General features: G+C 36.0%; 14 protein-coding genes, 2 long non-coding RNA genes and 1 pseudogene across 18 annotated transcripts; 5 read left to right on the forward strand and 12 right to left on the reverse strand.

The window, feature by feature from the left end:
• Positions 1-303: 303 nt before the first annotated feature.
• Positions 304-3192, reverse strand: LOC131006266 (receptor like protein 22-like). 3 transcript variants are annotated; one of them, XM_057933454.1, is made up of 2 exons: positions 1584-3192; positions 304-1114 (listed from the first exon to the last, which is right to left on the reverse strand). In XM_057933454.1, the coding sequence occupies exons 1-2, from the start codon at positions 3108-3110 to the stop codon at positions 1067-1069; spliced, it is 1575 nt and encodes a 524-aa protein (XP_057789437.1). In that variant the 5' UTR covers positions 3111-3192; the 3' UTR covers positions 304-1066. The 3 variants fall into 3 exon arrangements, with proteins under 3 accessions (XP_057789437.1, XP_057789439.1, XP_057789438.1); XM_057933456.1 differs by having other exon boundaries at positions 304-1124; positions 1597-3132; XM_057933455.1 differs by having other exon boundaries at positions 304-1124; positions 1588-3132.
• Positions 3193-3496: 304 nt separating this feature from the next.
• Positions 3497-5524, forward strand: LOC131013614 (receptor-like protein 19). The gene has a single exon (XM_057941749.1). The coding sequence runs from the start codon at positions 3497-3499 to the stop codon at positions 5522-5524; it is 2028 nt and encodes a 675-aa protein (XP_057797732.1).
• A 3940-nt stretch (positions 5525-9464) lies between these two features.
• LOC131006248 (receptor-like protein 7) lies at positions 9465-12697 on the reverse strand. The gene has a single exon (XM_057933430.1). It carries the CDS (start codon positions 12618-12620, stop codon positions 9573-9575), a length of 3048 nt encoding a protein of 1015 aa, XP_057789413.1. The 5' UTR covers positions 12621-12697; the 3' UTR covers positions 9465-9572.
• Positions 12698-15299: 2602 nt separating this feature from the next.
• LOC131013625 (receptor like protein 26-like) lies at positions 15300-16713 on the reverse strand (annotated as a pseudogene).
• A 3957-nt stretch (positions 16714-20670) lies between these two features.
• On the reverse strand, positions 20671-22441 carry LOC131013642 (receptor-like protein 50). Its single transcript, XM_057941774.1, has 2 exons — positions 20995-22441; positions 20671-20683 (listed from the first exon to the last, which is right to left on the reverse strand). Exons 1-2 carry the CDS (start codon positions 22278-22280, stop codon positions 20671-20673), a joined length of 1299 nt encoding a protein of 432 aa, XP_057797757.1. The 5' UTR covers positions 22281-22441.
• A 1901-nt stretch (positions 22442-24342) lies between these two features.
• Positions 24343-37090, reverse strand: LOC131013649 (receptor-like protein 6). The gene is made up of 3 exons (XM_057941779.1): positions 35285-37090; positions 34738-35220; positions 24343-27063 (listed from the first exon to the last, which is right to left on the reverse strand). The coding sequence occupies exons 1-3, from the start codon at positions 37088-37090 to the stop codon at positions 24343-24345; spliced, it is 5010 nt and encodes a 1669-aa protein (XP_057797762.1).
• A 1276-nt stretch (positions 37091-38366) lies between these two features.
• Positions 38367-46349, reverse strand: LOC131006258 (receptor-like protein 47). The gene is made up of 2 exons (XM_057933440.1): positions 45072-46349; positions 38367-39560 (listed from the first exon to the last, which is right to left on the reverse strand). The coding sequence occupies exons 1-2, from the start codon at positions 46239-46241 to the stop codon at positions 38466-38468; spliced, it is 2265 nt and encodes a 754-aa protein (XP_057789423.1). The 5' UTR covers positions 46242-46349; the 3' UTR covers positions 38367-38465.
• A 274-nt stretch (positions 46350-46623) lies between these two features.
• LOC131013656 (receptor like protein 22-like) lies at positions 46624-48712 on the forward strand. Its single transcript, XM_057941783.1, has 2 exons — positions 46624-48620; positions 48664-48712. The coding sequence occupies exons 1-2, from the start codon at positions 46624-46626 to the stop codon at positions 48710-48712; spliced, it is 2046 nt and encodes a 681-aa protein (XP_057797766.1).
• Positions 48713-52845: 4133 nt separating this feature from the next.
• On the reverse strand, positions 52846-56115 carry LOC131006257 (putative late blight resistance protein homolog R1A-4). Its single transcript, XM_057933439.1, has 2 exons — positions 55852-56115; positions 52846-55141 (listed from the first exon to the last, which is right to left on the reverse strand). The coding sequence occupies exons 1-2, from the start codon at positions 56068-56070 to the stop codon at positions 53081-53083; spliced, it is 2280 nt and encodes a 759-aa protein (XP_057789422.1). The 5' UTR covers positions 56071-56115; the 3' UTR covers positions 52846-53080.
• Positions 56116-58364: 2249 nt separating this feature from the next.
• On the reverse strand, positions 58365-61209 carry LOC131013662 (receptor-like protein 19). Its single transcript, XM_057941791.1, has one exon. It carries the CDS (start codon positions 61168-61170, stop codon positions 58522-58524), a length of 2649 nt encoding a protein of 882 aa, XP_057797774.1. The 5' UTR covers positions 61171-61209; the 3' UTR covers positions 58365-58521.
• A 9694-nt stretch (positions 61210-70903) lies between these two features.
• LOC131006254 (receptor-like protein 7) lies at positions 70904-73749 on the forward strand. Its single transcript, XM_057933435.1, has one exon. It carries the CDS (start codon positions 71010-71012, stop codon positions 73644-73646), a length of 2637 nt encoding a protein of 878 aa, XP_057789418.1. The 5' UTR covers positions 70904-71009; the 3' UTR covers positions 73647-73749.
• Positions 73750-76885: 3136 nt separating this feature from the next.
• LOC131006263 (protein GAMETE EXPRESSED 1-like) lies at positions 76886-80366 on the forward strand. Its single transcript, XM_057933447.1, has 7 exons — positions 76886-77174; positions 77393-77905; positions 78026-78613; positions 79247-79373; positions 79559-79745; positions 79815-79953; positions 80031-80366. Exons 2-7 carry the CDS (start codon positions 77442-77444, stop codon positions 80245-80247), a joined length of 1722 nt encoding a protein of 573 aa, XP_057789430.1. The 5' UTR covers positions 76886-77174; positions 77393-77441; the 3' UTR covers positions 80248-80366.
• Positions 80367-80485: 119 nt separating this feature from the next.
• LOC131006255 (receptor-like protein 7) lies at positions 80486-83557 on the reverse strand. The gene has a single exon (XM_057933436.1). It carries the CDS (start codon positions 83271-83273, stop codon positions 80658-80660), a length of 2616 nt encoding a protein of 871 aa, XP_057789419.1. The 5' UTR covers positions 83274-83557; the 3' UTR covers positions 80486-80657.
• A 1528-nt stretch (positions 83558-85085) lies between these two features.
• Positions 85086-90997, reverse strand: LOC131006246 (receptor-like protein 34). The gene is made up of 5 exons (XM_057933426.1): positions 90185-90997; positions 89616-89759; positions 88925-88996; positions 88751-88822; positions 85086-87392 (listed from the first exon to the last, which is right to left on the reverse strand). Exons 1-5 carry the CDS (start codon positions 90885-90887, stop codon positions 85147-85149), a joined length of 3237 nt encoding a protein of 1078 aa, XP_057789409.1. The 5' UTR covers positions 90888-90997; the 3' UTR covers positions 85086-85146.
• Positions 90998-93595: 2598 nt separating this feature from the next.
• LOC131006275 (uncharacterized) lies at positions 93596-94474 on the reverse strand. Its single transcript, XR_009095443.1, has 2 exons — positions 94243-94474; positions 93596-93970 (listed from the first exon to the last, which is right to left on the reverse strand). It is a non-coding gene; the product is annotated as an uncharacterized LOC131006275 (long non-coding RNA).
• A 9335-nt stretch (positions 94475-103809) lies between these two features.
• Positions 103810-106730, reverse strand: LOC131006260 (laccase-14-like). The gene is made up of 6 exons (XM_057933442.1): positions 106614-106730; positions 106386-106537; positions 105857-106101; positions 105645-105773; positions 104198-105148; positions 103810-104099 (listed from the first exon to the last, which is right to left on the reverse strand). Exons 1-6 carry the CDS (start codon positions 106704-106706, stop codon positions 103933-103935), a joined length of 1737 nt encoding a protein of 578 aa, XP_057789425.1. The 5' UTR covers positions 106707-106730; the 3' UTR covers positions 103810-103932.
• A 7890-nt stretch (positions 106731-114620) lies between these two features.
• On the forward strand, positions 114621-118624 carry LOC131006277 (uncharacterized). Its single transcript, XR_009095445.1, has 3 exons — positions 114621-114806; positions 117722-117800; positions 118311-118624. It is a non-coding gene; the product is annotated as an uncharacterized LOC131006277 (long non-coding RNA).
• Positions 118625-126144: the final 7520 nt, after the last annotated feature.

The following is a 126144-nucleotide window of genomic DNA, read 5'->3' on the forward strand; positions in this document are numbered from 1 at the left end:
GTTGGTCAAAAAGCTTGTGCTTTCATTTTTCGCGTGGGGGACCAATCTATGAGGGATATAATAAGCAAGTCAAATTTTGTAAAAGAAGGCTTTTTTATAATAGGTATATAGATATGGATATAGATTACGTGATCATCATGTCCCATAATTAGTTTTATTCTTTCATAACTATTTATTACAAAAAGATATTAAGTATACTTATATAATGAAGTCTAATTATTTATGATCAAAGAACAGTAGTTTTTTTAAATAGACATACCTAACTCTGAATTTATTAACCCTAAAAATTAATTATTAACAACAAAAGTAATTTATAAACTCTAATTTGAAAATGAGAATAAACACAATATCCAAAAACATGCTATATAGTCTGTTACAAAATCCAAATAGCATTATGAGCACTATTGTCTCCTAGCACTCATCGCTGCTCTTCTTCTTCTTCTATGGCTTCTTTTCCTGCGTTGGCGCTCACATATATTTGCAAGAACCTCATCTACTTTCCCAAAAAACCTCTCTCTCAAACTTGGACAAAGCAGAAGCAGCCACACTGTGCTGCCTAAGCCCACAGCATATCCAACCTCAGCGCATATATAATTCATCTCCTTCTCCGACTTCCCATGTGGCTCCATCTTCTCAACTTTCAGCGAATCATCGTCACTGCAGCTTATGCCGAGAGGAAAACCGCATAGTCCCGCGTTTCCAACGTATGAAAGATAATCAAACGTGTCGAGCTGATGACTTCGTGGGATCCTTCCGACCAGCTTATTGTGGGACAGATTCAAAACCTGAAGGAATCCGAACTGTCCAATCTCCACCGGAATCATCTCACTCAGCTGGTTTACTGAGAGATCCAGTGCTTCAAGCGTCGGCGCCATCTTACCCAATGATCTTGGTAAGTTGAGAAGATAAAGCGAGCTCAGATCACCTATTGCATCTGGTATCCCTCCTCGGAATTCATTGCTAGAGAAATCAAGAGATGTGAACTCTGACCAAATCTTGACAAGCTTCAGCTGTGATCCTTTGATGGTTAATGTCACCTCATCTTGGTAGTAGAGGTTTTTCAGATTCAGGAAGTCGAAGTGGAGTTGCTCGTGCCTCGACTGCCCGTCACTGTCTAGCATCATCTGTTGGGAAATATACACAAATAATTCCGCCCATTATCAAATCGAAAGCAATATCAAAGATATAAATTATCTAAGACGGGAAAAAATAATGACACCGATATTTAACGTGGTTCGGCCAAACTGCCTACGTCCACGGACCCACCCCAATATATTAGAGAATCTCACAAAAGGAGGAGTACAACAATACCAAACTGTATTTTGTATCTGCCTACGCAGAGGCTATCTCTCAACTCACTTTTATCACTCGTGTATAACTTCCACACTGAAGTTTTCTCTCACAAGATTTTCTCTCTATCTCTCTATCTCTCTAGCTATCTGCTTTGATAGTTGTGTTTGGTGTGTCTTTGTAATGTTGCTGAAGAAGGTATTTATAGGCAAATTCATGGTGGTAGGTGGCACTCATGGTGGTAGGTGGCAAATGGTGGAGGTGGTAGGTGGCTACCTACCTCCATTTTTTACTAACATCATCGACCTCCACCTCGAGAATCCCACTTCGTAGAGAGAGCCGGTGAAGCTGTTGGAAGATATGTCGATGATCTGAAGATTAGGCCAGTCTTTGTCGCAGCTGATCTCTCCGTGGAATCTGTTGGAGCGCAAGACAAGCACGCGCAAGCTAGAGGGTAGCGTGCACGGGAAACTGTCATGGATGTTGTTGTATCCGACATTCAACACGGTTAACGAGCTGCAATTCTCCACAGATGTTGGGAGTTTCCCTCCTAAATTGTTGCCATTGAGATCCAAAGTTTCTAGGCCACAATTTTTGGAGAATTTATCTGGGATGTGACCACTGATGTTGTTGCTCCTCAGATTGAACACCCCGAGATTCTGAGTGTTTTCAAAGAGGCACGGAGGTATTGTATCGCTCAAGTTATTGAAAGACAAGTCGAGAACTTGAAGGTATGTAGCGTAGCAGAGGGAGGTTGGAATTGATCCACTCAAATGATTGTTTGAAACAGAGAAGAAAATGAGATTTGAGAGGTAGTTTCCAATGCTGATGGGAATGGGCTTGTTGAACTTGTTGTTTGAGTAGTCTACGTACAAAGCTCGTTCGTGAGGCAGGGGAAGCACGCCACTGAGCTGATTCGAGTGCAAGTCTAGAACTTGAAGAGAATCAGGAATTCTGTAAGGCCTCTGTAGATCCACCAATTGATTATTGGAGACATTGAGTTGCCAAAATTCTCCACCACCAATTTCCCAAATCCAGTTGGGAATTTCCCCTCCAATTCTGTTGTTTGAGAGGTCCAAAAATCTCAAATTGGATTGGTTTCTCAGATTAGGGAAACTGGAAAGATTGCAAGAAACAAGGCTCAATTGGTAAAGCTGTGGAAAACTTGAGCTGATGCTGCTTGCATCAACATACAAGTTATTGTGAGACAGATCAAGAGTTGTGAGATTGGGAAGCTTTCTGATCTTGCTGAGTTGAAAAGTGCCATTGAAGAGGTTGTTAGCAAGTGAGAGAAGTTGAAGGCTTTGGAGTTTGAAGAGAGAGTCAGGAATAGGGCCTTGAAGATGGTTGCTGCTCAAATCTAGCTCTTCCAAGTGAGAGAGAGTAAGAGAGGGAAACTCATCAACATGGCCACTAAAATTGTTGTTAGAAAGTTTAAGTTGCTGCAACAAGGGAAGATGAAAGAGAGAGAGTGGGATGCTCCCATTGAGTGAATTGTATGCTAAGTTTAGCCTCTCTAGGTACATAAGCTTTGAAAGGGTAGATAGTTTCTCAATGGTACCTGAAAGAGACTCGTAGTCGAGCTGCAAATTTATAACACGGCCTGCAGCGTCGCATTCCACGCCTTCCCACTCGCAGCAATCATCGGTTTGATTCCACTGCACTAGTTTTCTTGAAATGGAAGAATCGAACGTTAAGTTGCTCTTCAGCTCAAGTAACAGTGTTTTCTGGTGATGGAGGCATTGCTTGTATGCATCAGTCAAATTTGCAGATGAAATTAAAGAGATGGTGAGAAAATGAAGAAGCAGATAAATTAGCATTGTGATTTGTGAGTGATGATGCTCTCTATACACATAAATGTTGTATATTTTGGGCTTTAAAGCTACCACTAGAAAGACTTGGATATCTCAAGTCTTCCAAAGTTGGCCTACATGATTTAATTTTTCTTTTCTAGCTTTTGTTTTTGTTCCAACTTTCTGACTTTGAAAAATGGTGAATGGGTCTTTTAGGACCCAATATATTAATAATGGAAGGTTCTTTTTTTTTTTGAACGAAGAAAATGTTTAATCACAGCAAATTAAAATTCTTGATTCAAAGTCAAGTGAAGTAGAAAGACTTGAGATATGCTAGTTTTCTCAATTGCATAATTACATATATCCATGCACCCATCTAATTCTACATCTCAACTCAGTTAGCCATCTCCAAAATGCCAATTTCTTTGCTTCAACACCTTTTTCTCATCTCTTTAACTTCAACAATTATTTGCCTAACAAATTGTGGTCATGCATACAAGTTATGCCAAGATGACCAGAAAACATTGTTACTTGAGCTGAAGAAAGACTTGATATTCGATTCTTCTGTTTCAAGAAAACTGGTGCGATGGAATGAGAGGGATGATTGTTGCGAGTGGGAAGGTGTGGGATGCGACGCTACAGGCCATGTTGTGAGTCTGCAACTCGACAACGAAGGCATTTCAGGAGGAATTGGGAATTCATCAAGTCTTGTAAGTCTTGAGTATCTTGCCAAGTTGAACTTTGCTCACAATTCTATCAATGGGAGAATTCCCACTCTAAATCTCACTAACTTGATTGAGTTAGATTTGAGCAGTAACCAACTCAAAGGCCCTATTTCTGACTCTTTCATCAATCTAGTAAGCCTTGAGGTTCTCTCCCTATCTGATAACTTGTTCACTAGCATTCTTCAACTAGAAAATATTCAAACGCTTCACAATCTCACGACTCTCAATCTTTCCCACAATAACTTGTCAATTGAAGCAGGAAGCATTAGTTCCCAACTAAAGAAGTTGAGCCTATCCTCTTGCAACCTGCAAAAATTTCCTGATTTTCTAAAACAATCCAACTTGAACTTTTTGGACCTCTCACAAAACCAAATAACAGGGGAAGTACCTAGTTGGATTTGGGAAATTGGAAATGGAGATCTTTATCATTTGAATCTTTCTTATAATGTCTTGAATGATATAGAAAAGCCTTACCAAATTCCCAACTTTCTTGCGGAGCTGGATTTACATTCAAACCAGCTCCGGGGTGAGTTGCCCCTGCTCCCACAAGGCGCCTCCTACGTAGATTTATCTGACAACAAGTTTGACAAGAACATTCCACTCAACTTTGTCAGCTTCAACTTCTTTCTGATTTTCTTATCCATTGCAAGTAACAACATAAGTGGATCAATTCCAACTTGCATTTGTAGTGCTGAAACCATTCAAGTTCTCGACTTCTCACTCAATAACTTGAGTGGTAGTATACCTCCATGCCTTGTGGAAAGGATTACCAATCTTCAAATGTTGAATCTTAGGAGAAACAACATAAGTGGTGAAATCCCAGATAAATTTCCCACCAATTGTGGCATGAGGATCTTGGATCTCTACAGCAACAACTTAGGAGGGAATTTTCCAAAGTCCCTTGCAAATTGCAAATCATTGTGGTGGGTGAATGTTGGAGAGAACAACATCCGAGGCGGTTTCCCGTGCACGCTGTCATCAAGATTGGCAGTCTTAGTATTGCGTTCCAACAGTTTCTATGGAGAGGTGCGATGTGGTGAAAGCTGGCCGAATCTTCAGATCATCGACATATCTTCCAATAATTTCAGTGGAGATCTGCATCACATAAGCTTCTCAACCTGGAGCAAAATGGTGCTACACAGTGATGCAAATATCAGACTCAAAAGCTTGGGCATTAATGTTGTACGTCCCGACTTCTATTACTCGACTCGGGTGTCTTTGACCCTCAAAGGCTTGCAACTGGAGTTTACTAGGTTATGGCCAATATTGACTTCTGTTGATTTCTCTGGCAATAATTTCCATGGAGAGATACCAGAAGCAATAGGTGGTCTGATCTCGCTTCCTTATCTCAACTTATCCCGCAATGCCCTCACAGGCAGAATCCCAAAATCATTGGGTAACATGTCGGCACTTGAATCACTTGATCTCTCAGTGAACCAGCTAGCAGAGATGATCCCAGTGGAGCTTCAACGGCTCGTATTTCTTTCGGTCTTCAATGTATCCTACAATAAGCTGGTGGGAAGGATCCCAATTAGTTTACAGCTTTCAACATTTTCGAATGATTCATATATAGGAAACACAGGGTTATGCGGTGTTCCTCTCAGCATAAGCTGCAGTAATCATGGTGGAGAACTTGAAAACATGCAGCCACATGGAAAGTCGGGGATGGAGTGGTACTATGTATCTTTAATCATTTTAGGCGTCATTTACTTTTAGGTACAATATTAGCTAGGCTTGAAGAAATAAGATATGTATAATTTGAATGGGCTCCCTGATTGAAATTAGCATGTAGGCTCTATCTTATTTTCATGACGTGGCTCATCGGATGCCACCGTATAATTTGTATTTTATTAGAGAAAGATTTTACTGAGAAATTAAATATTTTTGTTCAAATATTCCAGAGATGTCAATCAATCATGTTGTCATGCTAGTTATGGCGATTATCATGTATAGTATAGAGAAGAAAAGGAAGTGTCGAAACAAAGAAATTGCAAAGTGGGCCATGCTAGTAGACTTGAACAGTTGACTTCTTGACTAGAAAGACTAATTCAACGGTATTCATTAGAGCATTGGCAACGCACCTACACGACCCACCCTATTCGAGTAAGGGTGAGATCATGTAGGGCGTTGCAGTCTTGAGTCACTCGAGGGCTACACGTTTCATCGTGTATGCCCAATAGCGCCATATTAGAAAAGAAAAAAAAAAACCAAAACAAAATTTGAAAAATGTGGCAACTTTGACGGCCTCGATTTGCGGTCCTTTATTGACCGTTTGATATTTTTATTTTATTTTTATTTTTTTCTTTTTTCTTTTTTCAATTTTTATTTTAATGGAAATTTAATTATTAGTAAAATGTTTATTTAAATTTGAGCAATTAAATCTAATGTTTATTAGTAAAAATCAAACGTGTTCATCGTGCATCGCACGTTCTTCCTGCTAGTCTAATAAAATATACTATGATTATATGAATTTACTTACATGTAAAGTTCTTGTCACGGTTTTAATTTAATATGCATATTGAATATTTTATTATTAACCAAAGTGCATGATTTTTAGGAAAAATGAAAGAGAAAATGAGAAGGAAAAAGAAAATGGAAAAGTAGAAAAAAATTTCTGTAATTTAGGAAAATTTGATAGAATTAGATTAAATAAAAAGTTGAAAAGATTCATAATTTTTTAATATATAAATTGCTTTCATTCATTATTATAATTACAAAATTATCATCAAATTGATTTGAAATTAATTTTAAATTGAACTTTAATGTTTTAATACAATATAGATTTGGCAATAAATTATATTGGGCCCAAAATCAATATATAAACGTAATAACTTTTTTTAGTATACATATAAATTATAATTAATACTAGGATATATTAAAAAATTTGGGCCATCAAATTTTTGAGGCCCTGGGCCGTCGCCCATGCCCGCCCACCCTCAGGGCCGGCCCTGTCCTTCGTATGGATGTGGATGTTTCCATTCAGAGGGATGGCTTGAAGACGGGAGTTGGCTTTATTTTCCGGGACTATAGCAGCTGCGCTTAGGCCAAACTCATACGGCGTTAATGGGGGAGTTGCACGCGATGTTGCTCCAATTTACAGCATGGCCTTGGTCCCATGGTGGCATAAATCAATGTAATTTTGTGCTATGTCACTTACAAAAATAAAATAAAAATTATGTAGTGGCATCCAACGAGCCAGATCATGATTATGAGGAACAGAAAATGGACGCAGGATATTTTTAATACAAATTTAATAGTTTGGAATTTTTAAAATATTTCATATAGTATAAGACATTTTTTATAAAGCGCATATAATTTGAGATTTGATACTATATTTAGCCTAAATTTAATTTTTAGGTCCATTCTAATCCCAAGCTTGTTTCATTAATTAACAAATCGACTCGTCCACTACAATACAAGATAAAGCATAGAGATTAATCACACTTAGAATGCAATCTTACTTACCATTAATAGGAATAAGAATATTATTCCTATGATCACTCTAAAGTTAGATTTAAAGTCAAATATTAATCATTTTGGAAAGAAAACAAATCTGGAAAGTATAATTATTTATTTTGATACTCCCTCCATCTATGAAAATGATAGTTTTATTACTATTTTCATCCGTACAAAAAAATTATATGATTTCATTTTTTGAAAACTACCCATTATATTATAAACTCCATTCACAATTAATATTTATAAAATTAGTACACCTTAATTCTCTATTTTGGTAGGCCCAACACCACTAAAGAACAAGAATGACTATCCTTTGTGGGATTCATTATACATTAAAAAGTACATCTTCAAATTATTTTATTAAAACTAGCAAAAAGAACGTACGTAGTACGTGTAATTAATGTTATTTTATTTGATAATCTATTATTTTAGAAAATTTATTAATTCATTACTTTTATTAGATAATTTATTGGATAAATATATTTATTTATAAGCCTTATCAATAGCTATAGATATATATCACATAGCTAGATTTAGTGTAATATCTAATGAATTAATTAATATATTCTTATAAATATATAATATGTAAAATAACCTTAAAATAAAATATGTAATAGGGGTAAAATAGGCAATCCACAAATTGTGTCTTAGATTGCCTTAGGCTCTTTTTCTATTAGTATAAATATAAATTAATGCCCTCCGTTCCACAATACAATTTTTGTGCACGGATGGAGTATTATATATAATGGCATGGGTCTTTTTTTTAGGCGGAAAGGGAACTTATATTAAGATATATCCCGATGAAGAATATTCAGAAGTCAACTCGGGAAATACGGCTTTCAAATGATTGAATCAATTGACGCGACACAAAACGATGTTTTTTTTTTAATAATATGACACAAAACAAAACGACGTTGTTTTATGTCATGTCATTTAAAATAATAAAATATAAATTACATAGGTGGCATCAGACGAGTCACGTCATGATTTCAGAGACAGGAAAATGGATGCAAGACATTTTTGATACAAACCAAATAGATTGAGCTTTTTGAAAGGGGTTATGGCCAAAAGATAAACGAACTTTGGAAAAAGTTCAAAATTAATTAATTTTTCCAGTCGAAATTAAGTTAAATATATTAATTTTTGTCTTTTTATATCTCCGAGCTTCTAAATACTCCTCATCATCAGAAGTTAGGCTAACATCAGGTAAACTTTTGACTGCCAACTAAGCTCTAATTTTGGCAAAGGTCAAACTCAGGTGGAAATTGCATTAAAAATATGAGGTGGTTTTGGGTACAACCAGGTGCACCGTACAACCGGGTTGTACCATCACTTAGACCATGTTCCGCACCCTAATCCAAATCCGTATCCTAACCCAAACCTTATAAATAACATTATTATGGATGCGGGTCAATCCGGTTGTACGGTACACCTGGGTGTACACAAATTTTTGTATAAAAATATAAATGCATGTATTTTTTGACTTAATATTGAAAATTCAAGTGAAAATTACAACTTTTTTCAAAGTTTGTGTATTTTTTGGTCATAATCCTCTTTTTAAAATATTTTATATAGTTAAGGACATTTTTAATAAAACGAATATAATTTGAGGTTTAATATAGTATTTACCCTTGAATTTAATGATTACTAAAAATTATACAAATTGAGTAGATTTTTTGCAAAAGTTAGCTAGGTAATAAAAGTCGTTATTGCATTAGGATTTCAGTCGTTGTCTCCCACTTGATGTCCATATATTCCACAAGTAGGCCCATCCGCGTAACGTTTTCTCGAACTAGTAATCATAAATATAGAGAAAGACAAAAAGAAAAAGTGGGGAATTGAAGAAATCACCATTCGTGCTCATTTTTCTTGAGCATTGCTTAATATTATTTATTATTCTAATACTTCAAAAAACGAAATTATCATAGAGATTGGAGATCATCAAATTCGCTACTATAATTCAAGATAAAGCATAGGGTAAGGGTGATGAGTCCAATATAATTTTCTAGAGAGTTTTTTCTAAATAATTCTTGGTTAGGACTTAGAGGGATCTCAAGTCAACTTTGTATAAAGCCACATATCATTTTCTTCCAATCCCAATCATGTAGGCCTATTGTGGAATATAGAAAATATAGATTTCTCTTAATTTTAAAAATTAAGATAAATTCCTTGTTTCTTTTAAATTGCCAAAGATATATTCAATGAGATAGTGTTTATTACAAGTCTTTGTCAGACCAAACTGTCAACATAAAAACATGCACATGCGAACTACACACCTTAAAGAAACTAAATAGCAATGCCAACACTAATGTCTCCTCACTTGATTCCTCACTACTCTTCTTGCCTGTCTTCTTCTTCTTCTTCTCTTATCTCGGGCATCACATATATCTTCAAAAACCTCTTCCACTTTTCCAAAGTATTTCTCTCTGAAGCTTCGGCTGAATAAAAGTAGCCACACAATGATTCCTAAGCCCACAACATATCCAACTGCAGCACATACGTATTCCCACTCTATCTCAGTACTCTTCTCTTCCCCATTTTCATCTTCTTGTGGCGACAAATGATCACTGCCATCACTATCACTGCAGCTTATGTTGAGATTGAAACCACACAACCCCGGATTCCCTTTGAAGGAATCAGCTGAAAATGTTTGAAACTGACGGCCATTTGGGATCTCTCCAACCAGCTTATTGTAGGACAGATTCAAGACTGAAAGGAATGTAAGTCCGGCAAGCTCAGTTGGGATCTCCCCCGTTAGTTGGTTTTCAGAGAGGTCGAGTGATTCAAGATTCCTTATCTGATCAAATGACTTTGGGATGCTTCCACTAAGAGCATTGTGGGAGAAGTTGAGAAGACGAAGCGACCTAAGATCACCAATTGCATTTGGTATCTGTCCTTGAAAATTATTGCAAGAGAAATCAACGGCAGTAAAATCCGGCCAAATCTTGACAAGCTCTACAGCCTGCCCTTTCATGATCAATCTAACCCCACCCTTATAGAAGCTTGACACCTTCAAAACTTTAGAGGTTAAACGGTTGTACCTCACACTGTCTAACACCATTCCCCTCCAACTAGACAAGTTTATCGATTCCAAGCTTCCACTAAAATTATTTGAAGACACATCCACAATTTGAAGATCGGGCCAGCTCTCGTGACATCTCACCTCTCCATGGAATCCGTTGGAGTGCAAAACAAGAACACGCAAGCTCGATAAGCATGGGAAAGTGTCGTTGATGAGGTTGTTCGCAACGTTCATGAACTCCAACAACTTGCACCTCTCGAGGGACTTTGGGATTTTCCCTTGTAAAGCATTGCTGTTGAGATCAAGATATTGTAGGCTACAACCGAGAGGAAATTTATCTGGGATGCGACCACTGATGTTGTTCTTCCTAAGATCAAGCACGACGCCAACGTTCTCAACAAGGCAAGGGGGTATACTGCCACTCAATTTATTGGCAGACAAGTCAAGAACACTGAGCTTTGTGGCACTGCATAGAGAGGTGGGAATCGAGCCGCTTAAATTGTTACTAGCAAGCAACAGGTACTTAAGATTAGAGATGATGTTTTCGGTGTTTTGTGGAATGAGGAATTGCAGTTCACCACTCAGCTTGTTAGAGTTCAAGTCTAGTAATTCAAGAGTAGCAGGGATATGGTAAGGCTTTTGCAGATGTGTTAGAAGATTAGAAGAGAGGTTCAAAAACTGAAGCTGTGTTCCCCAAATCCAACTAGGTATCTCCCCACCAATCCAATTGTTTGAGAGGTCTAGTGTACTCAAATCATCGGAATGTTTTATGAACTCGGGAAAATCATACACGTTACACGAAGCTAGGCGCAGCTCGTTTAGCTGTGGAAATCCATATGAACTCGAGCTAACGTTCCCTATGAGCACTGACAAATTGTTGTCGGATAGATGAAGGAGTGTGAGACTAGAAAGTTTCTGAATCATGTCTAGTTGAAAACTGCCATTAAGCAAGTTCCCAAAAAGCAACAAAGACTCGAGGCTTTGGAGTTGGAAGAGAGAGTCAGGAATAGGCCCTTCTAGTCGATTACTACTCAAATCTAAAATAGCAATGTTAGAGCCATTCACAATGGAAAATTCTTCAACAAGTCCAATAAATTGGTTTTGGCTAAGATAAAGCTCCACCAATAAAGGGAGACTAAAGAGAGAGTGGGGAAGATTACCCGAGAATGAATTGGCCTGCAAATCTAGACGAACGAGCTTCAGAAGACCTTCAAACAACGCAGAAGAAAGCGAGCCTGTGAAGAAGTTATACGACAAGTTGACATACATTAACTCGGTGAGGTTGGCGAAGGAAGATGGAAGCGAGCCAGTAAACTTGCAACCACCCAAGTTTATCTCTGACAAGTCTCTGAGATTACCAATTGAATTTGGTAACGACCCTGAGAAATTTGTGGCCCTCAGCAGTAAAGACTTGAGAGATCCAGTTTGAGGAAATGGTGGTATGCTTCCACTAAGCATCTCATTTCCAGATAAATCAAGATACTGCAAAGAAGGTATCTGGAAGATCTTGCTAGGGAAAGAGCCCTTCAAGCCCGAGTTGAAAAGACTCAAGGTGGTCAAGCTCGAGAAATTGATGAACATGTCCGCGGCTACAGCTGACAGATTGTTTGAATCCAGTCGAAGAACTGAAAGGGAATGGAGACGCGAAAAGGACTTAGCCAAAGGGCCAGACAACGAGCACCAGACCAAGCTCAAGCCGGTGAGGTTGGGAAGAGACGATGATACGATATGGCTCCATTTTCTCCTCTCATGAGATGAGAGAAAGACGCCATCAAGATACAACTCTGTAATACTTGTCATGTTTTGGAGTAGCATTTCCATGTTTGGGTGCTCCAGTCTCAGAGGCTCGTCGATGTCCCAGTAATCGTTGGAGAGATCGAGGCTCGCCAGTCGCCTCAACGAGGAGATCTCTGCCGGAACCTGCCCTCCAAAACCAGCATTTGACAAATTGAAGTGTGTCAAATAGGTGAGATTGTGGATAGCTCTTGGGATGGGAGTGGAGTTGAAGTTATTGTAGGCCAGGTTTAGTTTCTGCAGATGTGCGAGTCTGAACAGAGTCGATGAATCCCCGATGCCACCGGAGATGGCCTCGTCGTCGAGGTGCAGGCTCACGACGTTGCCTGCAGCGTCGCATGCCACGCCGTGCCAGCTGCAGCAGTCATCCGTTTGATTCCACTGCACCAGCTTTGTTGAGAAAGAAGAATCGAATATCAAGTCGTTCTTGAACTGAAGCAGCAAGGTTTTCTGATGGTGAAGACATTGGGTGTGAGAATAAGTGAAGGTGAAGAAGGAAATTAGTGTAGAAATGGTGAAGAACAGCTTTGGAAGCATTGTGAAACTTGCAGGTATATATGAGATATGTGCATGTGGCTTTAAATAAGCCACTAGAAAGATGGATTGAGATTCAGCATACCATATTTGATGTTTCACTTTTATCTAATTTTCAATTTTATTTATTTTCTTATGTATATTTTTTCTAATTTCATATGCTGTAATATTTTTTTCTAATTTCTTATACTCCGGCGAGAAACATGAATTCAACAAAAATAAATTCAAGGAGAACTAATCAACACTCTGCAAATTCAGTAAACAAGAAAAAGAAAACCAATTCAAGAAATGCAGTAAATTCAAGAACAGAAAAACAAAATCCCTAATTTATATCCCCTTCTATCCCACTTCTTTAGTTCCTAAATTCCAGACAAGATTCGCCACTCACCACCACTTCTGAGAAAAATAGAGTAGGAGAGGCGAAGCACCATGAATGGTGGAGGAGAGAAGAGGCGACTTGACGGCGAGAGGCGGCGTGAGAAGAGGGGCAAGAGGCGGAGGGCGCTCTCCGCTGTCACTACAACGAGTCCGACAAGCCCTAATTTCTGGGGGAGCGGATTTACAGAGGGGGAAGGGGGGAGGCGGAGGCGGCGGCGGCGGCTGAACAGATGGGGAAGAGGGAGGCGGCGCCCGCGGAACAGAGGGGAAGCGGATTTACAGATGGGGAAGGTGGGAGGCGGCGCCGGTGGAACAAAGGGGAAGCAGATTTACAGTTGGGGAAGGTGGGAGGCGGCGCCGGCGGAACAGAGGGGCAGCGGCGCCGGTGGATTTGCAGAGGGAAATGGTGGAGTGAATTTAGAGAGGGAGAATGGAGGAGATGGTAGGGAGAGAGAAAGAGCGAGTAGATATGAATTAGAGAGAGAGAGAGAGATAAATTTGGGTTTAGAGAGGGGAATTAATTAGGATAGTGTTTAATTAGAAATTAATTAGTTCCTAAAATTTTCCAAAAAAGGAAATGGGACAAGATTATTGGGACAACCCAAAAAGGAAAGTGGGACAAGATTATTGGGACGGAGGGAGTATATTTTTTCTCCAAGTCATAAATAAGTCAATTAAGGAAAACAATTATTCATTTAATTTATTTTTTAAAATAAAAAAATAATTTAGTTATTTTATTGTATTGCCTACATTGAAGCTATTTTTATTTTATTTAAAAAATAAAGAAAAATATTGCTACAATATAGTAAAATAGCTAATTAATTCATGTTTATTTTGAAAAAAAGGTCAGTTTTTTTTTTCTTATTTGACTAGTTTATGGCTAGTCATAGCATCACTCAAAAATTTAATTTAATAATTGGTAAAAAGAAATATTTTTTTTGTTTGCATTCGGATTTCAAAGTCGTTGTCTCCCACCTTATGTAATGTGGTGATAGTTTGTCCATATATTCCACAAGTAGGCCAACCGCGTAACGTTTTTTCGTGCTAGTAATCATAATTAAATATAAAGAATGACAAAAAAAAAAAGTGGGGAATTGATGAAATTGCCATTGATATACTTGTGGAAGTGGCGAGAAAAAGACTAAATTGTCGACTTAAAAGCCCTCAGTCAACTTTGTGTAGCCCACGTAAAAGCCATGTATACTTGTGAAATTTATAAAATATAGATTTATCTTAATTTCAAAACATTCGGGAAAAAGAATAAGGTATTTAATTTGCATTATTGATAAAATATACGATTGAGTATAATTTTTAATATTTTAGTATAATTTTCTAAAAATAAAATAAAATAGGATTAATAACAAATAGTAACACTATGTCCCTGTTTTCCTAAAAAAAAATCGAGGCACGTCACAGATTCAGTAGCTGGAAAAGTTAAGGGTGATTCCAAATTCCAATTATTCTCTCATCCACGATAAGTGAGGTGTTTTTATCATTTTCATCCGTTCATAATAAATGTGGTCTTTTCATTTTAGAACATATATATTATACTTTATCCAATTCACATACAATATTTGCAAAAAATACATCACACAATTATTTATTTATTACTTTATACACATTTTCCAATATTTTTTAAAACTCGTCCCATCCACACCATACTTATTGTGTGCGAAGGGCGTGCAACAAAATTAAGCCACATATCACATGTATTGGGAAGACTATCATATCTCAAGTCTTTCTACTTGACTTTGAATCATATTTTGTCCGGTCAACCCTCGTCTAATTAAAAAAGGAATTTTATCTTACCAAACTAATAACTCAATTTTATTTTCTTTTTCATTTTTTGATTCTTTCCTTTCCTTTCGCCTCCCCTTTTCAAACTTATTTCATCAAGTTAGTTTATTATAAGCTCAAAGAGGCCCAAGAAAACCTTCTTTTTTATTGGTCAAACCTCCCACTTTATTTATTTATATTAGTGGATCTAACAAATAAAAAATTTGTAATTTTTATTGTCATGGGATGTTTGTAAAACTCGAATGATGTCAGATTTGACATATTATTGCCATGACAAAGTAATCCATCTAACTGTGCGTTTGTTGAGTATGACCAAAATGAGTACAGATACGACCCTGTCCAATTTTATTTTTATCTTAAGCAAATTTTGAGCATTTTTTTCTTTTCTGATAATGAAGATTCAGCTTGTGTTGGTAAGTGCTAAAATGCCAATACATATTCAACAGCCTCATGTTAAGTATAGTATCACTACAAGTCATTCTAAAACCAAAATGTTATGCAGAAACCTTAAAACATCCATAAATTAAACAGTCTTACACATCTTGTAAACTATATTTTACACAAAAACACACACTAGTTTCTAAAAACATCAATAAATTACATAGTCTTACACATCTTGTGAACTGATTTTTTACAAAAAAACACACACTAATTAACACAGACCAAATAGCAATACCAACACTAATGTCTCCTTACTCGATTCCTCACTACTCTTCTTACCCGTCTTCTTCTTCTGATTCTGGCATCGCGTATATCTTCAAACACCTCTTCGACTTTTCCAAAGTATTTCTCTCTGAAGCTTCGGCTGAACAAAAGTAGCCACACAATGATTCCTAAGCCCACAACATATCCAACTGCAGCGAATACGTATTCCCACTCGATCTCACTCTTCTCTTCCCCATTTTCATCTTCTTGTGGAGACAAATGATCACTGCCATCACTATCACTACAGCTTATGTTGAGATTGAAACCACACAACCCCACATTTCCTTTGAAGGAATCAGCTGAAAATGTATGAAACTGACGCCCATTTGGAATCTTTCCAACCAGCTTATTGAAGGACAGATTCAAAAATGAAAGGAATGTGAGGCCTACAAGCTCCACCGGTATCAACCCAGTCAGTCGGTTTCCAGAGAGATCGAGAGATTCGAGGTTCCTCAATTGACCAAATGAGTTTGGGATGCTTCCATTGAGAGTTGAGCTGATGAAGCGATGTAAGATCACCAATTGCATTTGGTATTTCTCCTCCAAAATTATTGCAAGAGAAATCAATGGTGCCCGAGTCTGCCCAAATCTTATGAAGCTCATGGAATTGCCCTTTAATGTTTAGTGTCACTGTAAACGGGTAGTAGCCATGAATGTTGTTGACGTTGAACACCATTGATCTCCAACTAGAGAAGTTTATTGATTCCAAACTTCCACTGAAATTATTTGAAGATATATCTATAATGTGAAGCTCTGGCCAGCTTGTGTGACATGTTAATTCTCCGTGAAATCTGTTGGAGCGCAAAATAAGACTACGCAACGTGGATGATAGCATGCATGGGAAAGTGTCGTTGATATTGTTGTTCGCAACATTCAAATGTACCAAACTCCTGCAACTTTGGAGGGACTTTGGAATTTTCCCTTCTAAAGCATTATTGTTAAGATCCAAATATTGTAGGCTACAATCCGTAGGAAAATTATCTGGAATACTACCGCTGATGTTGGTTCGCCCCAAATTGATCACTCTAATGTTTTGCCTGTGTAGGCAAGGGGGTATGCCGCCACTTAATTTATTGCCAGACAAGTCAAGTTGATAGAGCTGTGTGGCACCGCAAAGGGAGGTTGGAATCGATCCACTTAAACTGTTATTAGCAAGAGATAATAACCAGAGTTGAGACGCTGGCGGAATGTGCAGGTAAAGCTCTCCCCTGAGCTGATTGTGTTAGCCAAAACATGGAGGCTCCACCACCACAACTTTGAGAAAGTTGTTTGCCACCACCACAACTTTGCCACCACCAAAGAGGAAAGTGCAGCCCCATTAACTTTGAGAAAGTTGGGATGTGAGGTGGAATCAACTTTGAGAAAGTTGGGATGTGAGGTGGAATCAACAAATGGAGGCTATAAATATGTGCATCGCAGCAACTTGAAGAGCATCCCAAATTCACAAAAGAAGTCTTGTGAAAGAAGTGTTAGAGAGTGAGAAAATATAGTGAGAGAAAACTTCAGTGTGGAAGTTAAACACGAGTGATAAAAGTGAGTCGAGAGATAGCCTCTGTGTAGGCAAGATACAAAATACAGTGTGGTATTGTTGTACTCCTCCTTTGTGAGATTCTCTAATATATTGGGGTGGGTCCGTGGACGTAGGCAGTTTGGCCGAACCACGTTAAATATCAGTGTCATTTTTTTTTTTCGTCTTCGATTTGATAATGGGCGGAAGTATTTGTGTATATTTCCCAACAACTGGTATCAGAGCCACGTTTGTGGCGGTCTGATAATTTTCTTTTGTAATTCTTAGTATGCTCTGTGGTTGCAGTAATTACTGAACCTCCACATCAGAAAAGAATTACTTTGAGAAAATTATCTTGTTTATCAATTGGGAGCAGTTACGATGGGCGACGGAAAGATTACGATTGAGAAGTTCGATGGTACGGATTTCAGTTTCTGGAAGATGCAGATCGAGGATTACCTTTATGGAAAAGATCTACATCAGCCCCTCAAAGAAAAACCAGATAAGATGGATCCGGACGAGTGGGAGCTGCTGGACAGAAAGGCGATGAGTGCAATACGTTTATCGCTGTCCAGGAACGTTGCCTACCACACGACTGGAGCAAAGTCAACAAAGGAGATGTTGGCGATTCTGGCGGAAATGTACCAGAAACCATCAACTGCAAACAAAGTACATTTGATGAGACGATTGTTCAATCTAAAAATGTCCGAGAGCACACCAGTGCAGAATCATTTGAACGAGTTCAATATGATCACCACACAGCTGAGCTCGGTGGAGATCGAGTTTGATGATGAAGTTCGTGCCCTAATATTGCTATCTTCTTTGCCAGAAAGTTGGGCCGGAACAGTGACAGCAGTTAGCGCGTCATCGGCAAAGGCAAAGTTGCACTTTGACGAAGTAAGAGATCTGATGATCAGCGAGGAGATTCGCAGGAAAGAATCTCCATCTACTTCAGGGTCAAGGACTGCACTGAACACGGAATATCGAGGAAGATCGAAAGGAAGGCAGAACAGGGGAAGGTCAAAGTCCAGAGGAAAGAGCCAATCCAGGACGGATAAGTGGAAAGCCCTTGTAGAAACTGAAACAGGGCTGAAAGTAAAGTGTCTACGATCCGACAATGGAGGAGAATATGAACTTAAGGAGTTCAAAGACTACTGTGCTAAGAATGGGATTCGCATGGAGAAAACCGTGAGAGGAACTCCCCAGCAGAATGGTGTAGCAGAACGGATGAACAGAACACTAAATGAGCGAGCAAGATGCATGAGGCTGAAAAGTGGGTTGCCTAAGATGTTTTGGGCAGATGCAGTTAACACAGCTGCATACCTAATCAATAGAGGTCCATCAGTTCCATTGGAGTTTCGGATACCTGAGGAAGAATGGACAGGAAAAGAGGTAAACCTATCTTTTCTACGCATCTTTGGATGTGTTGCTTATGCTCATATTGATCATGTTAATAGAAGCAAGTTAGATGCTAAATCTCTTAAGTGTACGTTCATTGGTTATGGTGGAGACGAGTTCGGTTATAGGCTCTGGGATGAGCAGAACCGAAAGGTTATTCGAAGTAGAGATGTGGTTTTCAATGAACAGGTGTTGTACAAGGAAAGAGTGAAAGCATCTAGCCCTGGCAATTCTGATTCCCAAGTAGTCGAGTTAGACATCTCAAACTCGAGTGGGAGCAAGGAGAGCCTGAATTTTGAAGAGGTTCCAGATGAGGAGCCAAGAACCCCACCACCAAGCAATCCGCTGCCAAGACCGGTTAGAGAGCGACGTGCACCTGATAGGTACTCGCCCTCTAACTTTTATTTACTACTTACTGATGGTGGTGAGCCTGAATGCTATGCAGAGGCAGATACTGGTAGTAATAAGCGGATGTGGAGAGTTGCTATGGATGATGAGATTGCATCTCTTATCCTAAACGGCACTTGGGAACTTGTAGAGCTCCCGAAGGGGAAGAAGGCATTGCATTGCAAGTGGATCTATCGAATCAAGATTGAAGCTGATGGTAGCAAACGCTACAAGGCAAGGCTGGTTGTCAAAGGGTTTGAGCAACGATACGGTATTGATTATACCGATGTGTTTACTCCTGTTGTGAAACTGACCACTATTCGTTTAGTGTTGAGCATGGTAGTTGCAGAAAACTTGTTGTTACATCAGATGGATGTAAAGACAGCGTTCCTTCATGGTGATTTGGAGGAAAACTTGTACATGACACAACCCGAGGGATTCGTGGTGAAAGGAAAAGAAAATCTTGTGTGCAAGTTGAAAAAGAGCTTGTATGGCCTGAAGCAAGCTCCGAAGCAGTGGTATAAGAAGTTTGACAGTTTTATGTTGGAGATTGGCTACGCGAGATGCCACGCTGATCATTGTTGCTACTACAAGAGGTTCGACAAAAGTTATCTTATCCTTTTGCTATACGTTGACGATATGTTGATCGCAGGAGCTGATGCAAAGGAAATGGATAAGTTGAAGAAGCAATTGTCTGAACGATTCTCCATGAAAGATCTTGGAGAGGCCAATCAGATTCTTGGCATGAGGATCAAAAGAGACAAGGCGGCAGGAAAGTTGTATCTTTCACAAGCCAACTACATTGAGAAGGTATTGAAAAGATTTAACATGCAGAATTCGAAGCCGGTGAACATCCCGTTGGGTTGTCACTTCAAGCTGTCGAAGAAAGAGTCGCCATGTACAAAAGAGGAACGTGCCGAGATGATAAAAGTTCCTTATGCATCGGCAATAGGCAGCATTATGTACGCCATGGTGTGTACAAGGCCAGATATTGCACATGCAGTGGGAGTAGTAAGCCGATTCATGGGTGATCCGGGCAAGCAACATTGGGAAGCAGTCAAGTGGATTTTTCGTTACTTAAGAGGTACCACGGACAAGGCTTTATGTTTTGATGGCAAGAGTGCCAAGTTGGTTGGCTATGTTGATGCAGATTTGGCATCAAATGACCTGGAAGGTCGGAAGAGTACAACCGGGTATGTATTTACTTTTGGTGGTACTGCTATTTCTTGGTCTTCTAAGTTGCAGAAGATTGTCACGTTGTCTACTACGGAAGCTGAGTATGTAGCCGTGACGGAAGCAAGCAAGGAGATGTTATGGTTGCAGAATTTCTTGGGAGAACTTGGGAAGAAGCATGAGAATAGTACACTCTTTAGTGACAGTCAAAGTGCTATTTTCTTGGCTAAGAATCCAGCGTTTCACTCAAGGACAAAGCACATTGAGTTGAAGTATCACTACATCCGTCACCTGCTGGAGATGAAGATCTTACAACTTGAGAAGATCCAGGGAAGCAAGAACTCAGCCGATATGTTAACCAAGACAGTTGGCAAAGAGAAACTGGAGTTGTGCTCAACTTCAGTTGGTCTTCTACAGTGAAGATAGTAAGGCTGCTGCGATGATCAAGGTGTGAAGACAGATTAAAATCAGTCTTCAAGTGGGAGATTGTTAGCCAAAACATGGAGGCTCCACCACCACAACTTTGAGAAAGTTGTTTGCCACCACCACAACTTTGCCACCACCAAAGAGGAAAGTGCAGCCCCATTAACTTTGAGAAAGTTGGGATGTGAGGTGGAATCAACTTTGAGAAAGTTGGGATGTGAGGTGGAATCAACAAATGGAGGCTATAAATATGTGCATCGCAGCAACTTGAAGAGCATCCCAAATTCACAAAAGAAGTCTTGTGAAAGAAGTGTTAGAGAGTGAGAAAATATAGTGAGAGAAAACTTCAGTGTGGAAGTTAAACACGAGTGATAAAAGTGAGTCGAGAAATAGCCTCTGTGTAGGCAAGATACAAAATACAGTGTGGTATTATTGTACTCCTCCTTTGTGAGATTCTCTAATATATTGGGGTGGGTCCGTGGACGTAGGCAGTTTGGCCGAACCACGTTAAATATCGGTGTCATTTTTTTTTTCGTCTTAGATAATTTATATCTTTGATATTGCTTTCGATTTGATAATGGGCGGAAGTATTTGTGTATATTTCCCAACAGATTGGAGTCCAAGGCTATGTATCGAAGAGAAGTAGGGATATGGTAAGGCTTTTGCAGATCTGTTAGAAGATTATAAGAGAGGTCCAAATACTGAAGTTGTGTTCCCCAAATCCAACTAGGTATCTCCCCCTCAATCCGATTCACCGAGAGATCCACTTCTTCCATACCCAAATTTTTTATGAAATTAGGAAAATGGGACAAATTGCATGAAGCTAGTCTTAACTCTTTTAGTTGGAGACTTCCATATGAAGTTGAATTGAGGTTGCCAACATCTACTGACAATCTATTGTGAGATAGATCAAGTCGGGTTAGATTGGCAAGATTTCGAAAGTTGTCCAGTTGGAAAGTGCCACTAAATTGATTGTAGCTAAGATGAAGTTCCAACAATGAAGGGAGAGCAAAGAGAGAGTGGGGAATGTTGCCAGAGAATGAATTATATGACAAATCGAGACGAATCAGGTTGGTTAGGTTAGCAAAGGTGGATGGAATCGAACCCTTCAAACCGCAGCTAGAAAGAGACAAAGTGGTCAAACTTGGAAAATTGGCGAACAAGTCTGGAAGTTCTGTTCCAAAATTGTTATAATCTAGTCGAAGGAAGGAGAGGGAATGGAGTTGCCCAAAGGACTTAGCTAAAGGCCCAGACAAACCACAACCATGCAAGCTCAAGGCGGTGAGGTTGGGTAAATATGATGATATAATGTGGCTCCATTTTCTCCTCTCATGCGAGGAAGTAACATTGACATGATCAAGATAGAGCTCTCGGAGCCCTGTTAGATTTTGGACAATCATCTCCAAATTTGGGAGCTCAATACTTAGAGTTCGTAGATACTCATACGAGATATCGAGACAAACCAATCTCCTCAAGAAGGAAAGTTGGAGTGGAACTTGCCCTCCAAATTCAGCATTGGATAAATTCAAGTGTGTCAAATAGGTGAGATTGTGAATACCTTTCGGAATGGGAGTGCAGTTGAATTTATTGTAGGCCAGGTTAAGATTCTCTAGATATTCAAGCCTGAATAGACTCGATGAATCCGCGATTCCACCAGAAATGGACTCATTATGGAGCTGCAAACTAACGACGTAGCCAGCAGCATCACATGCCACACCGGGCCACTTGCAGCACTCATCCCTTACATTCCATCGCACCAATTTTGTTGAAAGAGAAGAATTGAAGCTCAACTCATCCTTGAGTTGAAGCAACAAGGTTTTTTGATGGTCAAGACAAGAATGAGTAAGGAAAATGAAGGAGGAAAGTAAAGAAATGAAAAACAACTTTGAAAGCATTGTGAAAACAAACTAATCAAACTTGCAGCTAAGATACATGCATTTGCTTTAAATACACAGCTAATCAAACGTTTTTTCGCATGCTATAGTTACCCAGATTATTATAGAGAAGAAAAGCAAGTGTGGAAGCGAAAAAGTGCAAAAGATAATCCCAATATCGTTTAAAATTAATTTTTCGCATGCTATATAGTTACCCAGCTAAGATATATGTATAAGGATTGGTAAGAGTAGTTGTGTGCGCAAACAAGAATCCTAATGCCATTTATATTGATCTTTCCAAGTCAAGTCCCACTCGAGAAATGTGTGAAGCTTCTCTAATCAATTTTAACTATTCCATACGTCCCAATTCAATAGGTCACAAAAGACTTCGACATGAATATTAAGAAATGAATAGTTTTATATTACAATAGGAGAAAACATATTTTTTTAAAGATATATTTATCCAAAAGTGGGAATTATCACATATAGTCATCTTTCATAAAAACATAAGTTTTATAACCCTAGTTTATAATAGATAAGTTATATAGTCATTTTAGACTTAAAAGACTATAACACCCTTTGACTTTTTTGTACTCGATGGCACCATCGAGTATATCATTGAGTACTCGATGGTGTGGTGCCATCGAGTACACAATCGAGTAATGAAAAAACTGAAGATTTTCTATAACACCATCAAGTAATCGAAGTACTCGATGGTGTACACGATGACACCACCGTGTACACCATCGAGTACTTCGAGTACTCGCTGGTGTCATCGAGTACACCATCGAGTACAAAAAAGCCAAAGGGTGTTATAGTCTTTTAAACTTAAAATGATTATATAACTTATCTATTATAAACTAGAGCTATAAAACTTACGTTTTTATGAAAAATGGCTATAATAAGATTTCCCTCAATCCAAAAAGTAAGTGACAAAAATCAAGATATTATTTTAAAAATAAATAGAGAGATAATTATGTGTGTGCCACAATGATATTTAGTATAAATAATGAGTCTTATAGAGATATTTGCTATTTATTTATTTTTCATTTTAAAAAATGGTCTATTAAAATGGAACATTCAAATAAAGAAACATGACCTATTAATTTGAGAGGGAGGGATTAATTAATTGAACTGTGATTGGGGCAAAGAAGACGAAAATAATTGTGGTGAAGGTTTTGGAGGCAAAAGCTACAACGACTATTTATAAGTCAAGTCAATCGCAGAATGAAACGAGTAAAATTCGAACTTTAATTTTCGTTTCAAAAAAAGAAAAAAAATTCGAACTTTAACTTCTTTTTTTTTGTTAATTTCCAAGTCATTAAAGTAAAGTTAACTTGAAATTTAACTTTACCCGAAAGGAATATAATGGACTTTGACTCAAGCAAAAGACCAAATATGTATCACATTACGTTTCTCAAGTGGGATGCTGCCTCACAAGTACATCTTAAAAAAAAAAAAAGTTAACCTTTAACAAATATTATCTTATCTAATCAATTCGAACTTTAACTTTCGTTTCAAAAAAAGAAAAGAAATTCGAACTTTAACTTTAATTCGAACTGCAAAATGAGTATAGGCCCTAATATATTATCATACGTGATACATTGAAAAATAAAAAATATTCATTACTTATAAAAAATTACTTCATCTAGCATTTTTACTCGCAAAATCATCTACGACCTTGTTCAAATTTATCTTATCTAAAATCTCTTTTTGTAAAACATCAATAATTTCTATCATTTTTTTCGTGTTCCAACTTATTCCCGACTTTGTATAGAAACACAGCGTCCTAGGCGGCGTGAAATTTCTAATAACAATATAATGAAATTTCTAATAACAATATAAGACAACAAATGAATGTAAAGGAAATCCTAGGATGTCTTAACCAACACAAATCTGATTTGTGCTCATTCTCGTAAAATTAAATGACATACTACCAACACACACAATCTCTTTTACATGCCCAAAAACAAAAACAAAAACAAAAAAAAAAGAAAAAATCAAAAAACAGCAAAACAAAACATTGACACTCACATCAAACACTAAACACCCTTGTTTATTTAAGTATCTAAATTGCATATCATCAACTTCGCTGCTGCTGTCTCCTAATCTCTTTTCTCATCTCTACTCTTTTGCTTCTTCTTTCATGCCTTCTTTTCCTCGCTCTCTCGTAGAATATGTTGTCAACAACATCTTCTATTTTCTCGAAATATCTTTCTCTGCAGCTTCGACAGAAAAGAAGTAGCCACACAATGATTCCTAAGCCCACGACATATCCAGCTGCAGCAGATACATACTCCCACTCAATCTCACTCTTCTCTTCCCCATTTTCATCTTCTTGTGGCCACAAATGTTCAATGCAGCTTATGTTGAGATTGAAACCACACAACCCTGGATTTCCTTTGAAGGAATCAGCTGAAAATGTTTGAAACTGACGCCCATTTGGGATCTCTCCAACCAGCTTATTGTAGGACAGATTCAAGACTGAAAGGAATGAGAGCCCTGCAAGCTCCATTGGTATCAGCCCGGTGAGTCGGTTTCCAGAGAGGTCGAGTGATTCGAGATTCCTCAATTGACCAAATGAGTTTGGGATGCTTCCATTGAGGGCATTGTGGGAGAGGTTGAGCTGATGAAGTGAGGTAAGATCACCAATTGCATTTGGTATCTCTCCTCCAAAATTATTGCACGAGAAATCAATGGTACCAAACTCTGACCAAATCGTGTGAAACTCTGAATTTATCCCTTTCACGATTAATGTGATGCTTAATGATTTCCACAATTGTGAGTAATAGTAAACTGAATTGCCAGACCTCAATTGGTCATCACTCTGTAGCATCATTGTCTTCCAACCAGAAAAGTTTATCGATTCCAGATTTCCACTGAACTGATTGGAAGATATATCAAGAATTTGGAGATATGGCCAGCTCATGTCATGACATCTCACCTCTCCATAGAATCTGTTAGAGTGCAAAACAAGAAGGTGCAACCCCCTGGATGATGATAGCATGCACGGGAAACTGTCAGTGATGTTGTTGTTCCCAACATTCATGAACACCAACAACTCGCATCTTTCAAGGGACTTTGGGATTTTCCCTTCTAAAGTATTATTATTGAGATCCAAATATTGTAGGCTACAATCCATAGGAAAATTATCTGGAATGCTACCGCTGATGTTGTTTTGGCTTAGATCTAACTCTGCAATGTTTTCAAGTAAGCAAGGGGGTATGCTGCCACTTAATTTATTACCAGACAAATCAAGAATATCAAGGTTCGTGGCACTGCAGAGGGAGGTTGGAATGGATCCACTTAAACTGTTATTAGCAACAAGTAAGATTCCAAGTAGAGACGCAGGTGGAATGGGCAGATGCAACTCACCCTTGAGCTTGTTAGAGTCCAAGTATAGCTCTTCAAGAGAAGCTGGGATATGGTAAGGATTTTGCAGATCTGTTAGAAGATTATAAGAGAGGTTCAAACGTACAAGTTGCGTTCCCCAAATCCAACTAGGTATCTCTCCCCCAATCCTATTGTCTGAGAGGTCCACGTATATCATATCCAGATGTTTGATGAAACTAGGAAAATGGGACAGGTTACAAGAAGCTAGTTCTAATGTTTTTAGTTGGAGATTTCCATATGAAGTCGAATTGACGTTGCCAACATCTACTGACAATCTATTTTCAGATAGATCAAGAAAGATTAGATTGGCAAGACTTGGAAAGTTGTCCAGTTGAAAAGTGCCATTAAACTGATTGTTGCTAAGATCAAGTACCGAAAATGAAGGGAGAGCAAAGAGAGAGTGGGGAATGTTGCCAGAGAATGAATTATATGACAAATCTAAATAAACAAGATTGGAAAGACCTTCAAACAGCGTTGATGAAAGTGATCCTATGAAAGAGTTACTTGACAAATCGACACGAATCAGCTTGGTTAGGTTAGCAAAGAGAGAGTGGGGAATATTACCAGAGAATGAATTATACCCAAAATTTAAATAAACAAGATTGGAAAGACCCTCAAACAGCGTACAAGAAAGTGAGCCTGTGAAGAAATTATATGACAAATCGAGATGAATCAGGTTGGTTAGGTTAGCAAAGGTGGGTGGAATCGAACCATTCAAATCGCAGTTATAAAGAGACAAAGTGGTCAAACTTGGAAAATTGGCGAACAAGTCTGGAAGTTCTGGTCCAAGATGGTTGTAATCTAGTCGAAGGATGGAAAGGGAATGGAGTTGCCAAAAGGACTTAGCTAAAGGGCCAGACAAACCACAATCATATAAGCTCAACGCAGTGAGGTTGGGTAAATATGATGATATAATGTGGCTCCATTTTCTCCTCTCATGAGAGGAATTAACATTGACATAATCAAGATAGAGCTCCCGAAGCCCTGTTAGATTTTGGACAAGCATCTCCAATTTCACAGATATTCTATAATCATAGGAGATATCGAGACTAACCAACCTCCTCAGGGAAGAAATTTCAGCGGGAACCTGCCCACCAAATTCAGCATGGGATAAATTCAAGTGTGTCAAATAGGTGAGATTGTGAATACCTTTCGGGATGGGAGTGTTGTTGAAATCATTGTAGGCTAGATTTAGCTTCTGCATATGCACAAGTCTGAACAGACTCGATGAATCCGCGATTCCACCAGAAATGGACTCATTATCGAGCTGCAAACTAACGACGTAGCCAGCAACATCACATTCCACACCGTGCCACTTGCAGCACTCACCCCTTTCATTCCATCGCACCAATTTTGTTGAAAGAGAAGAATTGAAGCTCAACTCATCCTTGAGTTGAAGCAACAAGATTTTCTGATGGTGAAGACATTGGGTATTATAAGAATGAGTAGTGAAAATGAAGGAGGAAATTAGTGTAGAAATGACGAAGAACAACTTTGGAAGCATTGTGATGAAGAGGCTATTAATTGATAGTATTGTGATTTGTGTTTTCTACAAACTTGTGCAAGTGGCTTTAAATAAGCCACTAGAAACACTATTGCACTTATAAAGTATCTACATTAATTAACTTACTGCGAGCTTTTTAGCAACTTTCATTTGTTCTAGGAGGTGGATGAGTTGATTTGTTAATTAATGCAATAAGCTTGGTATTAGAATGGGCCATAGGTAGTTTTATCTCATAGCATCACTCAAAAATTGAATTTAATAATTGCTAAAAATTAATTAGTTATTTGCAAGAGTTTGCTAAGTACTAATAAAAGTCGTTATTGCGTTAGGATTACGAAGTCTAGCTGATAGTTAGTTCATATATTCCACAAGTAGGCCAATCCGCGTAACGATTTTTCGTAGCTATTAATCGTAAATATAAAGACAAAAAAAGTGGGGAATAGAAGAAATTGATATGCTTGTGGATGTGGTTGAGAGGAAGACTATTTATTTATTTATTTATTTATTTATTTTTAGAGAAGGAAAGACTAAATGGTTGACATGGAAGACTAAATCAATTAATTCGTGTATATTATTAATATATGTATGATAATTTAGTTCATAATTGGTGTCTCATTTTGTACTTAAAATCAAATGGTTGCAACTTAAACAAAACTACCCATTTTTTCTTAAAACTCGTGTCATCTCTCTTGGTTCATATAATTTTTAGAGACGGAGTGAGTAATAATTTAGTTCATAATTGGTGTCTCATTTTGTACTTAATTGAACTAATCGTGGACTAAAAAGTTCCATCTCTAATAAACCATGTAGACTTGTAGGCAATTTGTTGATCTTTGACGAGAAAGAAATTAATGCAACGAATTTTTGCAAAATATATACTCTTTTTTATTAATTTAATCGTTATTGTACATTGATTTTTAGTCTCCTACGTTATTTAATGTAGTGTTGTTGAATTAATAGTTGATAAAAGTCTAGGTCCACAGGTAGGCCAATCCGAGCAATCGTAAATATAGAGAAAGACAAAAAAGTGGGAAATTGAAGAAATTGCCATAGATATATATATATGGATGAGGTGAAAGGAAGACTTTTTGTTTTTTAGTGCTCGTTTGGTTCAAATAGAGCAATGGAATAAATGAGTGGGATTAGAATAATAACTAATATTTTTATTGAGTGTTTAGAATAATAAATGAGTGGAATTAGAATAATAACTATTAGTTTAGTTCAAATAGAGCAATGGAACAACTTTGGAAGCATTGTGATGAAGAGGCTATTAATTGATAGTATTGTGATTTGTGTTTTTCACAAACTTGTGCAAGTGGCTTTAAATAAGCCACTAGAAAGACTATTGCACTTATAAAGTATCTACATTAATTAACTTAGGGCGAGCTTTTTAGCAACTTTCATTTGTTCTAGGAGGTGGATGAGTTGATTTGTTAATTAATGCAATAAGCTTGGTATTAGAATGGACCATAGGTAGTTTTATCTCATAGCATCACTCAAAAATTGAATTTAATAATTACTAAAAATTAATTAGTTATTTGCAAGAGTTTGCTAAGTAATAAAAGTCGTTATATTGCATTAGGATTACAAAGTCTAGCTGATAGTTATTAGTCCATATATTTCACAAGTAGGCCAATCCGCGTAACGATTTTTTGTAGCTAGTAATCGTAAATATAGAGAAAGACAAAAAAAGTGGGGAATAGAAGAAATTGATATGCTTGTGGATGTGGTTGAGAGGAAGACTATTTATTTATTTATTTATTTTTAGAGAAGGAAAGACTAAATGGTTGACATGGAAGACTAAATCAATTAATTCGTGTATATTATTAATATATGTATGATAATTTAGTTCATAATTGGTGTCTCATTTGTACTTAAAATCAAATGGTTGCAACTTAAACAAAACTACCCATTTTTTTTAAAAACTCGTGTCATCTCTCTTGGTCCATATAATTTTTAGAGACGAAGTGAGTAATAATTTAGTTCATAGTTGGTGTCTCATTTTGTACTTAAGAACTAATCGTGGACTAAAAAGTTCCATCTCTGATAAACCATGTAGACTTGCAGGCAATTTGTTGATCTTTGACTAGAAAGAAATTAATGCAACGAATTTTTGCAAAGTATATACTCTTTTTTATTAATTTAATTTAATCGTTATTGTACATTGATTTTTAGTCTCCTACCTTATTTAATGTAGTGTTGTTGAATTAATAGTTGATAAAAGTCTAGGTCCACAGGTAGGCCAATCCAAGCAATCGTAAATATAGAGAAAGACAAAAAAAGTGGGAAATTGAAGAAATTGCCATTGATATATATGTGGATGAGGTGAGAGGAAGACGTTTTTTTTTTTTTTTTTTTAGTGCTCGTTTGGTTCAAATAGATGAATGGAAAGGGAATGAAATCAAATAAATGAGTGAAATTAGAACAATAACCAGGGACGAATCTAAGAATTTAATTTGGACCGGGTGAGATTTCATCCGATGATTTTAATGAATTTTTAGTAAAGAAAACAGACCGGGCGACCGCCGAAATTTCATCAATATATATATATATATATATATATATATATATATATATATATATATAGGGTCGCATTCAATGGAGACCAATTCTTATATAGAGAATGAAGACCAAATCAAGGCCATTAATCTCAATCCAATCAATGATCCAGATTATTTCCTGATTTGATTTTTCATGTAATTAAATAATGGTTAATTACATTTATTTAATCCAAAAAGGGCAAAAACGTCCACTCAAATCCACGAATTTTGGCATCTGGTTGAACAAATCCCGAAAATTATTCTCTTCCAATTCTGGGACCTGATCCGTCAATGAACATAATAGATGAACATTAGTATGTTCATTGTTTTCCTACGAACATTTCAATGAACATTAGTATGTTCATTAGTTTTTCTACGAACATATCGACGAATATCAGTATGTTCATTGGTTTTTCTACGAACATATCGACGAACATCAGTATGTTCATTGGTTTTCTACGAACATATTAACGAACATCAGTATGTTCATTGATATTTTCTGCGAACACTTCATTGACGATATGCAGATCTGCAAATCCGGCAACGGCGCGACGCGACGGTCGCCACCACAAGCGTTCTACCATCGTCGTCTTCATCGGCTTCACCCTGACGACGCCGGGGGAGCAGCAGGAGGAGGAAGAAGAGATGGAGGCGATAGGGGAGGGAGGCGGTGGAAGGAGAATGGAGGGGATGGCGGTGGAGTAGAAGCGGCGACGGCGGGGAGGAAGGCGGCGGAGCAGTAGGAGAGATGGGGGGCGGCGGAGCAGCAGAGATGGAGGCGGCGGGGGAGGGGGGAGAGTGATTGAGAGAGAGAGAGAGAGAGCGTGAATGAGAGAGAGAGAGAGTGAGATTAGGGTTAAATAGAAAATGACATGCTTAACCTTTTGATTATAAAATAAATGAAAATTAATAAAATTAATCAATTAAATTACCACCATTAGATTAAGTTAGATCAAGGAATCAGATTTGGTCTTCATTCTCTATATAGGGGAGTGGTCTCCATTGAACTCTCCCCTATATATATATATATATATATATATATATATATATATATATATATATATCTATACTATATTAAAAGAGGAGTTTCCAATTTGAAATCAATTTCAAATTGATTTTAATGGCGATTTTGTAATTTATTTGAAAATTAATGGCTTATTGTATATATTCAAAAATTAAGTAAACTAACTTAATTAATTAAAATTACATGTCCCACCCACGTTTGAAAGAAAGGGGCACCAAAAAACTGCTTTGATTCATGCAATTGATTGATAAATTGCATTTGGATTTAAGAAAGTGGAAATAGCACATAATTTTGTGCATAAAAAAAAATTGTTTTTTTATTTATTTTCTTTTATTTTATTATTTTTTTAAAATATCCATTCATGAAATTATATGCAATATGGATCTTGAATTAAAGATCGTGATACAAACTTTAATTTGATACATGACACTTAAAAATGAATTTAAAATAAACACATTATAATCATTTAAAATTCCATAATGAATTATATGTTTTTATTTATATATATATGTGTGTGTACAATTTATAGGCATTCATTGTAAACAATTTAGAAATTTATATTTACATAATACTAATTTATAATATATTAAGAAGGTAACTTTTAATTTCAAATTAATTTTAAAATTAATAAATGACAGTTTTGTAGTTATAATAAAATTGAAGATCTATACTATATTAAAAGGAGAGTTCTCAATTTTAAATTGATTTCAATGGCAATTTTGAAAATATTTATGATATAAAGATTAGAAATAAATCACAACACAATCACTTCCCATTATCTCTCACCACGTGCATTAACTGATTCAAAAAAAAAAAAACTATTAATTATAAAATAAAATGGGAAAATTGCACCTAAATACACAAACTTTGTCGAAAATTCATATTTGACGCGAAGTTAGGATCTTACATTTTAATACACCAATTTAAGAAGTTGTTCAATTTTGACATAATTTTGAATTCCGGCGACCGGGATATTGACGTGGCAGCCGAAATCGCCACGTCACACACACACACACACTCCACCCTCTCTCTCTCTCACACCCCACTCTCTCTCTCTCTCCACACGTCAGCTTCCCCCCACCCCCCGCCCTAAACCCTAATTGCTGTAGAACCAGTCCACCGCGCCGTCCTCATCGGCGATGAACACCCGCCGCCGGTACCCATCCAGCGCATCCTCCATCAAATCCGGTAGGAATCGAAAACTTGATTTCTTAGAAAATCTCGGGGTTCGAGATACACTTCCTCCAATCCTCTCAATGCAGCTTTCTTCTTCTCACCCCCAATTCCGCCGCCACAAATCACTCGCCCAGCCCCCAAATTCGCCTCCGATTTCTTCCGCATTACGACCACCGTGTCGCCGTTCAGCCTCCGGAGGTACACGATTTTGAAATTCCGCAGGAGCCGGAGCTCCGCCGAGATATCACCGCCCAGCGGCAGGGGTAAAGGAAGTGGAGGAAGAGGTGTGGTGGTGGGGAGAGCAGGGGCGGCGGTGGAAGAGGCGATGAGAAAGAGTGATGGTGGTGGGGGAAGCCGGTGAGGGAAGTGGCGGTGGGTGCGACGCGGTTCTGGGAGGGGAAAGTGGCTGACGGCGGGAGGGAAGTTTTGCGGCTGGGGGCTCGACGGCGGTGGTGCGACGCGGTTCTGGGGGAGGGGGAGGGTTCGACCGGGGGGGGTGGGGGGAAGCTGACGTGTGGAGAGAGACAGAGTGTGGGGTGTGAGAGAGAGAGGGTGGAGTGTGTGTGTGTGTGTGTGTGACGTGGCGATTCCGGCTGCCACGTCAATATCCCGGTCGCCGGAATTTAAAATTGTGTCAAAATTGAACAACTTCTTAAATTGGTGTATTAAAATGTAAAATCCTAACTTCGCGTCAAATATGGATTTTCGACAAAGTTTGTGTATTTAAGTGCAATTTTCCCAAATAAAATTAAAACAATAATCTCAATCCATTAACCCACCCATACATACATGCACGGTCAAACAAAATAATTCAACAAATAAATTATGTTATCCCATTAATATAAAATAAAATTAAAATAAACGTCCACCCATTTCTCTTATACAATATTTATTTACTGATTAAAAGTCTAATTCTATAACTATACACTACAAAATCTGATTTGCTATGTAGTAGATCGATTTTTTATAAGATAAATAATCAGCACACAATACGTATGTATATAAAGTTGATAAATGTGGGATGCATGCATGATAATACTAAAGTCCATACCAATTCAATTATTATACTATAAAAAATTATAAATATAATTAAAAATACAAATATAGTTGACTTTAATATAAGAAAAAAAATCACAATAATAAAAATCGATATTGTGAAAAAAATAAGAAAATTATAATTTTATTATAATTTAATGTTTTAATGATTTTTTATTGATAATAATTTAGTTTAAGTGAGTCAAATAATGTGGGATTTATAGGAGGATCCAAGATTGCCTTTTAAGTTTCGACGGCATCAATTTCCTCTTATTATTTAATAGGCAATGACTATCAACAAAAATCATGATCAATTTCTTTTACATGTTGATTTATTTTTGCCAAAATTTATTTTTACACATGACCAGTTGTATATTGCTATTTCAAGAGTTGTAGTCGTAGTTTGAAATTCTTCATTTCTAATGAGGATAGTGGTATCGGTACGACTACAATCAATGTTGTATACAAAGAAGTCTTTCAGAATTTATAAATTCAGATCCAATATTTATATAATATTATTTTTATTTTTATTATTCTTTAATGTTAATTATATGAAAGTACCTTATAAAATATAAAACATGTTAAACTTCATAAGTGTTGTGAAAACTATATATTTTATCATATATTCTACTAAAAATGTACTCCCTCTGTCCTGCCGAGCTTCAGGCGTTGCTTTTGGACACGGGAATTAAGGAACTATTGTTTAGTTATGTAAGTATGTTTGTAAATTTATGGTTAAGTAGTTATTTATATAATTAATTATTTCAAATTATTTAAATATAAAATTTAAATTAATTAAATCTGAAGTTTATTTAAAATAATAACATTATTCAATTATTTTAAATATAAAATTAAATTATTTAAGTATGGCTGCAAAAAATATTTTTATTTTTTGAGAAATAAGGGTTATTTGGGATGATTAAAGAAAAATAAGGGTGCAATTAGTTTTGTTAATTAGTGTTGTAAATTACATAATTTTTGTCAAAAAAGGAAATGACTCAAGCTTGGTGGGACAACCCAAAAAGAAATACAACTCAAGCTCGGTGGGACGAAAGGAATATTTAATTTATAATTTTTTTGAATATTTATAATTATTATAATTAATTTAATATTTATAATATATACAAAAAAATCCGTGCATTGCACGGGGGCAAATACTAGTATATATATATATAGGAATTGGTTCAATTGAGATTTATATATATTTTGAGATTTTGAGATAAATGAACATATAAGTACATTTTGATGAACTTGTCAATTAATTTTTATGAACGCGCGTTGGTCTAGGGTTCAATCCCTACAAGTGGCGTGTTTTTTAAATAAATTAAATAGATTCATATGTTCATCAGTTATATTGGTTATGTTCAAAGAATTTATTGATATGTTCATTTATCTCAAAATCTCAAAATATTTAAAATCTCAATATAAGCTAACCCTATATATATATATAACATCCCCTGACTCCAGTAACATATAACATATAAGCCACGTATGAAATAACATCTAACCAGATCAGTCCTAAAACATCCCCTGACTCCAGTAACATATAACAGCCACGTATGAAATAACAAAATATGACTTGTTTTTGCTACATAGTCCCTTGACTCTTTATAATATCAAAACAGACCTCAACTCCTAAGCATGCAGCCATATATACAACATTTAAGTATCTAAATTGCACATATATCATCAACTTCGCTGCTGTCTCCTAATCTCTTTTCTCATCTCTACTCTTTTTCTTCTTCTTCTTCTTCTTCTTTCATGCCTTATTTTCCTTGCTCTCTCGTAGAAAATCTTGTCAACAACCTCTTCTATTTTCTCAAAATATCTTTCTTTGAAGCTTCGGCAGAAAAGAAGTAGCCACACAATGATTCCTAAGCCCACAACATATCCAAGTGCAGCGGATACATATTCCCACTCAATCTCACTCTTTTGATCTTCCCCATTTTCATATTCTTGTGGCCACAAATGATCACTGCCATCACTACCACTGCAGCTTATGTTTACATTGAAACCACACAACCCCGGATTCTCTTTGAAGGAATCAGCAGAAAATGTTTGAAACTGCCGACCATTTGGAATCTTTCCAACCAGCTTATTGTAGGACAGATTCAAAAATGAAAGGAATGTGAGGCCTGCAAGCTCCACTGGTATCAGCCCTGTTAGTCGGTTTCCAGAGAGGTCGAGTGATTCAAGACTCCTCAACTGACCAAATGATTTTGGGATGCTTCCATCGAGGGCATTGTGGGAGAAGTTGAGCTGATGAAGTGAGGTAAGATCGTATGTCTCCTCCAAAATTATTGCAAGAGAAATCAATGGTACCAAAGTCTATCCAAATCTTATCAAGCTCAACGAAATGCCCTTTAATGGTTAGTGAGATGGACAGTGGGTAGTAGCCATTAATGTCTTTCAACAGCATTGAACTCCAAGTAGAGAAGTTTATTGATTCCAGAGATCCACTGAAATTATTTGAAGATATATCCACAATTTGAAGTCGTGGCCAGGTCGTGTGACATGTGACTTCTCCATGGAATTGGTTGGAACTCAAAACAAGACCACGCAAGGTGGATGATAGCATGCATGGGAAGGTGTCGTTGATGTTGTTGTTCCCAACGTTCAACAACTCCAAACACCTGCAATTTTGAAGGGACTTTGGGATTCTCCCTTGTAAACTATTATTGTTAAGATCTAAATATTGTAGCTTACAATCCTGAGAAAAGTTATCAGGGATGTGACCGCCTATGCTGTTTTGCCCCAAATTGATGCTGCTAATGTTTTCAAAAGGGGGTATGCCACTTAATTTATTGCCAGACAAGTCAAGACTAATGAGCCTTGTGGAACTGCAAAGGGAGGTTGAAATGAATCCACTTAAACTGTTATTAGCAGCAGACAAGTACATGAGATGAGACACAGGTGGAATGGGCAGGTGGAACTCACCCTTGAGCTGGTTTGAGTCCAAGTATAGATATAGAAGAGAAGCAGGGATATGGTAAGGCTTTTGTAGATCTGTTAGAAGATTAAAAGAGAGGTTCAAATACCAAAGCTGTGTTCCCCAAATCCAGCTAGGTATCTCCCCACCAATCTGATTGTTTGAGAGGTCCACTTCTTCCATATCCAAATGTTTAGTGAAATTAGGAAAATGGGACAATTTACATGAAGCTAGTCTTAACACTTTTAGTTGGAGACTTCCATATGAAGTTGAATTGAGGTTGCCAACATCTACTAACAATCTATTGTGAGATAGACCAAGTAGGGTTAGATTGGCAAGACTTCGAAAGTTGTCCAGATGAAAAGTGCCATTAAACTGATTGTTGCGAAGATCAAGTTGCAACAATGAAGGGAGATCAAAGAGAGAGTGGGGAATATTACCAGAGAATGAATTACTCCTCAAATCTAAATAAACAAGATTTGAAAGACCTTCAAACAGCGTAGAAGAAAGTGAGCCTAAGAAAGAGTTACTTGACAAATCGAGACGAATCAGGTTGGTTAGGTTAGCAAAGGTGGATGGAATCGAACCCTTCAAACCGCAGCCACAAAGAGACAAAGTGGTCAAACTTGGAAAATTGGTGAACAAGTCTGGAAGTTCTGTTGAAAGATCGTTAGAAGTAACATTGACATCATGATCAAGATAGAGCTCTCGAAGCCCTGTTAAATTTTGGACAAGCGTCTCCAGTTTCACAGATATTCTATCATCATAGGAGATATCGAGACAAACCAACCTCCTCAAGGAAGAAATTTCAGCTGGAACCTGCCCACCAAATCCAGCATCGGATAAATTCAAGTGTGTCAAATAGGTGAGATTGTGAATACCTTTCGGAATGGGAGTGTTGTTGAAAGAATTGTAGGCTAGATTTAGCTTCTGCAGATGCAAAAGTCTGAAGAGACTCGATGAATCCGTGATTCCACCAGAAATGGACTCACGATCGAGCTGCAAACTAACGACGTAGCCAGCAGCATCACAGTCCACACCGTGCCACTTGCAGCACTCATCACTTTCATTCCATCGCACCAATTTTGTTGAAACGGAAGAATCGAAGCTCAACTCATCCTTGAGTTGAAGCAGCAAAGTTTTCTGATGGTGAAGACACTGGGAGTAAGAATGAGAGAAGATGAAGGAGGAAATTAGTGTAGAAATGATGAAGAACAACTTTGGAAGCATTGTGAAGAGGCTATTATAATTGATGAGAGTATTATGTTTTCAATAACTTGCAGGTATGAGATATATGTGCATGCATGTGGCTTTAAATAAGCCACTAGAAAGACTATTGCGCTTATAATGATTTGATCCTTTGATGAGAAAGAAATTAATGAAACAATTTTTGGTAAAATATATAGTCTTTTTATTAATTTAATCGTTATTGTACATTGATTTTTTAATTACAATAATCTGTTTTTATACAAAATTGGATATTGATTGTTAGATTTAATAAGAAACGTAAAATATCTGAAGAGGTTAATTGTGTGAATTTGATTAATTGTGTGAATTCTAGATTTGATAGTGATCGTTTCGGAAAATTCTTATCAACTAGAAAATTTCACTTATCAATATCTGAAGAGGTTAATTGTGTGAATTTGATTAATGAATTAACATCCCTAGGATTAGGTTGTTTTTTTTTATCTGATTTATTTATGTTTATCTATTTATTTTATTTGAGTCTAGTATTTTTATTTCTCATCTCTTATTTGTGTTTTTACCTGAATATTACTAGAGAATTATTAGATTACTTAGATACTCGATTGCTATATATATATATGCTACAATTACACTGTGTTAATTGCAATTTTTGTTGCTAAGAAAATAGTGATCAACTTTTTAAGGAAAAATGGCTATTGTGTATCCGTGTATGTGGAAATTACAAAGAGCGAAAGATGGTTTTGTCTCATTAGCAACTAACCCCATTAACACACTTAAGGTGGAGACCAATTCAAAATTCTAATTGTAGAGTTTAGTCTACGGATTGATTGGCCGAGCTTATAAGCTTTTTCCAAATAATTCATAGTTAGGGTTTAGAAGAGTCTCAAGTCAACACTGTGTAGGTAAATAGTTAGGAAAATAATACACTTAGCATAACATACTTAACCACTTTTATTAAAACTCGTGTCACTCCCTCCTATGACTATTTTTACAGGACGAAAAAGAGTATAGTATATTAAATTACATAATTGACCTTAAATTAAATATATATGAGGGATATAATAAGTAAGTCAAATTTTGTAAAATAAGGCTCTATAATAGGTATATAGATATGGATATAGATTACGTGATCATCATGTCCCATAATTAGTTTTATTCTTTCATAACTATTTATTACAAAAAGATATTAAGTATACTTATATAATGAAGTCTAATTATTTATGATCAAAGAACATTATTTTTTTTAAATAGACATACCTAACTCTGAATTTATTAACCCTAAAAATTAATTATTAACAACAAAAGTAATTTATAAACTCTAATTTGCAAATGAGAATAAACACAATATCCAAAAACATGCTATATAGTCTGTTACAAAATCCAAATAGCATTATGAGCACTATTGTCTCCTAGCACTCATCGCTGCTCTTCTTCTTCTTCTATGGCTTCTTTTCCTGCGTTGGCGCTCACATATATTTGCAAGAACCTCATCTACTTTCCCAAAAAACCTCTCTCTCAAACTTGGGCAAAGCAGAAGCAGCCACACTGTGCTTCCTAATCCCACAGCATATCCAACCTCAGCGCATATATAATTCATCTCCTTCTCCGACTTCCCATGTGGCTCCATCTTCTCAACTTTCGGCGAATCATCGTCACTGCAGCTTATGCCGAGAGGAAAACCGCATAGTCCCGCGTTTCCAACGTATGAAAGATAATCAAACGTGTCGAGTTGATGACTCCGTGGGATCCTTCCGACCAGCTTATTGTGGGACAGATTCAAAACCTGAAGGAATCCGAACTGTCCAATCTCCACCGGAATCATCTCACTCAGCTGGTTTACTGAGAGATCCAGTGCTTCAAGCGTCGGCGCCATCTTACCCAACGATCTTGGGATTCCTCCCGTGAGGGCGTTGTGGGATAAGTTGAGAAGATAAAGCGAGCTCAGATCACCTATTGCATCCGGTATCCCTCCTCGGAATTCATTGCAAGAGAAATCAAGAGATGTGAACTCTGACCAAATCTTGACAAGCTTCAGCTGTGATCCTTTGATGGTTAATGTCACCTCATCTTGGTAGTAGAGGTTTTTCAGATTCAGGAAGTCGAAGTGGAGTTGCTCGTGCCTCGACTGCCCGTCACTGTCTAGCATCATCGACCTCCACCTCGAGAATCCCACTTCGTAGAGAGAGCCGGTGAAGCTGTTGGAAGATATGTCGATGATCTGAAGATCAGGCCAGTCTTTGTCGCAGCTGATCTCTCCGTGGAATCTGTTGGAGCACAAGACAAGCACGCGCAAGCTAGAGGGTAGCGTGCACGGGAAACTGTCATCGATGTTGTTGTATCCGACATTCAACACGGTTAACGAGCTGCAATTCTCCACAGATCCTGGGAGTTTCCCTCCTAAATTGTTGCCATTGAGATCCAAAGTTTCTAGGCCACAATTTTCGGAGAATTTATCTGGGATGTGACCACTGATGTTGTTGCTCCTCAGATTGAACTGTTGGTGGCAGACAAGGAGACATCACTTTTCTGCTTTTACTTTTGCTTTTCCTTTGTTGACTTCTTTCCATAGTTGTTAGGGGATGTGTTGGTGAATGATTCATTCCCAGAAGAAATTCAGACGAGAAAAAAAAGTTGAGCGCAGAGAGAGCTGTGAGAGAAAAATAGAAGAATTGGGGTGTGATATACACGAGAGATTGTGAGGTATTTGAAGAGGGTTTTTCCAGCGTGGGTTTGAGAGTGTACGAGAGTGAGAGGTTGATCTCATCTTGGGTGTAATTCTCGATTCATTGTGTGACGAGTTCGCGGGTTGTGCGAATCGTCGGAGTTCTTCAATATTACGATTGGTGTTGCTCCCGTGGACGTAGGCATTTGCCGAACCACGTAAATCTCTTGTCTCATTTATCGTCTTGCATATGATCTTGATTACTTGTGGAGATTTTCTTGTTTGCTAAAGATTGGGGACGTTTCTCGGTTGTATGTGCGTTATAAATTGTTTCCGCTGCATTGGTATTATTGTATGGATTTGCATTTGATACCAACAATTGGTATCAGAGCTTGATATCAAATTTGGGTGGTTGAGCTCACATTTGAGGGGTATTGAGCTGGTCCTTGCAGAGGCGCATACCAGGTGTTCGACGAAATTCCTGAGAGAAACGAAAATCTGAAACAAGCTGAAAAATGACGTCTACGAGTGGTGCGGTCAAGATAGGAAAGTATGAGATAGCAAGGTTCAATGGGAAGAATGATTTTTCCTATTGGAGGATGCAAATGAAGAATTTGCTAATTTCACAAAAGCTACACAAAGCTTTGGCGGGTAAAGAAAAGAAGCACGAAGACATGTCGAATGAGGATTGGGAAGAGTTAGATCTTGAAGCACGAGCGTCGATCATTCTCTGCCTAGAGAGGGATGTTGCTTTCTTGGTGGACAATGAGGTAACCGCCGCGGGAGTATGGTTGAAGTTAGAGGCGAACTTCATGACGAAGACTCTAACGAATCGGATCTACTTGAAATCCAAATTGTACACTTGCAAGATGGAGGAAGGTACACCTATCCAGGAACATTTAAACAAGTTTGATAGGTGCATATCAGACTTGAAGGATATTGATGTGAAGGTGGAAGATGAGGATCAAGCTCTCATGCTACTACTCTCATTGCCAAAATCGTATGAAAATCTTGTACAAACCTTGATGCTCATGGGCGACACTCTGACGATGGATGAGACTAGGACTTCACTCCTAGCGGATGATCTTCGAAAGATTGCAACTAGTGGCATGGCTACTAGTGGGAGCAAGGAGCAGGCACAGGGATTGTATACGAGGGGCAAGACAAGTGATCGAGAGAAAGACAAGGGAGGAAAGGCTAGATCCAGTCCAAAACCTCTTGCAGAGAGACCATGTTTTAAGTGCGGGGAACTTGGGCATTTCAAAGCGAATTGTCCCAGCAAGAAGACAACTTGGAAGAAGAACAAGAACAAGTACAACAACAGCGGGAAGGGAAAAGGAACACAAGAAGCTGGTTTTGCTTCGCAGGAAGGGGATATCGGTGATTGTTTCAATGCCACGGGTAACGAGGAAAGCGCCGGTAAGTGGATACTTGATTCGGGATGCTCTTATCATATGTCTCCGAATAGGAAGTGGTTTACTACCTATGAGGAAATAGATGGTGGAACTGTTTTGATGGGAAACAACCATTCCTGCAAAATAGTGGGGGTCGGTTCGATCAGAATCAGGATGCATGATGGGGTTATCAGAACCTTAAAGGATGTGAGACATGTCCCGGAACTATGTAAGAACCTTATTTCCGCTGGCACTTTGGACTCCGGTGGATGCAAAATTATCACTTGGAATGGAGTCATGGAGGTTGTTCGGGATTCTTTAGTTGTGATGAAGGGTATCCGTCAAAGAAATTTGTATACGCTTTTGGGCACAACAGTGACGGGAAGTGCGGCAGTTGGAGCAGATGGAACTAGTAGAAATCCAGGGGACTACACCCGGTTATGGCACAAGAGACTCGGACACATGTCAGAGAAGGGCCTGCATCTACTTTGTCAAGAAGGTTTGCTGAAGAACTTGAAGAAGCCTTGCATGGAATTTTGCGAGCATTGTGTGTACGGGAAAACACACCGAGTTCAGTTCAGGGCCAGCAAACACAGGAGCAAAGGCATCTTAGATTATGTGCACACTGATGTCTGGGGGCCAGCTACAGTTACCACCAAGGGAGGCTCCAGGTACTATGTCACGTTTATTGATGATTATTCTAGATATGCTTGGATTTATTTCTTGAAGCATAAGAATGAGGTGTTTGACACATTCAAGAAGTGGAAAGCAATGGTTGAAAACAGGACAGGAAAGAAATTGAAGACATTGAGATCTGATAACGGTACAGAGTATACAGATGGTGCCTTCAAGAAGTTCTGTGACCAGGAGGGAATTGCTAGGCACTGGACTGTCAGGAATACACCGCAGCAGAATGGGGTCGCGGAGAGACTGAATCGCACGCTGCGAGAGCGAGCAATGTCCATGCGGTCTCATGCAGGGCTAGGCAGAGAATGGTGGGCAGAATCGATGTTTACAGCACTTCATGTCATAAATCGATCTCCACATTCGAGCTTAGGTGGAGATACTCCATACAGGCTATGGTCTGGGGAACATGCAGATTATGAGAGACTCAGAACATTTGGATGCACAGCATACTATCACGTCAGCGAGGGAAAGCTTGAGGCGAGGGCCAAGAAGGCAATATTCTTGGGGTATGCAACAGGAGTGAAGGGTTATCGCTTGTGGTGTTTAGAAAATTCAAAGTTCATAATCAGCAGGGATGTTATCTTTGATGAGTATTCCATGGCAGCTAAGTTTAAATCTACAATGCCCGGTGAAGATGAAAATGAGACGGTCAAGTCTCAGGTGATCGAGATAGAACCTAAGGATCAACCAGGTTCTAGTCGTGTTCAAGAAGCAGGTCATGGAGACACTCGAGAACAGAGTGATGAGGAGTCTGAGCTCGAGGCTCTTGATCAAGAGAATGTAGATGTTTTACACCAACAGCGGCTCTCGGATGATTTGGCTTCCACTAGGCCAAAGCGAGCATACAAGAGAGTTCAAAAGCTGGGGTCAGATCAGCCTTTGAAGCATTATGGGCAGGCAAACTTGGTCAGGTGCGCACTACCAGAGGATGATGCGGTACCAGCATCATACCAGGAAGCTATTCGGGATAAGAATAGCGCAAGCTGGTTGGCTGCGAATGAAGAAGAGATGGAGTCTTTTCGGAAGAATCAAGTTCTGGAGGGGGTTCTACCTTTGCCCAAAGGAAAGAAGGCTATTGGTTGTAAGTGGATCTACAAGAAGAAAGAGGATAATTCTGAGCTCGGTGGAATCAGGTACAAGGCGCGGTTAGTAGCAAAGGGATATGCACAGAAGGAGGGAGTGGACTACAATGAGATTTTCTCTCCAGTAGTGAAGCACACTTCTATTCGGGTGTTGTTGAGTGTTGTGGCTCACAGTGATCTTGAGCTGGAACAACTCGATGTCAAAACCGCTTTCCTGCACGGAGACTTGGAGGAGGAGATTTATATGCGTCAACCTGAGGGCTACAAGGTTGAGGGTAAAGAGGATCATGTTTATCGCTTGAGGAAATCCATGTATGGATTGAAGCAATCTCCTCGACAGTGGTACAAGCGGTTTGATTCTTTCATGCTGAAGCATGGTTATTCCAGAAGTGATTATGACTGTTGTGTCTATATTCGGAGACTTCCTGGAGGTGAGTATATCTATCTTTTGTTGTATGTGGATGACATGCTTATTGCCTCGAAGAGCAAGGTGGAGATAGATAGACTGAAATCTCAACTTGGTAAAGAGTTTGAGATGAAGGATTTGGGCGTTGCTAAGAAAATACTAGGTATGGAGATTAGAAGAGAGAGGACAAACTGTGCTTTGTTCCTGAGCCAGAAAAGCTACATTGAGCGGGTTGTGCAGAGATTTGGGATGCAAGATGCAAAATCGGTGGCAACTCCGTTGGCTCCTCATTTCAGGCTCTCTAGAAAGCAATCTCCCACTTCAGCCAAAGAGAAAAAATTGATGGAGAAAGCGCCTTACACTAGTGCAGTTGGCAGTTTGATGTATGCTATGGTGTGTACACGTCCGGACATTTCACAAGCAGTTAGTGTTGTGAGCAGGTTTATGGCTAATCCTGGAAAGACACACTGGGAAGCTGTGAAGTGGATCCTTAGGTACTTGAAGGGTACCAGCGACACAGGATTGTGTTTTAGTGGAAATACATGTCAGGTTAATGGGTTTGTGGACTCGGATTATGCGGGTGATCTAGACAGACGACGATCTACTACGGGATATGTGTTCTGTGTACACGGTGCCCCCGTTAGTTGGAGATCGATGTTGCAGGCTACAGTGGCTCTTTCCACTACCGAGGCTGAGTACATGGCTTTGGCAGAGGGGGTTAAGGAAGCTTTGTGGCTGTGGAGTCTTCTGGGTGATTTTGGGATTAAGCAGGATCGCGTGGACCTGTGGTGTGATAGCCAGAGTGCTATACATTTGGCAAAGAATCAGGTTCATCATGCTCGTACCAAGCATATTGATATCAGGTATCATTTTGTGCGGGATGTCATAGAGGAAGGTGATATTTCTCTTATGAAAGTGCACACTGATGAAAATCCAGCAGACATGTTAACCAAGGTGGTGACTGGTGGCAAGTTTCAACACTGTTTGGACTTGCTACATATCAACCCGTGTTGATAATCAAACGGGGCAGCCTTTCGGGGCGGTGTTGGGGTGAGGTGGAGCTTATCCTTTTGTGTTCGAACTACAGGAGCTTGATCCCTGGATTGGGTATGTAGGCAACCATGGAAAAGTGGTGCAGCTTGTACGGGTGTCCATGTTCGTGGGCGGTGCTCGTATTCGTCCTACATTTGAGGTTTATCAAATGAAGTACGAGGTGGAGAATTGTTGGTGGCAGACAAGGAGACATCACTTTTCTGCTTTTACTTTTGCTTTTCCTTTGTTGACTTCTTTCCATAGTTGTTAGGGGATGTGTTGGTGAATGATTCATTCCCAGAAGAAATTCAGACGAGAAAAAAAAGTTGAGCGCAGAGAGAGCTGTGAGAGAAAAATAGAAGAATTGGGGTGTGATATACACGAGAGATTGTGAGGTATTTGAAGAGGGTTTTTCCAGCGTGGGTTTGAGAGTGTACGAGAGTGAGAGGTTGATCTCATCTTGGGTGTAATTCTCGATTCATTGTGTGACGAGTTCGCGGGTTGTGCGAATCGTCGGAGTTCTTCAATATTACGATTGGTGTTGCTCCCGTGGACGTAGGCATTTGCCGAACCACGTAAATCTCTTGTCTCATTTATCGTCTTGCATATGATCTTGATTACTTGTGGAGATTTTCTTGTTTGCTAAAGATTGGGGACGTTTCTCGGTTGTATGTGCGTTATAAATTGTTTCCGCTGCATTGGTATTATTGTATGGATTTGCATTTGATACCAACATGAACACCCCGAGATTCTGAGTGTTTTCAAAGAGGCACGGAGGTATGGTATCGCTCAAGTTATTGAAAGACAAGTCGAGAACTTGAAGGTATGTAGCATAGCAGAGGGAGGTTGGAATTGATCCACTCAAATGATTGTTTGAAACAGAGAAGAAAATGAGATTTGAGAGGTAGTTTCCAATGTTGAAGGGAATGGGCTCGTTGAACTTGTTGTTTGAGTAGTCTACGTACAAAGCTCGTTCGTGAGGCAGGGGAAGCTCGCCACTGAGCTGATTCGAGTGCAAGTCTAGAACTTGAAGAGAATCAGGAATTCTGTAAGGCCTCTGTAGATCCACCAATTGATTATTGGAGACATTGAGTTGCCAAAATTCTCCACCACCAATTTCCCAAATCCAGTTTGGAATTTCCCCTCCAATTCTGTTGTTTGAGAGGTCCAAGAATCTCAAATTGGATTGGTTTCTCAGATTAGGGAAACTGGAAAGATTGCAAGAAACAAGGCTCAATTGGTAAAGCTGTGGAAAACTTGAGCTGATGCTGCTTGCATCAACAGACAAGTTATTGTGAGACAGATCAAGAGTTGTGAGATTGGGAAGCTTTCTGATCTTGTTGAGTTGAAAAGTGCCATTGAAGAGGTTGTTAGCAAGTGAGAGAAGTTGAAGGCTTTGGAGTTTGAAGAAAGAGTTAGGAATAGGGCCTTGAAGATGGTTGCTGCTCAAATCTAGCTCTTCCAAGTGAGAGAGAGTAAGAGAGGGAAACTCATCAACATGGCCACTGAAATTGTTGTTAGAAAGTTTAAGTTGCTGCAACAAGGGAAGGCCAAAGAGAGAGAGTGGGATGCTCCCATTGAGTGAATTGTATGCTAAGTTTAGCCTCTCTAGGTACATAAGCCTTGAAAGGGTAGATAGTTTCTCAATGGTACCTGAAAGAGACTCGTAGTCGAGCTGCAAATTTATAACACGGCCTGCAGCGTCGCATTCCACACCTTCCCACTCGCAGCAATCATTGGTTTGATTCCATTGCACTAGTTTTCTTGAAATGGAAGAATCGAACGTTAAGTTGCTCTTCAGCTCAAGTAACAGTGTTTTCTGGTGATGGAGGCATTGCTTGTATGCATCAGTCAAATTTGCAGATGAAATTAAAGAGATGGTGAGAAGATGAAGAAGCAAATAAATTAGCATTGTGATTTGTGAGTGATGATGCTCTCTATACACATCACTGGTGTATATTTTGGGCTTTAAAGCTACCACTAGAAAGACTTGGATATCTCAAGTCTTCCAAAGTTGGCCTACATGATTTAATTTTTCTTTTCTAGCTTTGGTTTTTGTTCCAACTTTCTGACTTTGAAAATATGGTGAATTTTAGGACCCAATATATTAATAATGGAAGGTTCTTTTTTTTTTTTGAACGAAGAAAATGTTTGATCACAGCAAATTAAAATTCTTGATTCAAAGTCAAGTGAAGTAGAAAGACTTGAGATATGCTAGTTTTCTCAATTGCATAATTACATATATCCATGCACCCATCTAATTCTACATCTCAACTCAGTTAGCCATCTCCAAAATGCCAATTTCTTTGCTTCAACACCTTTTTCTCATCTCTTTAACTTCAACAATTATTTGCCAAACAAATTGTGGTCATGCATACAAGTTATGCCAAGATGACCAGAAAACATTGTTACTTGAGCTGAAGAAAGACTTGATATTCGATTCTTCTGTTTCAAGAAAACTGGTGCGATGGAATGAGAGCGATGATTGTTGCGAGTGGGAAGGTGTGGGATGCGACGCTGCAGGCCATGTTGTGAGTCTGCAACTCGACAACGAAGGCATTTCAGGAGGAATTGGGAATTCATCAAGTCTTGTAAGTCTTGAGTATCTTGCCAAGTTGAACTTTGCTCACAATTCTATCAATGGGAGCATTCCCACTCTAAATCTCTCTAACTTGATTGAGTTAGATTTGAGCAGTAACCAACTCAAAGGCCCTATTTCTAACTCTTTTTTCAATCTTCAAAGTCTTGAGGTTCTCTCTCTATCTAACAACTCCTTCAATGGCACTTTTCAACTAGAAAATATTCAAAGGCTTCACAATCTCACAACTCTCAATCTTTCCCACAATAACTTGTCAATTGAAGCAGGAAGCATTAGTTCCCAACTAAAGAAGTTGAGCCTATCCTCTTGCAACCTGCAAAAATTTCCTGATTTTCTAAAACAATCCAACTTGAACTTTTTGGACCTCTCACACAACCAAATAACAGGGGAAATACCTAGTTGGATTTGGGAAATTGGAAATGGAGATCTTTATCATTTGAATCTTTCTTATAATGTCTTGAATGATCTACAAAAGCCTTACCAAATTCCCAACTTTCTCGCGGAGCTGGATTTACATTCAAACCAGCTCCGGGGTGAGTTGCCCCTGCTCCCACAAGGCGCCTCCTACGTAGATTTATCTGACAACAAGTTTGACAAGAACATTCCTCTCAACTTTGTCAGCTTCAATTTCTTTCTGATTTTCTTATCCATTGAAAACAACACCATAAGTGGATCAATTCCAACTTGCATTTGTAGTGCTGAATCCATTCAAGTTATGGACTTGTCACTCAATAACTTTAGTGGTAGCATACCTCCATGCCTTGTGGAAAGGATTCCCAATCTTCAAATGTTGAATCTTAGGAGAAACAACATAAGTGGTGAAATCCCAGATAAATTTCCCACCAATTGTGGCATGAGGATCTTGGAACTCAGCAACAATAACTTAGGAGGGAATTTTCCAAAGTCCCTTGCAAATTGCAAATCATTGTGGTGGGTGAGTGTTGGAGAGAACAACATCCGAGGTAGTTTCCCGTGCATGTTGCCATCAAGATTGAAATATTTGATGTTGCGTTCCAACAGTTTCTACGGAGAGGTGCGATGTGGTGAAAGCTGGCCAAATCTTCAGATCATCGACATAGCTTCCAATAATTTCAGTGGAGATCTGCATCACGTAAGCTTCTCAGCCTGGAACAAAGTGATGCCACAGAGTGATGCAGATATGAAACACCAAAAGTCCGGCATGAATGTTGTACGTCCCGACTTATATTACTCGACTCGGGTGACTTTAACTGCCAGAGGCTCGCAGTGGGAGTTGGGTTGGATATTGCCAATGTTTGCAGCTGTTGATTTCTCTGACAATAATTTCCATGGAGAGATACCAGAAGCAATAGGTGATCTGATCATGCTTCGTTATCTCAACTTATCCCGCAACGCCCTCACAGGCAGAATCCCAAAATCATTGGGTAACACGTCGCTACTTGAAGCACTTGATCTCTCAGTAAACCAGCTAAGTGAGAAGATTCCAGTGGAGCTTGAAAATTTGACATTTCTTTCGTACTTGAATCTATCCTACAATAAGCTGGTGGGAAAGATCCCAAGTGGTAATCAGTTTGCAACATTTTCGAATGATTCATATATAGGAAACACAGGGTTATGCGGTGTTCCTCTCAGCATAAGCTGCAGCAATCATAGTGGAGATGATTCACCAAAACTTGAAAGCATGCAGCCAAATGGAAAGACGAAGATGGAGTGGTATTCTATATATTTAATCATTTTAGCTTTCATTTACTTTTAGGTACAATATTAGGCTTGAAGAAATTATGAAGAGGCTACTAACTAATTAATGATTGTATTGTGTTTTCCACAATTTTCTTTTTCCTTCTTTATAAAGGAAAGTGAGTCGCACAAGCTTCAAAATTATTGCAAGAGAAATCAGCTTTAATCAATCTATTATTAAAGCATAATAATTAAAACCGAAGAAAAAATAATTTCAACATATTTACATACATTGTCGCTAATGGACCCACCTCTTTTAATTTCATTTTAATTGATCTATTAGTCACTATTATCACTTTTTCTAATTTCTGTGTATGTGGAAATTACTAATAGTGAAAGATGGTTTTGTCTCATTAGCAACTACCCCATAAATACGCTTAATGTGGAGACCAATTCAAAATTGTAATGCTTGAATTTAAGCTACGGATTGATTGGCTGAGCTTATCCAAATCAGTTCTATCATTTCCTTCCAATCCCAATCATGTAGGCCTACTTGTGGAATTTACAAAATATAGATTTATCCTAGTTTCAAAACATTAGGAAAATAACACACTTAAGCCTGTGATAAATTAATCTAGTATTAGTTCAGACAATTGATCGAACACCTTCAGTTCACTTTCTCCTTCGGCAGCTGAATCAGTAATCAGTCTGGTCTTGAAAGACTAATTCAACGGTATTCATTAGCTAACAAAATCCCAGCAGTGAGATGATACGCTCACTCAATAACTAATCTAGCCTACTCAATTTGTTTTCACACTTTACACAAATGATTTGAATTATTAAACTGTTTTATTTTGAATAATAAGATCAACTCATTCCTGAGTTGAAACAACAAGGTTTTTTTATGGTGAAGGCATTGGGTATTATAAGAATGAGTAATGAAAACGAAGGAGGCAAGTATAGATGAATAACAACTTTGGAAGCATTGTGTGAGTGTGTTGTGAACAAAATTGCTGCAATCAGATTTGTACGTAGCTTTATATTGCCATGGAAAGTCTTATTAAGAAAGACTAATTAATATTAATATTTAATTCAATAACTAATAGGAGTATTGTTTTTAGTGTCAATATATAAAAATACCCACTTTCATATAGTAAAAATAAATTTTACCCACTAAGATAAAAATATAAAATTTTACCCACTTTTTGGGCGAAAAGACTAAAATACCCCTCCTTAAATATTTGCAATTTTCCAAAAATAATCCTCACTTTCTCTCATCTTTTTTTTTCCCGGTCCAGAGCACCTCTCTCCTCTTTTCTCTTCTCTTTTTTCTTTTCTCTCTCTCTCCTCTTTTCTCTCTATCTCTCCCCTCTTTTCTCTCTCGCCTCCAATTCTTCCAAATTGGCTTTCTCCAGCAGCCTCAAGCTTAGAAGCGGAGCTCCGGCAGGCTTCCGACGGCCAACACCGCCGTGAAAGAATGAGCGACGGCCAACCGTGCCGCGTCTCTTCTCCCGCGGTGGCCGCCGCCTTGTACCAGCGAAGGTCCGATGCAGCCGCCGCCGCTCTCTCTCTCTCTCTCTCATCGCAGATCTCTCCCTCTCGATCTGTTCTGCCACCGCCGCCTTGGACCGGCGAAGGTCCGATGCGTGGTTCTGCTGCGAAGATCCGGTCGTCATCTTGGGCAGAATCGTCGACGACCGCATGGTTCTGTTGTCGCTGGGGTTGGTCACCGTGATGGCGCTGGTGTTCACTCACGTCGGGTTGAATGTCCTCGTCGCCTTGATTGTGGCGCTGGTGGCGTGCAGGGGCACGGAGGATTTGTTCTTGGATGAGAGCGACGCCGCCGAGGGCGGCTTGCTTTCGGTGGTGTGTTGAGGTTTTGAGCCCTAGATTTTGAATTTGGGGGAATTCTTTGGTTGTGATTTTTTTTTATGCCATCAACAATTGTTGTATTGAATTTCATGGTGTTTGTAGCAATTCTTGGTTTGAAATTTGAGTTATTCATTTTTATTGTATCCAACTTCCAATCATTTTTTTTAGTTATCAATTTTTTTATTTGAGTTATTCATGTTCATATTTTAGTGGTGGATCGACGGATTAATTTTTTTTATCCGAATCAAGTTGATCGTTCAGTTATTTCAATTCGGTTAAAAAAACTAGTACTTTTTTTTTTCAATTTAATTGTTTAAATCCAATGAAGAAATTGATGAAAATCATGCAATTTTGTACAAATGTTCTTGAATTCACAACCAAGTTTATGAATTCACAACTGAATTATCGGCGTTGGTTGTGAATTCACAATTGAAATAGTGTTGATTGTGAATTCAAGTTTTATTGGTTGTGAATTCACAACTTGAAAAAATGTTGGTTGTGAATTCAAGCGAATTCACAACTAACACTATTTATAGTTGTGAATTCAAACTTTAAAACTTGAATTCACAACCAATACTTGTTATTCAGTTGTGAATTCGAGTTTTAAAGCTTGAATTCACAACCAAAATAAATTTTGGTTGTGAATTCACTGGTTGTGAATTCGTGGGCATTTGTAAAATTTTTATATGTAAGGGTAAAATGGTAAATGTGGGTATTTTTTTAAGTTTTTATATTAGTGGGTAAAATTTATTTTTACTATATAAAAGTGGCTATTTTCAAAATCCACTCTTGTTTTTATTAGTTTATTTCGATATTATCCTATCTAGCTACATCAAAATTTCAAAGTCTGGGTCGTCCCACATTAATGTTAGCGCGTTGATTGACTAGTTGCTACTAAAACGAAGTAATCTTAAAGCACTCCCAACAGATCACCTAAATGCATCACTAACTCTAAATTTAGGCTAAAACAATTGAAAATGAGATAAAAAATGCATCCAGCAGATCCCCTAAATTGGATGGGGCCCACAAAAAATTTTACACCTACCTAAATTCAATCTTAAATTTACACTCACCCTAAATTTATTTTAAGCTTATAATTAGTAGGGCCCACACATAATTATTGTTTTTATGTAGAAAATAGGAGATCTGGTGTATGCATTTATAAAATTGAGATTCTAAAATTAAATAGGGAAGCTTTAGGGAGGAATATAGGAGCATAATTTTAGGATTTCTGCTGGGAGTGCTCTTATGTCCATATATTCCACATGTAGGCCAATGCAAGAAATGGTAGAAAGATTTCAACACAATTTTTTATATATATATATTTTTTTTTTCATAATCTTTTAGTTAAATGTAGCATCTCGTTTTATAGTGCGGTACATTTTGTAATACAAAATCAAATTATTTTAGCTTTTTTTTATAGTGCACTATACATTGTAAAGAAGCCTACACTTTTCGATGTGAGACTTAATTCAAAATCAAATTAACGTAGCTTCTCTTTTTATGTTACACTGCACATTATAATTGTAATTTTTAATTTCTATTCTTTTTATTTTAGTTATTATAATTTTCAATTTTAAAATTCGGTATCTACTTTATTTAGAATTTGATTTTTAAATAATTAAATTAAAATCTATAATCCCCTCATTGTGAAAGGGCTTGCTGGAAGAAGAGGCCCACCCCGTTGAGCCCACAAGGGCTTTTGCGTTAAAGATGCTCTTAGAATTTCAAAGTCATTGTTTTTCAAAAAAAAAAAAAAAGAATTTCAAACATATTGCTCTTAGAATTTAATGTAGTGCAGTCGTTGTCCATATATTCTACAATTTTCCACAAATTTTGAGAATTATCAAAAAATATACAAATTTTGGCTCGTTTTGTTTTTTTCTTACTAAATATATTATTATAAAAAATTATCCAAATAATCTTTTTATTTTAAATTTTCTTCAACACAACGTCGTTTTAATTACGAAATATATTTTAAAATAATAAAAAAAATCATGTCACTCATGAATAATTGTCATCTAGCAAGTTAATTATAAAAGAATTATTTAGATAATTTTTTATAACAATATATTTCGTGGGAAAAAATAAAATGAATTAAAATTTGTGTCTTTTTTTGACAATTTTTAAAGTTTGTGAAAAAAACTAAAATTAATCAAAATTTGTGTATTTAGACTTCAGTAATCCTAAAATAAATTTACAACCAAAGAGATCGCACCATCATAGTCTAATTCCTTGTGTAGATTATGATAGCATTTCTTAACAACTTCCATTATTCTTCCAACTTCCCCTCAGGGTGCTTTATAGATGGTAGTTTAGGCACTAGCTTTCACCGAAATCTAAAGAAAACAACACTAGAAAATTTCGGAAAGGATGAACTCTGCTCGAAAGCTACTCAATTGTACTGAAGAAAGCAAGAAACACACAAACAAATGATGTGAAACTAGATTGTTCAGTCATCATAGCACAGAAGCGCAAAGCATAAAGACGAAAATGTTAGAGAATGTTGAAATCTAAATAATGTTAAAATCTTCTGCAAAACTTGAAACACTTCACATGCATTGAATCAAAATTGCTGATACCAAAAAATAAAACTTGCCTCATAAGCGTAGCTACCAGCTCGATCACTCGGTATCACACGCAGGACCCACGATGAGATCGAACGGCACCTCAAATTCGCCTTTTGGTTCTCCCTTCTTTGCTTCTTCGATTTTCTTGGCAGACTGAACTGCAGAGAAGCGAACGCGTTCTATTTCCAGTTTCTCAAGATGTGTTCCCAAACACTCTGGAATTTCTTTGAGGTTTTCACAGTTCTTAACCACGAGAATCCTGAGCTTAGGAAAGGAGTCGGTTGAGGCCTCCCAGAGAACTAGATTCGTGTTGAAAATGAGCAAGAGTTGGAGACTAGGAAAGCTGTCAAGACCAAGATTCCACAGCAGCCCAACGAATGCGTTGTCTTTCAACTTCAGGGCCTCGAGGCTTTTGATCATTGCCAACGCGGACATCTGCTGCCAACCCAGGAATGTATTAGTTAATGTCAGCCTCTTGAGATATGGCGGGAAACGATTCTGTGGAAGGAGACTGTGCAGCTCATCTTCAGATGTCTGTTCATAAGCTAAAGTACTATTCACCAACTTCAACTTTTCTAGATGAAGTAGATTTTCTAGGAACTTATTTTCAAAAACAGTGGCCACTTTGCCAGAAATCCCCAAGGTCTTGAGATTTTTAAGCCTTTTGGAGACGGCCTCGGTGCAAGATTCGGGTGACAACTTATTCAACGTATGAAGGTTCTGCCCTGCATCACCACTCCATTTACTGTCTAGGACAATGGCTGCTCTTGTCTTGAGATACCTCAAACGCGCCATATTCCACATATTTGCTTTCATTGTAATAGAACGAGTCTTGGTCTCAATTACAAGGGATTGTAGGTTCCGTAGCTGGGTGATTGGTTCCGGAATAATTTTCAGAGTTTCAATATATAGGGTGAGGTACCTGAGATGAATTAGTTTGGTAATCTTTGCTGGAAAATGGTTGAATATGATGCACCTGGACTCCAGAATCCTAAGCTTTTTGAAGCCGTCTGGTATAACTGATATGTATTGTGGCTCCAACTTGACAGGCTGCTCGTAGAAACACAAAAACGAACGAACGTGTGGTCCACATGGGTTTTCCTCGAGGAACTTAGACAGACCAGAGCGGAAACAAAGACGATGAGAGTCTTTTATCTCAGAAACTGGAGCTTCAAGTGTTCCTGTCTTGGATGTTTTAATCTCGTGACATAAATTCTCGTCCTTGGATATCTTTATGCAGAATGCACGTACCATATCATGAACCCGGCACGTTTTAACTTTGCCCATGTGATTTCTTTTCTCGGCCTTTAACAAGTTCCTGCAAATGAGATCATTCATATTATCTTCAGCGCTTTCCTCCAAGCTTCTGCCATTTCTGGGAAGTACAAATCCTTCTGAAATCCACAGCCCGCACAACATCTTAGCTGGAATCTCATAATCTTCTGGAAATACGGCCAAGAAAACAAAACATTCTCTCAAGTCATCTGGCAACCTTTGGTAGCTCAACTCTATAAATTCTCTTATGTGCTGCGACATCGTCTCCCATTCACTTGCAGCTATGGATCGAACGGTGCTCAATTGTGGCAGGCAGTCTTCCAAACCAAACACTTCATATTGTAGGAACTTGAGATTGTGGGGAGGTTTGTAAACCCGAGATTTCTCTGCTACGTCTGTTTCTCGGGTGGTGATGAGGACTTTGCCCTTCGCATTGTCTACTGGCAGTGCCTCCTTGATCTGGTTCCATGCAACTACACTCCGCACGTCGTCCAAGACTAACAAGAATTTCTCTTTCTTTAAACACGCGCGAACTATTTGAGCCAAGTCGTTCAAGTTGAGGCTGGATGTGTCTCGGCTGGGGAATAATTTTTTCAGAATTTGGAGGAACACATCCCTGGTGTCGAACACTTGAGAGATGTTAACCCAAATACGAATGGGGAAATGATAACCGATTTCATCGCTCTGATAAATCTTCCGTGCCAATGTAGTCTTCCCCTGTCCAGGCATGCCCATGATGGAGATAACGTCGAGCTTATCTGTTTTTTCCTTGAGATAGCCAGTAATGGTAGCTTCCTCCTTGTCAAATCCTACTACTTTGTTTTGCCTGATTGGTGTATCCTGTGTGAATGTTACAAAAATTAAGCTTGGGCGCCAACACCAATTTAATATGGAAACGAACATGGGATACGCTGTATCATGCAAGCCGAATCCAAGGTGATAAGATTTTTTGCATGTATAGAAAATAATTTATAACTCTCGTAAGCAAAATTTATAGATGTTTTAAGTTTTCTTGATGTGTGGTTATTGAATATAAGTAGATCGATGTTGCACAATCACAAATTCACAATGATGTACTTAATAGAAAGGGTTCATGGTAAAACATACTTCATTTGGAAAAAACAAAGATCAAATATAGCACCAAATATACAACATTTTTTTTTGAATTGACAAGCATGCCCTTAATCATCAAACAACGGAATTGCTGATTTATGGAGAATACTGTTCATGACTTGTGTATATAATCTAACCATTTAGAACATCTATATATTCGCATTTTAACCATGGTACCTAAATGTATAGATAATCACACTGCATAAAATTTTCTTGCGATTGAGGGACCTAAATGTATAGATAATCATACTGCATAAAATTTTCTTGCGATTGAGGCATAGCATGTTGGAAATTCATATGAATAATTAACATTACTTTTTGTCAAACAAACGATCACGTTATGCTTGCCCACACTGGGTCGGTGATCGGTTCTGTTCCAAATAATAGGGTAAAACTTGCCATGTTTCAGAATTAATAGTATGAGAATGTGTATTTACCCCTTTTGATGAATCTTGGACGCCTCGAGATTTGAAATCAAATGTAGCAAACTTATCAAGCAATGGTTTGATTCTGTCTTCTCTAATAGATTTCATCTCCTTGGCGATAGCATTGATCAAGCATGTGTCTATGGTGTCCTCCACCATGTACACCGCATCCCTCATCTGCCTCTCCACTAAAATCAACGGATCTTCCTTTTGCTTCGTCTCCGCCGCCATCTGCTTGAGGAAACCCTTGAGTAAAACCAGGTCGCTCTTCAACTGCTTCAACGTTTAAATACAAAAACTTTTAAACTAATTTTGTTAATCTCCTTCGATAGCAAGACGTTCCTCCTTTTATTACTAGATAGAGTCATATAGATATAGGTTACCTAAGCATCAATAATTAATATTTACCTTTTTTAACTAAATATGTTTTATTCATTTAATTAATATTTACTTTTTTTTTACTCAATGTATAATTTTTTTTTTCCAAGTAAGGAAAATCATCTTCATGATTTCGGCAGATTCGTTACCTTAGTGAACGCGAACACCTTCAATTCACGGCTGCAAATTTCCATTCTCACAAGCTCTTGTTATAGCAACAGATTTATACTTATATTTTGTGGTTGGAATCAATAATTTGTTGCCTTTCGTTTACTCATAGCAATTGACGGCCAAAAAAAATTCCATTCATGACAAAAGCCAACTCTATATAAAGGGTAAGCAAGAATCGTAGAAAGTTTCATCTTCGTTTTTTTAATTTGGCGGTATTGGCTGGTGAGCTTCACTCTTCATGATGGCTAGAAATTAGTTTATAAGTTGTGCACATCACTTGCTCGACGAATTGCTTGAGAGAATTTCTCTTTATGTTTTATCTTGCTTTCTACGAATTTTTTTTTTTTTTTTTTGTGTTCCTGATTAAGCTTCTTGTTTATGATTGCAGTGGAATAATTGATTGAACATATTTCTTAGTAATGGAGTTGTTGAGAGTAGTAATCGCAGATGTCATAATTGTGTCATCGCAACTCCTCCCTCTGCATGCGGCGGCTGGTGGTTTGCCCCCAACAAAGCAGAGAATTTGACAGCAACTTATTTGGATAATCAGAAGCTGATTCTCAATGCGCAGACGGCCACCATTGAAGGCCTTCCTCTGCTCACAGCCTGTCAATCACACGCACTCAAAGAAAGCAGGTATATTTGAAAGGGAAAATTGCCTTGCACGCAACCTTTGAAATTTGAAATAAAATACACCAAGTTTTAATTTTTCCCCAATTTAAAAATCCCCCTAAATTTAAAACTTTGGAGTTCAATATGAAAATAAAATTTTCTCTCGCAATCAAACATTAATTCACGAAAAAAAAATATTAATTTTTACTCACAAACTTTTAAATTTGAAATAAAATACACTAAATTTTAAACTATTACAATATATTTTCATTTTATTGTGAATTAAATTTTGACTGCGAGCGAAGCTTTATTTTAATATTGAATTGTTGACTTGCGAAGTTCATTAAATGCATTATATCTACGAGTTATCATTAAGCATACCAATATAATCTATGATTATCAATAGGAATTGCTTATGATTATCTATGAGAGATGAGAAACCTTGACCGCAAATAGGAACTGTTACTTTTAAAGTGTTTAGTACATGCTTATGAACTATCGTCGTTTGTGGAGGGTCATCTCCATGCTTCCATGTTTGTATGCTTAATAAAATCTCTCACTTTCCTCAAAAAAAGAAAAAGAAAAGTAATGCTTATATATGATTATTAATAGGAATTGCTTTAATTTGAATTTGAGGTTGTTTTGATGAAATTTGCCGTATTTTAACAAATTATTTGGTTAGTTAGTTTTGATGAAATTTTAATATTTGAAAAATAATTTTACCAAGTAGTTATAATAACAAAATTCGGTTATATCATGAGCATGTCTACCATTAGGTGACTTTTCTCTTGTGCTCATCATTTGCCTTCTTGTGAACTCTACATTTTTTTCATTCATAATTTTGGGTTTTTTGTTGTATTGTGTTTCTACTTCAAAAAAGCTTTATGCCTCTCCAAATTCCAAAGCGTTTAGTTTTGATTTTCTTTTTATTTGTATTGTATTGTATATGTTTCATCTTCTATTGTTGTTAAAAGTGAATGGTCGTTTAGTAATAGTTCTCATTTTCATTCCACTGCACCAGTTTCGTTTCTGATGGTGAAGACACTGGCTATAGGAATGAGTCAAAATTAAAGAGGAGAGTACTATAGAAATGAAGAAAAAACTTGGTTAACATTGTGATCAAGAGTTTGATGATTCAAATGTGAAGCAATAATGTTGTGAAAATCTCTTATTTAACCCATTGTTTTTTGTTTATACATTGGAATCAGACAGCTACTTGAAACCCTAAATTCTCAATATTTTCTTCATAAATAAATTTTATATGTGCAAAAATCATCATCAAGGTTGAAATTTGCAAGGTCTTGTGAAAAGGACAAAAAAAAATGCAACTATAAAATAGTAGGAGACCAATTACCTCATAAGTGTACACGTGATTATAAAAATTGTATCATCAAAATGATATGCAAAAAACCTAAAAACTTGAATAAATCACGCGGTCCTAAACATCTTCTTCAACTGTTTTTTTAGACAAAAACACATACAAGCAAAATTAAAGAAACCAAATAGCAATTAATGCCAACACTATTGTCTTCTCACTTGATTCCTCAGTGCTACTCTTCTTGCATGTCTTCTTCTTCTCCTTCTTCTGATTCTAGCATCGCATATATCTTCAAACACCTCTTCCACTTTTCCAAAGTATTTTCCTCTGAAGCTTCGGCAGAACAAAAGTAGCCACACAATGATTCCTAAGCCCACAACATATCCAAGCGCAGCAGATACGTATTCCCACTCGATCTCCCTCTTCTCTTCCCCATTTTCATCTTCTTGTGGCCACAAATGATCGCTGCCATCAGTAGGACTGCAGCTTATGTTGAGATTGAAACCACACAACCCCGGATTCCCTTTGAAGGAATCAGCTGAAAATGTTTGAAACTGACGGCTATTTGGAATCATCCCGACCAGCTTATTGTAGGAGAGATTCAAGACTGAAAGGAATGAGAGCCCTCCAAGCTCCACCGGTATTGGCCCGGTGAGTCGGTTTCCAGAGAGGTCGAGTGATTCGAGATTCCTCAACTTACCAAATGAGTTTGGGATGCTTCCATTGAGGGCATTGTGGGAGAGGTTGAGCTGATGAAGTGAGGTAAGATCACCAATTGCATTTGGTATCTCTCCTTCAAAATTATTGCAAGAGAAATCAATGATGCCAGAGTCTGCCCAAATCTTATCAAGCTGACGGGTTACCCCTTTAATGGTTAATGTTATGACAGAGCTCAACAATTCGAAGTAAGTGACTTCGTCGAATTGTTCACGATAACCTGACACCATTGAACTCCAACTAGAGAAGTTTATTGATTCCAGAGATCCACTGAAATTATTTGAAGATATATCCACAATTTGAAGTTCTGGCCAACTCGTCTGACATGTGACTTCTCCATGGAATTTGTTGGAGCTCAAAACAAGACCACGCAATCGCAACTTGGATGATAGCATGCATGGGAAAGTGTCGTTGATGTTGTTGTTCCCAACATTCATTAACTGCAACCCAAAACATCTTTCAAGGGACTTTGGGATCTTCCCTTCTAAAGTATTATTGTTAAGATCCAAATATCCAAGTTGACAATCCTGAGGAAAATTATCTGGAATGCTACTGTTGATGTTGTTTCGCCCCAAATTGATCACTCCAATGTTTAGCTCAATTAGGCAAGGGGGTATGCCGCCACTTAATATATTGCCAGACAAGTCAAGCAAAGAGAGTTGTGTGGCAGTGCAAAGGGAGGTTGGAATGGATCCATTTAAACTGTTATTAGCAAGAGATATGGACGAGAGTTGAGACGAAGGTGGAATGGGCAGGTGCAACTCACCCTTGAGCTGGTTAGAATGCAAGTATAGCCGTTCAAGAGAAGTAGGGATATGGTAAGGCTTTTGCAGATGTGTTAGAAGATTGAAAGAGAGGTTCAAATACTGAAGCTGTGTTCCCCAAATCCAATTAGGTATCTCCCCACCAATCCGATTGTCCGAGAGTACCAATTTTTCCATATCTAAATTTTTGATGAAATTAGGAAAATGGGACAAGTTACATGAACCTAGTCCTAACCCTTTTAGTTGGAGACTTCCATATGAAGTTGAATTGACGTTGCCAACATATACCGACAATCTATTGTAAGATAGACCAAGTCGTGTAAGATTGGAAAGACTTCGAAAGTTGTCCAGTTGGAAAGTGCCACTAAATTGATTGTAGCTAAGATAAAGTTCCAACAATGAAGGGAGAGCAAAGAGAGAGTGGGGAATATTACCAGAGAATGAATTACTCCTCAAATCTAAATAAACAAGATGGGAAAGACCTTCAAACTCAGTAGAAGAAAGTGAGCCTGTGAATGAATTACCTGACAAATCGAGACGAATCAGGTTGGTTAGGTTAGCAAAGGTGGATGGAATCGAACCCTTCAAACCGCAGTTAGCAAGAGTCAAGGTGGTCAAACTTGGAAAATTGGCAAACAAGTCTGGAAGTTCTGATCCAAGATGGTTAAAATCTAGTTGAAGGATGGAAAGGGAATGGAGTTGCCCAAAGGACTTAGCTAAAGGCCCAGACAAACCACATTCACGGCAGCTCAAGGTGGTGAGGTTGGGTAAATATGATGATATAATGTGGCTCCATTTTCTCCTCTCTTGAGAGGAAGTAACATTGACACCATCAAGATAGAGCTCTCGAAGCCCTGTTAAATTTTGGATAAGCATCTCCAGTTTCACAGAATTTGTAGAATCATAGGACATATCGAGACTAACCAACCTCCTCAAGGAAGAAATTTCAGGTGGAACCTGCCCAGCAAATCCAACAGCTGACAAATTCAAGTGTGTCAAATAGGTGAGATTGTGAATACCTCTTGGAATGGGAGTGTAGAAATAATTGTAGGCTAGATTTAGCTTCTGCAGATGCACAAGTTTGAAGAGACTCGATGAATCCTCGATTCCACCAGAAATGGACTCACGATCGAGCTGCAAACTAACGACGTAGCCAGCAGCATCACATTCCACACCGGGCCACTTGCAGCACTCATCCGTTTCATTCCATCGCACCAATTTTGTTGAAAGAGGAGATTCGAAACTCAACTCATCCTTGAGTTGAAGCAACAAGATTTTCTGATGGTGAAGACATTGGGTATTATAAGAATGAGTAGTGAAAATGAAGGAGGAAATTAGTGTAGAAATGACGAAGAACAACTTTGGAAGCATTGTGATGAAGAGGCTATTAATTGATAGTATTGTGATTTGTGTTTTCTACAAACTTGTGCAAGTGGCTTTAAATAAGCCACTAGAAAGACTATTGCACTTATAAAGTACTCCTTCCGTCCCACTAGACTTGGCACACTTGCCTTTTTTGTTTGTCCCACTAGAATTGACACTTTCCTAAAATAGTATGTGGTCCCTACTTTCTCTACTCACATAAAATAAGTGGACCCTACCTACTTTACACTTTTAACCCTTTATTCTTAATCTCCGTGCCAACTCAAAAGTGCCAAGTCTAGTGGGACGGAGGGAGTATCTATTACTCCCTCCGTCCCACTATTTTAGTCCCCTTCCAGTTTTCACACATATTAAGAAAATGCATTTAATTTTTATATTTTTATCTTTTATACCCTTATTTATTATTTCCACACACCCTTTTCACATTTAAGTGAAGCATTAAATAAGGTTAATTTAGTAAAAACAATACTTTTATATAGTATTAATTAGAAAAGTGGACTATCTTTTTGGGACATCTCAAAATGGAATAAGGGACTAAAATGGTGGGACGGAGGGAGTACTATATAATTAATTTAGTGCGAGCTTTTTAGCAACTTTCATTTGTTCAATTGTTCTAGGAGGTCGATGAGTTGATTTGTTAATTAATGCAATAAGCTTGAATGGACCATAGGTAGTTTTATCTCATAGCATCACTCAAAATATGAAATAAATAATTACTAAAAATTAATCAGTTATTTGCAAGAGTTTGCTATGTAATAAAAGTCGTTATTGTATTAGGATTAGGGGTGTCAATTGGCGGATTTTACCCGGACTGATCTGGAATCGTTCATTACCCGTTGAGCTATAAAGTAACGGTTCTGATTTTGATTCCGATTCTAGACCCGACCTAGAACCTAACCGGTCTAGACCCAATTCGACCCGTTTGTTTCGGGTCCTATCCGACCCGTAATTTTTTATTTTTTTATTTTAAATTTCGAGTCGTACCCGTATGGGTTCACCGTTCACACTTCTTTGTCAAATTGAGGGCAACGGTAATGAGAGAGTGAGGGTTTCACCATGGCTGTTTTGGATTCGTAGGCCTTTTTGGGTTTGGGTAATGGGTATTATTAGGCCCACGGGTAATTAACCTACCCGGACCATTTTATTTTGTCATTTAATGGTTCGGTTCGGTCCGGGTCCAATAAGCCATGAGTCGGTTATGGATTTGGAACTGTAATAATTTTAATGGTTCCGGTCCGGGTAAAATTCGCCCATTGACATCCCTAATTAGGATTACATAGTGTAGCTGATAGTTTGTCCACATATTCCACAAGTAGGCCAATCCGCGTAACGATTTTTTGTAACTAGTAATCGTAAATATAGAGAAAAGACAAAAAAAGTGGGCAATAGAAGAAATTGCCATAGATATGCTTGTGGATGTGGTGAGAGGAAGACTTCGTTTTTTTCTAAACCGATGGAGAAGGAAAGACTAAATGGTTGACATGGAAGACTTCATCTCTCTTGGTCCATAATTTTTAGGTACGGAGTGAGTAATAATTTAGTTCATAATTGGTGTCTCATTTTGTACTTATGAAATTAGGTACGGAGTGAGTAATAATTTAGTTTGTCTCATTTTGTACTTATGAACTAATCGTGGACTAAAAAGTTCCATCTCTAATAAACCATGTAGACTTGTAGGCAATTTATTGATTCTTTGATGAGAAAGAAATTAGTGCATGCAACGATTTTTTGCAAAATATATACTCTTTTTTATTAATTTAATCGTTATCGTACATTGATTTTTAAATTACAATAATTTGTTTTTTCACAATAATTAATCTCTTTGTGATTGGTTTAGTCTTTCTCTATTTTGTGAGGTTAATTTTAAAATACGGATTGTGACATAAGCCTACAGCCAACCTGTGGAATTTATTGAAGAAAAAAAACAAAACCCAATGAAAATTTTAGTAATTAATGAATTTAAGTTTTTGGACTTCACATATATTTGGTGGTTATTTTCCTAATGTTTTCAAATTAGGATAAATCTATATTTTATAAATTCCAGTAGACCTACATGCATGATTGGGATTGGAAGAAAATGATAGAACTGATATGTGGCTTTAACGTGGGCTACATTGCGTTGACTTGATACTCTTCTAAGTCCTAACTATGAATTATTTGGAAAAAGCTTATAAGCTCCACCAATCAATCCTTGGGCTAAATTCTAGCATTTGAATTTTGAATTGGTCTCCACCTTAAAAGTGTTAATGGGGTTATAGTTGCTAATCAGACAAAACCATCTTTCACTATTTAATTTGTAATTTCCACATACACTGATGCACAACTTTTCCTTTTCTTTTTCTTTTATTTTTCTATTCAGATATTGATAAGTGAAATATTTTGGTCGATAAGAATTTTCCGAAACCATTTTATACTCAATCCTAAAGATAAGTAAGATAAATAAAAAATAATAATTAAATTATGCTCTTGTCATTAATTAGCGAATTCAAGAGTAAATTCAGGACAAATTTTATTATTGGAATTTGCCTCCTAAATAGGGAAATTCAGGACCAGTAACAAGTTTTGTTGTCAATTATGTTATTTAAAGAGTAATTAACAACTAAACTTGTGAAAAAAATATATGAACGTATATTTCAGTTGCAATTTTTACCAGAGTTTGACTTTCAGAGAAATTAGAACTTAGTTGTCAATCATATTTTTTGGCTATAAGTCAAACTCAGGCGAAAATTGCAACTAATATATAAATTCATACTTTTTTTTTTGCTTAATTGAAAGTTCAAGAAAAAGCAGCAATTTTTACCAAAGTTCGTATGTCTTTTGGCCATAACCCTAAATTAATTTAGTGCGAGGTTTTTTTTGTTTTTTTATTTTATTTATTTGATAGACTAGCAGTACTAAATGAAGAAATTTAAAGGTCGCACCATGTACAGAAAATTCGAATCAGGCCAAGATCTTTGGCCTTGGACATTAATCCTTTACCGTTTGACCAACACACACGCATTAGTGCGAGCTTTTTAGTATAACTTTCATTTGTTCCAGGAAGTGGATGAGTTGATTTGGTAATTAATGCAACAAGCTTGGGATAAGAATGGACCATAGGTTTTTATTGGAACATTAGAACTTCATCAATTGAGAATCTAAAATTAAGTACTTAGGTTGCGTTTACTTTGATGGATAAATTTATCCATGAAAAATGATGGATAACACAAATTTATATCTTTAAATGTCTCCTTCCTTTTTCAACATTGACACAAAAGAGATGCCTCATCATTTTTCCTTCCTTATTTTCACTTCAAGGATGGATAATATTATCCCTCCATTTTTGGTGTGACAATATTATCCATCCTTGAAGTGAAAATAAGGAAAGAAAAATAGTGATGCATCTCTTTTATGTCAAATGTTGGAAAAGGGATGAGACATTTAAAGGCATAAATTTGTGTTATCCATCTTTTTCCATGGATAAATTTATCCATCAAAGTAAACGCAGCCTAAAAAAAAAAACAATTCACGGCCTGAAAAATCAAGTATTTTTATTTTTATTATTATTTTATTATTATTTTATTTTTAAAATGAAGAAATTGTTATATTTAATATAGACAATACAATAAAATAACTAAATTTATGTTTATTTTGGAAAAAAATCAATTTTTTTTCTTATTTAATAGTTTATGGCTAATCTTAATGTAGCTGCATAGCATCACTGAAAAATTAAATTTGATAGTTTCTAAAAGAAATATTTTTTTTGCAAGAGTTTGCTTAGTAATAAAAGTCGTTATTGGATTAGAATTTGAAAGTCGTTGTCTTCCACCTTATGTAATACTCCCTCCGTCCACGAAAGAACTTCCTATTTTTCTATTTCGGGACGTCCACGAAAGAACTTCCTACTTTTTCCTATTTTGGGACAATACCCCACCACTTAAAAAATACTCCCCTTTTAAGACAATTCTCACCACTCAAATAACATTAATTAAAACAACACAATAAATTATTAATACTTTTTCACAATTCCCAATACACTTTATAACTTTTTCTCCACTCTCAATACACTATACAACATTTTATTAAAACCCGTGCCACTCCCTCCTAGGAAGTTCTTTCATGGACGGAGGGAGTAAGAGTTTGCAGGAGCGTGTTAAAACTATTCTTTCTATTCTACATCGACTCGGTAATGATCCTGTCTCCAAATCCAATATACTAGTTTGGAGTAATAAAAGGTCTTTTAAGAAGATGATGGCTCATTAAATTCTAATAATTCTTCGACTATTTGCTTTATATTATATAGTCAAGAGCAGTGACGGAGCCAAAATCTTTGATCGGGTCCGACTAATAGTAGTACAAATAAAAATCAATACAACTCATTTGATTAATTACATTATAAATTAGATACTCCCTCCGTCCATGAAAAAGAGTCCCATTTGGGACTCGGCACGGGTTTTAAGAAAGTTGTTAAAGTAGGTGTAAGTGGAGAGAGAAATAAATTTATAGGGGTAGTGTTAATATGACTTTTAAAGTCCCTAATTCTCAATTAACTTTTGATGACAATTCATAATTTAAAACCAAAATTCCGGAACCAAATTCAACGAAAATTCAAGAACCACAATTCAACAAAAATCAACAAATTTCATAACAAAATTCAAGAACAAATTCATTAAAATCAACAAATTCAAGAACCAAATTCAGATATCCAAGAACGAAATTCAAGACCAAAATCAACAAATTCAAGAACTAAATTCACTAAATAAGATTCCACAATCAAATTCCAAGCAAGATCGAAATTCAAAATTTCTAAAATCAAATTAACAAAACAAAAATTAAAATTTCTCACAAACCCAAAATTAATCAGATCCCAAACCCAGAGAGAATCCGAAACTCGAGGGGGTGGTCGATGGCGCTATGGTGGAGGTGGAGGGGACGACGACGCTGAACTCAGAGGCAGTGGAGGCAGGGAATCGCGCCGCCATTGCAGGAGCTCTTCAAGGGTTTCGATCCGAATGAGCTCGAAGAGTTGAGGTGGCGCTAGGTGGAGGTCGAGGGGATGAGTGAGGCGGTGCTTTCAGACGATGGGCTCGGCGGCGGCTGTCCGACCAGTAACGGAGAAGTGATTGGGCTCTGCAGCGGTGGCCTTCTGGTCGTGGCGCTCAGGGAAGCGGTGAGAGAGAGAGAGATGAAGCTAGGGGATTTAGGGTAGATTCTGAATTTTGGGGATTTAGGGCTGAGTGGTGAGAGAGAGAGATGAAGCCAGGGGAGCGGGAACTGCGGCGGCCGCAGTCCTCGCTGCTGTCACCTTCGCCGGCAGTAGATGAAGGCGGCGCGGCGTCTGGGGGCGGTGAGATAGGGTTTGAAGAGTTGATGGGGGCGGTGAGCCGAGGCACGGTGGCAGAGGCGACGACCTAGCTGCTGCCGGAGAGGTGAAGGGGAAGAGAGGCGTAGGTCGGGTCCGAGCCTCGTCGGAGGAGGAACCACGCCGGGGAAGAGGGGAAGGGGAAGGGGAAGAAGGGCGTAGGTTTGATGAGAGAGAAGAGAGAGAATTTTATGGTTAATTGTCTTTAATTAAGTTTAAAGTGAGGAGAGTTTTTAATTATTGAGGTGGGTCCTCAATGGCAAATGAAGTAAATACATAAAGTTATAAAGGGTATAATTGTATAAAAAGTGAAACATGACTTTTTTTTGTGGACAAAAAAAAGAGGGAAAATGGGACTCTTTTTCGTGGACGGAGGGAGTACTAATTTAATAAAGCCGTTTTATAGTACTAGCAGAGATGGCGTGCGTTTGTACATAAAAATAAATTATTTAAATGAATAAATTTTTATGAGTTATATACTTCCTCCGTCCCATAAGAGTGTATCACATATGGGATGACGCGGGTTTTAAGAAAAACTTGTAGTTAATGTATTGAGTGGAAATTAGTGGTTGTGGTTGAATTGATTGTGGGGTTATATGTAGAAATGAGTGGTTGTGGTTAAAAGGAGAAAGTGGGATCATGTCTAAAAATGGAAGTAATACACTCTTATGGGACGGACGAAAATGAAAAATGTGATACACTCATATGGGACGGGGGAGTATTTTATTTTATCATTTTAATGTTATAGAACTCATAATTTTTAATAAAAAAAAACTCATTTAAAATTTAGTATAAAAAATTAATTTTAATTAAATAAACATCACCTAATTTTGTCATCATGTTTATTTTATAGGTTTCATATTTACATTATTAATTTTAATTTCAAAGATTCGAGCAAACCATAACAGGTATAAAAGATAGAGAGAGTCCTAATGGATACTATTACTTAAATAACTATTAAAATATAAAAGATAAACCATAATATGTGTTTAGATATATTTCATGTATAATACATTAAATTACACAATTGACCTTAAATTAAGTATATATGAGGGATATAATAGGTCAATCAAATTTTGTAAAACAAGATTTAAAAATAATTACATATAATTGCATTTGCATTGGATTTTGGCAAATTGCAATTTGGATCCTCCCCTGGTCATTTTGAGTCACTCCCTAAAAACAACTCATTTTGAGTAACAATTTTTACCAAAATATTGTAGAGGCATTTATCAATAAGTATTTATTTTCCGTAAATTAACCTCGTTTTCCTGTTCAATCATTTAAAAACCTTAAATCAACATTATTTGGGTAGAGAGAAGACTTCAACGGCGACAATTCAGGAATAATTAGTCATACTGCATGTTTTAATGGCAGTCTTATTCCAAGAAAAAAAGCAAATGAGATCCTCTGTCCCAAAATATAGTGTGTACCACGTGTACCACTCTTCATTTTTTTATATTTATAAATTATTTTTTATTCAATTTTAATTTATTATGCTTTTATATAATATAAAGATAATTAACAAGGGTTCACTCATCCATTTAGGGTTTATAATAATTTTTTTATATTTATTTGAATTAATAATAGATTATTTGGGTTCATTAATTCAAAGTTAGGGTATATAATTTTTAAAATTTTAATTTTTCAATGATAAATACTAATTAGAGTTTATAATATAATAATAATTTTTATTTTTATAAAAAATAATTTATAAAACAAAGAAATGAAGAATGGTATACGTGGTACACATAATATTGTGAGACAGAGGATCCCATCTGGAAAAAAAGGTGGAAAAAATCTAAAATTTAGGACCACGTTGTGGAATTTGCTACTGAAATGAAAATGAGTTTCACACAATAAATCATTTTCGAGTGGGACAGTCATTTTATTAAAAAAAAAGTTTAGATTCTACCATTGACTTGACTTTTAAATAATCTCTGTGGCTTTTCTTCACAAATTAGAAATCTAATTCACCATGATGATTTTACCCTCGACAAATATTTGGTGTGGACATCTTCTAATTTAAATTTAATAGTGAAACAACATCGTTTCGATAGCCGTGTGGATAGTAAAATTAAGATATAGTATATTTTTAAAATTGACAAAATCAACTTCTTGCTAGAATACACGTCAGTTTTAAGGGGATGAAATTTTGGCTCGAGCAATAAATTTAACAATAGAGATAAATATAAACTAACTAACAATAAATCTATACAACCATATTATGACTAGCTATAAATAAGTCAAAAATGGATAAAATTAATTAATTTATTTTATTTTTAAAATAAAAAAATTAGTTATTTTATTTTATTATCTACATTGCAACCATTTTTTTTAAATAAAAAAAAGTGTGGAAAAAATAAAAAAAAATAGCTACAATATAGTGAAATAGCTAGCAAAATCCTCTTTTATTTAAAAAAAATTAATTGAATCAAGTTTTTTTTTTTTCTATTTGACTAATTTATGGTTAGCCATAGCATCGCTCAAAAATTAAATTTAATACTCCCTTCGTCCCAATTTTTAGGTTTATGCTTGGCAAGTTTTTAATAAATTGTTTGAGTGTGTTGTGAGTTGAATAGAGTGTTAAAGTGATTAAAGTGTTTTTAATAAGTTGTGAGTATATAGATGAAGAAGGGACCATGATAATATTTTTAAAGACCAAGACCTTAACTAATAACCATGTCACAAAATAATGTGTTACTTTTTGCCTTGATTGAATAGAAATAACAGTAACAGCTAAGCATATCGTCAAAACGAATATTAAGTAAAACTTTAGCTAGTTATAATTTATTGGACACGAATTCTCCTATCAGGTCGAGTGTATGAGTGAGACGAATTGGATCGGGTCTGGACGCGAATCTGGGCATCTACAATGTAAACAAACAAAAGGCGTCTTCGAATTTAGGTCTGCTCTGATACCATATTATCCGAATAAATAATGGCGGAGACCGATAGACATGAGAATAGGGCTAAAGGCTCCAACTGCTGACACACATATCTCAAGAATGAAAAGGCAATCAAACTTGGTTTATTTTTTCCAAAGTGACAAAGTTTGGTACCAAGCTAGAAAATGTTTGATCGCATTGGCCTACTTGATTTATATTCCACAATGATTGTGGAAAAACTTCAACCCTTGCAGCACGCGTCAACTAAACATCTAATCTCATTTCAAATTTATTATCAAAGTAACACAACACACTTTTGCAAAGAACACATCACATTCACATTCGTTACATTCTTCAATCTGTCCTACAATGAGCTGCTCGGAACTATCCCAAATGGCCGTCAATTCCTAAGATTTTCCATAGATTTCTTTGAAGGGAACAAAGAGTTATGCGTAAATATTCAATCTTATAGTTATTTAACTTTAAGTTGGTTATATAACATATTTTGTTGTTGTTTAGTTTAATTTTGATTGATGTAAAGCATATAATTAGTTTATAATATTTATGCAATTATACAAGAAAATAATGATGCATGCAATGATATTTAAAAAAAATTAAACACCCATAAAAAAACAACCATAAAAGAGTGAGATTACAGAAATCATAATATAGAGAATAAAAATATTCAAAATCATGCAAAGTAAATAAACATTCAATATACTATTTTCCAAATGTTTGAAATTAATATAAATCTATATTTTGTAAATTCCACAAATAGGCCTACATGATTGGAATTTGAAGAAAATGATAGAAGGGATATGTGGCTTTAACGTGGGCTACCAAAGTTGACTGAGGTCTTTCAAAGTTCAAAGTCCTATCTTAAGTCAACCATTTAGTCTTCTTCTCCATATATATTAGTTGCCATTTTCAATTAAGTACAAAAAAAAATGAATTTATATATTAGTTGCAATTTTTACCTGAGTTTGATTTATAGCCAAAAAAATACGAGAATTAAGCTTTAATTTCGCCGAAAATCAAACTCAAGTAAAAATTACAACTAAAATATAAATTAATGTATTTTTTTATTTAATTAAAGTTCAAGTGAAAATTGTAATTTTCACCAAAATTCATGTAACTTTTGACCATAACCCGAATTAATTAGTAGATGCTTCAGGTGTTCAATAAATCTATGCATCCCAACTACAAACTAATTAAATAGGGAAAATTTTAATATTTAATTTATTTCTTAAATAAAAAGAATTTAGTTATTTTATTGTATCGTTTACATTGTAGACATTTTTTAAATTTTTTATTTTTAATATATCTTTTTTAGATAAATAAGAAATTACAAGAAGAAACAAATAGCTACAAATGTAATTAAATTTCTTTTTATTTAAAAAAATAAATTAAATAAATCAAAATTTTGTCCATTTAACTAGTTGGTAGCTCGTCATGACGTGGCGTTCATAAAATCATTATTATAAGTGAAATAAGAGCTCCCACTACACTGCAATAGCCTTTCTAAAGGCACATATCTCATACCTGCAAGTTTGTTGAAAACACAATACAATCATCAATTAATTAATAGCCTCTTCACTATGCTTCCAAAGTTGTTCTTCATCATTTCTACACTAATTTCCTCCTTCATCTTCACTCATTCTTACACCCATTGTCTTCACCATCAGAAAATCTTGTTGCTTCAAATCAAGGATGAGCTGAGCTTCGATTCTTCTCTTTCAACAAAATTGGTGCGATGGAATGAAAGTGATGAGTGCTGCAATTGGAACGGTGTGGAATGTGATGCTGCTGGCTACGTCGTTAGTTTGCAGCTCGATAGTGAGTCCATTTATTCGGGTGGAATCGCGGATTCATCGAGTCTGTTCAGACTTATGAATTTGCAGAAGCTAAATCTAGCCTACAATGATTTCAACAACACTCTCATTCCTAAAGGTATTCACAATCTGACTTATTTGACACACTTGAATTTGTCAAATACTGAGTTTAGTGGCCAGGTTCCACTCCAACTTTCCTTCTTGAGGAGATTGGTTTGTCTCGATGTCTCCAATAATGCGTATCGGGACCCTCTAAGTCTTGAGTACCCAAATTTGGAGATGCTTGTCCAAAATCTTACAGGCCTTCGAGAGCTCTATCTTGATGGTGTGAATGTTACTTCCTCTCATGAGAGGAAAAAATGGAGCCACATTATATCATCATATTTACCCAACCTCACTGCGTTGAGCTTGAGTGGTTGTGGTTTATCTGGGCCTTTAGCTAAGTCCTTTTGGCAACTCCATTCCCTTTCCATCATTCGACTAGATTTGAACGATCTTGGAACAGAACTTCCAGACTCGTTCGCCAATTTTCCAACTTTGACCACTTTGTCTCTTTCTGGTTGCAGTTTGAAGGGTTCGATTCCATCCACCTTTGCTAACCTAACCAACCTGATTGATCTCGATTTGTCATATAACTTCTTCACAGGCTCACTTTCTTCTACGCTGTTTGAAGGTCTTTCCAATCTTGTTTATTTAGATTTGTGGAGAAATTCATTCTCTGGCAATATTCCCCACTCTCTCTTTGCTCTCCCTTCATTGTTGAGACTTGATCTTCACTACAATCGGTTTAATGGCACTTTGCAACTAGATAAATGTCAAAACCTTGCCAATCTTACACGACTTAGTCTATCTCACAATAGATTGTCTGTAGATGTTGGCAACGTTAATTCAACTTCATATGGAAGTTTCCAACTAAAAGTGTTAGGACTAGCTTCTTGTAACTTGTCCCATTTTCCTAATTTCATCAAATATTTGGATATGGAAGAAGTGAACCTCTCACACAATCGGATTGGTGGGGAGATACCTAGTTGGATTTGGGGAACACAGCTTCAGTATTTGAACCTCTCTTATAATCTTCTAACACATCTGCAAAAGCCTTACCATATCCCTGCTTCTCTTGAAGAGCTATACTTGCACTCTAACCAGCTCAAGGGTGAGTTGCACCTGCCCATTCCACCTGCGTCTCAACTCATGTACTTGTCTCTTGGTAATAACAGTTTAAATGGATCCATTCCAACCTCCCTTTGCAGTGCCACACAACTCTATTTTCTTGACTTGTCTGCCAATGAATTAAGTGGCGGCATACCCCCTTGCCTACTTGAGCGAAACATTGGAGTGATCAATTTGGGGAGAAACAACATCAGCGGTAGCATTCCAGATAATTTTCCCATGGATTGTCAACTTGGATATTTGGATCTCAACAATAATACTTTAGAAGGGAAAATCCCAAAATCCCTCAAAAGTTGCAAGTGGTTGCAGTTCATGAATGTTGGGAACAACAACATCAATGACAGTTTCCCGTGCATGCTATCATCCAAGTGGTTGCACGTTCTTGTTTTGCACTCTAACAGATTCTATGGGGAAGTAAGATGTCACAACATGAGCTGGCCACATCTCCAAATTCTTGATATATCTTCCAATCATTTCAGTGGAAATCTGGAATCAATAAACTTTTCTAGTTGGAAGACAATGATTCTACAGAGTGATGAACAATTGAGGTACGGTGTTTCCTTGTGGATTCCATTAAGCGTCACATTAACCATGAAAGGGATAAATTCAGAGTTTCACACAATTTGGTCAGAGTTTAGTACCATTGATTTCTCTTGCAATAATTTTGGAGGAGAGATACCAAATGCAATCGGTGATCTAACCTCACTTCATCAGCTCAACCTCTCCCACAATTCCCTCAAAGGAAGCATCCCAAACTCATTTGGTGAATTGAGGAACCTCGAATCTCTCGATCTCTCTGGAAACCGACTGACGGGGTTGATCCCGGTGGAGCTTGCAGGCCTCACATTCCTTTCATTCTTGAATGTGTCCTACAATAAGCTGGTTGGAGAGATCCCAAATGGCCGTCAGTTTCAAACATTTTCAGCTGATTCCTTCAAAGGAAATCCGGAGTTGTGTGGTTTCAATCTCAACATAAGCTGCAGTGATCATTTCTCACCACAAGAAGATGAAAATGAGGAAGAGAAGAGCGAGATCGAGTGGGAGTATGTATCTTCTGCGCTTGGTTATGTTGTGGGATTAGGAAGCATTGCGTGGTTACATTTGTTCAGCCGAAGCTTCAGAGAGAAGTATTTGGGTAAAGTGGAAGAGGTGTTTGAAGATATATGTGATGCCCGAGATAAGAAAAGAAGACGCGCAAGAAGAGTAGTGAGGAATCGAGTAAGGAGACAATAGTGTTGGTATTGCTATATGGCCTATGTTAGTGTGTGTTTTTGTGTAAGTTATCAATTCACAAGATGTGTAAGACTATGTAATTTATTGCTGTTTTTTTAGTTTCTGCATAACAGTTTGGTTTTAAAATGACTTGTAGTCAGGGACGGATCTAAAGGCCAGGCACTCCCAGCGGTCGCCTGGTCAATTTTTTTTATTTTTTGTTACCTATATACGTATGATTTAAAATAAAAATAAAAATATTTATATATGTTAATCTGGCCCAGTCATAATTGTGTAATTTCAAATAATTATTTCAAGATTCAACTCGTTTTCTTTATTAAAACTTTATTAGAATCATCCGGTGAAATCTCGCCCAGTCATTATTAAATTTCTAGGTCCGTCCCTGCTTACCAGCACATGCAAGCTGAATCTTCGTCCTCAGAAGAAGAAGAAAAAAAGCTCAAAATTTGCTTAGATAAAAATAAAATTGGACAGGATCGTATTGGTCATACTTTGTCATTGCAAATATATATATCAAATCTTACATAATTCCATTTTTGGGGGGTTGACTGGACAAAATATGATTCAAAGTCAAGTAAAGTAGAAAGACTTGAGATATGATAGTCTTCCCAATTGCAATGGACAAAATATATCCACCCCACCTAATTTCTTCGACATCTCAGCTCAATTTCTCATCTCCAAAATGCCAATTTCTTTGCTTCAACACCTTCTTCTCATCTCTTTAATTTCAATAATCATTTGCCTACACAAAACATTGTTACTTGAGCTGAAGAAGGACTTGAATTCAAACGTGAATAAATACTCCCTCCATCCATAAAAAAATTATCACATTGTGGATAACACGCATTTTAATAAAATGTGAATCAAGTATCAATTTCACTTTAAATAGTTCAAATTGGTCTACATTATCCCAACTAAAGAAGTTGAGCCTATCTTCCTACAACCTACAAATTGGTCTACATTTTCCCAAATTGGTCTACATTTTCCAAAGTTCGTGTATTTTTTTTTATCATAATCCCTATTAATTTCTCTTCAAGTTTAAATGATGATTCTAAATTTAGATTTAAATTCAAATATTAATCATTTTGAAAAAAAAAATACATATTCTAGAAAGTATATTTATTTATTTTGATGGGTCAGGTTTTTTAAATATTTAGGCCCAGCTCGGGTCAGGATAACCTGTATAGTGGGCCTTGGCTGGGCCCATGCTAGTGGGTTCGATTTGGTTGAGTTTGGTGGGCTTCAAGTTCATTTTGTATAGTTTTTTCTATAAGATTCTACTTTTCCGATAATACTATTTAATTAATTAAAATTTAAATATTTAAAGGAAAACACTTTAATAATTTAAATCGTTTGTGTAAAGTGTGAAAACAAATTGAGTAGGCTAGATTAGTTATTGAGTGAACTTATGAGCTCACAGCTTGGATCTTGTTAATGTTAGCTACTGAATATGGTTGAATTGGTCTTTCAAGTCAACTGCTCAAGTCTACTAGCATGGCATACTATGCAAATTTTTAAAAACGAGTTGAATTTTTTTTTTCTTTATTTGAGTGAAAAAAGAGTTGAAATTTTTTAAAAAAAGATGAGAGAATGTAATGTAGGTAAAATATAAAATACAATGCAAATCTTAAGTTCATGTGGCAAATAAAATACTCCCTCCGTCCGCCAAAAGTATTCCACAATTACTATATTTGGCGTCCGCAAAAAGTATTCCACTTTCTTTTTTAAGCCATGGTCCCACCATCCACCTTTATATTTTATCCTTACAAACACTCTTTATTTACAAAAAACCCACCCCAAATTCAATCTCAACCACACATCTCATAAAGTGGTATGACCATTTCTCCACTACATCAACATCATCACACATTTTATTAAACTCCGTGCCCGGCCAAAGTGGAATACTTTTGGCGGACGAAGGAAGTACAATGTAAAACCTTTCTCTATATATCTGTGGAATATTTGAACAAAAATATTTAATTTCTCAATAAAACCTTTCCCTATATATATCTTCAATTCCTTGATATTCTATTACATTATTAGAGAATATTTAATTATGTGAAATATGAATATATATGTAAGCGTATACATGAAATAAATTTAGTTATGAACAATTTCTTTTCTTTTTTAATACTCCTAATAATAATGTCCTAAAAAAATGGGGCACAGAAATTAAAAAAATATAGATAAAGTAAGAGAGACATAAGGTAAATGAGGAGAGAGATAGATATAGTAGTAAAAAAATAAGAGAAATATAAAGTAAATGAGAAAAGAGATAGAAAGAGTGAATAAAGTAAATTATTTTCTTTTTTAGGTTATGACATTATAAATGGGATACTTAAAAATAAAATTTGGGACGATATTATTGAAATGGAGGAAGTATGAAAGTTTTAAGCTTATTTAGTCTCCAGTTCATAGCCCCAAGGTGATGATAGTTCATAACTTACTGAAATTTATACTACATTTCCACTTGAATTGATTCTTTCACACATTGAATAAATAAACCCCAATTTGTTAGAAAAGAGAAAACTGAATGATTAAATCCCATCATATTTTCTTTTCAAATTTTTATGGCTACGTGATAATGTTATAATTTTTACTAACTTTTTAATTAGAGTCTGCAAGGGTGAAATAGTATTTTTATTAATATTTTTAATATTTTATTATATCAGAGGCTACAAAAAATAAAATTGGGGCTATGAATAGAATCACCCATTAAAATATTCAGCTCTGATTAAAATATTAGGCCCCCACCGGCCCACCCAAATATTTTGAAATTATGATGTTGTGGAATCAACTGACTATTCAAAATACCAATTCAATTTATTAATTTAATCGTACTTTTCTAGGTTGTTTACAGTTTATAATATTTTTTTCTTTCTAAGTAGTTTGCAATTAATTTAGGAATCATCAGCTCCATGTAGAAATTAGGAATCCATTTGATTTGTAAATTTTGATTAATTACATGACCATGATTGATTTTCCTTGTTCATTGATGCATCTTTGTATGTACAATAATATAATTTTTAAAGGTTTTGGGTTCGAGTCCCCTCTGATGCGGCCTTTAAATTTTTTTATTTAATATTATTGATTTATCAAATAATAATAATAATATACTTTTTACGATAACACGCACTTTAAATACAAAAGCTTTAATCTATAAAATTTAAACTAATTATGTCTCCATACACAAACATCTATGGCCCATTTTTGTTAATAGGTTACCTAAATACGTGCATCAATAATTAATATTTACCTTTTTTTTTCTTTACTCAATATTTTTTATTCTTTTTCCAAGTAAGGAAGTTTTTTTCACTTTCATGATTTCGGCAGATTCTTTACCTTGGTGAACGCGAGCACCTTCAATTCACGGCGGCAAATTTCCATTCTCACAAGCTCTTGTTATAGCAACAGATTTATCCTTATATTTTGTGGTTGGAATCAATAATTTGTTGCTTTTCGTTTACTCAAAGCAATTGACGGCAAAAAAAGTTTCCATTCATGACAAAAGCCAACTCTATATTAAGAGTAAGCAAGAATCGCAGAAAGTTTCATCTTGTTTTTTTTTTTTATTTGGCTGTATTTTCTGGTGAGCTTCACTCTTCATGATAGCTAGAAATCAATTTTTAAGTTGTGCCTATCACTTGCTCGACGAATTGCATGAGAGAATTTCTCTTTATCTTTTATCTTGCTTTCTTCAATTTTTTTTTTTGGTTCCTGATTAAGCTTCTTATTTTTTATTGCAGGTGAATAATAGATTGAACTTGAGTTCCTTTTGGAACAGATTGCTTAGTAATGGAGTTGTTGAGAGTAGTAATCGCAGTTGTCATAATTGTGTCATGGCAACTCCACCCTGCAAGCGGCTTCTGGTGGTCTTCCTCCGACACCGCCGCAACTCCGCCGTCCGTGAGCAACCACGGCGGAGCAGAATTTGCGTTGGATTCATTCGAAAACGACGAATGGGCCATGAATCTAATCGAAAACGGCAATCACCAAATGCGTGCATCACAATCTTGTTGGGTGAAGGCATACGAAAATCTATTTGGCGGCTGTACAAAGATCGCCGCCGATGAAGATTTCAAGGACAGGCTCACGTGGGATCTCAGCGATTGCTTTCAGAAGCATTCCGGCCGCCGGCCCTTCCCTTATTGCAACCCCAAATATCCCACCAAAAACTGCCTCAACCAATTAGATAAGGAAGCTCATAATGTTTTCTTGCAATACTTTCTACGGATTGATTCCATCTGCCATCAGTTGCAGTAAGTGCGTTTTGCAAAAATAGGCCAATATTTTTCGGACTTGCAAAAATAGACCATGTTATTTTAGTTTTTGGTGTTCTTGGACATTTGTTCTCAATTATTTTAAACCAAAATTTTCAGAATTCATGCGTTCAAGGATCAAACGGAGAGGTTGGTGAACGATCTGAAAAGATCCGCAGAGTATGCGGAGGATAAATTACAGAGCATCAACGAGCGTGGCGAGATTTTACTCGTAAACTCCAAACATGTTAATGCCACGTTGGCCTCAATCGATGAGCAGACTCAGCTGGTGGAAGAAAGGTCGAGAAATCTCCAAGAAAACCTGCACGTTGTCAAGGATTATACAGTGGAAGTTCATGAGCAATCCAAGGAGATTGCAGCTGCTCAAGAGGAGATGATACAAGGCCAGGCCAAGATGAGAGAGAGGCTGAATGAAGAAATGGCGATTCTTCATGATTCCTACGCTAGTTTGGGCGCCGGGATTTCCGATGTAAGAGACAAAACAGCTGAAATCGAGAGAGAGGTTGGCCGAGTGGGAGATGCTATGTTTTCAAGAATGACTAGTCTGCATAACAAAGCAGATGGCATTGAGAATTTGACAGCAACTTCTTTGGATAATCAGAAGCTGCTTCTAAACGGGCAGACGACCGCCATTAACGGCGTTCGTCTGCTCACCGCCTTTCAATCAAAGGCACTCGAAGAAAGCAGGTATATTTCAAAGGAAAAATTGTCGTAAAATACATGAAGTTTCAACGAATTCTGATTTTACACACAACCTTTGAAATTTGAAAGAAAATACGCAAAATACGCCAAAGTTTTAATTTCTCTTACTTTTTTCCCAATTTAAAATTTCCCTAAATTTAAAACTTTGTAATTCAGTACGAAAATAAAATTTTCTCTCGCGATCAAACATTAATTCACGAAAAAATAAAAATAAAATTTTAATTTTACTGACAACCTTTTAAATTTGAAATAAAATACACTAAATTTTAAACTGTTACAATATATTTTCATTTTATTGTGAATTAAGATTTGATTGCGAGCGAAGCTTTATTTTAATATTGAATTGCTGAATTGCGGAGTTCATTAAATGCATTATATCTATGAGTTATGAGCTTATGTTCAGTTGTAGTAACAACTTTTTTCAGAAAAAAAGTGGGGGAAATTTTAAATCAGAAAAATTTAAAACTTTGTGTATTTTATTTCAAATTTTAAAGGTTGTGTGCAAAATCAGAATTCGTCCAAACTTTATGTATTTTACGGCAATTTTCCCCATTTCAAATCACATAACTAGACATAGAGATAATAGAATTGGTGTATTGAGATGTAGTGTACATGCAGGGGTGCTTTGCAAGAGTTGGCCGTATTCGGGAAGAGGCAGCAAGAGGAGCTGCTCAACCGTCAAGAGGAACTGAATCGACTACATAATCAACTTGCAGCGAACTCAAAGAAAATACTAGCAACTCAGGTAATTAGATCATTCAGAGTTTAAAATTATTTAAGGCTACTATATCCAGTATTTTTCGAACTTGCAAAAGTAGTCCAATTATTTTAAGTGTTCTTAGGCCACATTTGGGTCCAATTCGGTGTTTATAGGCCACATTTTTAGGTAATTAGATCATTCATTCCATTTGTCATACATTCGTTTTGCAGGAAGCTTTTGAGTCGAAGCAGGCAGGAATACAGAAAACCTTAGACAAGTTGTTTAAGCTGCAAAAGGCGATGCAGACAGAATGGAGATCAATCGAGATCGTCATCATCTATTCACTCTTGATGCTCGTGATCTACATCTTCACGAGCACGAAACAAACCTACAACCTTAGACCACGCCTTTACCTCGGTGAGACCAATTTCCAAATTCTTTCCCATTAATCTTATCCACTCAACAAAATTGGTCGGATCTTTGCAGCATTGTGCGTCTCATTCTCAATTGAGCTATGCACGCTGTACTGGAGCTTTGAGCATCAGACTTGGATCCGGACGTCGACTAGATCAGTGTTCCTACTTCTGGCCTCCATCCAAATTGTGTATTCCATCTACACGTACAGGTTAGTTGTGGAATTAAATTAAATAAACTATGGAGTATTTTATGAGATAAAGTTGATTAAATTTGAGAATGGTGCAGAGACTATGAAATGCTGAATCATGAGATGCTTTTGAGAATAATGGAGAAGATTAATGGAATAGAAAGAAAGCAAGAAGAGAGTGATGATGAATGGTCTTCATGGATCGACGCGGATTTACCAGAAGATGTAGGGATGTTGGAGGATCCAGATTACTATATTGCAGAAACAACTTCCATTTCTAGCACATACAATCTACGTAGTCGAAATAAATACTAAGTTCTGTTTTCTTGCAAACAATATTCAAAAACTTGTGATTATACTTTTTTTGTTCTTGCTGTTTTTGTACAATGTTTTCATGCAAGATGGTTGGTTTTCAAATCTACCAAATTCTTACAGCTGCTTCATCTTTTTGTAAGCTGACGCAAGTTTTTTAGTTGATAGAATTTATATTGTTGCTGTTTTTGTAATGAGATTGTCATCTCAAAGCTGAGAGTATTTTAGTGCACACAATGCATTTGACATAAAAAATGCCAAAGATATATTCAATAAGATTATGTTTATTACAAGTCATTGTCAAGCCAAACTCTTAACATAAAAACATACAAAAAACATGCTATTTATTACAAGTCTTTGTCAGACCAAACTGTCAACATAAATCTTCAAAAACCAAACTAGCAATGCCAACACTAATGTCTCCTCACTTGATTCCTCACTACTCTTCTTGCCATTCTTCTTCTTCTGATTCTGGCATCGCATATATCTTCAAACATCTCTTCTACTTTGCCAAAGTACTTCTCTCTGAAGCTTCGGCAGAACAAAAGTAGCCACACAATGATTCCTAAGCCCACAACATATCCAACTGCAGCACATACGTATTCCCACTCGATCTCAGTACTCTTCTCTTCCCCATTTTCATCTTCTTGTGGCGCCAAATGACCACTGCCATCACTACCACTGCAGCTTATGTTGAGATTGAAACCACACAAGCCTTTGAAGGAATCAGCTGGAAATGTTTGAAACTGACGACCATTTGGGATCTCTCCAACCAGCTTATTGTAGGACAGGTTCAGGACTTGAAGAAATGTGAGCCCTGCAAGCTCCACCGGTATCAGCCCCGTCAGTCGGTTTCCAGAGAGATCGAGAGATTCGAGGTTCCTCAATTGACCAAATGTGTTTGGGATGCTTCCGTTGAGGGCATTGTGGGAGAAGTTGAGCTGATGAAGTGAGGTAAGATCACCGATTGCATTTGGTATCTCTCCTTCGAAATTATTGCAAGAGAAATCAATGGTACCAAACTCTGGCAAAATCTTATGAAACTCTAAATTTATCCCTTTCATGATTAATGTGACGCTTACTGAGTAATACAAAACTGACTTGGCTTCATCACTCTGTAGCATCATTGTCTTCCAACTAGAAAAGTTTATTGATTCCAGATTTCCATTGAAATTATTGGAAGATATATCTAGAATTTTGAGATCTGGCCAGCTCATGTTGTGACATCTTACTTCCCCATAGAATTTGTTAGAGTGCAAAACAAGAAAGCGCAACGTCGATGATAGCATGCACGGGAAACTGTCATTGATGTTATTGTTCCCTACGTTCAAGAACTTCAACACCTTGCAACTTTTAAGGGACTTTGGGATTTTCCCTCCTAAATTATTATTGTTAACATCCAAATATCGTAGCTCACAATCCATAGGAAAATTATCTGGAATGCTACCGCTGATGCTGTTTTGGCCTAGATCTAATCCTTTAATGTTTTCAAGTAGGCAGGGGGGTATGCTACCACTTAATCTATTGCCAGACAAAAAAAGATCATCAAGGTTTGTTGCACTGCAAAGGGAGGTTGGAATCGATCCACTTAAACTGTTATTAGCAAGAGACAAGTACCTGAGTTGAGACGCAGGTGGAATGTGCAGGTGCAACTCACCCTTGAGCTGGTTAGACTGCAAGAATAGGTATTCAAGAGAAGCAGGGATATGGTAAGGCTTTTGTAGATGTGTTAGAAGATTAAAAGAGAGGCCCAAATCCTGAAGTTGTGTTCCCCAAATCCAACTAGGTATCTCCCCACCAATCCGATTGTCTGAGAGATCCAGTTGTTCCATATCCAAATATTTGATGAAATTAGGAAAATGGGACAAGTTACAAGAACCTAGTCCTAACTCTTTTAGTTGTAGACTTCCATATGAAGTTGAATTAATTACGTTGCGAACATCTACCGACAATCTATTGTAAGATAGATCAAGTCGGGTTAGATTGGCAAGGTTTTGACATTTGTGAAGTTGCAAAGTGCCATTAAACTCATTTAAGTTAAGACGAAGTTCCAACAATGAAGGGAGAGCAAAGAGAGAGTGGGGAATGTTACCAGAGAACGAATTACCCCCCAAATCTAAATAAACAAGATTGGAAAGAGCTTCAAACAGCGTAGAAGAAAGTGAACCTGTGAAGCGGTTATATGACAAATCGACACGAATCAGGTTGGTTAGGTTAGCAAAGGTGGGTGGAATCGAACCCTTCAAACTGCAATCAGAAAGAGACAAAGTGGTCAAACTTGGAAAATTGGTGAACAAGTCTGGAAGTTCTGGTCCAAGATTGTTCCAATCTAGTCGAAGGATGGAAAGGGAATGGAGTTGCCAAAAGGACTTAGCTAAAGGGCCAGACAAACCACAACGTACCAAGCTCAATGTGGTGAGGTTGGGTAAATATGATGATATAATGTGGCTCCATTTTCTCCTCTCATGAGAGGAAGTAACACCGACACGATCAAGATAGAGCTCTCGAAGCCCTGTTAGATTTGAGACAAGCATCTCCAGATTTGGGTACTCAAGACTTAGAGTTCCTAGATACTCATACGAGATATCGAGACAAACCAATCTCCTCAAGAAGGAAAGTTGGAGTGGAACCTGCCCACCAAATTCAGCATTGGATAAATTCAAGTGCGTCAAATAGGTGAGATTGTGAATACCTTTCGGAATGCGAGTGTTGTTGAACTTATTGTAGGCTAGATTTAGCTTCTGCAGATGCACAAGTCTGAAGAGACTCGATGAATCCGCGATTTCACCAGAAATGGACTCATGATCGAGCTGCAAACTAACGACGTAGCCAGCTGCATCACATTCCACACCGTGCCACTTGCAGCACTCATCCGTTTCATTCCATCGCACCAATTTTGTTGAGAAAGAAGAGTCGAAGCTCAATTCATCCTTGAGTTGAAGCAACAACTTTTTCTGATGGTCAAGACAAGAATGAGTAATGAAAATGAAGGAGGAAAGTATAGAAATGAAAAACAACTTCGAAAGCATTGTGAAAACTAACTCAAACTTGCAGCTAAGGTACGTGAATGTGGCTTTAAATAAGCACTCGATTTCTTATTAAGAGACGACCACTTGAAAGACCCATTAGGAAGCGAAGAAGAAAAACAAGTGTGGAAGCGAAGAAGTGTTTGTCGGTTTAAATCTGCACTGTTTTGCATTGCGATTTCAAAGTCGTTGTCTCCCACCTTATATATATATTCCACAAGTAGGCCAATCTTGGTAACGCTTTTTCATGCTAGTAATCAAAAAAGTGGAGAATTGAAGAAATTGCCATTCATATACTTGTGGCCGTGGTCTAGACGCGTAGTAGGGGCGTAGCCAAGGGGGGGCTGAAGCCCCCTCCCAAATTTTGACTTTTTTTTTATAAAATATATATAGATATATGTTTATATTATAAAAGAAATTTGTTTTATAAAAGTTGATTAGCTTGTTATATTCTGCCATTTATAATTAATTTAAGGATAATTGTGTTATTTAAAACTATATAATCTATAAAAATATTATATACATTATTATCACTATTATGCTTGTCTTTTAATAGAAAATGCCTAAAATGGATGGAATGCCCAAAAAAAATTCGTTTGCTATTATTACTATGCTTGTCTTTTATTATTATTGATTCTAGCTTGTAATTTATTGAAAATATATAATTTATTCAAATATTGTTCGTTATTATTGTTATTATGCTTGTCTATTAATAAAAAAATGCATAAAATGTACGAAATGACAAAAAAAAAGTTTGTAATGTATTGAAATTAATTTGTAATATATTGAAACTATATAGTATATGAAAATGTTGTTCTTTATAATTACTATTATGCTCGTCTTTTAATAAAAAATATTTTAAAAATACAGAATGTCCCAAAAAATTTGTAATGTATTGAAACTAAATTGTTATATATTTAAATTATATAATCTATGAAAATGTTGTTCTTTATTATTACTATTATGCTTGTCTTTTAATAAAATAATGTCTTAAATATACGAAATGTCCAAAAAAAAAAAAAATCGGGGTCTATCGCCCCCGAACCCCCGTGTAAGTTCAGCCCTCTTCCAAATTAATTTCTGGCTCCGCCACTGAGTAGGGCTCACTAGTAAAGAAAAGAAAGCAACAATGTTAGAAAATAATCACTCGAGTCTAAATCTTGAAACTCAACCACGTTCATATTATGCACAATTTGCACAATTTACTCAACCACCTATTTGCTCCAGTATTTCACATCAACTTTTTGAGCCTCAAAAAAATTTGGGCCGTTTTTTATTTTAAGCCTAGTCCAGCTAATGTATTTTATGTATAAAACTTTTGGGTCGGGATAATTGGGGTTGGGCTAGCCAAAAAATCAGGCCGAATTCTACATTTTCATCCTCCATTTAGTTTGTCCTGTTCTATAGTATATCTAATACCCCATTCATTCGTCCATGAAAATGTCTTAATTTGTTATTTTCATCCGTCCACAAAAATATGTCCTTTGTGATTCATGATTCCACCATTTTTTTTAATTTGTGTGGCATTTTCTCTCACTAACTCTCTCTATTTATTTATTTTATTTGTTGGACCATTTATCCGCTTATTAAATAAACAACTAGCTTTTCTTAAAACTTGCGACATATTTTTGTGAAGTTGGACATAGTTAAAATATCTTTTAGTTATATCCAGATTGGACTTGATTAAAGTCAAAACTGGTCAAGCTGTGATCGGAGCCTTTCTCAATTGCTTCCGCCTTTCTCAATTATTTTTCTTGATCATGACGATTTAGGTAAGATATCTACATTTCACAAATTTAAAAGTACATATATAAATACCAAAACACGTAATCTCTTTTATAGCATAAAGAATTGTTTTCTATATTTAAATAGATCATCAACTTCGGCGCTGTCTCCTAATCTCATTCCTCATCTCTACTCTTCTCATTCTTCTTTCATGCCTTTTTCTCCTCGCTCTCTCGTAGAATATCTTATCAACAACCTCTTCTATTTTCTCGAAATATCTCTCTCTGAAGCTTCTCCGGCATAAAAGCGTCCACGCAATGCTTCCTAATCCCACAACATAACCAAACGCAGCAATCACATATTCCCACTCTATCCCCTCATCTTTCGATTCCGACGCCGTTGAACCACTTCCACGACCAGTGTCGCCGCAACTTCTGTTGAGTGGAAAACCACATAGCCCTTCGTTCCCTTCAAAGAAATCCGCGGAAAATGTTTGGAACTGACGGCCATGTGGGATCGCTCCGACAAGCCCATTGTAAGAAAGATTCAAGAATGAAAGGAACGAGAGGCGCGCGAGCTCCACCGGTATTCTTCCTCTGAGCTGGTTAGTTGATATGTCGAGAGATTCTAGCTCCGTTAACGCACCAAATGATGCAGGAATCTCTCCCGTGAGGCCGTTGTGAGACAGATTCAAGTACTTCAACGAATTCAAATCTCCTATCGAATTCGGGATCCTGCCCGTGAATCTGTTGGATGACACGTCGATGGTAGTGAAGGCCGTCAAGATCCTCACCACTTGCTGCTCCAACCCTTTCAGCGTTAACGTTATTGAATCCGTGTAAAACGAGATCCAATTATCTTGCTCTCGCACGAGCCTCTTTTCCTTCACATCCATCATCGCTTTAAACTTCCTCAGATACTCATCAGGCAAGTCGCCTGTGAATCCGTTATGGGATATGTCGAAAACTTGCAGGTTGAGGAATGGAAACCTAAATACTGGTGGAGAAATGATGCCACCAAACATGTTGGACGTCAAAATGAGGACGCGAAGGTTGGTAAGATTCTCCGTCCAAGACGGGAAGGGGCCTTGGATTCTGTTGTTTCCGATGTCCAGAACCTGCAGACTCTCACAATTTGTGAGGGATTGAGGCAATGCTCCTTCCAAGTTATTACCATTCAAGTTGAGTGATTGAAGACTACACCCTTTTGGAAATGTAGTCTGAATCATGCCGCGAAAGCGGTTTCCCTTCAAATGCAAGAACTGCAGATACCTCAAGTTTCCTAGAAACTGTGGAATTGTTCCTTCCAAACTGTTGTTTGATAGATATAACCCTAGAAGACCCTCCAAGTTCCCCATTGTTGTCTGAATAGATCCATTCAACATATTGTTTGATAGAGACAGGTATGCTAAATTCTTGCAGTTGCCAATTGATTTTGGAATTGAGCCTGAAAACTGGTTAGAAGACAAATCTAGGTAGCTGATATCTTTCAAACTTCCAATCTGATTTGGAATTTGACCAATTAAATTGTTTGAGGATAAGTCCAAGATTGTGAGAGCTTTAAGGTTGAAGAACTCAGGAGGGAGTGTGGAGTTGAGCTTGTTAGAAGCAAGGGATGCTTCTAGAAGGAACTGAAGTCCACCCAAACAACTAGGTACAACACCTCTAAGCATGTTACCACGAAGGTACAAGTACCCCAAATTACCAAGCAAGCAAAGCTGATGAGGGATGTCTCCCTGCAGTTGGTTTTCATGCAGATGCAGCCTCTGGAGCTGCTCCATTTTCCCGATTGTCGCGGGGATGAATCCGGTGAGTCGATTCATCGATAAATCCAAAGTCTGCAGAGTGTTCAAGTTTCCAATTTCGGAAGGAATCTCACCTCTGATGCTGCAGTTGGATGCTAAGAACGTGACAAGGGATGCAGATAGATTCCCAACTGAATCTGGGAGATTCCCATTCATATTCGGATTGTTCGATATCTCCAATCTCTCCAAATTCCGACAGTTTGTCAGTGAATCCAGAAATGAGAGATGTTGATTGGGAGATGTGAAATTATTCTCCCAAAGAACTAGGGTTTGCAGCTGTCTGAGATTACCCAAATTGGGGATGGCGCCGGTGAATGAGTTTCTGTTTAATTCAATAACAGTAAGCTGAGAAGCGTTGCTGATGGAGACCGGAATCTCGCCGGTGAGTCTGTTGGCATACAGACGAAGCTCGGAAAGCGAGAGGCCGAGGTTTGAAGGAAGACGGCCGGAAAACTGATTCCTTTGAAGATTCAGTATCTGCAGATTTGATAAAGTGAATAGGGAAGAAGGGATGGAACCAAACAAGAAATCGTTGAAGGCTGCAGATAGTAACGCAAGGTCTGGTAGATTACCAAGCTCTTCCGGCAATTCACCTATCATAAACTATATATATGAATTCAAATTTGGATGTAATTGCACAATTTAATTTGAGTTTTATGCATGCATGAGATACCTATCATAAACTTCAGTTTAGTGATGCCATGAGAAGTGTAGCAAAGTTTAGCTACACACACCCACACATGCAGAGTTCGAGGGTTTTTTAGGACAGCAACTTAGATTGATTTGAAAATTAGGACAAAAACTTTCGGACTTGTAAAAATAGGACACTAATTTTTTTTAGAGTAAAATAGGACACTAATTAATAAGTGTTGCATCCGCTGGACATTTTTCAACCAATTCTCGGCCGATTATCAGTCAAGAAATATCCTATTTTTACGACGCTTATTAATTAGTGTCCTATTTTACTCTAAAAAAATTAGTGTCCTATTTTTACAAATCCGAAAGTTTTTGTCATAATTTCCAAATCAACATAAGTTACTATCCTAAAAAATCCCCTGACTCCACACATGCATCTATATACTTATTGTGACTAGCCAAAGCCAGAAAGAACATACAATGTAGTACGTGTTATTGATCGTTGGCTTGATTAAAATATATTTGTTTTTTTAGCAGAGAGTGTGCATTACACACAATCCATGAACTTCACATTAATAAATTATTATTAGAGTTGAATAATTGTATTAAATTTCACAAATAGAGTAATTAATTAATATCAAAATATTTGAAAATTGATTCTTTTCATGGTTAATATAAATCGAAGATAGATTTTTAATATATTTAATGAATTAATATATTGTTATTTTTTAGATCTAATTTTTCTTCTTTTAGTAGAAAAGTAAAGCGAATCCACAAATATATTTTTCAATATGACAATGAAAGATTAGTTTAATTACAGTTAATGAATTTATGTTTCTTATTCAATGTATATATATAATTTAAAGAATGAAAAATTAAGATAATGATATATAGCATGAAATCTAAATGTATTTTGTGCCCAAAACACTTTATATTTTTCACTACAAAAAAAAAAAGTTTTTATTAATGAGATGAGGATTGGTAGCTAATATTTGTGTCATGAAAATTAATTAGTGGCGTTTGAAAGTGTAACTATTAGTAATTAGTTACTTCATTAGATGTCACAATTTTTTTACGACACACATAATAGTTGCCAAGCCTCATGCATGTCACTAGTGAGAATTTTTTTTTGTAGTGTTTGTGACACGAATAATATAGCTACCCACAAAAAGATGTCTATGAATTATTTTGTGAACATTTTATTGTAGTGTTCAAGCCATAAATGAATTATTTAAGCATACAAAGAAATGTAGTGACGTTATGAATATGCATGTAATGCAATATAAACTAACAATGTAAAAGTTTACACACATACCCGTCAACTTATTCATAGCAAAATTCAGCTCTACTAGTGAAGTGAGGTTCCCGATTTCCTTTGGTATATTACCTAATTAAATTACGAAATTGACAAAGTTACTTCCAAAATTTCATAAAAATGCTGAAATTATTGGAAAGTTATTATGAAAACGAAGTAGTGATCAAATCATACCCGTCAAATTATTTCCATAAAGATACAGAATACTCAAGGATGTAAGATGTCCAATCTCCTTTGGTATGCCACCTGTCAGTTTGTCTTAGTGCAATTAGTTACACTAGAGAGCACGTATGGCTGAGTTTATAAGCTTATTAAAATAAAGTTTTTAAGAGCTTATAAATACTTCAGAAGTTTCTGGCAAAATAGGTTTCTAAACAGCGCGCCTATTTTCTTACAAAAATAAATTTCTTACTATTTATTATTACCATTATATACTATTATAATGGTATACTGTTTTTCATGAGAAATGAGAATAACAAACAAATTAGTATATAACATAAGTGCTTGTAATGATTGAATAACGGTATTCAATTAATTGATAAATTTTTCGCTTCCTCTAGGATTCGAACTCATGTAAAAATTCATCACCTCTAAGTAAATATCAGCCACCATAGGATTTGAAAATCTAATGTTACAAACTCATTCTCACTTTTCACCACATTTGTCCATTCTCCCCATTATAATTTTATATCTCTTCAATTTTCTCTCTCTAACCATGATTTTCTCTCTCTAATTCATAATTCTTTCTATACTTTATAAGCTCAATTATTCAAACACGCGTACTAAAAAAATGAGATAAAGCATTCTAAAAAATGGCATTCATTTGAAAATAACACTTGTTCGAAGATGAAAGGAAAAGGCATACCTGTTAAGCTGTTTTCACTAAGATACAACTGTTGGAGGTTGGGTAAATTGTCCATATTCGTGGGGATGCTTCCAGACAGATTATTGATGGAGAGATACATCACTTCCAACGAGGAAATGTTGAAGATAGACGGCGGAATATTTCCTATCAGAATTTGGAAAATATGGTTAGTTAATATCGTTAATGTGGGCTCCACTTTTCCAATTTCCATTTTTTAAATTGGAAATTGGAATATTTCCAATTTCACAAAATAGAAGTGCGTACCACCACTTTTTTTTATTCTTTAATTATATTCACTTAAGTCCTCGTGTCAAAACAAACTAGGACACTTGTTATGAAATAGATAGAGTAATATATTTATAAAATTACAAAAATACCCTTGTTTTTTTTATTAAAAAACCCAAAGGCTCCCCCTGCCCACCACGTGTTCGCATCCCTTCATTAGAGATGCTGAGATAGAATAAAATATTGCCAGAATTCCAATTCGGCTAAAAAAATTAACACAGTATTGGTTAAAAATCAAAATTTGAGAATACAAACAATTAACCCTTAATTAAATAATTAATTACCTTGGAAATAGTTTGCATATATAGATAACATGGTAAGCATGGTCAGATTCCCAATCTCAGTTGGAATCTCGCCGCTGAACTGGTTGTAGGCCAACCGCAGATCCTCCAGCTCCGTGCATCGATAAATACTCGCCGGAATCTTCCCATAGATCTGATTCTCTCTCAGAAACAATCTCTTGAGTTTGGGAGTATTTCTGCACAGATCACTCGGGAGCTCTCCCGACAGCTTATTGAATCTCAGATCGATTCCGACCAATGCAGACATGTTCGTGAAGAAGCCAGCCGGAATTTCTCCGGTGAGGTTGTTGTATCGGGCGTCGATCTCCTCGAGACGCCGCAGATTCGAGAGCTCCGGTGGTATGGCGCCGGTGAAGTCGTTGGAGCTGACGTCGAGGGATCGGAGGAACGTTAGGTTTCCGAGATGCGGGGCGAGGGTTCCGCCGAGGGCGAGGCCGGAGAGATTGAGGGCGGTGACGCGGTGGTGTTTGGCGCCGCACGAGACGCCGGCCCAGCCGCAGACGGAGGTGTTGGTGAGCCAGTTGCTGGTTAGGACATTATTTGTGTCTAACGTTATGCGTTTTTTGAAAGCGAGTAGAGCTTGTTGATCTGTGGTGAGATCGAGTGATGAGATGAGGGTGAAGAAGAAGAAGATGCTTAGAAGTAAGAGGTTAAGTGTGAAAGGAAATGAGAAAGAAGTATCCATAGATATGGAGTAATTGCATGTGATTTTGTTTTGTTAATCGAATGGGAGGGTATATGTATATATGGAGTAGTATTTATGCCACCTAATTTAATAATTTAAAAAATGTCTTCAATTTCCTCACAATAGTCTCTAATTTAAGAATAATATATAGAATAAGAATGTTAAGGGTGTAGACCGTACCACATTCAACTAATTTACATATTCTCTTTAATTATTGTGATGAAAAGTTTTGAGTCACTTATAGTAGGACGGAGGGGTACTATTTTTTTAACATTGTGATATAAAGATGGCAATAGTTTGAAGATGTAAAAAGTAATGGTAAATAAAAAGGAAAGTTTTTTTGGGAGTAATTTAATTTATTTTTACTTTTATTTTATTTTTAAAATTCATTTTACGCCCCCTAAATAAAAAGTCTATTTGGTCAATACTTCAAGCCATCTTTGACCCTTTGACTTTTAGTGGAAAATCACAAGAAATCTTTTTTTCATTTGTTTTTTAGAGGAAAATGACAAGGCATCTTCTCAGAGGCATGGGCATTGCAAAATTTTGAAAACAGAAAATGATATCACATGGGCTGACAAAATATTATAATAGACCCTCAAATTGCCAAAGGTGGAGCCCACAAGGACTCCATTATTCCTGAATGACTAGGGAAGACCTCAAATTAAGTGCCAAGTCTTTTCTATAGTACAAATAAATTAGCTTTTCCAAAAAAAAAATTGTCGTACAAATAAATTAAATCTACACTCGACTCAATTGGTAATAAAATTAAATAAATATGCTTATGTTAGTCAAGAATGGCAGCAGCTATGAATGTTGGCTGCATTTGTTAGTCAAAGTTGGCTGCACTTTATGAACATCACCACAACAAGTGGGCAATTGCAGAGAGCTTCTACGAAATGTAGAGAGCTTCTGCAGTGAGGTGTGGGTTTGAGAATATAGACAGTTTGGTTAAACCACGTTTAAAATATCAATATCTTAAATATTATTTTCTATGTCCCACTAAAAATGACATGTATTTCATTTTAAATCGTTCCATTATAAATGGACTGTTTACATAAATAGAAAAAATTAATCTTAAAAAATATAGGTCCCACCACTTTTAACTAATTTATATATTCTCCTTAATTTCCATGCCGAAAAATTTTGAGTTATTTATGGTGGACAGATGGAGTACATCACACTAGAATGTAGTTGGGAGCTAGTTGCGTCTAATTCCCAACAGCGTAAGGATTGCTTGACCGAGTTTATAACTTTTCTTTTTATTTTCAAATAATTTCATAAATAAGTTTTTTCCAAATAATTCTCCTGTCATTTCCTTCAAATCCTAATCATGCAGAATTTACAAAATATAGATTTATCTTATATTTTTTTAAAAAAAATTACTTGAATAATTAAGTATAGACAACTTTAGTTCAGACACAATTGATCGAATAATTATTACTTGAGACAAGATAAACTTTATAGATATATTTAAAAAAACTTTACAGATATACATTGTAAATTAAAATTAATAAATTTTATTAAAATATAAAAATTAATCATGAATAAGTATCATAAATTAACGAGTTATTAGTTATTACCGCCTAACATGCATTTGGGCTGATTTTGATTTTTCTCCATGAACTTGAAAGTTCTCAAAAAATACACAGACGTTAACTCTAGCAATTTTACCATGATTTCAAATTACGCCCAAATTGAAATTGATGACATCTCATAAATCCGACTCGGACGAAGCAGTCGATTGAACGACAACGTACAAATCGCACATTAAAGCATTCGATCTAACATTCATGCTGGATTCGACCCTTCCAAGTCAGAATTTTGAGAGAAATGCGTAGGAATGTCATATCGTTTTTGCAACTCGGCCCAATTGGCAATAAATTATTATTTTTTTTGATCGGGCAAAGTCATGTTAGATGTTAGTAGTTAGTTCCCCATCCACTCCAAGAACCACTTTATCTCTCCATTCACCAAACTCCACCTTATATCTCCAATCTCCAACACCTTATATCTCCAATCTCCAATTCGCTCCCAAGAGGGATCGAACCCGGGTCACTTCACTTAAGTGAGGACCCGGTGGCCAGTGGGCAACAGGCAATAAATTATAATTAACCCTTTATTTAATCTGAATCCTACAAAATTTATCTAGTTAGTTATCGATCCCAAAATTAGTGATAGAAAGCACCTCCCAATTAATTAATAGGTTATGAGAGAAGGGATCAATTAATGGAGGAGAAAGAGAGAATGAGAAAAGCTATCAGAATAAGTCAACAAATTTACTGAATACGTCAACAATTTTACCGAACAGATAAATGTGCGTGTTTATTCAGTAAATGCCTATTCATACGGTTATATATATATATATATATATATATTTTTTTTTTTTTTTTTGATCGGTCAAAGTCATGTTAGATGTTAGTAGTTAGTTCCCCATCCACTCCAAGAACCACCTTATCTCTCCATTCACCAAACTCCACCTTATATCTCCAATCACCAATTCGTTCCCAAGAGGGATCGAACCCGGGTCACTTCACTTAAGTGAGGACCCGGTGGCCAGTGGGCTAAGGCCCCTGGTTATTCATACGGTTATATATGTGATTTATTCGGTAAAGTTATTGACTTATTCAGAACGAAATATATTTAATTCTCTGTATATCCCAACCCAGGTTATGAAATATAATATAAGTTGTAAAGAGAGACCAAAGTGAGTGAACACATTCATATAAAGTTTAGCAAATGATCAAACATCAAATTACAAGTAGTGACATACCACCAGCATGCTCAATACATGCATTATTTTAATTATCCATATATATCATATGGTATCAATACATAAATGTAAACATAGAAAAATGTCATGAGCTACATTTATTTTCCTTGGCTAGCTAGTTCTTAGCCCTTTCCCCCCGGCGGCCGGCGGTTGTTAGGATTCTGAGGCGTCGAAGGCTGCTGACCGGGGCGAGTGCAACAAATGCAACCACCGGTGTGAGAGCTCCGGCCGCAACACCCGTGCTTGCACACTCCTCCTGTTGGCGGAGGCTTATTAGTATCGGGAGGTTCCCGCTGATTAATATCGTTCCCTACAAAAAAAAAATTATTGATTAAGGATGAAAATTAACAACGAAATAATTCCGTCGTTACAAAAACAATATATTATTATTGACTAAGGACGAAAATTAACAACGAAATAATTCTGTCGTTAAAAAGGCGGCGTTAATAGGGGAATTCCCGCGGTGGAATTTTTTTATATCCACTGGTAATTCATTATATAAACATCAAGAAATGCATTGAAATTGAGCAAAAACTCTATTTCTAAATAATTGAAGATTGTGATTATTGAAAGTATGCTTACATTCTGCAGCTACTATTTGTGAGGAGATGAGAACAGTCATAGCTAGGAAAAGGCCAACAAATAAAATAGATTTGGAGCCCATTTTCGTAGATTTTTTTTTTCTTTTTCTAATTTGATGAGTTATATGATTTGAATGTTTGATGGCAATTCCTCTCGATCTTCTTCTAATTTATAGAGACGAAGTAAACGTGTTTATGATCATGAGTAGGCCCTTCTTTACTCGGTTGTCAAGCTAGTGTCCTTAAAAAAATACTAATAGGAGTAATATTTAATTATTTCTTTTGTCCACAATTTTTTTTCCCATAATTTTCTTTTCGATCTATTCATAAAAATTTTGTCACTTCAATTTATATACATAACTTCACCCACATTTAAAGTAAGACCCCTTACTTCACTCACATTGAGCAAGCCAGGATATGTCGAATGTCGGATGAGATCCTTTGTCCCAACTCTATGTCCCGTCATTCGCGTCTCACTATCAATATTTACTATAAAAATTGAAATTTTATATATAAAAAAAATAATTAATTCCCTAATTGGATTAGTGGGTCGAAGTTATTTATGTTAAAATTAAACTAAATTTAAAACATATTGAAATTAAAGAAAAAATGAAGAAATTATTAAAAAATTGTTAGTGGGGTGCACTAAAATCGTGTTCATTGTCAGAGTCAAGATCTAACGGCGAGACTTACAAGTTTGTCGCTAAACAATATTTTTTTACGTTCAAAAAGTGTTACTTTAGAATTAATATTTCCATTTTAGACTTTTGTGTTTTCACCTCTTTTCTTCGACGAAGCTTCTCTCTTTAATATTCGAACGCGTATACTTTTATCATCTCTCATTTAAAGGAAAACCATAAATTTATTTTCTTTGATTTCTCTATTTTTGCATTCTACACTTGTATATAATTTGTTATTAGTTTATCCCTTTTAGTTTTCTTTAACCTTTGTTATTAAAGGATGATATCAACTTAAATAATGTTCTAAACTATGGATATATGTTGCTTCCTCCATTCACAAAAATGTATTCAATTTATCATCTACGTCCATCCACAATAAATATATTCAGTCTATCTTTAATAAATTTTTATTCATAATAAAATAAGAATTCTTATTCCACTCACAATACACGCAATCATTTTATTAAAAAAAAAATACACGATTCAGAAATGGATACAAGAATTGTGGACCAAGGGAATATCAAATTAAGGCTTAAAATATATTTATAGTATTTATAAATTTGGGCTAAAATGTGAATATATATGAGGTCCAAGTTTGGGTTACTTTTTTTTCCAAATAATTTCATAGTAAGTTTTTTTTTTCAAACAATTGTTAGTTAGGAATTAATTTGAAGCTTAGGACTTCAGTCAACTTTGGTAGCCCACAATAAAGGCTTAAAAGCACGTATCAGTAGTTCAGTACTATCATTTCTTCAAATTCCAAACATGTATGCCTACTTGTGGAATTTACAAAATATACATTTATCTTAATTTTTTTAAAAAAATTGGAAAATAATACACTAATTAATAAAGTAATCTGTAATAAATTCCTCTAGTATTGCGTATTGGTTCACACAATCGATCGAACACCTTCTGTTCATTTTGGTTCAAAAAAATTGGGCTCCTTTTTTCTAGCATAGCCCAGCTTAAAATTGTATTTTATGTATAAATATTTTGGGCCGGGCTAGGCTAGCCCAAAAAAACAGACCAAATTCTACAACTCATCCCATTTAATTTGTCTAGCCCAATAGAATATCTAAAAGTAAATAGTTAAATAAAATTCTTGTGGCCCGTTTATTTGGCAGGAATTGGGATTTGAGAAAGTAACGTGATCCCTAATTATTAAATTTACGTGTTTGATTTAATTATAATAAAATAAGGAAAATAGTTTGATTTCTATAATAAGGGAAAATTAAGTGAGAATTTGGGATATATAAATGCCATATTCATCTCCAACTTTGCATGTGGCTGCCCATATATAAAAGGGTTAATTACGTGAAAAATCATGAACTTTGGTCGGATTTTCAAATAATTTATGAACTTTTTTTTTATCAATTTTTTTTTGAACTTAATTGTCTGAAATATTTCACATGTAGCTAGATCTTGCTTGCTTCTATGAGACGCAGAGTTGTTTTCATGTTCAATAGATGGTTGTAGGGCCTAAAATTCAAATTGGAGGATTACTTCAAGAGAAAAATAAAAAATTCACCATCAAAATAATTCACATTCACATGAGAAACCGCACCCTATTTGGCATCCATATTAATTCATAGTTTGATCAAAGGAAAAAGTTACAAATTGATGTAAATATATGTAAAGAACATTCCAACAACTACTTGATGATTCATTTCAATTAGGAGCATTAGCATAAATTTTGAATTATCTTTCATTTGTTGAACACATTATACAGGGGATTGAGGTTAAATATATTCTTAATTGAGCCAAGCCATTGGGAGCCCTGATTTTATCTGTTGGCAATTAGCGTCCACACAATCTACAAGAGAATGAAGAAATTAATAAAAAAAAAACATGAAGAAAATATTAAAATAATCATTTTACTCAAGGAAAGGTTAATTCTAACCACATAAATATATATAGGGTTAGTATCTATGGAGAAGTCCTTAAGATAGAGATTAAAGAAGTAATCACGACTGTTAATTTTCATCAATATAACGGTTGATATTAAATTGTCAATATATTCTACATTAAATTCGAAAATTTGCTGAACAATTTTCTGTGAATTAAAAAGGGTACTACAGTAATCTTGAAAAATGGTAATCAATGCGCATCAAACCAATCCCAACTTTTTTGCCTTTCCTTCTCCAATTCATTGAATAGTTTTGGGTATCTTTTGGACTTCACCAAACGGCGGTAGAACGCAATAGAGTAGGGATTTTATTTCTCTCAAATGCCAGCGAAACTAATTTTTTGCCGTTGAAAGTCATCTTCTTCCTCTCGATTTCTGCAAAAGATCATAGTAAGAATTCACTTAAACTTTGAAATTTTATTTTTTGTATTGTCGATTTGTGAATGTCGATGTTAAATTTGTTGAATATGTGGTGTTTTTCCTTTTGTCTGAATTTTTTCGAAAACCCTTTTACGATTTCGAGTAATATTTGGGTGAATTTTGAGTCTGAACTTTTGGACGAGTAATTTCTTGGCAAATTTCGAAAGTCCTTTTACGATTGTGTTGTTGTATTGCACGTAGTCATTGGAGTGGATCCCAAGTTGCACACAATAAGAAAAATGGATTTGATTTTTGCTAGTAGTTCGACACATATGAAACATGTGTCTGTATATGTACCTTTTGACTATTTTGGCTAGTCTATATTATCTGTGATGATATATAATATTGTGCTCTCGTATTGAATTGAATATCTTACTACGTAAATTACATAATGTGCCGTTATTGTTTGATTGTTTGGGTGTTATCTGAAACATAAAATCACGTTCAAACAACTAAATAAATATTAATTGTGATCTGCTCAATTAGAAATTGTGTTATGTTATTATTCAGCAAATTATTGTCCTTATTCACATAAATATGAATTTTATTTGGTCCATCTTGAACAATATTCATGAATAAGATATATTCACATATACGAAATTTAAATGTTAACCTAATGAACATGTTGTGTTAATTTAATGAATAAACTATATGAAATTGGTGAATAACAAGGATTAAAAAAATGATGAGTATGTGTTGAATATTGTTTAAATTTAATTGAACAAATAAGTGATTATGACGAATAAGACACATATTATTCACTAATTTTTAATTTTAATATAAAGAATACATAAAAACGAAAAGAATATATATATACAACATATATATACAAAACACAGCAAATCGAAATAATAATAATAATAATAATAATAATAATAATAATAATAATAATAATAATAATAATAATAATAAAGCAACAAATTAGAATTCTAAAGTAATAAGACTTTGAAATGATAAAGCAAAGATCTGGAAGGCATAAGCAAAGTCCATGCGTGAATTACCAAATTTATAAAGATTTGGCTGTACATAATTATAGGAAGAACGATTAACAATAAAAATGGGATATATAGGCAGATTATGGGTATCTTTAATAAGGAAAATTCGGTTATGTGATTAGGCAAGAGGACAATTATAACCTTTGAGATATTTATTATGGCCGAAAATTTGCTTAATTGTGGACCCTCAGATTTAACGAAATCAAGGCATGAGATTTCTTCTCTATTCTCACAACATATAGTCTTCTCAATAGATCCCTTCCCTATGGAATGTAATAGTTAATTAATTAATTAATAAATAATGAAGAATATATATGATAATTAATTAATAAATAATGAAAAATATATATGATAAATCATTATAAATGCATGAAATTTGAGGGATTTTGAAATGATGGAATTTGAGAATGCGACATTGTAGATTATTTTCCTATATAAGATATGGGGGTTGATTCTAATCTTTTGATTTATTTATTTCAACTTCGCAATAAATGTGAATTTCTTTCGCAACAAATATTTATTTAAATATTCCTAATTTAGACATACGAGAAGTTGGGGCTCTGTTGTTTCTCTGTAAACTGGACCACTGGTGCGCATTTACATATATACCTACTAACTACAATGTATCAGTTGAGTATTAATTAGGTGTAGCTACTACTCTATGCTCTAACATATGAGAAGTTGGGGATGAGATTGCCACAATTTTATGTGTGTCATTATGTCTCGTTCTTATATTTACTCCATCCGTCCACTAATTCAAGGCCTACTTTCCTTTTTGGTCCGTCCACCAATTCAAGGCTTATCCATTTTTAGTAAGTTTTATTCATATTTTAATTGGTGGGTCTCAATAAACAATACATTTTTTATCCACTCAACTAATAAACAATACACTTTGTGGGCCCCTTTCTCCACTCAATTAATAAAAATACTCTTTTTCTTAAAACCCGTGTTTTTTCATGTAGGCCTTGAATTAGTAGACGGATGGAGTAATATTTTTAAAATATTTTTTTATAAAAATAAAATTTATTACTCCCTCCGTCCACGAAATGAGTACTCATATTTCCATTTTCGTCCGTCCACGAAATGAGTACTCATTTCCCTTTTTGGCAAGTGTACCCCACACAACACTTTAATTAATACACTAAAAAAAGGTGGGACCTCTATTCTATTCACACTACACTCAATACATTTCTTAAAACCCGTGCCGTCCACAAATGGGTACTCATTTCGTGGACGGAGGGAGTATAATACTATGAATTATACTTATTTAATTTTTATTTCAAAAAATTATTTTTTTAAAAAAGTATATATCATGACTTTGAATTTATCAACCTATTATTAGCTAATAAAATTAAAATTAAATTTTAAAAAATAATTATATACCCTAAATTGATGGAATAGACCCTAGTTAATAATCACAAAATTAAAATAAAGCATACAAAGTTGAAATTAAAGAAAAATATATAAGAAAATAAACAAAATTAAAAATAGAACATAAAGTGGTACATCAAGTTGGGGATCTGTTTTCTCTATTTCTAAATTGGTGCGCATTTCTCTTGTTTTCCTATGGATGGTACTAAGGCTGTAAACGAGCCGAATACTAGCAGGCTCGAGCTCGGCTCGTTTTAATATTCGGGTGTTCGAGCTCGGCTCGAGCTCGATTCGAGCTTTTATCTTGTTGATCGAACTCGGTTCGTCACCCATTTACCGAGCTCGGTTCAGATGATGCTCGATAATGTCGAACTTAAGTTCGAGCTCGACTCGTTAGATGTTCGTATATATGATGCTCGAGCTTGAATTCGTTATAAATTTAAGAAAAGCTTTTAAATTAATATGTTACTAGAGCTCAAGCTCGAATCGTTTAAGGCTCGTGCACTAACTCGATTGAAGGCTCGACTGAAGGTTTGTGAATAGGCTTGCAAACATGTTCGCGAACAATCGAATACGAACATGTTCGCGAGCTCAACGAGTCGAGTACTGTCAGGCTCGAGCTCGAAATCAAGCTCGAGCATTGCTCGTTTACTATCGAATTGAGCTCCGAATGAGCTTTTTTCAAGCCGAATCTTGAATAGCTTGCGAGTAGCTCTATTTATTTACAGCCCTAGGTGGTACCGTGGTAGTGTCAGGCAAGAATGAAAATTTAAAATGCTCTGTGGTAGTGTCAGGTAAGAGTGAAAATTTAAAATGCTCTATTGCTTACGTTATATATAAAAAATGTCATCTTTTATAAATACAAGTTTCTTATGCTGTATTCTTTAAATACGTCTAATGTTGATGGTTTTGCTTGGTTTTTTGTGAAAGTCTTACACATTGGACCGATTTGACAGCTATCAATCATAAATGTGTAAGAAAAATTTGAAAAAGAGAACGATCTGACTGCCCGAGCGGCTAGATGATCTAGCCATACACCCGTCAGATGAACTATTGACTGATAGCTGTCCAATCGTAAAATAGTTGAAATTGAACAAAAAATAATTAAAAACTAAAAGAAATTGATCATAAGACACCAAAATTGAGAATCACCTCTATACTGCATAATATGGATTGTCCCAAGTAGCGTCCCGATCGTTCACATGCTAGAATATATAAATGGACTATTTTAAGAGCTATACAATTTGTAAAATAGATAATAATTAATATTCAACTATTTTAAATATAATAAAAAGTTTTATGTTGGTTATGTTTTGATTGATCGAGTATATATTTATTTTAAAATGTCGGCCATATTTTATTCATTTATTATTGTGACAGAGACAAGCCATATGTTAGTTAAAATCGAATCGAATTTATTATTAAGATAGAGATAAGACATCTTAAAATCAAGAAAAACTAATTATAATGTGAATGAAACGTGTTTTACTTAGAAAAACTAATTAATGAATAAAGATTTAATTGTAAAAAAAAAGTACTCATTCCATTTACAAAAACTTGTGACATTGTGAATGACACGCGTTTTAATAAAATGTGAATGAAATTAGTAAATGAGTAAGATTCTAGTTTAAATGTGAGTAGAATCGTGTGAAACATTTATAAATAGAAGCGACAATTTTTTTGTGGATGGAGAGAGGAGGGAGTTTTTTTAAGTTGTTAAGCCAAACTAATTAATCATCTATTGAAGATTACTTGCGATAATTCAGTACAAATTAAAATATATATAAGTGCATGTACGAAAAGATAAAATGCAATTTAATTGTCATTATATAGAAGAGTATGTAGGAAAAATATATAATGGAGTACAAATTGATGAAATAGCGGCTTTATTAAAAAGAAAAAGAAAAAACATAAAAGAAAAATACTTGAAAGCACAAAGAGAGCAGACTAAAGGTCGGACCTCATTAAAACCTACTTAAAAAAACCGTGAGAATTCCGACCAAAAAGAAATCAATTGGCAGGGGTCGCAGAGAAGCTCTGGATTAACCATCGCCTCCCAGGGACTCATGTCCATGAAACCAAAAATAGAAAAATCCCTACCCCTGCGAGACGTGAAACGCCAGGTTGGATGCCAATGCATGCTCCCAATGCACAAGCACTCCATAAAAATAAAGGCCGGGGTATTGATAAAGGCCGCGAGGGTAACTCCGAAACCACACCCAAAGACCAGATCCCAAATAGAAAGCACTCCATGTGTTCGAAAAAATGCAATTTAATTTTTTCAAAGATAGGATCGGAGTACAAAAATTTAAGATAAATTTTCATGATTAAAAGAGTAAGAATAATTCTTTATTCTCAATTTAAATAGAAGTTCTTATTTAAACTTCATATAGGGAGAGAGGCCGTGACAAATAAAATTTAAGTGTTGTATGATAAAAGTTGGAAAAATGGGAGAAAGAAATATATCGAGAGAGAAATATCTAGCTAGGTAGGGTAATTAAAGGTATGGACGATCTAAGTCCACGATCATCATCTGCCTTCCTCTTGTAGTGTATGTGTGACAACAACTTATACATAAATGGTCATTAAATGCCAAATTATTTGCATATCTAGGTACTGGGTAACAAATCCTTGCCAATTCAAGGACTGATAAAGACCTCAACATACCACTTTTGTCATCTCTCTCTTTTAATTCTACAACTTTCTATAAAAAGAAATCATAATTTTATAAACAATCAATTGAGATGTATACGTCACTACTGTTAAATTAAGCAACGACATGGATCATACCAGAAATTAATACTAAAATAAGAACAATTTTTAGCCTTTAGATCATCAAGATTTACGATTGATTCATCATTTAGTTAAATGAATTTAAGGTCATGTGTTCGAATCTCATAGAAAGTGAAAATTTTAATTTTCGAAATTCAAACACTTATACAATGAATTCGGATGTGTTTTACAAAAAATTCAAATGTTTTCGTTAGTTTGTATTTTATATTTTATATTTTAAGAGAGGTTTATAGCTTAGCTCAAACCTATACTAGCATATAGCAGTGAAGCTTTCAATAGAATATACTAGTATCTAAACTTATTCGTTGACCTTGAGTTGAGGTTATCTATTTTTTAAGGTTTTAAAGGATTTTTTTAATGGTAAGAAGTGTATACATGTATTTTTTTTTAATTTAATACTCCTTACGTCCATAAAAAATAGTTCTAGTAAGAAACGAAACAGGTTTTAATAAAAATTTTATTGTATTATGAATGGAAAAAATTAAATGTCTCTCTTAAAAAATAATACTATTATAATGATAATTAATTATATTATGAGTGGAAAATAAAGCCCATCAGGCACTATGTGATAAATATTTTTCAAAAATAGAAAGAGATGATATTCTGGAGAAAATATCCAATCTTGCAGAAGGGAAGGAAATGCTAGGGTTTATTGAAGAAATTGGGGATTATACGTACAAAGAGGAAGAAGATCTGGGTTTGTGCCATGTTTGACTTCCTTCAAGTAAAAAATACTATATATTTTACTGTTCATGTTTTAAGCAAAGTTGCTAGTAGGGAGAATATATATATTTTACGCTTTTTAGTTGTGGCTTTGTGCCAACCCTAGCTGTTGAGCATTTATTTAGCCGTTTTCTTGGACTAAAAGTTTAGGCAATGAAATATCTATTCTACTTTCCTATCTCTCTCTCTCTCTCTCTCTCTCTCTATCTTCCCTCATTTTTCCTTATCTGCTCTTCATTCTATCAAACACTGTTACATTACTATTCAATCCAACAAATCCAAATTGTGGGTCCGCTACATAATACTCCCATCATGATGTTAAAAAAGAAAAGAGAACAAGAAATTAAGTGGCATTTTGCATAAAATACATATGAATTGTCCAATTTTTTATATAAAAAATCACATATTGTGTGGTGAATGATTGAAGTATGAGTCCCACTATAGTAAATTGTGTTATGTTAAAATAAAAGGGTACATTTTATGTGGACATACTAAAATGACAAAATTAAAGAAACATTGATGGTGTACGGAAGGAAGGACTAAAATAAATAACACTAGTGTGCGTGTGTTGGTCAAGCGGTAAGGAGTTAATGCATAAGGTCAAAGGTCTTGGGTTCGAGTCCCCTATGGCATAGCCTTTTAATTTCTTTATTTAATATTGTAAATTTATCAAAAAAAGAAAAGAAAAGTAATAACACTAGTTTAAATAAAAGAAACGCATGCTGGTTTTCTTATGAATCATGGTCAGCCTTGCGTAACAAGACTCAATTATTTTACAATACCAAGCATATAATTAATTAATCCTAAATAATAGTAATTGTTGAGGCTGCAGGGGGCGGTTCACAGCGGGGCATATCTGGGGGCGGAGGCAACATCTTCTCATTGGGGGCTTCCCCGTCCTTAACGATGAACGCCATCTTCATTCCCCAACTGTGATGACGCTCGAAATGACAGTGCATGAACCACACTCCTGCGCGCGATAATATTAATGCAACTTTAATTACTTAATAAACTATGAGACTCTTGCTTAACTTTAATTTATAAAGGAAAAGGAGATGGGAACTGAACCTGGATTGTTAGCCTTAAATCTGATAGCGCTCCATCCATTTCTTGGAACGGAAACCGTGTCCGCTATCGGCGGGTCAATGAGATTAAAGTTTGGCGGATCCGTGTTCGGGTCGAAGTTCCCGTATCCAGATCCGACAACGTAGAAGCTGTGTCCATGTAAATGCATGGGATGATCGATTCCATCGCCAAACCCATAGTCGGTGCCTTGAAGCACCATCTCTACTTCCGAGTTATAGTCCAACATGTACACAGCCGTTCCGAAATGGGCGGGCGCCACATTCCCCGGCTTATAACCTTGCGTGAAGTCGAATATTATTGGCGTCGTCGCTGGGAAATCGGGCGTGAAAACTCCTCTGATCCCTTTGTAATAGGCCTCAAGAATATTTTGGCTTTTCGGCAACAACATGGTCACGTTGTTCATGCTGGCCAGCAGCCTGTAGTCGAACAGGCAAGAATTTGTGAGACAGGGCCACATATTGATGGAGAGAGTGACGAACATGTTGTGGGTGATGTTCGTAGGAACTTTGATGGGGTAGTTGTCGTCGGCGAGGCTTCTGAGCCTGTTGCTGAAATGGGTGGACCTGGCCACGCCATCGTCGATCTCAGGGAAAGATGGAAGCACCGGTGATGAGGGCCGGGGCCGGGTGTAGTTACCGACGTACTCCACGATTCCTGTGGTGGGTATGTAAATTTGCCCCACGGGGCCGGCGTATACTCTGGCGGCCATGTAATAACGGCTGGGTGGCTGGTTGGCTTCCAGAAGGAAATCTATGGTCTGGCCGGGGGCGATCGCGATGTGATCGGTGTTCAGCGGCTTCGTGTAGGCGCCGTCCATCCCCACCACCGTCACGTTGTGGTCCTTGATTTTGAAGTACATAATGAAGTTCATCATTGCGTTAACCATTCTGATCAGGTAAGTCTTGCCCGGCTCCACACTCAACTTCAATGTATCTGCATTAATTGCATCAAACCAAACCAAATTAGTAAGTGTATAGAGTCGGAGGTTTTTTTAGGACAATAACTTAGGTTGATTTGGAAATTAGGACAATAACTTTCGGACTTGTAAAAATAGGACACTAATTAATAAGCGTTGCACTCGCATGACATTTCTTGGCCAATTATCGAATTTTCGGACTTTTCCACACGGACCAAACACATGACAACCCGTATGGAGGGGTTGATTATGTGGCAACCACGTCATTTTTACGGCTCAAGATAGGGTGTCATGTGCTTGGTCCGTGCGGAAAAGTCCGAAAGTTCGATAATTGGCCGAGAAATGTCCTGCGGGTGCAACGCTTATTAGTTAGTGTCCTATTTTTACAAATTCAAAAATTATTGTCCTAATTTTCAAATCAACCTAAATTATTGTCCTAAAAAACCCTATGACTCTTATGTATATATAACTCTTATTAAATTGTTTGGATTTTATCTGGAGAAGAGAGCCTACCTTGTTTTGAGCAGGGATAGAGGTCGCCAGGTTGACCATTCATGAGGAAAGCATCAGACAATTTGGCACCGATTCCTTGGGCTATAAAATCCTCGTAAACTTGTTGCATATCATCATTCCACCACTCTCCTGCATGCAACATTTATTAATTATTCCGAATCTATAGAATTCCAACACAATTAATTAATATTGGTCGAGAATTTTAATTATACCTAGTAAGATGGGAAGTTGAGCATGAGGCTTAGGGAAAGGATAAGTGTGTGTCTTGGGCGGTAGAATGACGATGGCTCCATACACAGTAGCTCGAGTCCAATCGATGTGGGCGTGCCAAAACAAAGTGCCTTCTTCGTCGGAGAGCAAAACTCGTTGTCGAAAGCTTTTGCCGGGAGTAATAGGACACTGCGTGACAGAGTCGACGCCATCTGTCCATGGATATCTCGGCATTTTTACTCCATGCCTGAAATCACCATATATGCATGCGTACGGTTATATATGATACTCCCTCTATTTTTTATTAAGTGTCCTCAGCCATCAAAATGCACATACCAATAAAATAAGATATTTACTTTGTAACTTTACTAATTATCAATAAATGCATATATATAACTAATTATTATATTCATACAAGTACTTAAATAAGGATAAAATAGGAATGTCATAATTATACTCTCAAATTTTGACGTACGAATGGATAAAAAACGGAGGGAGTATATGAGTTTGAAATGCTTGAATTTGACGTACCAATGGATAGTAATATTTGCATCGGCACGATTAATAACATCGACTACCACCAATTCTCCCCTTCTAGCATATATAGTTGGCCCTGGGAACTGCCCGTTTACCGTTAGCATGCTTTTGGTGGTGCATAGCCTTGTGTGTGAAGATCTTCTCACCTGCAAAATTACACTTCCAATTAGCTACCTTTTCTATAAATAAAAAACAAAATCAATTAATATTATTAGAACATACTTCAAACTTATGATGAACTACAGCATGGACTGGAGCCATAATAATACCAAGGTAGCACAGCATGAAAACCTTGAGCTTCCTATAACAAAACATTTTTTTCAGTGGTGTGCATTTATTTCCTTTTTCTTCTCCGTATTTATAATGTTGAATTCTACTGAACATCTCCTCTCATTTATTTCTGAATTAACCGTATGTGAGTATTTAATTCTTTCACGTGCATGACTTTCGCTTTCTATACGGTGGCGGAGCCCGGAATTAATTTGGGAGGGGGCTGAACTTGTACGGGAGTTCCGCCCCCGAGAATTTTTTTTTAGACATTCCGTATATTTAAGACATCTTTTATTAAAAGATGAGTATAATAGTAAAAATAAAGAACAATCAAAACATAACCAACATAAAACTTTTTATTATATTTAAAATTTTACAAATTGTATAGCTCTTAAAATAGTCCATATATATATATATGGCATGTGAACGATCGGCGTCGGCTCGCTACTTCTTTCCCAATTTTGGTGTCTTATGATGAATTTCTCTTATGTTTTAGTAAATCTTAGTAGGACACGTTTCGGCCATCTAAGTTTTTGTTAAATTCGGGTCCGACGCTTGCAAAGCACTGTCGGTGGATGCACGACACGTCATTTATGTTGAAGGTCCGGTCCTTTTCATTTCATTTTCATTGTTGTTATGAAGAGTTGCACCGGTTTTCTTGCAAGGCAATTTTTCTACTTTTGCATAAATTCAAAAAGATAACCAAAAAAAAACACATGATTTCATAATAAATAATTATCAAATTTATCATAAAAAAGTATTTCAAGTGAAAACAAATCATAATCATCCATTAAAAAATTGTTTCTTTTTATTATGATTATATTTTTGTATAATATTTATTTTATATAAAATTAGTAGTTGAATTTTTTTTGGAGTAAATGTATAATTTGAAAAAAAAAATATATAAACAGGTGTAAAAAAATTAAATACAACAATATATGAATATATGATAAACACGTGTAAGCAAAAAGTAAGAAAAAGGGGCACGTATATAATACAGTAATTGTAAGTAAAGTCAATATTTTTATTAAATAATTAATTGAGTAATTATAAAATTAATATTTGATCGAAATACATCATTAAGTTAAAAAATTCAATACTAATACTATAATAAAGTATATAAGCTAATAATAATAATAATCTATAATATTAAACTGTACATCATTAAGTTTTAAATTTTTTTTAGACATTCCGTATATTTAAGACATCATTTTTAATTGATAGTAGTTTTAAATTTGATAATTACCTGAGCGATGTCTCAAGAACTTCTTCATTGTATTTTTTTGCATATTGCACTCTCATGTTTTTTGGAGAACGATGTATTGCAATGTTTACAAGAATCATACCATATTGTTGCTTTATTTTCAACTTTGTCAATAATTCCCGTAAAGCAATACGAAACACCCTAATATATGACAAAAAAATAATATATTACAGAAATAGTCTATTATGTACTTTTGAAATGTGTCATGAATTTATGAAACAATTTAAATGTAGTACATTTAATAATAAATGTTGATTGTCTCTGAAATCTTTAAGAATCACTTTCTTTGCTTGTTTTATTTTTTTATCGCATTGCTAATTTAGCAATTGCCAATGCACCATCAACATCAGAACACCTGTATATAATATTAAATGATATCTTACTACTAATAGGCAGATGTAATTGATACGTACCCTATGGAGAGAGAGAGAGAGGCATCCACTATAGTACTACCCATAATGGAACTACATGTGTGTCGCCTTGGAAACTATCTCATCTTGAGCCATATTTGAATCCAATCGGATTTTTTGGGCCACATTTTGACCAAAAAATATGGCCTATAAATACCGAATTGGGCCGAAATGTGGCCCAAAAATACTAAAAATTACAATAATTGGCCTATTTTTGTAAGTCCGAAATATATTGGCCTATTTTTGCAAACCGTCCTAAGATAGTGGACTTAAATAATTTTAAACTCCTACATTTACCACAAGACATACTTACACACACACACACACACACACACACACACATATATATATATATATATATATATATATATATATATATACACTATATATAGGGGTGGGCTATCGTGAGAGCACATCTTAAAATAAGAAATAAGAGTAATTTTTAATGTATGAATTTTACGTAGAACACGTATGAATTCGCTGTATAAAGGTATGAATTGTGAAAAATAAATTTTTGCTACGTTTGAGATTCGAACTCAGGACCATAAATTCATCCAACAGGATTACGAATCAACCGTAGATCTTGATGATCTAATGGCTGAAAATGATTCTTATTTTATATCTTAAGAAATGCTCTTATTTTAGCTCTTCCCATATATATATATATATATATATATATATATATATATATATAGATTAATTATTTATGTATTTTAAACTTTGTATTATATTTTACTTCAATAAAATTTATATAATTACATTAATAAAGTAATTTTTTAAATAATAAAATATAATTATGATGAAACGATTTAAGATTCAAATGCACATATTATTGAAAAGCAAATTCGTACAACACACAACTAAAATTGAAAATATAAATAAAAATATATAACACATTAATTTAAAATATCAAACAAAAATACGCATAAAACTTAATTATGACATAAAATAGGAACGAATGCATGGCTGAAATTTTAACTGCGGCAAACGACTATATTTAAAAAACAAAATGAAAAAAAAAAACAAAAAAACAAAACAAAATGAAACAAGTGTTCCTCCATAGGCATATAGGTACAACAGCTATATTGAAACAAAAAGAAAAGAAAAGTGAAGCAAAGGCAAATGGGATCCTCTGTCCCGAAATATAATGTGTACCACTCTTATTATGTTATAATTTTTAATTATTTTTTATTCCATATTAATTTATTATGTTTTTATATAATATTAATATAATTAATAAGGATTCACTCATCCATTTAGGGTCTATAATTATTTTTTATATTTATTTGAATTAATAATAGATTATTTGGGTTCATTAATTCATATAATTTTTTAAATTTTAAATTTTCAATTATAAATATTAATTAGAGTTTATAATATAATAAAATAATAGAGAGAGTGAGAGTGGACACCAATCGACAATTAACGACCCCAAGCTCCGCTGGCAGATGGCCAAGCACGTGACCACCCATCAGAAAAATATCTGAGTTTTGATATAATTACCCCTTTATTAAAAGTGTTAATTGAATCTTGTAAATTGAGATAATTATTTGTTGATATTTCGAAATTATTTCGTTTATATTTCTAATTTTGGTCTCCAACTTTAATCAAACGTATGTATGATTTTCGTCGGCAAACGTATGTATAATCGATATTTTGCTACTAATGTCTAATTAATAGTCGGCCTGCGAGGTGGTCACTACTGACTCCTACGAATCATTTATTGACCAATTAGGTGTATGAAAGGAACGGGTAGGATCGAGACTAAGGCGGGTTGTGAGTTATTTTTATAAAAATAATTATTATTATAAGAAAAAAATAATTATCGATATAAAAAAAAACAGTATAATGTTTTTCTTCATGTGGATTATTACTAATTTTTATCACAACAATAATTATTTTGAATTATCCGGCCCGAACCCGCTCTCCAGTCCTGACCTGACCCGAGCCGTCTCACATATATACATGCAATCTAACAGGATAATTTATATTTTTTGTTATTTTAATCGGTCCTCCAATTTTATATCATTTTTATTTTTAGTAAAATTGTTTTACATAATTTTATGAAAAATGAATCAACCGTCAATAGCGTGTATTAATTATGTAAAAAAAAAGTGGCTCATGAATAGCCCAAATAACTAACATTATTTTTTCTAGGGATCACCACTAATACTTCATTACATACTTCCATGTAAATATATTTAAAAGGTCAAAATTGTGAAATGGAAAATGGGTAAATTTTTGATAGATTTATCAGGTGGTTTGAAATATTAAAAAAAAAATACATGAGTACTTCCTATTGAAATTTAAAAATTAATCAATAAACCCAGACAAGTGAAAGTGACGCACACCACCTATTCGTCAAAATGCAGCAGAGACCCACACAAGTGCAAGTGACGCCGGAAGAGAGGGCCAAACGCAACTGCATCCAGACACCATCCCGCCAGCAGCAGCATGAATCGAAGTCAGCACTAACCATCTGATCCAGAATAAAAGCGAGATGATCACCAAGTGTTTGATTAAAGTCCCAGCGAGGAAAGACTTCTTGCTCGCGTTTCCATTCGCACGTAGCTTCCACCCATAGCAATGTTGAGCTACATTATGTACTTCAAAATCAACAACCACAACGTGACGGTGGTGGGCATGGATGGCGCCTACACGAAGCCACTGAATACCGATCACATTGCGATTGCCCTCGCCACAAATCCTAAAAATTGTCACATCAGTGGTGGGCACGTCACGCTTGCCCACGGTGGATAAATGATCTATTTGGGATAAATTCCTCTAGTATTGCGTATTGGTTCAGACAATTGATCGAACACCTACGGTTCACTTTCTCCCTTCGCAGTTGGTTCAAAAAAATTGGGCCGCTTTTTTGTAGCTTAGCCCATCTAAAAAATGTATTTTATGTATAAATATTTTGGGCCGGGCCGGGCTGGCCCGAAAAACCAGACCAAATTCTACATCTCATCTTACATTTAATTTGTCTAGCCCAATAGTATATCTAAAAGTAAATAAGAAATAAAATTCTTGTGGCACGTTTATTTCGCAGGAATTATGATTTGAGAAAGTAACGTGATTCCTAATTGTTAAATTTACGTGTTTGATTTAATTATAAGAAAATAAGGAAAATAGTTTGATTTCTATAATAAGGGAAAATTAAGTGAGAATTTGGGATATATAAATTCCATATTCATCTCCAACTTTGCATGTGGCTGCCCATATATAAAATATCACTGATATATAGTATCATGTGCGTGTGTTAGTCGAGCGGTATAGACGTTAATGCCTAAGGACAAAAGTCTTAGATTCGAGTTCACCATGATGCGACGTTTAAATTTAGGGCAAATAGCGCCAAAATCCCTATTATTTCCCCGAATTCGCATTTTTCCTAGGACTTTTAAAATCCTTGTTAAAATCCTTGAACTTAATTTCGATTCTCGATTTTCCCATAAAATTGATCGGCAATATAACTAATGTTGACATGGCTGTCGGAAAGCCACGTAGGATTAAGTTTACGGCGAAGCAAACGACATAGTTTAGCTAAACCCTAAACGACGTAGTTTTATGCCTATTTAGGGAATTAAATGCAATCCAATCGAAAAATTGAGGGCAAAATAAAAAAATTGAGGGCAAAATCAAATTAGGGTTCTTGAGAAAAACACACCCTCTCCATGTCTTCGTCTTCATCATCCCGCCGGAACTTCGCCTCTGCCATCTCTCTGATCTCAAATCTCTTCTCCACCTCTCTGCCACCGCCCTCTGATCCCTCCCAACACCAATCCACGTAGAAACCTCCACCGCCGCTGCTACCTTCGTCCCCTGCCCTTTCAACACTAACCACCGAGTGCGCCGATTTCAATGAAGAACCTTGGCCGGAAGCTGCCGTGCAGGATTTTATTCGGTTTCTTCCGTCGGAGATTTGGGCAATTCGTGGTGAAATTGAATCATGGAGCGGTGGTTTCCCCGCTGCTTACTCTTCGAGAATTTTGCTTGCGATTCTGACGGCGATGACAAAGAAGGAGTAAGAAGGGATTGCTCAATCGTGTATAAAATGACGATGTTTTGGTCCTAATTTAATGACTCAGCACAAGCTTTCCACATAGGTGACACGTCAGTTGCCGGAAAACGTCATTAAGGAAAAAACGAGAATCGGTGTTCATATATGGGAAAAACGTCATTCATATATGATAAATCATTATAAATGCAAGAAATTTGAGGGATTTTGAAATGATGGAATTTGAGAATGCGACATTATAGATTATGATAGTAGATCATTTTCCTATATAAGATACTAGTGTCTAACCCGTCGAAATTCGACGGGAATTATTTTATGTCATTATTTTATATTATTTTTATTACTATAGAATATAAAATAGTTTATATATAAATTATTTCTTTAATTAATTTGATATGATCAAATTAAATTTGTAGTACAGTATTTGAAATAATATTAATCTTAATTACTTTCGCCAATTAAATGTAGGTTGATAATAAAAAATACATTTTTATATAAATATTCATTTGATGAAGTTTATAAAAAGTTGAGTGTGATTGAATATTTTAGAAGAAAAAAATATGTAAATTTGAAGTATGATATGATGTACGATTGATGTGTCGCATCTGCTATTAATCGTATATCGATAATATTTACTCTCTCCATCCCTCAAATATTTTCCTTTTTTTTTTTCTATTTTGGTTCGTCCCCAAAACATCTTCCTAACCTATTTTTGGAAACAATTTCACTAATTATTATTCTTACAATTTCACTTTTTGTGGGACTTGTTCTCCACTTTCACTAACTATCACTCTTACAATTTCACTTTTTGTGGGACCCATTCTCCACTTATCAAATACATAACTAACTTTTATTAAAACCCGTGTCATCCTCTCTTAAGAAGATGTTTGGAGGACGGAGGGAGTATTAAGTTTATTCAAATTCTTTAAATTTGACGGATAAGAAATAATTTAATTAAACATATGTCATGTGAGTATCATTTCCTATGGACCTAATAAGACCAGCTAATCATATGAAGCTCTAAAGACCGCATATGACATTTGAATGTCAAAATTTTGAAAATCATATTCTTTGAAGTTTGAAATACCACATATGAATTTTGAGCATCATTGTTCACTATTTTCTTTAACACGCCACAAGTGTACGGGTGCAATTGTGTACAGTAGCAAGCAAGGTCGTATTTCACAGAGACTAATTATTATCAATTCCTATCCTAAATTATTCTACTCTATCTGGACAAACGAAATTGAGAGTTTTGTTTTTAAACTAAATAAATAAATAAACACTGGAAAGAAAATAAATCAAGCTGCGAAACAGAGAAACGGATAAAAGAAGATTTCCCAAGGCAAAGGTTTCAACAGATTCTCCTAACTAACATGTTCAATTCAATTAATAAGATGATTCCTAAGTCAATCTCTAAGCTAGTTCATACCCACTCCCGTGGCATACAAACCGTTGATTACATGCAAGGCTACCATCCCTGGATCACACTTCTAACATATAACTCCTAAAAGTTCCTAGGATTAATGCCCTCACAATTATCAATTTCTTTAGAATTAAAATAAATTTGTTCTATGTTCTTAGTTCAGGTAATAATCATCATCTCCGGATCTCAAATTAAAACCTATGATTATGCTAAATTGGTGGCCAATCAATAAAGCAAACAATTATAACAAGAACATAAAAAGGAATAACAATCTCAATTAATTGAATCAAACATTCAGAAATTCAAATCATGTCTACTCCCTAAACCCTAGGAAAAAGGATTCTAGCCACACATGGACATATAAACTAGAATACAGTTCTCAATAAAACAAATAAACATCCACAAGAAAAACCATAGTAGAATTGAGAATCTTCGGTTCTTGCTCTCGCTCCGTTCTCCGTCTCTCTCAGCTCTAAGGAAAAGTAAAATATCATGTAAATGTAATACCCCGATTTTTCTTAATAGGATTACACGAGAATATTTGAATTTAGAATATTTTTTTAAGTCGATTTTTGCCCGGAGAAAATGTTTAGAAAAGTATTTTATTCTAACAAAAGATTTTATCAAGGTTTCATAATTTTAATATTAGAATTTTATACAAATCAAATCTTCATGCTTCGTTTTTTTTAGAAATATTTTTGGATCAAACTTTGAGAGAAAACCTTTTGAAGCCAACATTTTATAAGCTGCAGATTTTATTTTATATATATATATTTTTTTTAAGCGTGCATCTTTTCTTGGAGAAGTAGAATTGATACAGTGCCTTCTATTATTAATTGAATGGAAAGGGTTATTCCACATCGCCATTTTTCCGCTACAAAATCCTCAAGACTTTCCCAACTTCTTCACACAGTTCCAAATTTATTTCTACTCACCCAGATTTTCTTCCAATAAATTTTACAACTTTCTTTCACAGATTCGATGCCACGAGCTGTGTAAACTTTGAGCAGATTCATATCACATAGAGGTTTGCTTCCTTCTATTCTAACAAAATAACATAGCTATCACCAATTGTTTTCACAAAACAAAATCAATCAAGATGTTCATATGCATATACTTTGCATAATCTGAAACATTTATTTCATAAACAGAATCAAGTTTTCTTGAAGTGAATAAATGAGTAGAAATATGTTTTTAAATTGGAAAAAAAGGGGAATAACTTGCTGTCGGATGTGGGTGACTCGAGGCAAGTCGTGTTGGGATCGGGTCGAAAAACGCAGCGGAAATATTTTTTTTTTCGAAATTATAAATGAAATAACTATTATTTCATTCCAACGGCATTAACGACTTCACGTTAACATGATGAGAGAGCGAGAATAGAATCTCATACCTTTTTGCTCTCCGGTTGATGTCGGGAATGGAAGCAATCGGTTGCTCGCAGGGATCCAAGCGTATCCCCTCTATCAAGTCCACACTTAGTGTTCGTGTCGAGTGAGAAGTTTTTCGCTAGCAAAACTAATCACTCTTGTGTTCAGGAGAAATCAGAAAACTCAGCAGAGAAAAGCTGAGCGGCGAGAGCAGAGATCGAAGAAAATAAAAATGCAGAAGACGTTTTAATTTAAGGAAACGCGTTCCCCAAATTACAGCTGCAGATTAATTCCCTTAATTATGGAAATTATGGAAATTAAATCCTTCTGCGGTTATGTCTAGTGAACAGACGTCTTTTCATTTTCTTCTTCTCCAATCCAGAGAATATCCGGATATCTTATATCCGGATACAGTTATATATATCCATATATATATATATATATATATAAATCTGATTTTATTAGATTTAAAATTAATCTAATTAACTTTATCTCTAATTAAATTAATCCTATTAATTTAATATAGAATCAGACTTGTTAATCGGATTATATTCAACAAAACTAATTTAATTGAATATCTAAATTAACTCATTAATTTAGAACAAGTCTCAATTTAATTAATCAAATTAATTAATTGGATTTAACTCTTAAATCGATTCAATCTGACACGTTCTACTAAATTGTGTGTGACCCTCTTAGGTTCACGACTAGCACTAGTAACAGGCTTGTAACACATTACAACTTAATTAATTTATCCGATAAATTAATTCACTTGAAATTAACTGTTTAATTTCAAGAACCTATAAACCATGGGAACATCTAGCAAGTAGCATGGTCATCTAGCACTATGTGAAATAGCGAGTAAACCTATTTTGATTATGAATCGTCATACACGTACAGTCCTTCTATCATCTAATTTCCCAATTGGATATTGAGTATGGAATTAAATCGAAAACTCAATATAATCCAATAATCATATTTTCAATTAAATTCAATAACTCTTTAATGAATCATAATTCATTATGCCCTGGCCAAGGTCTTCAAGTTATGAACAATGAAAACTATAGGAAATTCTCTTGTCTCACAAGTAATAGATTCTTTATTGACCACTCATTAATCTCCATATAAGTTCATATTTCATCCAACATAAAATCTTTAGTGATTGACTAGCAATCAGAAAATATATCAAAATGAAATAGAACTAATACAAGATTACTATGGTGTCTCAAGTCAAAGGACTAATCGTATACTATCATAATATAGTAATTCTCATTTCGATAAAACAAATTCCATATAAGAATTTCTATCGGGTCAGTTCGGTGTACTTATTCTCCAACAAGCACCCACATATATACACTTACGTCAACTACGTTAATGTTGATGAAACGCAACATTCTCATCTTATGAGTGTGTATCATATGTGCGAGCTATTTCCAACAATTCAATATCCTTTTCTTGAATAGTTATTTCACTCGGAACTATTTTAAGACCAAAGCTTTAAAGACATATTTCATAATCACCATCATATGCGTGATCATATCTTATAACTCTTTATGGTCTAAGGACTTCATCTAAATCGCATAAGTTATTAAAAACAAATACATTAGATAAATAAATGCCTTTATTAATATAAATTCCAATGAGATTGAATTTACATATAAATAAAAATGACCAATCTAATTGGTGCGCTGGGTGTAACTCTTTCAAGTCGGGGACTGAGAGGCGGCTGCGGCTTGATTGCTGCTGCTGCTGCTGCTCGAGAGTTGAGGGAGAAACCGGCGGCGGCGGAGGCTGTTGATTGTTGTTGTCTGTCGGTCGGGAGGAGAGAAAACGGGCAGGGCGGTGGTCCTTGTGGGCTGCAGTTCAGCCAGTCGATGGAGGAGGAAGGCGGCTGAGCAGCGACGCCGCTGTTACCGCGGCTGTTGTCGCCGGCAAGGGAGAGGTGGCGGGTGTCCGTTGAGAGAGAGCGGGGAGGATTAGGTGTGCTGATTTCTGTGTGTGCGTGCGTGTTCTATGCGAGATAGAGCGGGGGAGAGAGACACCGAGATGGAGAAGGAGGCGACAGCCATAGAGTCGGCGTCGCAGCGTCTGCTCGCCGGAGAAAGAGGCGGCGGCGGCTGCAGATTTCAGAGGAAGAAAGGAGAAATTGAGAGCTGGGATAGAGAGAGAGACCGAGAGAATAAAAAGAAAGGAAGGGATGGGTTGAATTGGGCCCTAATGTTTGGGCTTTGTATTAATTTCTGGATTTTTTTTCATTCAAAGGAATTGGGCCTAAAGTAGAGTTGAATTGGGCTGTATTCATTGGGTTTGCTTGGTTTTTTTTCCAAAGTTGCATAATACATATTATTATGCATTAAGTATGAATTTTTGGATTACGTGTTCATAACACGAGAAGAGTTTATTAAACATAGATTAAAGTTCTAAGTTATATGGTTGCAATAAAGTATTTTTGAAATTGGGATTCAGTTAAATTTAATGAGAAGTCGATTAATTATCGATCTAGGATTTAAGAATTTTATGGAAATGTTAGCATAGACGATATTTTGAGGCCTATTAAGATTAGATTATCTTGTAGGCCCACTTGATAGAAGACTTTAGCACTGATCTTACAAGAAGAGAATTGTGCAAGATTTATCTACAAGCTTGTTATCAAGGTGGGTTTTTATTTTCCAATGTATGTTTTGAGTTATTGAGCTCTAAATTTGTTTTTATGCAAATGCAAATGAATGTCCATGTTAAAATGAATTTATCTCTCTATTGTTTAAAGTGCTTCTATGTTCTCTAACGATCGGGTCCTAGCCGGCGTAGCGATTGGATCGCCCTGGTTAGGATTATGTACACACAAGGGGGTATTGTGGGCTGCTCCCACTTGCCTCAGACTGTCAGACTTGGGCTGCTCCCATTTCTGAAACATGCATGGTAGTGGACCTCTGTGGGCTGCTCCCACAAGTTCACATAATAGGTGAAGCACCAGTAGAGAGAAGACTAAAAATGGATCCACAATTTATTTTATGTATGCATAGAATGCTTTCAAATATTTCTATGTTATACTGTTCATAGCATGGATTATTCTTTTAAACGGATTTTTCAAATGTTTTCAAATGGCTAAACCCACTGAGTATATTAGTACTCAGCCCTGCAATTGTTTTCAAAACCTTTTGCAGGTTGAGCGGCAGATGGTGACGTGCGAAGCTGAGGGAGGGTGTTGCTGTATTTTCAGATAAATGCCAAGAATAAATTATGCTGCCATACTCTTAGATGAATAATATTTGGGATTGGATATTTTAATATTCATAGCCTATTTAATATGAACTCCTGATGTCATCACTTTCCTAGCGATTATTCCTCTCATATATTATTCGCTTAGTACTAAATGTTATCTTATTGTCTCACACCTCCGAACTTTTGATCCTGGTTGGGAGAATTTCGATCTTAATTGTCGTATTTAATATCCTTCAATTGCGACATTCCTTTATTATGAATGTGTTACCCAAATCTAAGAACATATCACCTATTATATTCAATCAAGTCTAGAAATCCCATTAAGTAGCACGTTTCCTATTTTCCCGGGAACGAGGGCTGTGACAGTAAAATGATAAAAGGTGATTGGGGAATAAGTTATTGGATGGTATTTATATGCCCTAGGTTTTCAAGCTCCTAAAATACTCCAAAATCGCGCTTTAAGTGAAAAATTCGGAAACTGGGCGAGAAAATGGCGTCTCGCGCGGCCGGGTCGCGTGGCCGTGCGCCGAAACCGCATGACCTCGCGAGGCCTGCTCGCGCGCCCGCGCGCCGAGCCCGCGCGCGCTGTTCAGAGTTTCTGCCTTCGTGCGGCTGGGTCGCGCGGCCTTGCGCAATGATTTTGTTTTGGCTCGTTCTCCCTCATCCGAACTGCGATTTATGAACCGTTTGCGCTCATGAACTCCTCTCGAGATGAACTACAACTTGTATTTCAGTCAAATCTTCCAAATTCTGCTTCTTTATTTCTGAAAATACGTTCAAACACAAGCAAGTGACAAGTTCTTGACCAAAAACCAATATAAGCTCAAAATAAACCATCAAACACACAAAAACCTCATAACTAACCATCAAATATGACATACCAAGAGGTAAAAAATGCATGTTCATCAATCATCTTGTATAAAACTTGAAGATTATAACTTACTTATGTTTGAGCACACTCTCGTGTGAAACTTGAAAAATCACAACTTAGTTTTGAGCATTATCTTGTCTGAAATTTAAAATGTCATAACTGAGTTTTGAGCATTATTTTGTCTGAAGTTTTAAAAAATATAACTGACTTGTGAGCATCATCTCGTCTAGAGTTTGAAAGATCATAATTGAGTCTTGGTAATCTCGCCTCTTACTTATGAGCATCATCTCTAAAACTTGAAAGACGAAAAATTGAGTTACGAGCATCATCTCGTCTCAAACTATATACAACATCGTCAAATTTGAAATCATATTCAATCATATATATATAGTTAATTATTTAAGTGAATACATCTATATATAAACGTATTATATATATACATATTAATTTGCGAGTATGATGTGATAAACTAAAACTAATATTATATAATAAAATAAAATACAGATATAAATCTTTTTCTAGATATGGAAATTGATTAAAAATTTATAAAAAAATAAGAATGAATGAAAATTGAGAAAAATTAAAATAGAGTGATTATACAGCGTCACGTAGGATATGATATATATATATATATATATATATATATATATATATATATATATATATATATATAGGGATGGGCTATAATAAAAACACATCTTTTTGTAAAAACTAAAAACGGCTGAATTCTATGTAGAACACGTATGAATTAGCTGTGTAACTGTATGAACTGCGAAAGGTCCTGAATTCTATGTAGAACACGTATAAATTAGCTGAATTCATACAGTTACACAGCTAATTCATACGTGTTCTACATAGAATTCAGCCGTTTTTAGTTTTTACAAAAAGATGTGTTTTTATTATAGTCCATCCCTATATATATATATATATATATATATATATATATATATATATATATATATATATATATATATAGATTGGGCATAGGCATGTATTTTATTTATTTATAATATTTTGTTGAAGAATATCTTTTTTAAAAAATGAATTGACATTTGAATTGATTGTTTTTTGTGGATTAATTTATTGGTATACTTTATTTAAGTTTTAGTCACACTTGGAACAATCTCAATTAAGTGGGTATAAGGATTCCTATTCTGGATGTCATCATTTTATTAAGTTAAATTTTTTGAGTGAAAAAAAGATGGATTATGAGGCATGATGAGTTCTTGTTGGTCATTGAGTTTATATATATATAAAAATTGGTATGAGGTTAAGAGGGATTTCAGGCGTTTGAAAACAGACGAATGGACCCTCGAAGTGCTAATGTGTTTTAATTTGGCTGAAAAAATAGAAGGCCGTGAGTTATATAATGGTTCCGATAATCAAATGGATATATGTAGGATTTATAATTAAATGGATATATGTTGGATTTATCAAATAGTTTTATACGATTATTTAATAGTACAGACTTTTTTCTAATAGTTTTATACGATTATTTAATAGTATAGAATTTATCTATAAATTTATATGATTATTTAATAATTTTTAAATGTAAAAATTGATTAGAAATGTATAAATAAATAAGAATGAATGAGAATTGGGGAAAATTAGAATGGAGTGATTATACAATGCCACGTATGATAAGATTTATTTTGCTAATATATATAGAAGATGGGGGTTGATTCTAATCTTTTGATTTATTTATTTCAACGTCGCAATAAATGTGAATTTCTAACCTCCGAGAAGTTGGGGTTCTGTAAACTGGTGCGCATATTGAAGGTTAGGTATAGCTACTAACTACAATCTATGAGTTGAGTATATTAGGTGTAGCTACTACACGCTCAGATGTTGCAATGAGAAAAATGCTTTTTGTATATGTTTTTTTAAATCTTAGTAGGACACTCGTCCATCTAGATTAGACTTAAGCTAAATTATTATTGGAAACAATAGGGCCGGATGGCCCTATTGGAGATACAAACTCAAATTTTGTCCTGAAAAACTACAATATTTAGCCATCTTTTATGCACTATACCTAATCTACCCTTTTAACCCATCGATCCAGCCTAGCTTTTTTTTTTACCCATCGAACCCAAATCTAATCGCAGCGGCATCGACGGCCGCTCGCCAAAGCAATCGCTCTGCCGCTCCTCGATTTGCTCCGCCGCAGCTTCGTGGACGCGGACGGAGGGCTCTCGCATCGAGCGGCTGCGGCTGCTGGCGCGGCGGAGAAAGAGAGCGGCGCCGCGGAGGTCGAGGAAGTGGGAGCGATTGCTGGGGCTCTGGTCGCCAAGCAAAGGCATAGTGTTGACGGCGGCTGCCGCCGTGGGCGACGATGGATTTATATATGCATAAACATGTTTCTTTAATTTGATTTGGGGCTATAAAATATAACAAAAACTCCCTTGAAATCGAGTTTCAAGCGATACTACTTCAACATACAAATGACACTTTACATAAATATAGGATAAAATAGTACATTTTTAATAATTATTTTGGATAAGGGGCTATAAAGAATTCACAACAAATTACAAGAATTCTACAAAGAGAGAATGAAATCTCCAGATGGGTTATTAAATACTTTTAGATGGGTTATTATTTTAGATGGTTTATCTAAAATAATTATTTTAGATAAGCCCTACACGATTGATGATATGTGGCTTTAAATACTTTTAGCCCTACACAGCGTTGAAAAAAAAAACCTGGCATTAATTGGTCTCCAGATGGGTTATTACTGAAAAATAACCTGAACTTTGATCTCATGTTCATTTTTTGTTCTAATTTGAAATATTACAAAAGTAGTATATTTATGTTGATAAATTTATAGCTCGAATTAAAATTTCAATTAATTGAGACTGACGTGTCTTACCAGAATTGATTAGAATGCCCACACCCAAATTTTTGTCGAGGGTAAAAATCATCATGGTGAGATTAGATTTTAATTTGTGAAAAAAGCGATACAGATTATTTAAAAGTCAAGTCAATGGTAGATATAAACTTTAATTCAATAATAAAATAATACAATATTATTGTCCCACTCAAAAATGATTGATTGTGTGAGAGTTAGACTCATTTTCATCTCAGAAGCAAATTCGACAATGTGGTCCTACATTTTAGATATTTTCTTCTTTTTCCACTTATGTTTTTCTTGGAATAAGACTGCCATTAAACATGCTCACTAATTTTCTCTACCCAAATAATACTGCTTAAAGGTTTGGAGCAGCAAGCAGGGATGGATCCAGAACTTTTTTAATACGGGGACACAAAATAATTATAAATATTTCCTTTGTCCTAAAAAATGTACTCTCTCACCTATTTTATTATAAACTATTCGTTTCTTAAAATTTGTGCCCGAACCTTATGGTCTGTTGAATTAGGACAGGAGAAGTATAAAATACGTTAAATAAAATTACTCCATTTGTCCCCGAAAAAAAAAATCATTGTGTGCTGAACACGATTTTAATGAAATTGTTAAAGTTATTGTAAGTAGAAATGTAAAATAAATGTACAATTTTTTTAATAATAGTGTTAATACAAAAAGTGAAATAAATATAATTATTGGTTATAAATTGAAATAAAAGTACAATTTATAAGTAAGTAAGATGTAATAATTTTAAAAATGAAACTTATTTTTTCGTAGACAAATAAAAATAGGTAAGTGGAACTCTTATGTGAACGAAGGGAATACTACATAACGTGTAATATATTAAGGATTAAGAGTTTAAAAAGTTGTTTATCTATTATGTATTTTAATTTGATGCCCCCACACTGGTATGCATAGATCCGTCTCTGCTGATATCTGTCAAATCGTAAAATAGTTGAAATTGAACAAAAAAATAATTAAAAACTAAAAGAAATTGATCATAAGACACCAAAATTGGGAAAGAAGTAGCGTCCCGACGGCGACGGTTCACATGCTAGAATCACCTCTATACTTCATAATATGGATTGTCCCAAGTAGCGTCCCGATCGTTCACATGCTAGAATCACCTGTCTACATATATATATATATATGGACTCTATTTTAAATAGGGCAAAGGTGCAAATTGGTCCCTGAACTCGACCCCCATAGAGCGTTGAGCCCCCCATACTCGGTCAAGGCGCGTTGACCGACCTGAACTCTCGAGAAAAAGGTGCAACTAAACCCACGAGTTTAACAGCGGTTTAACGTCGTTAAACGATTTTTATATTTGTTTTGGTCATCTTCTCCGACTGGATTCCTTCAATTTTCCGGCGACATTCATCTATCGAAAGGGAAAATCTTGCCAGTGCCACTTCTTCTCCGACGAGCGCCCCATCCCAACCAAATGCAAGGCGTAACCGGAGCATATCTGTAGTGGCGACTCCTCCTTGGCCGTCCGCTGCCGGAAACACGAGAGAGGGATGAGGCTCGCGGCGGCGCTCCATCCTTGGTTGTCCGCTGTCGGAGATGAGAGAGAGAGAGAACATATCTGTTGCCGAAAACACGAGAGAGGGATGAGGGGGCGGCGAGCGGCGGCGGCGCTCCATCCTTGGCCGTCTGGCGCTGTCGGAGATGCGAGAGAGAAAGGGAGGACAGATTCGTTGCCGAAAATGCGAGAAATGGATGAGGGGGAGGCGAGCGGCGGCGCTCCATCCTTGGTCATCCGCTGTCAAAGATGCAAGAGAGAGAGAGGGAGGACAGATCCGTTGCCGGAAACGCTAGAGAGGGATGAGAGGGAGGCGAGCGGCGGCGGCGGCGCTCTAGCCGGAGACCATAAAATTAAAAAAAAAACGTTTAACAGCGTTAAACCGCCGTTAAACTCGTGGGTTTAGTTGCACCTTTTTCTCGAGAGTTCAGGGAGGTCAACGTGGCTTGACCGAGTATAGGGGGCTCAACGCTCTAGGGGGGTCGAGTTCAGGGACCAATCTACACCTTCGCCCTTTTAAATATAATAAAAAGTTTTATGTTGGTTATGTTTTGATTGATCGAGTATATATTGATTTTAAAATGTGCCATATTTTATTCATTAGTATTTATTATTGTGACAGAGACAAGCCATATGTTAGTTAAAATCGAATTTATTATTAAGATAGAGATTAATGAGGATGGGGTTTTGGGGTTATATTTTAATATTTTAAAAATATTTTTCTATAAAAATAAAATTTATTATAATACTATAAATTATATTTAATTTTTATTTCAAAAAAATAATTTTTTTAAAAAGTACTCCCTCCATCCCGCTATTCATGGCACGTATTCTTTTTTTGGTTGTCTCACCCATAATGACTCGTTTCTATTTTGGGAAAAAAAAATAAGGGGTCAATTAATTTATTACCCTCTTAATTACCTAAACTAATTTAGACTTGGGCCTAGCCCTAAAGTAATTCATTTTTACTCCTTCAAACAGATCGGCCGCTTCATCTCTCTCGCCTCTTCTCCACAATCTCCCTCCCAATCCTACCCACATTCGCCTCCACCGGCTAATCGCACACGAGACTCAGTAGCACGACGACGTCGCCGAGGAGATTCTCCGACTTGGAAACGACGTCGGAGCAGTGGGAGAAGAGGGCGGGTAAGTCAGAATCGCGGGAGCAGCGACGCAGAATCTTCTGTCAATCTGCCTCCCCTCCACCGTAGCACTGCCTCTGTTGTTCCGCTTTCTCCTTAATCTCCGTGTCGAAAAGAAACGTGCCATAAATAGCGGGACAGAGGGAGTATATATCATGACTTTGAATTTATCAACCTATTATTAGCTAATAATTAAAAGTGAAATTAAATGATAAAAAATAATTATATACCCTAAATTGATGGAATAAACCCTAGTTAATAATCACAAAATTAAAATAAAGCATACAAAGTTAAAATTGAAGAAAAAATATATAAGAAAATAAACAAAATTAAAAATAGAACATAAAGTGGTACATCAAGTTGGGGATCTGTTTTCTCTATTTCTAAATTGGTGCGCATTTCTCTTGTTTTCCTATGGGTGGTACTAGGGCTGTAAACGAACCGAACCGAGCCGAATACTAGCAGGCTCGAGCTCGGCTCGTTTAAATATTCGGGTGTTCGAGCTCGGCTCGAGCTCAATTCGAGCTTTTATCTTGTTGATCGAACTCAGTTCGTCACCCATTTACCGAGCTCGGTTTGAATGATGCTCGATAATGTCGAACTTAAGTTCGAGCTCGACTCGTTAGATATTCGTATATATGATGTTCGAGCTCGAATTCGTTATAAATTTAAGAAAAGCTTTTAAATTAATATGTTACTAGAGTTCAAGCTCGAATCGTTTAAGGCTCGTGCACTAACTCGATTGAAGGCTCAACTGAAGGTTTGTGAACAGGCACGCAAACATGTTCATGAACAATCGAATCCGAACTCAACGAGTCGAGTAATGTCAGGCTCGAGCTCGAAATCAAGCTCGAGCTTTTCTCGTTTACTATCGAATTAAGCTCCGAACGAGCTTTTTTCAAGCCGAAACTTGAATAGCTTGCGAGTAGCTCTGTTTATTTACAGCCCTAGATGGTACCGTGGTAGTGTTAGGTAAGAATGAAAATTTAAAATGCTCTGTGGTAGTGTCAGGTAAGAGTGAAAATTTTAAATGCTCTATTGCTTACATTATATATAAAAAATGTCATCTTTTATAAATACAAGTTTCTTATGCCGTATTCTTTAAATACGTCTAACATTGATGATTTTGTTTGATTTTTTGTGAAAGTCTTATACATTTGACCGATTTGACAGCTATCAATCATAAATGTGTAAGAAAAAATTTGAAAAAGAGAACGATCGGACTGCCCGGGCAGTTAGATGGTCTAGCCATCCATCGGTCAGATGAACTCATGACTGATAGCTGTCAAATCGTAAAATAGTTGAAATTGAACAAAAAATAATTAAAAACTAAAAGAAATTGATCATAAGACACCAAAATTGGGAAAGAAGTAGCGTC

This window comes from Salvia miltiorrhiza, chromosome 1, assembly GCF_028751815.1.
Source record: "Salvia miltiorrhiza cultivar Shanhuang (shh) chromosome 1, IMPLAD_Smil_shh, whole genome shotgun sequence".
Taxonomy (NCBI): domain Eukaryota; kingdom Viridiplantae; phylum Streptophyta; class Magnoliopsida; order Lamiales; family Lamiaceae; genus Salvia; species Salvia miltiorrhiza.

Excerpts from the sequence above, each read along its gene's own strand:
- LOC131006266 (XM_057933454.1), bottom strand. The coding sequence starts at position 3,110 with ATGCTAATTTATCTGCTTCTTCATTTTCTCACCATCTCTTTAATTTCA. Across the intron at positions 1,115-1,583 it reads GGTGGAGGTCGATGATGTTA|ACAGTGACGGGCAGTCGAGG; the intron begins GTAAAAAATGGA and ends AGATGATGCTAG.
- LOC131013614 (XM_057941749.1), top strand. The coding sequence starts at position 3,497 with ATGCCAATTTCTTTGCTTCAACACCTTTTTCTCATCTCTTTAACTTCA.
- LOC131006248 (XM_057933430.1), bottom strand. The coding sequence starts at position 12,620 with ATGCTTCCAAAGCTGTTCTTCACCATTTCTACACTAATTTCCTTCTTC.
- LOC131013642 (XM_057941774.1), bottom strand. The coding sequence starts at position 22,280 with ATGCTTTCAAAGTTGTTTTTCATTTCTTTACTTTCCTCCTTCATTTTC.
- LOC131013649 (XM_057941779.1), bottom strand. The coding sequence starts at position 37,090 with ATGCTTCCAAAGTTGTTCTTCATCATTTCTACACTAATTTCCTCCTTC. Across the intron at positions 35,221-35,284 it reads TAACCATTAAAGGGCATTTC|GAGACATACGATCTTACCTC; the intron begins GTTGAGCTTGAT and ends ATAATTTTGGAG. Across the intron at positions 27,064-34,737 it reads ATTTTGAGAAAATAGAAGAG|AAAATCTTGTTGCTTCAACT; the intron begins GTTGTTGACAAG and ends CTTCACCATCAG.
- LOC131006258 (XM_057933440.1), bottom strand. The coding sequence starts at position 46,241 with ATGCTAATTTATTTGCTTCTTCATCTTCTCACCATCTCTTTAATTTCA. Across the intron at positions 39,561-45,071 it reads AAAACACTCAGAATCTCGGG|TTCAATCTGAGGAGCAACAA; the intron begins GTGTTCATGTTG and ends TGCCACCAACAG.
- LOC131013656 (XM_057941783.1), top strand. The coding sequence starts at position 46,624 with ATGCCAATTTCTTTGCTTCAACACCTTTTTCTCATCTCTTTAACTTCA. Across the intron at positions 48,621-48,663 it reads GGAAAGACGAAGATGGAGTG|GTACAATATTAGGCTTGAAG; the intron begins GTATTCTATATA and ends ATTTACTTTTAG.
- LOC131006257 (XM_057933439.1), bottom strand. The coding sequence starts at position 56,070 with ATGGCGGCGGAGACGAAGCAAAAGGAAGATCCGTTGATTTTAGTGGAG. Across the intron at positions 55,142-55,851 it reads TCCAAGATTCATCAAAAGGG|GATACACCAATCAGGCAAAA; the intron begins GTAAATACACAT and ends ACATTCACACAG.
- LOC131013662 (XM_057941791.1), bottom strand. The coding sequence starts at position 61,170 with ATGCTTCCAAAGTTGTTCTTCGTCATTTCTACACTAATTTCCTCCTTC.
- LOC131006254 (XM_057933435.1), top strand. The coding sequence starts at position 71,010 with ATGCTTCCAAAGTTGTTCTTCATCATTTCTACACTAATTTCCTCCTTC.
- LOC131006263 (XM_057933447.1), top strand. The coding sequence starts at position 77,442 with ATGGAGTTGTTGAGAGTAGTAATCGCAGTTGTCATAATTGTGTCATGG. Across the intron at positions 77,906-78,025 it reads TCCATCTGCCATCAGTTGCA|AATTCATGCGTTCAAGGATC; the intron begins GTAAGTGCGTTT and ends CAAAATTTTCAG. Across the intron at positions 79,954-80,030 it reads TATTCCATCTACACGTACAG|AGACTATGAAATGCTGAATC; the intron begins GTTAGTTGTGGA and ends AGAATGGTGCAG.
- LOC131006255 (XM_057933436.1), bottom strand. The coding sequence starts at position 83,273 with ATGCTTTCGAAGTTGTTTTTCATTTCTATACTTTCCTCCTTCATTTTC.
- LOC131006246 (XM_057933426.1), bottom strand. The coding sequence starts at position 90,887 with ATGGATACTTCTTTCTCATTTCCTTTCACACTTAACCTCTTACTTCTA. Across the intron at positions 89,760-90,184 it reads ATATGCAAACTATTTCCAAG|GAAATATTCCGCCGTCTATC; the intron begins GTAATTAATTAT and ends AAATTCTGATAG. Across the intron at positions 88,823-88,924 it reads TTATGGAAATAATTTGACGG|GTAATATACCAAAGGAAATC; the intron begins GTATGATTTGAT and ends TAATTTAATTAG.
- LOC131006260 (XM_057933442.1), bottom strand. The coding sequence starts at position 106,706 with ATGTTTTGTTATAGGAAGCTCAAGGTTTTCATGCTGTGCTACCTTGGT. Across the intron at positions 105,149-105,644 it reads CTATCCCTGCTCAAAACAAG|ATACATTGAAGTTGAGTGTG; the intron begins GTAGGCTCTCTT and ends CAATTAATGCAG. Across the intron at positions 104,100-104,197 it reads ATTTAAGGCTAACAATCCAG|GAGTGTGGTTCATGCACTGT; the intron begins GTTCAGTTCCCA and ends TATCGCGCGCAG.